Raw genomic sequence first — 144,179 nt, 5'->3', positions numbered from 1 at the left:
GTCCTGTTTGCTCAGTTGGTAGAGCACGCTAGGGTCGTGGGCCATGGGTTCGATTGCCACTGGGGCCACCGATATGAAAATGTATGCATGCTCTGGATAAAAGTGTCTGCTAAATGGCAAATATTATATTACACTGACGTGTGAGCACACTGCCACTGTGATCAACTGAAAATATGTGAAAATGAAGCTGTGTGAGAAATATGTTGTAGGTTGTAAAAGTCAAGGACATACTGAGGTATCTTAGGCTTGGTTTCTGTATGTGTTACCTTATATAACACGGCCCCTCTGTTGAAGAGCTCGTTCCTGGTCACAGACACATGGATGTAGCGGTTGTTGGATACCTCAGCTGAGAGCCAGATGTAGTTGATGTCACTGAGCTCTTTAAGGTACGACAATCATTAGAGACACACAACAAATGACGTAAAACAACATCACAGGAACGCCAACAGAATGCTCTTAAGCAGTTCATTAGTATGCTGAAATTTCACTGGTGTATGACTTGAGTACAAACAGCATTCACTTTCTTTTAAATATAGCCTAATGAACATGAGCCCATTCTCTGGGCTCTGCTCCCACCTCGGGGTTTCTCCTCCACAGAGAGGTGTTTGGCTGAGCCGCAGGCGATGTAGATGGAGAAGGAGAAGGAGGAGACCCGGTCCAGGTACACCATGTCTGGGAAGGTGATCTCCGAACTCATGTAGGCCCGGGAGTAGCCCCCAATCTCCACGTTGAAGCCTGTGGACGACACGCCGTTGCTAGCCATGTAGAAGTAGTAGTCCTGGGGAGCCAAGAGGACATGATTGGTATTAAGGGGTAAAAGGAAACTTTCATGTGGAGTGACAGATGGTGTATATATTTGTGTGTGTATCCATCTGTGCGTGTGTGTTTTCTGTGCAGGGTCAAACTCTTAGAAGAAGAATCTGACCGCATATATAACTTTGTCCTTCCACCAGCGCCAGGTTGGGTTATGGACGGGGTCGCCAATGTCCTGGAAAGAGGTAAAGTCAATCAAGTCAGTATCGTTAAATCCTTCACAAAAGCAATGCCTCCTCTGGCAATCACAACAGCACTGAGGTGAGGGATTTCACCAGCCTGATGGGAGGCGGTAATTTTACACTGGAGCTTGAGGAAGGAGAATGAAGGAGTAGGACACAATCCCAAATCGGCCCCTCGATTCTTCGCTCTATGCACTTGTGGAAATCTGAGGTAGATAATGGTCAAATGTTTTTTAACCCTTATTTTACCAGGTAAGTTGACCGAGATGACATTCTCATTTGTAGGACCTGTGGAAATCCTCTCATCTCCACAAGTGAATTGGGGTCGACTTGGGATTGGGCGTGGTATGGAGCAGACAGACGGCTGATGTAGGCCTACCATGATGTAGTCCGAGTGCAGTTGGAGCAGGTGGTGCAGCAGGCCCTGGTAGGTGGCCAGGGAGGCAGTGGTCTGGAGGCCCAAGGAGGTGGGCACCAGGGGGGGCCGGGTCAGGTATTGCTGGATGCGGTTGTAGGGCTCTGGGTGGGGCAGGTCTGCCATGTGCTCCCAGAAGAAGGGGCAGGTCAGGGGAAAAGAGAAGGCACTGAACGACCTGGAGGGAGAGGGGAAAGGGCGGGAGAAAGGAAAATGGTCATATATATATATATATATATTTGGCAAAAAATGTACATTGAAGTATAGTTAGTAGAAAACCCAGATAAAGGAACAGTACTCCAAGTGGTGGACTTTGCGGGGGGTGGTCGAGAAGTGGCTATAGGAAAGTATCTCTGGCACAGGTAGCTCCCTCTTCACCACAGAACCCTTTCCCTTAGAGTCCACTGTGTAAACCACCTAACGAGAGGAAAGAGAGACGAGAGAGAGGGTTTACCGTCAACCTCCCACAGGTGGAATTATACAACATCTACACTGAGAAAACTAAACATTAGGAACACCTGCTCTTTCCATTGCAAAGACTGACCAGGTGAAAGCTCCCTTATTGATGTCACTTGTTAAATCTGTGTAGATCAAGGGGAGAAGACAGGTTAAAAGAAGGAGTTTTCAGCCTCCAGACAATTGAGACATGTGCCATTCAGAGGATGAATTGACAAAACAAAAGATTTGTGCATTTGAAAAGGGTATGGTAGTAGGTGCCAGGCGCACCGGTTTGAGTGTCAAAAACTGCAACGCACTCAGGTTTTTCACATTCAGCAGTTTCCCGTGTGTTTCAAGAATGGTCCACCACCAAAAGGACATCCACAACTGTGTCAAGCATTGGAGTCAACATGGGCCAGCTTCCCTGTGGAATGCTTGATACCTTGTAGAGTCCATTCCAGACAAATTGAGGCTGTTCTGAGGGCAAAAGGGGATGCAACTCAATATTAGGAAGGTGTTCCTAATGTTCTGTACACGCAGTGTATATTCTCATGAAAACAAATAGGCCTAGTGCACACTCAGATTGTACAAGTGATGTACAACCTATTTTATATAACAACTGTGATCAAATCTTAAGACTGCCACAACTGTCTGATTCTACCACAATACACTTGTCAATCTGGTTAATCATACACATCCCTATGAGACTGATATACAATCCACGTTTATAAATTGATAATAGTTATAGGGTTACCTCCTGCAACTGTTTGTCCCAGTCGTAGAAGACAGTGAGCAGGCTGTGGGTCATGGAGTAGGAGCTGTCGCCCTTCAGAGCCTGCAGGCTAGAGAAGGCCTGCCAGCCCAGGGAGGGGCGCACTCGCATTACCTGGTCCACGCCTTCCTGCCCCCACCACAGCTGAAACACACACACACGTGCACACAAACAAACATGCTCACACACACTAATTTTATATTGTCACGAATGAGTGTTTCATATCACAAAAGTTTGTAACACAAATACACGTAATTTCACAATGAATGAGCAAAAAAGTACTTCACACGGATATACCTCTTCGGTCTCTGTGACGAAGGCGAACTCTCCGTGGTAGGACAGAGTGAAGTACTTGATCATCTGATCCAGAGGGAAGCCATTAAAGAACAGGTAGCTCATCCCCTGGTCTTGACTGTTGGGAACCACAGACAAACAATGGACAATGACTTTCTGCAAATATGACCTACCTTCATGCAAGCATCATGCATGTACAATTGAAGTCGGAAGTTTACATACACCTTAGCCAAATACATTTAAACTCACTTTTTCACAATTCCTGACATTTAATCCTAGTAAAAATTCCCTGTTTTAGGTCAGTTAGGATCACCACTTTATTTTAAGAATGTGAAATGTCAGAAAAACAGTAGAGAATTTCTTTTATTTCAGCTTTTATTTATTTCATCACATTTCCAGTGGGACAGAAGTTTACATACACTCAATTAGTATTTGGTAGCATTGCCTTTAAATTGTTTAAATTGGGTCAAACATTTCAGGTAGCCTTCCATAAGCTTTCCACAATATGTTGGGTGAATTTTGGCCCATTCCTCCTGACAGAGCTGGTGTAACTGAGTCAGGTTTGTATGCCTCCTTGCTCGCACATGCTTTTTTCAGTTCAGCCCACAAATTTTCTATAGGATTGAGGTCAGGGCTTTGTGACGGCCACTCCAATACCTTGACTTTGTTGTCCTTAGGCCATTTTGCCACAACTTTGGAAGTATGCTTGGGGTCATTGTCCATTTGGAAGACCCATTTGCAACCAAGCGTTAACTTTAACTCTCCTCTCCGTGAGTTTGTCCAGAATTGGTTGTATTTGGAATGGGAGTGTCTAAAATGACAATTGATATATGTCATTGGGTGGGGGTAATGTCTTGGTACCACTTTGTACCAAGAACGAGATAAGAGCTTTGTTTAGCCAATGCTGTCTGGCTATGGGATACTCCTCTCTGAAGTAAATTCTTTCTTTGTGTAAGTTCCTAAGACCTGTGGTTTGTCATGTCGACTAGGTGGGGTGGATCTTTGCTATAAAAGATCTCAGTTGCCATTATGTTGACCACTCTCAACTTCTCATTAGATACTGAAATGTTGAAAGTCAAAATGCTATTGCAAAAGCTTAATTATTATTAAAAGGTGAAGATTAAGCATAACTCTGACTGGTGTGTGATTTGCTCTCTCATCATTTGGTAATTAAGGAAATTTCCATGACAGATGTTGCTTCAATATATCCACAGAATTTTACTTCCTCATGATGCCATCTATTTTGTGAAGTGCACTTGTCCCTCCTGCAGCAAAGCACCCCCACAACAAGATGATTCCACCTCCGTGCTTCACGGTTGGGATGGTGTTCTTCAGCTTGCAAGCCTCCCCCTTTTTCCTCCAAACATAACGATGGTCATTATGGCCAAACAGTTCTATTTTTGTTTCATCAGACCAGAGGACATTTCTCCAAAAAGTACAATCTTTTTCCCCATGTGCAGTTGCAAACCGTAGTCGGGCTTTTTTTATGGCAGTTTTGGAGCAACGGCTTCTTCCTTGCTGAGCGGCCTTTCAGGTTATGTCGATATAGGACTCATTTTACTGTGGATATAGGTACTTTTGTACCTGTTTCCTCCAGCATCTTCACAAGATGCTTTGCTGTTGTTCTGAGATTGATTTGCACTTTTCGCACCAAAGTACGTTCATCTCTAGGAGACAGAACGCGTCTCCTTCCTGAGCGGGATGACAGCTGTGTGGTCCCATGGTGTTTATACTTGTGTACTATAGTTTGTACAGATGCACGTGGTACCTTCCGGCATTTGGAAATTGCTCCCAAGGATGAACCAGACTTGTGGAGGTCTAAAAAAAACTTCTGAGGTCTTGTATTTCTTTTGATTTTCCCATGATGTCAAGAAAATAAGCACTGAGTTGAAAGGTAGGCCTTGAAATACATCCACAGGTACACCTCCAATTGACTCAAATTATGTCAATTAGACTATCAGAAGCTTCTAAAGCCATAACATCATTTTCTGGAATATTCCAAGCTGTTTAAAGGCACAGTCAACTTAGTGTATGTAAACTTCTTTGGAATTGTGATACGGTGAATTATAAGTGAAATAATCTGTCTGTAAACAATTGTTGGAGAAATTACTTATGTCATGCACAAAGTAGATGACCTAACCGACTTGCCAAAACTATAGTTTGTTAACAAGACATTTGTGGAGTGGTTGAAAAAGGAGTTTTAATGACTCCAACCTAAGTGTATGTAAACTTCCGACTTCAACTGTACCTGCGTTTACACACACATGCACCAGGGTTTCCGTTAGCCGGTAGTAGCTGGCTTTTGGCAGATAAAAAAAATTATAAATCGAGAAATAAACTTGGCGTCAGCTAATTATCCGAAAAAAAAAATGCCATTGCAAAATAATGCTTTTTAGCCTATTCATTTATGAAAATGCCAGTTGATGCAAATACATTTGACCGCTCATACTTATTGGTCTATGGGTTACTTTGCATAATTTAGAGGAATTAAATGGCCAGATGAAAATACATTAGTCGTTATGATTATTATTTATCACACGTGCACAGCATACAGATAAGAGAGTCTAGTTAAAGCTGAAAATCTGTTTCAGCTTCTGTTGCAGCTGGAGTGAAACGTGATTTTTAAATTTTTTTATCCCAATCATTGCGCAAACAATTCTAAATGAAATCGCATGTTAAAAACAGTTTTGATAGCCACGGCTAAAAAGAGCTACTATTTTTATTTCTCAACTGTAATTGAAGCACACTTCCCCTTTGCCATTCAAGTGCATATAACGGTAGGCAGGCAGGCTTCAGCTCGTCACACACCACTTTGCAATGAGCTGGAGGCAGTATGCATTTTGAAAACATACACTTAATTATTTGAAACCTGATCATTTTACGACATATTATGAGGAATGTTCACCTTGCTTCAAAGCGGCCTAGCCAAAACACAACCAAACATGGGAGGTAATTATTTCATAAATATGCCATTGAAACAAGTAGCCCATTTCTCTCATGTTCTATTGGTTTTCAAATCAACTTTCTTTCATTGTCCAGTAGCCAAAGGCACAAACCTGCGCATTGCTCCGCTTATAATGTGAAGAAATAATGGTTTAACAACATTTTAAGCGAAACATTCTGATCTGTTGCATCAGCCTCATGGCTTATTTTTTTTGCCTAGGCCTACTGGTTATAAGAATGTGGGATATATCATCCCAGAGTCTGTTTGGAATAGGCTATTTAGAATAGGTCAACTTTTCTACTATGGGGGATAATAGATTGACATAGACTAGTGATTTTGCTGTTCATTAGGCCTAACGTTACTCGTCATTTTATTCTAAAACGGAATTGTTAAGTACGCACGCAGTTGCATCATCGAGTTGCATATTCTGTTAATAGGATTAATTAAGTTGACATTTTAGTCATTTAGCAGATGCTCTTATCTAGTTAGTGCATTCATCTAAAGACAGCTAGGTGGGACAAACACATGACAGGCATAGACAGTAAATTCTTCCTCAAAGTAGTCAGAGCTAGAAGGGGGGGCGCTCAAGGTGAGGCGGATTATTTAAGATACTGCTTGAAGAGGTAGGATTTCAGGGGTGTTCCGAAGATGGGAAGGGACTCTGCTGTCTTAGCATCAGGGGGAAGCTGGTTCCAGGAAAGTGAAGAGCTTGGACTGGGCTGAGCGGGAGCTGCCCTAGGGGTGGGAGGGCAAAGAGACCTGGAGGTGGCAGAACAGAGTGCTTGGGTTGGGGTGTACTGTTTGAGCATAGCCTGAAGGTAGGGATGGGCAGTTCCTCTTGCTGTTCCATAGGTAAGCACCATGGTCTTGTAGTGGATGCGAGCTTCAAGTGGAAGCCAGGGGAGTGTGTGGAGGAGCGGGGTGACATGAGAGAACTTGGAAAGGTTGAAAACCAGGTGGGCTGCAGTGTTCTGGATAAGTTGCAGGAGGTTGATGGTACAAGCGGGGAGCCCAACCAACAGCGAGTTGCAGTAGTGCAGACGGGAGAGGACAAGTGTCTGGATTAGGACTTTCGCCACTTCCTGTGTGAGGTACGGTCGTACTCTACGGATGTTGTAGAGCATGAACCTGCAGGACTGAGTTACTGCTTTGAGGTTTGCAGAAAATGACACGGTGTTGTCCAGGGTCACGCCAAGGTTCTTTGCCCTCTGGGAGGGTGACACTGTGGAGTTGTCAACCGTGATGGAGAGGTGATTTCTGTCATTCTGAGAACCGTGGGTGTCTGGTAAATTAAAATAATGCCAGCCAAATGTTCGGCGCCACATTTTCCTAATGGAAACCCTTATACAAACGTTATGCACACACTTCTGCTACTTTCTAGCCTTTATTTCAGAGGCGGTTTCAGTTGTGTGTGCTCACAGTCCTGTCGCTCAAATCTATAGCTATATGAACCCTAAATGTAAGCTAGCCGCTCTCTCTCTCTCTCTCTCACACACACACACACAGCTGAATACCCACGAGCAGAGCAGAGCGTTGCCCCAGATGTAGAGGATGGCACTGATGGGGTTGAACACCATGCCCCTCAAGTGCAGAGTCACTGTGACATTTTCCTGAGTCTTGGTCACCACCGTGAACGAGTCTCCACTGCCTGCACAAACACACACCGTTACTCACCCTAATGTAAAACAAGTCAATATTTCACATAATACAGTGAGGGAAAAAAGTATTTGATCCCCTGCTGATTTTGTACGTTTGCCCACTGACAAAGAAATGATCCGTCTATAATGGGAATGGTAGGTTTATTTGAACATTGAGAGAGAGAATAACAAAAAAAAACAGAAAAACGCATGTCAAAAATGTTATAAATTGATTTGCATTTTAAATGGGGGAAATAAGTATTTGACCCCCTCTCAATCAGAAAGATTTCTGGCTCCCAGGTGTCTTTGATTGGAACGAACTACAAAAATCTCTGAAACTGGAAACACTTATCTCCCTCACTAGCTTTAAGCACAAGCTGTCAGAGCAGCTCACAGATTACTGCACATAGCCCATCTATAGTTTAGCCCAAACAACTACCTCTTTCCCTACTGTATTTATTTTATTTATTTATTTTGCTCCCCATTATTTTTATTTCTACTTTGCACATTCTTCCACTGCAAATCTACCATTCCAGTGTTTTACTTGCTATATTGTATTTACTTTGCCACCATGGCCTTTTTTTGCCTTTACCTCCCTTATCTCACCTCATTTGCTCACATCGTATATAGACTTGTTTCTACTGTATTATTGACTGTATGTTTGTTTTACTCCATGTGTAACTCTGTGTTGTTGTATGTGTCGAACTGCTTTGCTTTATCTTGGCCAGGTCGCAATGTGCGTGGAGGTGGCACTGGATAGACCGGACCGTGCAGGCGCACTGGAGCTCTTGAGCACCGAGCCTGCCCAACCTTACCTGGTTGAATGCTCCCCGTAGCCAGGCCAGTGCGGCGAGGTGGAATTGCCCGCACTGGGCTGTGCTGGCGAACCGGGGACACCATGCGTAAGGCTGGTGCCATGTACGCCGGCCCAAGGAGACGCACTGGAAACCAGATGCGTAGAGCCGGCTTCATGGCACCTGGCTCGATGCCCACTCTAGCCCGGCCGATACGAGGAGCTGGAATGTACCGCACCGGGCTATGCACACACACCGGGGACACCGTGCGCTCCACCTCATAACACGGTGCCTGCCCGGTCCCTCTCTCCGGTAAGCACGGGGAGTTGGTTCAGGTCTCCTACCTGACTTCGCCACACTCCCCCCCCCACGCTGCTTGATCCATTTTTGGTGGGTGTTTCTGTAACGGTTGTCTTGGGAAGAAGGAGAGGACCAAAGAGTAGCGTGGTAAGGGTTCATCTTATTTTAATGAAACTGAACACTTTCAAAAACGAGGAATGGGCTACAAGACCATCGCCAAGCAGCTTGGTGAGAAGGTGACAACAGTTAGTGTGATTATTCACAAATGGAAGAAACACAAAAGAACTGTCAATCTCCCTCGGCCTGGGGCTCCATGCAAGATCTCACCTTGTGGTGTTGCAATGATCAGGAGAACGGTGAGGAATCAGCCCAGAACTACACAAGAGGATCTTGTCAATGATCTCAAGGCAGCTGGGACCATAGTCACCAAGAAAACAATTGGGAACACTACGCCGTGAAGGACTGAAATCCTGCAGCGCCCGCAAGGTCCCCCTGCTCCAGAAAGCACATATACATGCCCGTCTGAAGTTTGCCAATGAACATCTGAATGATTCAGATGACAACTGGGTGAAAGTGCTGTGGTCAGATGAGACCAAAATGGAGCTCTTTGGCATCAACTCAACTCGCCGTGTTTGGAGGAGGAGGAATGCTGCCTATGACCCCAAGAACACCATCCCCACCGTCAAACATGGAGGTGGAAACATTATGCTTTGGGGGTGTTTTTCTGCTAAGGGGACAGGACAACTTCACCGCATCAAAGGGACGATGGAAGGGACCATGTACCGTCAAATCTTGGGTGAGAACCTCCTTCCCTCAGTCAGGGTATTGAAAATGGGTCGTGGATGGGTATTCCAGCATGACAATGACCCAAAACACAGAGCCAAGGCAACAAAGGAATGGCTAAAGAAGCACATTAAGGTCCTGGAGTGGCCTAGCCAGTCTCCAGACCTTAATCCCATAGAAAATCTACGGAGGGAGCTGAAGTATCGATTTGCCAAACGTCAGCCTCGAAACCTTGACTTGGAGAAGATTTGCAAAGAGAAGTGGGACAAAATCCCTCCTGAAATGTGTGCAAACCTGGTGGCCAACTACAAGAAACATCTGACCTCTGATTGCCAACAAGGGTTTTGCAACCAAGTACTAAGTCGTGTTTTGCAGAGGGGTCAAATACTTATTTCCCTCGTTCAAATGCAAATCAATTTATAACATTTTTGACATGCGTTTTTTCTGGATTTTTTTGTTATTCTGTCTCTCACTGTTCAAATAAACCTATCATTAAAATTATAGACTGATCATTTCTTTGTCAGTGGGCAAATGTACAAAATCAGCAGGGGATCAAATAGTTTTTCCCCTCACTGTATAATACATAATATTAATGTGGTCACGCTGTCGCTCAATAGTTTAGCTTCCTCGTTCAAGAGTTCACACTGGAACTCAATCTTGCATCCTCTGTCTTGCAAACACACGTGCCCGTCCTCTGGAAACACCTTAGCCAGCTGCACCACCGAAAAGCTAGCGGGTGGGGGTATTTCAACCTGAGGAGTGAGTTTAAACCAACTCAACTCAGTTACAAAATGCAAAACATATATAAGGAGGGGCAGAAAATACCTTTTGGTATATACTTGGGCAAGGTGTCGCCAAGGTGGAAATTATTGTCTGCAAAGACCAGAAACAGTCTTATTATTACATGTCCTACTTCTCACACCACTCTGTTACATTGAACTTATAGTGTGCAGACTTTCAGGCTTCAAAGTTTCTGTAAATCATCTGAAATAACATGTTACTACTGTACCTAATATGAGGAGGTGGTAGGAGTGGGCCTGTTTACTGTCCGGTAGCAGTTCGAGGAGAACCAAGTCAATCAGGTGGTTGTGGGAAGAATCCTGGGCTGCCCATTTGACCTGGCAGGCTTTACCTGAGGATAATATACACATGAGGGGTGAATCTAAACAGTCCAGACCTGGGTTCAAATACTACTTGAATTCATTCAAATACTTCCAGCGTTTGCTTGAGCACCAAATGGGCAGGGTTAGCACCTTTGTAACTATTCTATTGGTTAATTAAGCCAGGAAAGTTCAATCAAGCACAGATAAAGCATTTCAAATAATTTAAAATACAATTTTACCCAGGTGTGCAGACAATGAAAAATAATATCATAACACAACCATCAGTTAGCCTACATTAGACAGTTGTGTATAGTACTTCAAAAAAAACTTAATATAAAACATTCATGGTAATTCATTGGAAATATAGTGGCTGGTGAACTCACTGTTCATAAACTCGCAAGCAGTGCTGCCCTTGGAGTCTAGCAACTGAGTAAACGTCACATCCCCATCTGTTGGGGAAATTGAACCGTGGAAAATAATAAGAGAAGTAAAGACTAAGAAAATTGTGTGATAAGAAAAAAGAGAAGTAAATCCCAAATAAGAGACAGCTAAGCACATAGCCGGAATAAAAAAATCATCATATCTGACAGCCAGGGATTTGGGACTGACTGGCTGACTGATTCATTGTTTGACTAATTGACTGGCTGCCTGTCTGCTTGAATAACTAACTAACTGACTGACTGACTGACCGTAGACCTGGGCCCTGTAGAGGGTGCCCTTCTGCCAGCCTCCTCCCAGGATGTAGAAGTACTCGGTGCCGTGGTACGGGATGAACACAGGCACCATGCGGGACACGCACACTGTGCGCAGCACCTGCTGCCACGCCTCTGACACAGGGTAGAGAGAGGGGGATACGGAGAGTTTTAATGGAGCCATGTACGGTTTTGTTAGTGGATCTGATTGCTATGGCCACAAAGAGACTTTGTGTCCAAAATTTTGCCACTGTTTTTTTTCCAATGTGAGTCATCCATTGACAGCATTTTTACATATGCAGCTGATCCAAAAATAGTTGAGTTGTTTAACTTGGACAGAAACATGCAATTTCATCTGTGTTCATGCGTCTCTAGGTGCTGTAGTCTCAGTTTGAGAATCAACTATGCAATTTCTAGGACAAAGTCTAGGACAAAAAGGCTTCTCAACAATTTTTTGAACAGGTAATCAAATGGCTATCTGGACTATTTGCATTGAGTGCCCCCCCCAACCCCTATTTTTACGCTGCTGCTACTCTCTGTTTATCGTATATGCATAGTCACTTTAACTATACATTCATGTACATACTACCTCAATTGGGCCGACCAACCAGTGCTCCCACACAATGGCTAACAGGGCTATCTGCACTGTGTCCCGCCACCCACCACCCCCTCTTTTACGCTACTGCTACTCTCTGTTCATCATATATGCATAGTCACTTTAAACATATCTACATGAACATACAGTGGGGCAAAAAGTATTTAGTCAGCCACCAATTGTGCAAGTTCTCCCACTTAAAAAGATGAGGCCTGTAATTTTCATCATAGGTACATCTCAACTATGACAGACAAAATGAGAAAATAAATTCTCCAGAAAATCACATTGTAGGATTTTTTATGAATTTATTTGCAAATTATGGTGGAAAATTAGTATTTGGTCAATAACAAAAGTTTATCTCAATACTTTGTTATATACCCTTTGTTGGCAATGACAGAGGTCAAACGTTTTCTGTAAGTCTTCACAAGGTTTCCACACACTGTTGCTGGTATTTTGGCCCATTCCTCCATGCAGATCTCCTCTAGAGCAGTGATGTTTTGGGGCTGTTGCTGGGCAACACGGACTTTCAACTCCCTCCAAAGATTTTCTATGGGGTTGAGATCTGGAGACTGGCTAGGCCACTCCAGGACCTTGAAATGCTTCTTACGAAGCCACTCCTTCATTGCCTGGGCGGTGTGTTTGGGATCATTGTCATGCTGAAAGACCCAGCCATGTTTCATCTTCAATGCCCTTGCTGATGGAAGGAGGTTTTCACTCAAAATCTCACAATACATGGCCCCATTCATTCTTTCCTTTACACTGATCAGTCGTCCTGGTCCTTTTGCAGAAAAACAGGCCCAAAGCATGATGTTTGCACCCCCATGCTTCACAGTAGGTATGGTGTTCTTTGGATGCAACTCAGCATTATTTGTCCTCCAAACACGACGAGTTGAGTTTTTACCAAAAAGTTATATTTTGGTTTCATCTGACCATATGACATTCTCCCAATCTCCAAATGCTCTCTAGCAAACTTCAGACGGGCCTGGACATGTACTGGCTTTAGCAGGGGGACACGTCTGGCACTGCAGGATTTGAGTCCCTTGCGGCGTAGTGTGTTACTGATGGTAGGCTTTGTTACTTTGGTCCCAGCTCTCTGCAGGTCATTCACTAGGTCCCCCAGTGTGGTTCTGGGATTTTTGCTCACCGTTCTTGTGATCATTTTGACCCCACTGGGTGAGATCTTGCGTGGAGCCCCAGATTGAGGGAGATTATCAGTGGTCTTGTATGTCTTCTATTTCCTAATGATTGCTCCCACAGTTGATTTCTTCAAACCAAGCTGCTTACCTATTGCAGATTCAGTCTTCCCAGCCTGGTGTAGGTCTACAATTTTGTTTCTGGTGTCCTTTGACAGCTCTTTGGTCTTGGCCATAGTGGAGTTTGGAGTGTGACTGTTTGAGGTTGTGGACAGGAGTCTTTTATACTGATAACAAGTTCAAACAGGTGCCATTAATACAGGTAACGGGTGGAGGACAGAGGAGCCTCTTAAAGAAGAAATTACAGGTCTGTGAGAGCCAGAAATCTTGCTTGTTTGTAGGTGACCAAATACTTATTTACCACCATAATTTGCAAATAAATTCATTAAAAATCCTACAATGTGATTTTCTGGATTTTATTTTCTCATTTTGTTTGTCAAAGTTGAGGTGTACCTATGATGAAAATTACAGGCCTCTCTCATCTTTTTAAGTGGGAGAACTTGCACAATTGGTGGCTGACTAAATACTTTTTTGCCCCACTGTACCTCAATCAGCCTGACCAACCAGTGTCTGTATGTAGCCTCGCTACTTTTATAGCCTCGCTACTGTATATAGCCTGTCTTTTTACTGTTCTTTTATTTCTTTACCTACCTATTGTTCACCTAATACCTTTTTTGCACTATTGGTTAGAGCCTGTAAGTAAGCATTTCACCTGTTGTATTCGGCGCACGTGACAAATAAACTTTGATTTGATTTATTCTGTGGACACAGGGGACAGAGATTCCCGATTTCATGTTCCAGTGTGTAAGCAGGGTGAGTAGGAGCCAGCGGTGTCTGACGGTGTGCTGGTACCTGAGGGCGGGGCTCTTAGAGGCAGCAGAGAGAAGTTGCCCACAAAGCGGTGCAGCAGCTGGTTCTGGCGGATGAACAGGGAGCTCTCTGTGGAGATTGCCTCCAAGATCATGGAGGAGAACTCCACCTGGGGGCAGTTCAGGGAGCCTGCCCAACAGCTCTCGATGCCCACCTAAGCCGTGGGGGTCAATTCCATGTAAATTCAGGTAGTAAACTGAAATTACAATGTTTTTCTTATGGAGAAGCATTCAGGAAAATTGGAATTGAAATAGACTAAAATGAAACGTTTGCTTGAGCCTGCTTGGTGTAACAGATGGGCAGGGTTTGCACTTTAGGGACTATTCCATTAGTTCCATTGCACCATGCAAGAGCAATCAAGCACAACTAAAGCTTTCAAACATTTTCATCTTTTTGTATAGTTTAAAAAAAATTCACCTTGTGGAATAATCTCCCAAACTCTCCAAAATTGGATGATTTGGTGCCTCTATAGCAATTCAGGCAGCTGATTTTTGACGAAGAATGTGTTTGCCTTCCATCAATGTATCTCTGTTTTGCATAATGTATTGTATTGACTTTTATTTTTGTAATTACAGGGCTAATCTGCAAAATAGACCTTGGTCTCAGCATGACTCCCTGAAAAAATAGATTGACCTTTTTTCAAATGCTATTTGAACCCAGGTCTGCTGGGTACACAGTACTACACACTCACACAAACAGTCAATGAGCCTGCATCTTTATACTATGTGTCTGGTTTTACCTCGATGGGGGAGGTGTGCTGGAACTCTGTGGCGGTCATCAGAACAGCCTTGAAGCCAGGAATACCAGGGAGGATGAGGACGGGAGAACTCTGCACCACCGCCCACAGAGGGCGAGAGGGACTGCCCAAAACCATCATGTCCTCCAGTGCTGGCATCTATAGACATACGAACAGAGAGAGATAGAAAGAGCAGAGCACTGTATATACATTTGAAATATCATAAATCATAAATAATCTATACTTTAACAACTACTCGTGGATAATCAACTTCAATACATTTTTGTTTACATGTCTTCAAAAATCCTTCCTTCAGAAGACACCTAGTGCAAAACATTTTCGCACAAAACCACCCACATACATCTACAGAATGTCTGTTAGCTTAATTTTCTCTCTCCTTCCTCCTCTCCCTCTTTGTGGATCTGTCTGTTCCTCACCTCCGTACCAAAGGAGATCTCCGTCTCCCCTCTGTCAGTGGTGCGCACATAGCCATTAACATTCACTGCAAAGCTGCTCACACAAACACAGACACAGCATGCAGTTCAGCAGTCATGTAGAGAGAGAGTCATGATCTTGGTTCTGGCCCTGAATGCTGATTGGCTGAAAGCCATGGTATATCAGACCGTATACCATGGGTATGACAAAACGTTTATTTTTACTGCTCTAATTACGTTGGTAACCAGTTTATAATAGCAATAAGACACCTCGGGGGTTTGTGGTATATGGCCAAAATATACACGGCTACGGGCTGTGTCCAGGGACTCCGCGATGCGTTGTGCATAAGAAAAGCCCTTAGCCGTGGTATATTGGCCATATACCACACTCCCTCGTGCCTTATTGCTTAATAGACATACCCCAAAAAATATTCTCTAGATGAGAATTCAATAGTAAACTTTTAAGTGTGGCCGATTTGACATCCTGTAAAGTGAAGCAAGTACATGACCAACGCTAGGCACGCACTGTGTGGTATAGGCATATGGATGCATGCACATTTAAATACACAAACAGTTGTCACTGACCTTCTCTCAGGCACCAGTTGACCCTGGCCATTTGACACCACTTGAACCCTGTATACTACCGACCCATTAAGGATGGGCATGGGAGCATACCAACCCAGCTGGCACAGGTCGCTGTCACAGGGCACTGCAGGGGGAAACACACACACTTGACGTTCCTGACCGGGAGCACAAATGAACATGAGTGAATTCCACTCTACAAACAGACCACACATGTAGCTCATAAAAACTTGGCCTAGTTCAAATCAACATGCAAGACAAAACTGACACACATGCGCACACACCACTGTCCAGCAGGGGGGCTGTGGTAAGGATGATCTGCAGTCTCTGCGATTTGAGGCGAATGGGGTGGACAGGTTCCTGGAAGGTCAGGACTACATTGGGGGTCAACCCTGTGAGAAGGGCCTCCCGAATGGCACGCTTAGAAGACTCCTGTATGTAGATGTAGATTCTTCTTCTAGTCAATGTGTTTGCATTCAAAATAAGTCATATTAAAGGATGTAAGAGGTGTTATGTTACCTTTGAACCACACAGTAGGTCTATGCGTAGATAGTAAGGGAAGCCAAGATAACTCTGCAGAACAGAAACTGTGCACAGTTAACAAGTGAAGAATCTTCCTCTAGTTACAAGGTATAAATCTCAACCACTGTACTTCGACTGGGTTGGAAACTCACAGTGGTACTCTCCTGGGTGTTGACTGGCTGGTCAGTCAGAGTCTTTATAATATCCTGAACCTTGGTGCTGAACTGCTGCATCTCTATGCCTCCTGACAGGGTGGTCAGAGGACTTTCAAAATTACAGGTTGAAATGCGGTTGAGGGGGTCACCGATTTCACAAAGACTGACACCCCATTCACACTCTCCTCTAGCTGCTCCTCCTAATCCTCTTCCACACAGAAAGCTCAGAATGAGGGAGACCTGGATGGTCCACATTTCTAAAATGGACAAAACCAAAAAACAATGTTGATATTTGTGTGAAATTAAATTCAACTTTGCTAGCAAGTTAACCGTTAGCTAACAAAGAGTTGACTACAAATATCTACACAGGTGGTTAGTTATATAAGATAATAAAAGTATGAGCGTAAAAGTAGCTGGCTAGCTACTTACTGCAAAAGTAATTTCTTTCACCAATTTAACATTATTGTGTACTGTAACGTTAGCTAGATAACGTTAGCTAACTATGCATTAGTTAGCTAGCTCGCATTGAGTAACGTTAGACATGAACGTCACCAAAACTTCTGACACAAGTCAAATTCAATCAAAATACTTAGCTAATTCGCGAATTTGTTTCAACATCTGAGTATATAGTTTACACCTGTAGCTAGCTTAACAGTTATGAATAGACAAAGAAAGAGCCTACTTTTCACTCAATTGGGGACAACGGACATTCCCTCATGCCATGGCCTCACCAAGCAAATCAGATAAGCACATTAAAACGGCACTGTCGTGTATGGAAGGAAGCCCAATCCAGCCACCAATTTATAAAATGTATTTTATAAACACCAATTCATCAAATTTACTATCTCAATTTGAGATATGTATGTAGAAATGTTGAGATACTATCTAAAAAAAATCGAGATAGTATCTCGACATTTTGAGATAAAACAAACTGGATATGTTTCTTCATTTGTAGCATTAGGTGGCGATTTATATAGATCTATCATTGCAGGGAACAGCACAACAGGGCCACTGGCAAACATGTGGTGAACTGGTATTTGCCCCAACACTTTAGATTAGGTTTAATAAACACAAAAGCGCTGAAAAGAGGGACCAAGTACTGTTGTTTAGTCTGTTTTGCCTCATGATTTGTCAACTCATGCACAATTAATCTGTGCTTCAGTCTGATTAAGTGTAGCCTACTGATAACAACCACAACTGTAGGTAGCCTAGAGAAGCCTATGCAGTCTTATCCCCTCTGGCCAGGGGAAACGAAGCGGTAAGCCCATGTATTTATAGACCATAAACCATGCATTTATCGACTATTTATATGTGTTAAGAGAACACGTGAATGTGATCAAATGTTGATTATATTCAAACTTCGGGTGATTAGGCTACCTAGACCTTATGAATCCAAAATTATTGACTGGAATTAATCAACACAATAGCATTTGTGTAAAGGAAGTACTTAAGTAAAAATTATTTAAAGTACTATTTAAGTAGTATCTGTACTTTACTATTTACATTTTTGACAACTTTTACTTTTACTCCACTACATTCCTAAAGAAAATAATGTACTGTTACTCCATACATTTCCCTGACACCCAAAAGTACTCATTACATTTTGAATGCTTAACAGGGCAGGAAAATGGTCCAATTCACATACTTATCAAGAGAACATCCCTGCTCATCCCTACTGCCTCTGATTTGTCTGACTCACTAAACACAAATGCTTCATTTGTAAATTATGTCTGAGTATTGGAGTGTGACCCTGACTATCCGTAAATTTAAAAAAAATAATAATAATCTTGCAGTCTGGTTTACCTGATATAAACTATTTGAAATTATTTATACTTTTACTTTTGATACTTAAGTATATATTTCTTAAATTATATTTACTTTTGATACTTAAGTATATTTAAAATCAAATACTTTTAGACTTTTACTCAAGTAGTAATTTACTGAGTGACTTTCACTTTTACTTGAGTCATTTTCTGTTAAGGTGTCTTTACTTTTACTCAAGTATGACAATTGTGTACTTTTTCCAACACTGCACAGTGATGACATACTGCGTGAGTAACTGTTTAATTACTGATGCAATTGCCTACACAATGCAACCCTGCATAAAGCAAGCTCATTCCTGTTAGTTATGTTGTCTAATCGCAGTTGTCGTAAAAAAAAATGTATGACCTGATTAGAAGTGGTCCCATTATAGCCCATATAAAACCGTTTTAAATTAAAGCTGATTACTCACTTTGTCATACCCTATAATTAGGGTCCGGATTTTTTCCTGGTTAGCTTTGCCTACCAGATCAGGATAAACTTTGGGCCCCAGGAAAACACTCCTGTGGTGTCACCTTTGAAATCACCTCACAATTTTACAAATTATGAATTATAAACTGGGAGGTTAGAGCCCTGAATGTTGATTGGCTGACAGCCGTGGTGTATCAGACTGCATACCGTGGGTATACAAAATATTTATTTTTTACTGCTCTAATTACATTTGTAACCAGTTTATAATAGCAATAAGGCACCTCAGAGGTTCGTGGTATCTGGCCAAAATACCACAGCTAAGAACAGCCCTTAGCTGTGGTATATTGGCTATATACCATACCCCCTCGTGCCTTATTGCTTAAATATATATGGTCTGTCTGTATCTCAAAATGTTGACTTTAGTATCGCAACATTTTTAAATGGTATCTCATAAATTCTAGATATTATCGATTTCAGTAAATATAAACTAGTCCCATCGTTTATCTTTTTGCCATCATGCGTAGAAGCATTGGTGACTGAAATTTGCATTACTCAAGTACCTAGTTAGTAGCTCATTTTTCATTGCTCAATGAGTGTGAGCTGGCTAGCTTTCTCTAGAAGTTCCGACTTCAACTACAACTCCCAGAATTCAACAGCAATGCAGTAGGTGTATCCGGTGTCTTAAACTCATTTTACTTCCTCCCAGACATAACGACACGGGCAGCCCGAGAAAGAAAACGTAGCTAACTTTTAAAAGCGGCAATCGACAAGAGCTGTTCGGACAGTTTGAAATTTTACAACAAATTCGGGGCATGTTGTTCGACGTGACCGAATATTGAAAAATCCGCGAAAAGTAAAGACTGAAACGCGTTGGCCGCTCAAGAAAGTTTGTGCGAGGGCCTGTAAACAACATGTCGTCTGCCTCACAGACATCCTCTAGGCGGCAATGGTGCTATCTCTGCGATCTGCCCAAGATGCCCTGGGCCATGCTCTGGGAATTCAGCGAAGCTGTTTGCCGGGGATGCGTGAACTACGACGGGGCAGACAGAATCGAGCTTCTAATTGAGACGGCCAGGCAGTTGAAGAGCAGCCACGGTGTTTTGGACGGAAGGTCCCCAGGCCCTCAGCAAGGAAAACCCAGCTCAGGTGGGCCAATGGAAGGAGGGAGGCAGCACGCAGAGCGTTTAGACAGGGTTAGGGGAGAGTATGGAGTTTCCCCCCGTCTCCCCAATGGTCTGCACAGAGCTGAGGATGTGAGTATGTCAGAAGGGAGCAGGCAGAGCCCCAACACCAGACGGGCTATGGCTGGGGCCATACCTGCTCTACATGGGACCATACCTCATGCTTTGATAGCCCAGGGGTTAGTGGGGCCCCCTCACGGCTTGTTGGCTCCCGTTTTAGGCACCAGGGCTGGGGGTCAACAGATTGCTGGCTCCTCTGGCCCTATAATGGGTGATGTTAGTAGGCGTCAGGTAGTGTCAGCCATGTCGCTGGGAGCTGGCGCCTCTGCTCTGGTGGGTCTGGAAGCAGGCTGGAGGAATGGGGAGGTCATGGCTGAGCTAGCGGAGAGCGCCAGGAGCCGGGCAGAGGGCTGGCCCAACCGCCCCAAATTGGTAAGAGAAGTCCTGGTGACCCTCTGTGGCTGTGCCCCCTTCAGCGTGCGCTTCAGGAAAGACCACAACTTGGTGGGGCGCATCCTCGCTTTCGAAGCCGGGGCCGGGCCAGAGTTTGAGCTGAAGGTGTTTGTGGAGTACCCCAGCGGCTCTGGAATAGTGTTCTCTGGCATCACGGAGCTGGTCAGGCAGATGTTCCGTGACTCTAACAAAGATGCAGGCAAAGCAGTGAACTCTGGGCTGCGCTACGTGGAATACGAGAGGCGGCAGAGCGCTGGGGACTGGCGTGCACTCACTGAGCTCCTGAGCGATGGCGTGCGTTCATTTAAGGAGCCACCGATGCCCGATGTTCTTCCACAGTTGTACGCAGATGGCGGTATGCCAATGGTGCCTGCCGTTCGCTCTGCACCTCCAAAGGGTGCTGCACGGCGACGCAAAGCATCCCCTGGCTCAGAAAACGGAGAGAGTGAAGGAAGGCCCATGGGGGATCACCCAGCCAGGGATCCCTGGCCTCGAGGTGCCTATCCAGGCATGGAGCCCCTGGGCTCAGGCATGCCCAACCCCCAGGACGGCCCGCCCCGCTCCCACAGCCAGCCCTCACCCATCTCAGCGCTCATGGGAGTGGCCGACAGCCTGAGCTCCAACCAGATGTCCCGAGATGGCCCCAGCATGTCCTCGGCCCACTCCTCCGCATCTGGTCGCCCAACCAGTGGCAGTCCCTCTTCAGCCTCTGCTGCAGTCTCCCAGGCAGTTATGGGCCAAGGTGCCCAAGGGGGGCCAAGCACCACCAGCGTTGGGGAGTCTGGAAGCGGCACCCCAAGCGCCCTGCTCTGCTGCACCCTTTGCCGAGAGCGCCTGGAGGACACTCATTTTGTCCAGTGTCCATCTGTCCCGCACCACAAGTTCTGCTTCCCATGCACGCGCGGCTCCATTCGCAGCCAGGGCCCCGGAGGAGAGGTGTACTGTCCCAGCGGCGAGCGCTGCCCTCTGGCTGGATCCACCGTGCCCTGGGCCTTCATGCAGGGAGAGATCTCCACCATCCTTGCCGGAGACGGAGACGTGACGGTAAAGAAGGAGAACGACCCCTGACCATGTCTTATTGAGGTGAGAGGCTGATGACATCACTCTTTATATTTTTCCATAGATCTACTTTAGTGATTCTGTTGCTAATAAAGATTGTAATTGTCCTCTTTCTCCACAGCGGGTCAAACAACACTTTAAAAGCACTTCCCTGATCTATCTCACCCGGAAGGTTCATCACATGTGCCTCACAACTGAATCACCACGCAAACCAGGAGGCAACAGAACAACCTTCTAAACAAGTTAGGAGGGCACCAGAACCATCACTCCAAGAGGGGGGCCACAAGTCTTTTCTGGGCTGGGCTCATCTGCAGGGGTTAGTAGTAACAGTTTAAACAAGAGAAAATCTGGCACACATTATTCTTCATGTCCAACACAGCAGCAGAGGCTATTCAAGAGGCCTTGTTTTAAAAGCCCAGGATTAAAAGCACAGGTCTGCTCTTCAATATGACAATCTCTCAGCGTTTCAGATGTTTCTATATATTATATTTAAAAAAATATTTAGTTGCATACTGTCATACAAGTGAATGATACTGATATTGAAAGTACATGGGTAGCCAGAATCATGTAATTATTTGGACAGGAAAAATATAATTGTGAAAAAATAAATGGCAAAACCAGTAGGTCCTTAAAAAAGCCATGGTTTCAACATTTTATTAACACATACAATGTCTCTATGTATGCTCCTTTATTACATATTGTATGTCAAAAATGTGAATTTACTTTCAACGACTATGTAATTTCTACTTTTGATACAATACACATTTATATGTATGAGTTTATAGTGGTAAGACCAAAGACTGCTTTGTGCGCTGTCATTTTATTGTATTGTATCTATGTATGCTGTACACGCTGATAACCTCTGGCATCAGTCACTCTGTTTCATCTACCACAAAATTAAGCTGGTTGTTTGTCTGTCTAATTGACTTTTCCTGAAATCCTCCCAAATATATGTACGGTTAGATAATTAGCAACACATGCTTCAATGGTTAGCCCACGTACTCAAATGTGATCGAATGGGGTCAACTCTAATAAATGACAGAATATTCATTGCACTTGTTTTTTTTTCTTGCTCCCAATTGCAGTTCTACCAACTTGTAATGATAGGCTTTGTTTACATTTATTGCTGAAAATGGTTCTGTATTTACAGCGCATTCGGAAAGTATTCAGACCATTTGACTTTTTCCAAATGTTAAGTTACAGCCTTGTTCTAAAATGGATGAAATAGTTTGTTTCCCTCAATACCCCATAATGACAAAGCAAAAACTGTTTTTTAGAAGTTTTAGCAAAAAAATAAAATCACATTTAAATACGTATTCAGTCCCCCAACTCAGTACTTTGTTGAAGCACCTTTGTCAGTGATTACAGCCTTGAGTCTTCTTGGGTATGACACAAGCTTAGCACACCTGTATTTGGGGAGTTTCTGCCATTCTTTGCAGATCCTCCCAAGCTCAGGTTGGACGGGGAGCATCTCTGCTTTCAGGTCTCCAGAGATGTTCGATCTGGTTCAAGTCTGGGCTCTGGCTGGGCCACTCAAGTACATTGAGATTTGTCCCAAAACCACTCCTGTGTTTTCTTGGCTGTGTGCTTAGGGTTGTTGTCCTGTTGGAAAGTAAACTGTCGACCTAGTCTGAGGTTCTGAGCTCTGGAGCAGGTTTTCATCAAGGATCTTTCCCTCCAACCTGACTAGTCTCCCAGTCCGTAAAAAAAATCCCCACAGCATGATGCTGCCACCACTATGCTTCACTGTAGGGATGGTGCCAGGTTTCCTCCAGATGTGATGCTTGGCATTTAGGCCAAAGAGTTTAATCTTGGTTTCATCAGACCAGAGAATCTTGATTCTCATGGTCAGTCTTTTGGGTGCCTTTTGGCAAACCCCAACCAGGCTGTCATGTGCCTTTTACTGAGGAGTGGCATCTATCTGGCAACGCTACCATAAAGGCCTGAATGGTGGAGTGCTGCAGCAATGGTTGTACTTCTGGAAGGTTCTCCCATGTCCTCAGAGGAACTCTACACTGTCAGTGACCATCAGGTTCTTCCTCCCTGCCCAAGGCCCTTCACCCCCAATTGCTCAGTTTGGCCAGCTCTAGGAAGAGTCACGGTGGCTCCAAACTGCTTCCATTTAAGAATGGAGGCCACTGTGTTCTTAAGGACCTTCCATGCTGCAGAATTGATTTGGTACCCTTCCCCAGATCTGTGCCTCGACACCATCCTGTCTCAGAGCTCTATAGACAATTCCTTAGACCTAATGGCTTGGTTTTTACTCTGACAATTGTGGGACCTTATATAGACCGGTGTGTGCCTTTCCAAATCATGTCCATTCAATTGAATTTACCACAAGTGGACTCCAATCAAGTTGTAGAAACATTGAGGATGCACCTGAACTCAATTTCAAGTCTCATAACAAAGGGTCTGAATACTTTTGTAAATAAGGTATGTTATTTTTTAAAGAAATTTGCTAAAAAAAAAGTTTTAGCTTTGTCATTATGGGGTGTGTGTAGATTAATGAGGGGGTAAAAAGTATTTAATCCATTTTAGTATAAGGCTGTAACGTAACAAAATGTAGAACAAGTCAAGGGGTCTGAATCTTTCCCAAATGCACATTCCAGGAGCAATGCAGCAATTCTGAATTTATTTAATCTACACAAAAAAAAAAAAGTACACAGCTATGATCTAATAGATTGGCACCCTTGCACTTTACAATGGAGTGAAATGGAGCAGAATGTTCTGTTTTCAAAACGTATTGAATAGCGTTGTACCCTGTAAGCACATGCAACTTACCACAGGTGAAAAATCACACCGTAAACAAGAATCTCCTTCCTTCAACCAAATTAATTGGAATTCTTTTATCCACGCCATTTTGACTTTGTAGTGAACAATCTTAATTTCAGTTTTTTTTTTGATCCTGCGCAGTTCTTAAATACATGGGTGAACAAAAAGTTTAAATGTCAACTTATTGAAGAAATCAAAGTGAATTGTGCAAGGGTGCCAACATATTACAACACAACTGTACTTAGCAATGTGTTGAAGACAAACATATTTCAAACATGACTCTTTCCACCTATGACTCAACAGTTTAGAACTTTCAAATGATACCACAGTACACCATGTCTACCTGTAAACAAATCACTTGCATTTGAGGGAAATAGGGTAAAAAGTGCCAAGATACTTTCAATAAAATGTAAAAAGATCTCACATTTATATTCCTTGTATGCATAGACTGGTATAAAGCATCACAACAACCCATTTATATTAGAATAAACCTCACCTATAGATTGTGCTGTATATTGCAATAATATTTTCGCAAACAAAAATCCTGAAAAACATTGATTTAGTTCATTAGGACCATGTTTATATTCCATTGACAAATATCCAGTGATAATGGTCAACTAGTGGTCAGCCATCAATGCTTTACATTGGAGTCACCCAGTGAACACTCGTAAGACGCTTCTCCATCCAATGGCCTAGCCCCTCAAAAAGGGCTTCCGGTGTCCCGGAGGGCCTCTTGGGCCCCCTTTAGGGTCTCCCTCTTCACACACTTCCAGTAATTTGTGATGCCACGCTGGGGCTGCACCTGGGGAAATACAGACATCACATAATAAATGTTAAAGGTAAAATATGCAAATATCGCTCTGCTACAATTCTAATAGTTTGCCAACAAAACAAGCAGTCATTGTTTAGATAATTCATTGTACCATCTAAAATAACTGAAGTATCTTTTCCATAACCAAAAATATTGTATTTTCCGCTGTTTGAAGCTAGTATACAAAACCGAAAGTAAAAGACAAAAAACTAAATTTAATAGGTAGCATAGAAATAGTACACATAAAACAGATCTACCGCTTCTTAGACTTGCTTTCAATGAGAATGACATGTCTGAATTTGGTCGGGTCACCCAAAAAGTTACATATTGCAGCTTTAATAAACTTCCCAGAGTGGCTGCATGACCTGATCACCAGGGCCCTATCCTATCAGATACGATTAAAAGCATAAAAATAGAACGGGACTCCCCATTCAAGACTGATTTGTCCGTTCTATTCATTCTATTTCTATGCATTTAATCCTATCCGATAGGCAAAATCCAGATAACTTTTGACAAACTGAGCCCAGGACTAAACAACTTTACTGCACATGTTATTTTTTTACACAATGTCTGCTGCTCCCTCCCTCCCCTTTTCTAATTCTCACTTACCTCCGGGATGAACATACAAAAAAATTTGGGCGACATGATCAACATCCAAATAGTGATTTAATATTCCTTTCTCAGGTGGGGAGTAACAAGCAGCTATTAACTCCCCACCCCCCCCCTGTAATTTAGGGTAGGCCTCTGATATGACAGCATATCTAGGATGATTACATCATTGCACAAAGCTTTTTAGTCTGTACTAGGCCCAAATAGATTACCTCAATTGATGGGGGAGTTAACAGACAGCATAAAACCACACCCATGCGTTCTAAAATAATACATGCAGGAAATATTCAAAAGCACAGGTGAAATAAATGTAAAATATATTATTTTAGTTCAGAAATGTGAGGCAGATTGTAAACCATGTTGCTGATAAGACTGGGGTTTTCATAAAGGTGAGTAGCCTAAAGTGAGAAACGTGAAGGGATGGGGAGGGAGTAGCAGCTGCATCAGGTGTTTCTGAATGTTTTTTTGTGCGTAAAGTAACATCGCATACAGCCTCAGCCTAAACTTGATTTGTATAGCACAATTCATACAGAGACCGCAACTCACATCACAATGATTATTAACGTCAATTGGAGACTTGCATGAAAGTTAGAGTTAAGCGTGGATTTCAAGACCAAATAACGCCATAAAGGACTGCTTCAAACTGATAGATAAATGCCCCCTGTACCTTCAAGCCGCGCAGTACTCTGTCTTCCATCACTCCGATAAACTCCTTGTGGCTCAGACAGTTATCACCGTCCAGGTCAAAGATCTTGAACACAGTGTCCAGCACGTTCTCAGAGAGGTCGTGCCCTGTGGCAATCTTCACAGCTCGCCTAAATTGGACTGCAGAGAATGCAAGGGAAATAAACTATCAGGATAATGTACTTGGCTAACAGGGCAATCAGCAGTTGCTACGTCTATTATTGGACAAAACAAATAATTATGATACGTATCCATGGAAAAATATAACTTAGAAATGTCTCATGAACTGAGTTCAACTATAGTACCCCAACAGAACCCAAAATAAGCTTGTTTAACGCCAATGTTTGTAATCAAAGTAAATGTAAATAAACACTATATAGCCTCAAAACATGGTTAAAATGTTGATATCATGGATGGTCAGTCCTTCTGGATATACATTTGAGAGTGGTTACATTTCTCCAGCACCTTCCCTCAGCTTTTCACCAAAACAGGGGCATGGATTGTGCTTTGTTACTGTTTCAACTGCTGAATGCTGCTTTAAAGTGATTTGACTGTGTAAAATCAGAATATTTCAGACAAAATGTCCTTCCTACAAAAAACGATGTAGAGATAAGAAAATTACCCATTCCGATAGGTCGGTTGGCTTCACTTATCATTTTCACAGAGAAGGCAAAGTCCTCCAGGTTGTTGGTGAAGAGGCAGAACGCTTTGAATTCGTCAAATGTGATGCTCTACAAGAGAAGAGGGACAAATGTCCAAGTCGTACATTGATCAGTCACCCCTTGAGAGTCCCCAAAATGTGTTATATTTCACTTCTTAGACCTGAAGGTACATTGACATTACTGCATATTATCCCTATCCGAATGTTTTGAAATTTCATCCTTCAATAAAAAGTGACCCCCATATCTGAATTTGTTGAATTGGGGAAAACATTTGGGTAGTAATTGGCAACCTCGCTTTCACCTATTACAACCCTTACTGATCTGTGATGATCTCAAGGAAACGAGGAAAGGAGGGTGGATTACTTTCCTTTTTACCTGGCCTGCAGGGATCCTCTTCCTCATGTTCTCCCAGTAGGCCTCGTTGGCTTCCTCGTTGGTGTAGTGCAGCAGCCACTCGGCAAAGTCCTCCCGCCGCATGGTGTCCATACCTTTGGAGAACTGCAGGAACTCCATCTCCTGCACTTCCGCCTGCAGGTCCTCCATGAACCTAGAGGAGAAATCCAGAGTAAAGACACTGAACATGACTAGGTCGGTTCTGGGCCTGTATTCAAAAAGTGTCTAAGAGTAGGAGTGCTGATCTAGGATCAAGTTCCCCCTGTCCATGTAACCATATTCATTATGATCTAACAGGCAACAATGATCCTAGATCAACACTCCTACTCTGAAGTCTATCCATAGTGTCTATATGAAGTATCGAAAACATGATTTTACTAGGATTAGGTATACCTACAAGGAAAAGGTTGGGAGTAGCTATACCGTTTAACACCAATGATACTACATTGTAACCCAGATATTTTACCTGCAAAATCCCTTGTACTGAAGCTTATTTTCACCATTCCTGCCAAAGAAGAAGGCCTGCAGTGTAGTGTTCACATCATCCCCCTCTGCGACTGGTTTCTGTTTAGATGACAACAAGTTTCAACACTTCCTGCCTTTGTTATTACTGCAAGCCCCATCATGCTTGAAATACGAGTAAACAATCATTTTTCTAGTCCGTATACAACGGTTTACATTATCATATAATGACAGTTGGCCAGGCTTAGTGCTTTCAATAGGCATTTCCCCAAAGGCCATTCAATGTCATCTATAGAAAGTATTCTTAAAAAGTGTTTCCAAAAGTCACATGAGAATTCCGCCTTAAAAATAAAAGTTCAGTGTTGACTTACCACATCTGTGGCACCTTCCTTAGGCACGGTCTCTTTTCTTTTCCCAATGATTTTCTTGAGCTTCATCATAAAACAAAGCAGCAACAATGATTCTTTGCATTATATTAATGCAGATAAAACAGAAGATTAAGCTAAAAACATTTACTACTTGTGAGAGCATTTCTTAGCTAGCTTACATGTTCTCAGAATGCGGGAAACTACTAATTCAGTTAAATTCACTAATAACACATACATACCTCTTACTCATCTGAATAATCCAAGAAATGTCAGCAATAACAGAACATTTCATTAGTCAAAAGGTTATCAACTACCCACAATGCCTCACTCTAATATTAAAACTGGAAACAGTATGAAACAGCAAACAGTGAGTGTTTGAGATCAACTACAAAGCAGTTGGACCACATAGAATCACTAATCTACAAATCACCTTGTAGCCCAATTACTAATTATTATGTGATCAAGATTAGTGATCCTTTGCCTTGCTTTGCTCACACGGATCCCCTCAAACACACTGAATTATTATCCATGCTGCTCCGCTCTACTTTGTCAGGTGTGGAACTCATCTTCTAAACCAAACGATAATCTAATTGGAGGTGCATAACACCTTTTAGACGTGCAGTGGGTTTTAGGAACACAACAGTGGTCTGACTAACCCTTGTGGTTCCCAGTGTTGCCAATTTTCACAACTTTTCACTGGTTTTGTACAAAATTGTATAGTCACAGGCATTTTTGTAGCCATGTATGCATACTGTATTGTGCTAAAGCCAACTATCAGATATGTTTACAAGCTAGTTTCTGTGCCTTGTAAAATGTGATACCTCAGACTGAGAATGAATAGGCCAATGTTTTGACAGAAGGAACCAATTGCAGTGGGAGAAACTAGTTCAGAGGAACAAACATATGGCACAGACTTAAGGTACTGGCCATAGAGTACCTCTGCGTTAGCATCAAGTGTTCATAGTACTCATTCATTGTAGGAGCATGTATGTCAAAACCTCCAATTAGGTAATGTCCATGTAAGGGGCGGCAATATTTTGCAGTGTGGATACTTTATACAGTGGGACAAAAAAGTATTTAGTCAGCCACCAATTGTGCAAGTTCTCCCCTTTAAAAAAGATGAGGCCTGTAATTTTCATCATAGGTACACTTCAACTATGACAGACAAAATGAGGGAAAAAAAATCCAGAAAAACACATTGTAGGATTTTTAATGAATTTATTTGCAAATTATGGTGGAAAATAAGTATTTGGTCACCTACAAACAAGCAAGATTTCTGGCTTTCACAGACCTGTAACTTCTTTAAGAGGCTCTTCTGTCCTCCACTCGTTACCTGTATTACTGGCACCTGTTTGAACTTGTTATCAGTATAAAAGACACCTGTCCACAACCTCAAACAGCCACACTCCAAACTCCACTATGGCCAAGACCAAAGAGCTGTCAAAGGACACCAGAAACAAAATTGTAGACCTGCACCAGGCTGGGAAGCCTGAATCTGCAATAGGTAAGCAGCTTGGTTTGAAGAAATCAACTGTGGGAGCAATTATTCGGAAATGGAAGACATACAAGACCACTGATAATCTCCCTTGATCTGGGGCTCCATGCATGATCTCACCCCGTGGGGTCAAAATGATCACAAGAACGGTGAGCAAAAATCCCAGAACCACACCGGGGGACCTAGTGAATGACCTGCAGAGAGCTGGGACCAAAGTAACAAAGCCTACCATCAGTAACACACTACGCCGCCATGGACTCCAATCCTGCAGTGCCAGACGTGTCCCCCTGCTTAAGCCAGTACATGTCCAGGCCCGTCTGAAGTTTGCTAGAGAGCATTTGGATGATCCAGAAGAAGATTGGGAGAATGTCATATGGTCAGATGAAACCCAAAATAGAACTTTTTGGTAAAAACTCAACACGTTGTGTTTGGAAGAAAGAATACTGAGTTGCATCCAAAGAACACCATACATACTGTGAAGCATGGAGGTGGAAACATCATGCTTTGGGGCTGTTTTTCTGCAAAGGGACCAGGACGACTGATCCGTGTAAAGGAAAGAATGAAATGGGGCCATGTATCGTGAGATTTTGAGTGAAAACCTCTTTCCATCAGCAAGGGCATTGAAGATGAAACGTGGCTGGGTCTTTCAGCATGACAATGATCCCAAACACACCGCCCGGGCAACGAAGGAGTGGCTTCGTAAGAAGCATTTCAAGGTCCTGGAGTGGCCTAGCCAGTGTCCAGATCTCAACCCCATAGAAAATCTTTGGAGGGAGTTGAAAGTCTGTGTTGCCCAGCAACAGCCCCAAAACATCACTGCTCTAGAGGAGATCTGCATGGAGGAATGGGCCAAAATACCAGCAACAGTGTGTGAAAACCTTGTGAAGACTTACAGAAAACGTTTGACCTCTGTCATTGCCAACAAAGGATTGAGATAAACTTTTGTTATTGACCAAATACTTATTTTCCACCATAATTTGCAAATAAATTCATTAAAAATCCTACAATGTGATTTTCTGGAATTTTTTTTCTTATTTTTTCTGTCATAGTTGGAGTGTACCAATGATAAAAATATGAGAGAGGCCTGTAATTTTCAAGTGGGAGAACTTGCACAAATGGTGGCTGACAAAATACTTTTTTGCCCCACTGTATAGATATACAATACATGACACTGAATACAGAATACAATTCCATCAATTCCTTGAGAAGCATAAAATAAAACATTTAAAAAGGGGCAATCTGCAATTGCTACATCCATTTTTTAAATGTAAAATTAATGATAAGCTTATATATAAGCTTGAGTTACTCCATTGTTTATAAACAATGCAATTGTAAAATAACACTATAGCTTAAAAACATAGTTAAAACTATTATTTTGCTCTCATGGATGGTTACTCCTTGCATCCATAGTCCTGTCTATGAAAGTGAGAGTGGTTACATTTCTCTAGTCCCACCCCAAAGCAGTTTACCTAAAACTGTGGAGTGGTACCCGTTTGCTGTTGTTTGAACTGCAGATTGGCCCTTTAAGGAACATTTTATAATATAGATTATAAAACATACCTTGAGAAACTCCTTTCTGTCCACATGCTCATTGCCATCAATATCAAGCATTTTGAAAGCTATATGAAATCCTGTGTGTGGCTCTGAAATAACAATGCATTTTCTGTTAGAAATTAACGTCACTAGGTGCTGCTTGGACAGAACAAAGCAGCGACAAGATGAGCGGTTAGTTTTTGATTGCTGTCCACGCCACAAGGTTAACAGCAGGGTCTCCTGAATTAATGATTCAAGCACAACATTGTTGGTGACTGGGCAACATTTTGAATGAGGAAGCTAAGTCGTCAAAACACTACCACATGGGCAGTGTGTTCGGTAAGTACGAAAACAGCAATAAAAAACTGTCAATGGAAAATTTGTGTTCTATTGGACCGTTTGAAGACATCCTTTTTTGTTTTGTGCCAACTGAACACCACCCAGGTTCAGTCAATGTGTTACAGTCACTGTGTTACAGTACGATCCTAAACAGGATAGATACCATAATCTAACGTACAATGTCAATAAATGAAGTTAATGTGCAGACAACTGCAGGTCCTGAGAATATCATGGGCAACGGACACTCGGCAATCCATAAGAAGCCAGCTCCTGTACAAAAATATTGCGACGATTATGGTTGTGCTGGTCCGCCAAGGCATGGTTGTGCCGTGCGTGCAGAAAAGTATATGAGAGCTCACTAATGTGGCACTGCCTGGTCACGTCTTTAAGCTACAGCTGCACTAAACCAGGGTCCTGTTCATTAGGCAAAACTCAACAGAAGAAAGTGTTCCAAAACAGAGTGAAACAAGGTGGTACTATATGTACTTGTGTAACAGCTTCAGTCCCTCTCCTTGCCCCAACCTGGGCTCGAATCAGGGACCCTCTGAACACGTCGACAACTGTCACCCATATGTTGTCTCCACTATATGTACTGTACTGCACCTGATAGATGCACACACACTACATGTTAATGCATGTAAATTATGAAGGAATGGAGTAAAAACAAACAAAATAGAACTATTGTAAAATACTGTGTCCATAATATGTATAAGCTGGAAGTAGAGGGCTAAGCATTGTTGTTCACTAGCTCTCACTCCAATCAGGAGAGGTAGGGTTAGAAAGTAAGAAAGAAAAAAGATAAGTACCAGTCAAAAGTTTGGACACACCTACTCAGTCAAGGGTTTTCTATATTTTGAAGGAGTTCCCACATATGCTGAGCACTGCTTTTCCTTCACTCTGTGGTCCAACTCATCCCAAACCATCTCAAATTGGTTTGAGGTCGGGTGATTGTGGAAGCCAGGTCATCTGATGCAGCACAAATAGCCCTAACACAGCCTGGAGGTGTGTTGGGTCATTGCCCTATTGAAAAACAAATGATCATCCCACTAAGCACAAACCAGATGGGATGGAGTATCGCTGCAGAATGCTGTGGTAGCCATGTTGGTTAAGTGTGCCTTAAATTCTAAATAAATCACAGTGTCACCAGCAAAGCCTCGACACACCTCCACGCTTCATGGGGGGAAGCACAAATGCGGAAATCATCCATTCACCTACTCTTCGTCTCACAAAGACATGGAGGTTGGAAACAAAAATCTCAAATTTGGACTCAGACAAAAGGACAGACTTCCACTGGTCAAATGTCCATTGCTCGTGTTTCTTTACCCAAGCAAGTCTCTTCTTCTTATTGGTGTCCTTTAGTGGTTTCTTTGCAGCAAATTAACCATGAAGGCCTGATTCATGCAGTCTCCTCTGAACAGTATCCTCTGAACAGTTGATGTTGAGATGTGTATGTTACTTAAATGCTGTGAAGCATTTACTTGGGCTGCAATTCGAGGTGCAGTTAATTAGTTAACTTATCCTCCTCAGCAGAGGTACCTCTGGGTCTTCCTTTATTGTGGTGATCATGAGAGCCAGTTTCATCATAGCGCTTGGTAGTTTTTGCGACTGCACTTAAAGAAAGTTTTTGAAATTTTCCAGATTGACTGACCTTCATGCCTTAAAGTAACGGACTGTCGTTTATCTTTGCTTATTTGTGTTTCTTGCCATACTATGGACTTGGTCTTTTACCAAATAGGGATGTCTTCTGTATTCCACCCCTACCTTGTCACAACACAACTGATTGGCTCAAACGCATTTTGAAAGAAATTCCACAATTTAACTTTTAACATGGCACACCTGTTAATTATAATGCATTCCAGGTGAATACCTCATGAAGCTGGTTGAGAGAATGCCAAGAGTGTGCAAAGCTGTCATCAAAGCAAAGGGTGGCTACTTTGAAGAATCTCAAAAAATATATATTTTATAACACTTTTTTGGTTACTATATGATTCCAGGTGTTTCATAGTTTTGATGTCTTCACTATTATTCTAAAATGATCTCTCCCTCTCTCTCTGAAGAAAAGCTAAAATAATTTATCAAATTGATCAGAAATACAGTGCAGACATTATTGCTTCTTTAAATCAGAACAGTTTTCAGCTGTGCTAACATAATTGCAAAAGGCTTTTCTAATGATCAATTAGCCTTTTAAAATGATAGACTTGGATTAGCTAACACAACGTGCCATTGGAACACAGAAGTGATGGTTGCTGATAAATGGGCCTCTGTACGCCTATGTAGATATTACATAAAAAATTATATATCTGCCGTTTCCAGCTACAATAGTAATTTACAACATTAACAATGTCTACACTGTATTTCTGATCAATTTGATGTTATTTTAAATTGACAAAAAAAAGGCTTTTCAAACAAAAACATGGACTCATAATCCACACAACCCAGATGAAGTGAAATGTGTTGTGTAAGAATTAGAGGATGCCGGTTGCAAATGCATGTCATTGAAAGGGAGGGCTGTTTCCACTGTATGTCATTCTGGGTCTATAACTTACTGGTCAGAATAGTCAACAGGAACAGGTACTCTGTGTAGGATATCAGACCTGCAAGACAAAACATGCCTTCTCCATCACACAAACATTTTAGTGAGTGTTCATTTATCCTGTTTAGATTGTCACTCCCACATAGTGATCAAATACATATGTCCTGCCTGAAGTATAACTATCCTGCATCTTTTTACATTGATGAAGCACATAGCACCAGTGAGGCTGTTTGACCATGGCATGAAAACGTACCATCGTCTCCGAAGTGTCTGAACAGACTGTTACCTGCCTGGACCCGTGAGGCAGCATCCAGCATCTTATCAACCTCCTGCAAGTAACATATATTATACAAGGAGAAACAACCAATAGTATTCTCTTGCTGTAAAGCTCATATCATAAACGATATCATAAACGCCATCGATAAAAGACAGTACTGTGCAGCTGTCTTCATCGACCTTGCCAAGGCTTTCGACTCTGTCAATCACCATATTCTTATCGGCAGACTCAGTAGCCTCGGTTTTTCTGATGACTGCCTTGCCTGGTTCACCAACTACTTTGCAGACAGAGTTCAGTGTGTCAAATCGGAGGGCATGCTGTCCGGTCCTCTGGCAGTCTCTATGGGGGTGCCACAGGGTTCAATTCTCGGGCCGACTCTTTTCTCTGTATATATCAATGATGTTGCTCTTGCTGCGGGCGATTCCCTGATCCACCTCTACGCAGACGACACCATTCTGTATACTTCCGGCCCCTCCTTGGACACTGTGCTATCTAACCTCCAAACGAGCTTCAATGCCATACAGCACTCCTTCCGTGGCCTCCAACTGCTCTTAAACGCTAGTAAAACCAAATGCATGCTTTTCAACCGTTCGCTGCCTGCACCCGCACGCCCGACTAGCATCACCACCCTGGATGGTTCCGACCTAGAATATGTGGACATCTATAAGTACCTAGGTGTCTGGCTAGACTGTAAACTCTCCTTCCAGACTCATATCAAACAACTCCAATCTAAAATCAATCTAGATTCGGCTTTCTATTCCGCAACAAAGCCTCCTTCACTCACGCCGCCAAACTTACCCTAGTAAAACTGACTATCCTACCGATCCTCGACTTCGGCGATGTCATCTACAAAATAGCTTCCAACACTCCACTCAGCAAACTGGATGCAGTTTATCACAGTGCCTCCGTTTTGTTACTAAAGCACCTTATACCACCCACCACTGCGACCTGTATGCGCTAGTCGGCTGGCCCTCGCTACATATTCGTCGCCAGACCCACTGGCTCCAGGTCATCTACAAGTCCATGCTAGGTAAAGCTCCGCCTTATCTCAGTTAACTGGTCACGATGGCAACACCCACCCGTAGCACGCGCTCCAGCAGGTGTATCTCACTGATCATCCCTAAACCCAACACCTCATTTGGCCGCCTTTCGTTCCAGTTCTCTGCTGCCTGTGACTGGAACGAATTGCAAAAATTGCTGAAGTTGGAGACTTATCTCCCTCACCAACTTCAAACATCTGCTATCTGAGCAGCTAACCGATCGCTGCAGCTGTACATAGTCTATTGGTAAATAGCCCACCCAATTTTACCTACCTCATCCCCATACTGTTTATATTTATTTACTTTTCTGCTTTTTTGCACACCAATATCTCTACCTGTACATGACCATCTGATCATTTATCACCCCAGTGTTAATCTGCAAAATTTTAATTATTCGCCTACCTCCTCATGCCTTTTGCACACAATGTATATAGACTCTTTTTCTTCTACTGTGTTATTGACTTGTTAGTTGTTTACTCCATGTGTAACTCTGTGTTGTCTGTTCACACTGCTATGATTCATCTTGGCCAGGTCGCAGTTGCAAATGAGAACTTGTTCTCAACTAGCCTATCTGGTTAAATAAAGGTGAAATAAAAAAATAAAATTGCACGATAGGACTAAAATCCAAAACCTGTTCTGACAATGAGTTAACCCGATCACAACACTCACCTTTTTGGTTAGAGCTTTCTTTGGTAATTTACCTAATGGCAGATGAAAGGAAAATTATGTAAAGTGCAGTTCTTGCCTGTAAAAAAATTGAATACACTTACAGAGGGAGCTTATGTAGCCATATACCAATCAATTCAATTCATTACATCATGAAGTATTCCCTTTTCTACCAGCTAGGCCATTTTACAACATGGACACTATCAATTGATACAACTGTACTTACGGTCAACATTCTCCAACATGATTGAGAAGAGGAAATCCCTTGGTGTCATGTAGAGTTCCTTATTGTACGTCATGGAAGCAAACTGGTTGAAGCACATCCGTCTGGCAGACAGCTGGAACACTGGAAGCAACTATAATATGGAAAGAAGCATTAGCACTAAAAGAAAGACAAGGTCTAAAATACAAGGGCAGTGCAAAGCTGAAAATTGGATAAGGTAATGACTATAGAAGAATTGTCAGTACTCCTGACCAACTATTGTGGCACATTGCATGAATGTCTGTTATTTGTCTAAAAGCAACTAGTTAATACATTTCACTTGCTTCAGCTATCAATTTATCAAGGCTACTGATTGCACAATTTCCCCATAGATAGAAAACATAGGTCTAACAACTGGATTGAATAGTTTATTGTGCACTGCTCAGTGTGGTGATGTAAGGGATGCCGATTTAGTAAGAACTGTCTACCTACTATGGATATGCAGTGGGGTCCCAAATTAATGACACCCTTGATAAAGATGAGCAAAAATTACTGTATAAAATAAATCATTCAAGTACTGACCTATATTGTATGCTCCCCAAAAAATTGGGAAATTATATTATTTTATACGAATAAAATTGCTCAGAGAAAAAGTAATACTTTTATTCCCTAAAAAAGGTAGGGGTCAGCGTCAACGAGCAGCGACATCATCTGGTCATCCAAAAACAAGGAAGACATTGGATGAATATAAAAAAGTGATGAAAAAAAATATTAATATTAATAATAATAATAATCCACCTCAGCAACAATTATTTGAATAATTCAATGGATGTTTTGTGCACAAAGTTGATGACTAGTGTCTTATTAGGAATTTTCAAATCTGATTTCTGTATGTGACCGTCTATGGAAATTGTGTTTCTGGGCCGGGCGTCAGTTAAACTGCAGTACCGAAGCAAAACTGTAGGAGCAGTCAAACCAGTGCTTCTAGACCAGAAGCCTGGCCCCTTGGTGTGTGCAGAGTTGGTGATAGCTAACTTACAGAAGTCAAGTGAGGACATATGAATAAAATAAATCCCTCGTTATGTCAAGATCACAACTTATTTATCTCATGATCACTACATAAAAGTTGTTTAATTGTGATCACGAGAACATTTTGTCGAGATGAGATAAATCCAAAGTACCACGTATTATCCATTCATTTGTCCAGATGCACGAGAACCACCTCATCAAGGAACCCTGTGACTGCTTTGATTGCAATGCGCTCACTCACAAGATTCGGCAAGTTAGTGGCATTGTTGCTCGCATGCGATTGGCTGTGGTCTTTTGGGTGGCACACAGCCTAGGAGAAAAAGAGCTGGCTTACAGGCATCGTAAAGTGCTTAAATGCCCCACAAGCTCTTAGCTCAAGGTAAGAGGCAATTTGGCTTCCTAACATTCTAACTTATAAACTGATACTGAGCTCCAAAACACAAATGGAAGCATGATGTTAGCATGGAAGGTACCATCCCTTCATTTTTTTAAATTGATTGCTACACTATGCGCTGACCCATCATGGGCTCTGCCGCCTCAGCCATACTTAATCTATCATCAATATGTCCACTCCTATATATATATATATATAGAGCTTATCGTGATCTCAACAAAACAACTTTTGTTATGTCATGATCATGAAATAAATCAATTGTGATCAACATGAGATAAATGTTTTATTTATATGTCCTCTCTGGACTTTCATACTAAATAGCTAGTCTCCCTCAGCATAAGAGTTGGCTTATTTAAGCTACTGTGTGTCAGTCTGAGTTATTTAACAGTGTATTTAGTGAATGGGCAAGCCAACATGCTGACTAGATCATGCGTTCGCGCATGTTGATTTTGTCCATCCACACCAGACACGATCAGGACACGTAGGTTGAAATATCAAAACGAACTCTGAAGCAACTATATTACAATTATGTTAATAATTTGGGGACAAGTCGAAAAGCATGAAACATTCATGGGAATTTAGCTAGCTAGCTTGCTGTTAGCTAATTTGTCCTGCGATTTAAAAATTGTGTTGTTATTTTTAATTAATCCACAGATAAAAGGGTAAACCGAGTTTGTTTCTAGTTATATCTCCTCCTTCAGGCTTCTTCTTCTTTGGACTTTATATGGCGGTTGGCAACCAACTTTAAGGTGCATTGCCACCACCAACTGGGCTGGAGTGTGGACCTTAGTTCATCTTTCAATCACCCACATGGGAATATGTTCCCAAAAACCAATGAGGAGATGGGAGAGGCAGGACTTTCAGCTCGTCAAGCGTCACAAATAGAACCAAGTTATAGCTTAGCGCCTGGCTATGCAGACGCTCGTTGACACGCGCAAGCTGTTTGGATGCAATGATCGAATAACATGCATGTTTACATTCATTTTGTAACGCGAGCGGAGTGGTCACCATGTAAGGATGTTGATCACAGGAAGTTGGTGGCACCTTAATTGGGGAGGATGGGCTCGTGGTAATGGCTAGAGGGGAGTAGTATCAAATATATTATTTCTATGTGTTTGATGCCATTCTATTCACTCCATTTCAGGCATTATTATGACCCTTCCTCCCTTCAGCAGCCTCAACTGATGTTGATATAAGTCACGATAACAGGAAAAGTGTTTATTTCCAGTGAGTGCATTTGATTGGTTTCGTTTCTGTAGCTAGCTTGGCTGGCTGGCTGGCTAGCTAGCTAGCTAGCTAGCTAGCTAGCTAGCTAGCTGAGACCAAAGAGATAAGAGAAACTTTTTCTGACTGAAGCACACATCTTCTGACAGTGACACAGTGCCCTCCTGTGGACTGAAACTGAACTGTACTACAACCTTTAACCTTGTTAAAAATGAGCAATTCAGTGGTAGAACTGACTAAATTAAATGAATCAGGGGTCTTATATATAACCCATTCTCTACTTGGCTCATGTCTGTTAGCCTATAAAGGGATAACAGACATTAGGCTATGTAACTTTCAGCTAAGCCCCCAATGTCTAAGAGGTGTCGCAATTTCATTTTTTTACCCCAAAAGTAGTGGGAAGGAATGGTGGGGTGTGTTGGGGATAGTGGTATATATAAGCAATAAGTCCTGAGGGGGGTGGTATAGGACCAATCTACTACAGCTAAGGGCTGTGGTATATTGGCCATATATCATAGTAGCCTTATTGCTATTATAAACTGGTTACCAACTTAACTAGTGCAGTAAAAATACTTGTGGTATACGGTCTGATATACCATGGCTGTCAGCCAATCAGCATTCCAGGCTCGAATGCTGATTGGGGCTAGTTCACTAGCTAGCTTGTTGTTCAGTAGCATTTTGGGCAGATTGCTCACGTTTGAGGTGAAGGGAGTACAGGGCTTAGCATATCTCTCGAGGAGGCTAAAACGAGATTGTCTTGGAAAAGTTGAATATTTTCAAAAGGAGTCAGGTAATTGGTTAAGGGAGAAGGATTGGAGGGAAAGAGAGAGGAGGTTGAAAAGACTGAGGGGGGCAGAGTATGGGTTTGAATCTGTTGAAGCTAACAATAACAAGGGAGAGGGTATGTAGAGGACGATTGGTGTCAAGTTCAAACAGAGTAAGCCAGATGCCATTTTTGAGTTCTGGAGGTGAAATGGAAGGGGTAGAAGGTGTTGTGAGGAGCTCGGAGCCAGAGCCTTGCATTGCATTGACGGACATGGTTGTGATAAAGATACGTTTGGTCCAGAGGGAGTGTGATTTTTGAATGGGGTGGTACCAGGCCTTTTGGCTGATCCATGGATGGTTTCAGGTTGGGTGGAAAAGATGGTGGGTGCTGTTGAGTCGGTGAAGGTAACCCGAAGCAGACTTGTGATGTTTGTGTTTTTTCCGATCAGAGGGAGCATGCGGCAACTTGAGGAAAGACCAGTATCTTGCTTTGCACTTAGGTACAAGGGCACCATTGAAGGGAGTGATTTCTGGGGTAGCATTAAGTGTGGAGGTGGAATTTAAGTTCCCTGGTGTTTGCCTGCCATATGGTGTAAAGTAGATCCGGTGGGGAGCATAGTGAAACAGAGGTGGCAGTCTGTTCTTTTGAGCTTTGATTCAGAGTCTTTACCTGAAAAAGTAATGTTAGGATATATAGTTGAAGTTGGAAGTTTACATATACTTAGGTTGGAGCCACAGTAAAATGAGTCTTCTTTCCGACATAACCTGAAAGGCCACTCAGCAAGGAAGATGCCACTGCTCCAAAACCGCCATAAAAAAGCCAGACTACAGTTTGCAACTGCACATGGGGACAAAGATGGTACTTTTTGGAGAAATGTCCTCTGCTCTGATGAAACAAAAATAGAACTGTTAGGCCATAATGACCATTGTTATGTTAGGAGGAAAACGGGGGAGGCTTGCAAGGCGAAGAACACCATCCCAACAATGAAGCACGGGGGTGGCAGCATCATGTTGTGGGGATGCTTTGCTGCAGGAGGGACTGGTGCATTTCACAAAATAGATGACATCATGAGGATGGAAAATGATGTGGATATATTGAAGCAACATCTCAAGACATCAGTCAGGAAGTTAAAGCTTGATCGCAAATGGGTCTTCTAAATGGACAATGACCCCAAGCGTACTTCCAAAGTTGTGGCAAAATGGTTTAAGGACAACAAAGTCAAGGTATTGGAGTGGCCATCACAAAGCCCTGACCTCAATCCTATAGAAAATGTGGGGGCAGAACTGAAAAAGCGTGTGGGAGCTTGGAGGCCGATAAACCTGACTCAGTTACACCAGCTCTGTCAGGAGGAATGGGACAAAATTCACCCATCCTATTGTGGGAAGCTTGTGGAAGGCTACTCGAAACATTTGACCCAAGTTAAACAACTTAAAGGCAATGCTACCAAATACTAATTGAGTGAATGTAAACTTCTGACCCACTGGGAATGTGATGAAAGAAATAAAAGCTGAAATAAATAACTCTACTATTATTCTGACATTTCACATTCTTAAAATAAAGTGGTGATCCTAACTGACATAAAACAGGGAATTTTTACTAGGATTAAATGTCAGGAATTGTGAAAAACTGAGTTGAAATGTATTTGGCTAGGGTGTAATGTAAACTTCCGACTTCAACTGTAGGAGTGATGCTGTTAAAAGATTTTGTGACGAATACACTAGTGTTATAGCCATCATGAGCATGTCACAGCAGTGTGTAGGAGGGAGATTCCAAGATGTGGGAAGTGTGTAGGAGGACATGGGACAGAGGAATGTGTAGTTCCGGTGAAAAAAAGCTGTGTGTGTCAACTGTAGGGGAGCCCACATTGCTGGGGATTGGAGGTGTCCAGTGTGAGAGAGACAGGTTGAGGTGGCCAGGGTCAGAGTAGTGCAGAAAATGTTGTATGGTGAGGCAGTGATGAAAGGAGGAGGGTAGATCAATGGTGAGGGATTCTGAGAGGATCCCTGTGAATAGTAAATCTGTGCAAGAACACAGGGAGACCAATGAGTGAAATTTAAGTAAGGTTGTCCTCTAAGCGTTCATAGCAATGTTTATCAACTGTACAGCAGGGATGGAACATAAGTCACAGAAAATAGATGCATTGGCAGTTGCAGAGAAGTACTTGGAGGGAGTAGAGTTGACTTCAGGAGAGTTACAGGGTGTGTTGAGTAGTAGTGTCATGTCCTCTCAGGTCATTGGCCTGGAGTAGGATCAGATCCAGTTTGATTTCTATTTGCAACAGTGCTATTTCACAAAAGTTCTGATATCTTAATATGCAGCTGTTTAAAGGGCAAATTCTCAGATGAAGCAATAACAAAACGGTTGCCCGCCTCTGTTTTGGTAAAGAAACTGAGCGATGGGCCTGAAGAAATGTAACCACTCTCAGATTAATAGACAAAGCTATGGATTGACCATCCATGATATTAACATTATAGTTTTAACAATATTATGAGGCTATAAAGTGTTTGTTTAGACTTACAATGTTTACAAACATTGGTGAAAAACAGGCTTATATTTTGGGTTCTCGTGGAGTGTGACAGTTGAACTAAGCTCATGAGGCATTTATAAGTTATATTCAACAATCAATGGAGATTATATATATATATATATATTGATAATTGATAAGTCCAAATATGGATGTAGCAACTACAGATCGTCCTTTTAAGTCTATCAAAAGTGTGCCAGTTTGAGCATTAGCCCTATGGATTTGTTGCATTTATTTATCAGAATTAATTAGATTGAGCAATAAAATACCACTTGTATTCCATAGGCTAGGTTCTGCACTGTCCACTGGCTTCAATTGATCGGCAGTTTAAGCTTCTTGAAATCAACCATTATTGGGTTCAACAGCCATCCACAACAACCTCAATCCGTAAGGCGCAAATAGCTAATGACAGCGCAACAGTATGATTCACGTCAATGCGCTATGTAGATATCAATAATAAATTATATCCGTATCGCCGTAGGCTACACCACTGCTGCCACCCTTACCTCCATTTATTCGAGTTGGAACATCTTTTGATGCCGATATTAGTTGAACCATTGGAAGACATGGCTTGAACTGTAGCCTGCAAAAGCCTATTCCTGCTATTTTCCCGCGATCCATCAAACACATTTGGTGTGTCATTGTGGCCAGACTCGCTCAGGTGGAACAAATGTAAACATGAGCCGTTTTTCAATGCTTATTTGAATGTCATTTAGTAAACAGAGAAGTGTCAAATATTGTTTTTCTTAAACATCCTTTCAGAATTCAAAAATAATCCTCGAAGTAATCTAGTTTTTCAAAACTATAGGTAATCTGATTACTATATATATATATATATATATATATATATATATTAAATATATATATATATTTAAATGTAACAGATTACAGTTTATTTTATTTTATGTAATCCATTACATGTAACAGATTATATGTAATCAGTTACTCTTCAACCCTGACTAACGTTACTTGTTTACTTTAGCCCTTATATAGGACTCCGCGAATCGTCCTATGTAGGGCTGTTTACTTGTGCACTGTAATATTCAGTTGTGATCATGGTAGACGAGTGTAGCGAACAAACACTGATTCACCAGGCACTGACAGGTAACTAACTAGCAAGAAAATGTCAAACATCGTGGCTGACTAGCTAACATAGATATCAATCCAGCTAACGTTAGTTACTGCTACGCCAAATATACGTTACCTTTTCTTCCTCGGCATGAACGGTGAAGGGAAAAAACCTCTTACTCGGTTCATAGTGATAATATATCAGTCCGCTTCCAACGAGAGACCCCAAAATGCCAGGTCCCAAGGCACGATGCAGCGCTCTGTACGACCAAGGTCTAGTCAAAAAGTTTCTCAAAACTCCAGCAGCCCTTCCCCAGCTAGCCATTTTCCATAAACTGCCACACCCACTGGTCAGGTTCCAACATTCTTAATAATTTTCTTCTTCGATGTGGTTTAACGGCGTCTGACATCCAATATGTTGCATTACCGCCACCTACTAGACTGAATTACAGCTCCCTTATACCTCGCTTGAAAATAAAAAATATAACAATATAAGCAAATACCCTACCCTTCTAACACCACACTTTTTATACAATAAAAATAATACCACCCTACTCGACTATTTAAATCTATTTAGACTTTCCTCAGGCCAACAACCTGAAAGGATGGGACATCACCACTTAACACACCCTCTAACTCTTCTGATGTCAAGTCTCTCACACCCAAATACCTCTCTGCAGCTGCCACCACAACCTCAATTTTCTGCAACTTTACGTTCCATCCCTGCAGTACAGTTGATAACCATTGCTATAAATACTAAAAATCCAATCTTACTGAAACATATATGTACTGGTAGAGATCTACTACTCACACCACTCCTCTCAGGGTCACTCACACTTGACCCATCTTCCTTTACTTTCTTCACTGCATCAACATATGACAACTTCTCCACTACTCTAACCCTGAAAACCTCAACCTGCCTCTCTCGTACATTTCTGATCCCCAGCCCCATCATGCTACACATTCCTTTATCTCATGGCCTTCTGCACACTTCTCACACCAAGGAACCTCCCTCCTACACACATGCCCATAAGCTTGACACCTATAACAACGTAATGTATTCTGCACAAAACCTCGTACAGGATAACTTATATATATATCCTAACATCACTTTGTCGAGCAAAGACTCAACATCAACACTCAAAAGAACAGACAATGACCATATTTGACCATGAAGTCCTGATTCACACAGTCTCTGAACAGTTGATGTTGAGATATGTCTGTTACTTGAACTCTGTGAAGCATTTATTTGGGCTGCTATTTCTGATGCTGGTAACTCTTTTTTTTGTTTGTTTGTTTTGTTAGTAGTAACTATCTTGTCTCATCGCTGCAACTCCCGTATGGGCTCGGGAGAGACGAAGGTCGAAAGCCATGCGTCCTCCGAAACACAACCCAACCCAACCGCACCAGCGACTCCTGTGGCGGGCCGGGCGCAGTGCGTGCTAACCAAGGTTGCCAGGTGCACGGTGTTTCCTCCGACACATTGGTGCGGCTGGCTTCCGGGTTGGATGCGCGCTGTGTTAAGACGCAGTGTGGCTTGGTTGGGTTGTGTATCGGAGGACGCATGACTTTCGACCTTCGTCTCTCCCGAGCCCATACGGGAGTTGTAGCGCTGAGACAGGATAGTAGCTACTAAAACAATTGGATACCACGAAATTGGGGAGAAAAAGGGGGTTAAAAAATAATAAATAAAAGTGTTCATTGTTAATTCAGTATTGTTCTAATTGTGATTTTTACAAATATATATATAAAAATCGGCCTATTAATCGATAGTGGCTTTTTTTGGTCCTCCAATAATCGGTATAGGTATTGGCGTTGAAAAATCATAATCGGTCGACCTCTAGTAACTAGTTGTCTTCCATTCCTGTGGCGGTCCTCATGAGAGCCAGTTTCATCATAGCGCTTGATGGTTTTTGTGACTGCACTTGAAGAAACTTTCAAAGTTCTTTAAATTTTCAGTATTGACTGACCTTCATGTCTTAAAGCAAGGATGGACTGTCATTTCACTTTGCTTATTTGAGCTGTTCTTGCCCTAACATGGACTTGGTCTTTTACCAAATAGGGCTATCTTCTGTATACCACCCCTACCTTGTCGCACACAACTGATTGGCTCAAACGCATTAAGAAGGAAAGAATTTCCACAAATAAACTTTGAACAAGGCACACCTGTTAATTGAAATGCATTCCAGGTGACTACCTCATGAAGCTGGTTGAGAGAATGCCAAGAGGCTGCAAAGCTGTCATCAAGGCAAAGGGTGGCTATTTAGGGCTACTTAGGTGTTAGATCCCTCACTTCAAAGGCAGTTATAGTCAATGAACTAATCACTGATCATAATCTTGATGTGATTGGCCTGACTGAAACAAGACTTAACCCTGATGAATTTACTGTGTTAAATGAGGCCTCACCTCCTGGTTACACTAGTGACCATATTCCCCACGCATCCCGCAAAGACGGAGTTGTTGCTAACATTTACGATAGCAAATTTCAATTTTTTTGTCTTTTTATCTTCTAGTCATGAAATCTATGCAGCCTACTCAATCACTTTGTATAGCTACTGTTTACAGGCCTCCTGGGCCATATACAGCATTCCTCGCTGAGTTCCCTGAATTCCTATCGGGCCTTGTGGTTATAGCAGATAATATGAACATTTTTGGTGACTTTAATATTCACATGGAAAAGTCCACAGACCCACTACAAAAGGCTTTCGGAGCCATCATCGACTCAGTGGATTTTGTCCAACATGTCTCCGGACCTACTCACTGCCACAGTCATACTCTGGACCTAGTTTTGTCCCATGGAATAAATGTTGTGGATCTTAATGTTTTTCCTTATTATCCTGGACTATCGGACCACCATTTTATTACGTTTGCAATCGCAACAAATAATCTGCTCAGACCCCAACCAAGGAGCATCAAAAGTAGTGCAATAAATTCTCAGACAACCCAAAGATTCATTGATGCCCTTCCAGACTCCCTCTGCCTACCCAAGGACATCAGAGGACAAAAATCAGTTAACCACCCAACTGAGGAACTCAATTTAACCTTGCGCTATACCCTAGATGCAGTTGCACCCCTAAAAACTAAAAACATATGTCATAAGAAACCAGCTCCCTGGTATACAGAAAATACCCGAGCTCTGAAGCAAGCTTCCAGAAAATTGGAACTTAAATGGCCCAGACCAAACTGGAAGTCTTCCGACTAGCTTGGAAAGACAGTACCGTGCAGTATCGAAGAGCCCTCACTGCTGCTCGATCATCCTATTTTTCCAACTTAATTGAGGACAATCCTACATTTATTTTTGATCATGTCGCAAAGCTAACTAAAAAGCAACATTCCCCAAGAGAGGATGGCTTTCACTTCAGCAGTAATAAATTCATGAACTTCTTTGAGGAAAAGATTATTTTTATTTTACCAGGTAAGTTGACTGAGAACACGTTCTCATTTGCAGCAACGACCTGGGGAACAGTTACAGGGGAGAGGAGGGGGATGAATGAGCCAATTATAAATTGGGGATTATTAGGTGACCGTGATGTTTTGAGGGCCAGATTGGGAATTTAGCCAAGACACCAGGGTTAACACCCCTACTCTTACAATAAGTGCCATGGGATCTTTAATGACCTCAGAGAGTCAGGACACCCGTTTAACATCCCATCTGAAAGACAGCACCCTACACAGGGCAGTGTCCCCAGTCACTGCCCTGGGGCATTGGGATATTTGGACACTGTGTTAACAACCCTCCAGGCAAGCTTCAATGCCATACAACTCTCCTTCCGTGGCCTCCAATTGCTCTTAAATACAAGTAAAACTAAATGCATGCTCTTCAACCGATCGCTACCTGCACCTACCCGCCTGTCCAACATCACTACTCTGGACGGCTCTGACTTAGAATACGTGGACAACTACAAATACTTAGGTGTCTGGTTAGACTGTAAACTCTCCTTCCAGACCCATATCAAACATCTCCAATCCAAAGCTAAATATAGAATTGGCTTCCTATTTCGCAACAAAGCATCCTTCACTCATGCTGCCAAACATACCCTTGTAAAACTGACCATCCTACCAATCCTCGACTTTGGTGATGTCATTTACAAAATAGCCTCCAATACCCTACTCAACAAATTGGATGCAGTCTATCACAGTGCAATCCGTTTTGTCACCAAAGCCCCATATACTACCCACCATTGCGACCTGTACACTCTCGTTGGCTGGCCCTCGCTTCATACTCGTCGCCAAACCCACTGGCTCCATGTCATCTACAAGACCCTGCTAGGTAAAGTCCCCCTTTATCTCAGCTCGCTGGTCACCATAGCATCTCCCACCTGTAGCACACGCTCCAGCAGGTATATCTCTCTAGTCACCCCCAAAACCAATTCTTTCTTTGGCCGCCTCTCCTTCCAGTTCTCTGCTGCCATTGACTGGAACGAACTACAAAAATCTCTGAAACTGGAAACACTTATCTCCCTCACTAGCTTTAAGCACCAACTGTCAGAGCAGCTCACAGATTACTGCACCTGTACATAGCCCACCTATAATTTAGCCCAAACAACTACCTCTTTCCCAACTGTATTTAATTAATTCATTTATTTTGCTCCTTTGCACCCCATTATTTTTATTTCTACTTTGCACATTCTTCCATTGCAAAACTACCATTCCAGTGTTTTACTTGCTATATTGTATTTACTTTGCCACCATGGCCTTTTTTGCCTTTACCTCCCTTCTCACCTCATTTGCTCACATTGTATATAGACTTGTTTATACTGTATTATTGACTGTATGTTTGTTTTACTCCATGTGTAACTCTGTGTCGTTGTATCTGTCGAACTGCTTTGCTTTATCTTGGCCAGGTCGCAATTGTAAATGAGAACTTGTTCTCAACTTGCCTACCTGGTTAAATAAAGGTAAAATAAAATTAAAATAAAATAAAAAATATTTCTAAATACTTTTTTTAGACCAGAGGAAAGAGTGCCTCCTACTGGCCCTCCAACACCTCTTCCAGCAGGATCTGGTCTCCCATCCAGGACCTGACCAGGACCAACCCTGCTTAGCTTCAGAAGGAAGCCAGCAGTGGTATGCAGGGTGGTATGCTGTTGGCAATCATGATCATTAGAAAGCAAATTATGGACTCCTCTTTATTCTGCGTATTCCTCCAAAGCTCAGTTGTCCTGAGTCTGCACAACTCTGCCAGGGCTGAGGAGCAAGGAAGACACTCAAGTGTTTTAGTACTATCTCTCTTGACACAATGATGAAAATAACCATGGCCTCTAAACCTTCAAGCTGCATACTGGACCCTATTCCAACTAAACTACTGAAAGAGCTGCTTCCTGTGCTTGGCCCTCCTATGTTGAACATAATAAATGCCTCTCTATCCACCGGATGTGTACCAAACTCACTAAAAGTGGCAGTAATAAAGCCTCTCTTGAAAAAGTCAAACTTGACCCAGAAAATATAAAAAACTATCGGCCTATATCGAATCTCCCATTCCTCTCAAAGATTTTAGAAAAAGCTGTTGCGCAGCAACTCACTGCCTTCCTGAAGACAAACAATGTATACGAAATGCTTCAGTCTGGTTTTGGACCCCATCATAGCACTATATATATATACATTTTACCTCTTGGGGATGTCATTTGAAAACATAATGTTAACTTTCACTGCTATGCGGATGACACACAGCTGTACATTTCAATGAAACATGGTGAAGCCCCAAAATTGCCCTTGCTAGAAGCATGTGTTTCAGACATAAGGAAGTGGATGGCTGCAAACTTTCTACTTTTAAACTTGGACAAAACAAAGATGCTTGTTCTAGGTCCCAAGAAACAAAGACATCTTCTGTTGAATCTGACAATTAATCTTGATGGTTGTACAGTCGTCTCAAATAAAACTGTGAAGGACCTCGGCGTTACTCTGGACCCTGATCTCTCTTTTGACGAACATATCAAGACTGTTTCAAGGACAGCTTATTTCCATTTACGTAACATTGCAAAAATCAGACATTTTCTGTCCAAAAATTATGCAGAAAAATTAATCCATGCTTTTGTTACTTCTAGGTTAGACTACTGCAATGCTCTACTTTCCGGCTACCCGGATAAAGCACTGAATAAACTTCAGTTAGTGCTAAATACGGCTGCTAGAATCCTGACTAGAACCAAAAAATTTGATCATATTACTCCAGTACTAGGCTCCCTACACTGGCTTCCTGTCAAGGCAAGGGCTGATTTCAAGGTTTTACTGCTAACCTACAAAGCATTACATGGGCTTGCTCCTACCTATCTTTCCAATTTGGTCCTGCCGTACATACCTACACATACGCTACGGTCACATGAAGCAGATCTCCTAATTGTCCCTAGAATTTCTAAGCAATCAGCTGGAGGCAGGGCTTTCTCCTATAGAGCTCCATTTTTATGGAATGGTCTGCCTACCCATGTGAGAGAAGCAGACTCGGTCTCAACCTTTAATAACCTCTTTGGGCAGGTGGGCAGTATTTCACGTGCGGATGAAAAGCGTGCCCAAAGTAAACTGCCTGCTACTCAGGCCCATAAGCTAGGATATGCATATAATTGGTAGATTTAAAAAATAAATAATGTATGTGAGTATAACAGAACTGATATAGCAGGTGATAGCCTGATAAATACCCATCCAGGATTTTTGTTGTTTTTGAGGTAACAGTGTTTTCAATAGGTTTTCTATGTGGATCTAGATTTCTAAGGCACTTGCTTGCAGTTCCCATCGCTTCCACTAGATGTCAACAGTCTTTAGAAATTGTTTGATGTTTTTCCTTTGAGAAATGAAGTAGCCATTTCCTATCTGGGTGGATAGCCAAGAGTACTGTTGTGTTTGGGGCACGCGACCTGAAAGCTCGCTCCACTTTGTTTTCGTCCGGTATTGAACACAGTTTATCCCGTCTTAAATTTGATCGATTATTTACGTAAAAAAATACCTAAAGTTCTATTAGGAAAGTTGTTTGAAATGTTTGGAACAAGTTTACAGGTAACTTATTAGATATTTTGTAGTCATGTTGCGCGAGTTGGAACCAGTGTTTTTCTGCATCAAACGTGCCAAATAAATGGGTATTTTGGAGATATAAAGATGGAATTTATCGAACAAAAGGACCGTTTGTGATGTTTATGGGACATTTTGGAGTGCCAACAAAAGAAGATCTTCAAAGGTAAGGCATGAATTGTATCGTTATTTCTGAATTTTGTGTCACGCCTGGCTGGTTGAAATATTAATGTCATGTGTTTGTTTGGTGGGGTGCTATCCTCAGATAATCGTATAGTTTGCTTTTGCCGTAAAGCCTTTTTGAAATCTGATACGTTGGCTGGATTAACAACAAGTGTAGCTTTAATTTGGTGTATTGCATGTGTGATTTCAGGAAAGTTCAATATTTATAGTAATTTAATTTGAATTTGGCGCTCTGCCATTTCATCAGATGTTGTCGAGGGGTTCCGCTAGCGGAACATCTAGCCGTAACAGGTTTTAAGTCTTTATTGAAGACTCATCTCTTCAGTAGGTCCTATGATTGAGTGTAGTCTGGCCCAGGAGTGTGAAGGTGAACGGAAAGGCACTGGAGCAATGAACCGCCCTTGCTGTCTCTGCCTGGCCGGTTCCTTTCTCTCCACTGGGATTCTCTGCCTCTAACCTTATTACAGGGGCTGAGTGTCTAGCTTACTGGTGCTCTTCCATGCCGTCCCTAGGAGGGATGCGTCACTTGAGTGGGTTGAGTCACTGACGTGGTCTTCCTGTCTGGGTTGGCGCCCCCCCTTGGGTGTGCTGTGGCGGAGATCTGTGTGGGCTATACTCGGCCTTGTCTCAGGATGGTAAGTTGATGGTTAAAGATATCCCTCTAGTGGTGTGGGGGCTGTGCCATGGCAAAGTGAGTGGGGTTATATCCTGCCTGTTTGGCCCTGTCTGGGGGTATCATCGGATGGCCCACAGTGTCTCCTGACCCCTGCTGTCTCAGCCTCCAGTATTTATGCTGCAGTAGTTTATGTGTCGGGGGCTAGGGTCAGTCTGTTTTATCTGGAGTATTTCTCCTGTCTTATCCGGTGTCCTGTGTAAATTTAAGTATGCTCTCTCTAATTCTCTCTCTTTCTTTCTTTCTCTCTCTCGGAGGACTTGAGCTCTAGGACCATGCCTCAGGAATACCTGGCATGATGACTCCTTGTTGTCCCCAGTCCACTTGGCCATGCTGCTGCTCCAGTTTCAACTGTTCTGCCTGTGGTTATGGAACCCTGACCTGTTCACTGTGATTACTATTATTTGACCATGCTGGTCATTTATGAACATTTAAACATCTTGGTCATGTTCTGCTATAATCTTCACCCGGCACAGACAGAAGAGGACTGGCCACCCCTCATGCCTGGTTCCTCTCTAGGTGTCTTCCTAGGTTTTGGCATAGCCACCGTGCTTCTACACCTGCTTTGCTTGCTGTTTGGGGTTTTAGGATGGGTTTCTGTACAGCACTTTGATATATCAGCTGATGTAAGAAGGGCTATATAAATATCATTTGATTTGATTTGGATTTGATATTTGGTAAAATATTTTGATAAAATATTTGAATTTGTTTAACACTGTTTTGGTTACTACATGATCCCATATGTGTTATTTCATAGGTTTGATGTCTTCACTATTATTCTATAATGTAGAAAATAGTAAAAATAAAAGAAAAACCCTTGAATGAGTAGGTCTTCTAAAACTTTTGAACGGTCCCTTTACAAGGGTGTAATGCTTGTCGTTGGGAGATAGAGAGGAGGACCAAGGTGCAGCGTGGTAAGTATTCATATTCTCTTTTACTGAAAATGAATACTCGAACGAAAACAACAAAACAGGAGAAGGAAACGAAAACAGTCCTGAACGGTGAAATACAAACACAGAACAGAAAATAAACACCCACGAAACACAAGTGGGAAAAGTATGATTCTCAATCAGAGACAACTAACGACACCTGCCTCTGATTGAGAACCATACCAGGCCAAACGCAAACACAACATAGAAAACGGAACATAGACCACCCACCCAACTCACGCCCAGATCATACTAAAACAAAGACAAAACCAAGGAACTAAGGTCAGACCATGACAGAACATGACTTTGGCCACCTAATTTTCTTTCACCCTTGTCGGGCATTGAAATGACGTGGCTTCATGGTTCCCACCACAATCGCAACATGTCACATTTTCATCACTTTTATAACACATGATGTGATGTTTTCCACAACTTGGATATCTCGGTGTCTCACGTCTGCAAACACTTGAAATAATGACCAAAAGCTTTACAGTGATCCCACTGAATTGGTCTTGGGATAAATGCTCTGACTGTGTAGTTTATATACCCCAACTGCATTTTAGTAGGGAGAAACATCAAATCAAAAAACAAAAGAACAGAAAAATTCTTCACTTCATCATCATTCACCACACGATTCATCCGATGTGCATCAATCACTCCAGGAATATTTTTCATCTCTTCAACATCGACTTTCAACGTAATGTCAGATATTACCATCTTGAGGGGTGCCCTATTCCAAAGAGACACACACAACACGTCAAACTTATCAAATTGGTTGAAACGCAGCACACGTTCCTTCTGATCCGCAGAAGTACAAAAAATCAAAACAAGCCCGCCTCTTGTGATCCTCACAGCCTTCACCCATAACATACTCCACCAAATGGATTCTTCAAGATTGGTATTTCGATCAGCTGCTGCTCATTAACAAACCATACTCCTACAAGATATGAAGAGACATTCTCAGCACTGGTCAATACTTTGCTCTGTTTTCCATTCTTTTGGACAATACTCCAATTCTCCTTCATTCTACCACCATTAGATTCACAATCCACTTCAGCATCCGCCTCCGCCACCTTTCCACATTGTGGCCTCTCCATGTTCCAACAGGTGGTTCTTCTTCTTCTTCTTCTTCTTCTTCTTCTTCTTCTTATTCTATGCTATATTGGAGATCACCCAATTTAATATGCATTCCGCCACCTACTGTGCGGGATGGAAACATGATTCCAAAATATGGAAGAAAATAAAACAAAAAAATACCAAACTACCAAAATATAAATAAATAAACTAAATCAAACAACTTTTCAAAAAAAAATAAAAAAATAAAACACAAATCTGATCCCTACACAGGCTCAAGGGGAACCTGGGAGGACGGGCCACCTTTTTAACACCCAGGATATCAAACATTTACTGCAGGCTGTGGTGTGTCCACCACTATGTCTTTACTAGCATCAATTGTTTTCTCAATTCTTTTAATCGCCTCCACATAGGAGATTAGATTGACCACTCTAACTTTTGCCACCTCAATCTCCGTCACCCTTACAGGGCACTTCAAGTAATTGGGATCATGATCCCCACCACAATTGCAACACCGTCGTCCTTCTACACACCATTCTTCAATATACTCTGTCTGTCTGCACACACTTGAAACATGGCCAAATCCTTTACAATTCTACAACTGCAATGGTTTGGGGACAAAAGCTCTTACAGTGTATCTTACATAACCAAGCTTCACATGCGTAGGTACTTGCTCTTTATTAAAAAAAACAGGACATACAGCATTTCTTCTCTTTCTCCATTTAACCGGTGAGTCAGACGCTGGGCACCAACCACACCAGGAATACTCTTCAGGGATTTAACCTGAACATCCGTCGTCACCCCTGAGATGACTCCTTTGACCGGTGCTCTACTGCGAAGTTAAAACCACAAAACTTCTGTTGTCCGGATTCTTTTGAGGCTCACTGCAATCTTCCTCTGTTCTTCAGAAATACAATTAATCAAAATAAGACCACTCCTCGTCACTCTGACAGACCTCACTTTTCCCAATGAGTACTTCACCATTTTCGACACCTAAAACGGGTCTTCCACATATGCACCCCTACTCAATAAACACATCCCAACAAGAAGTTATTAATTATAATTCATACAAGTATCATCCACTCCAATTTTAGACACTTTCCTTTTTTTTCTTCAGTTTTCAAAACTACTGTTGTCCATTCAGAACATTCATCTTCACCAACATTACTCAACGCTCTGCTTGATTCAAACTCTTCATCCATCTTCCCCCAACCATTATCGAACCCTGCTTCTTCTTCTTCTTTTTCTTCGGGATTGGGTTGGTGGATCACATCTGACTTAAAGGTTCATACACCGCCACCTTCTGTACTAAAGTGTGAGGCCAGTCATGGCTGACCTACATTAAATTCTCTTCATTATTCCTGTTTCTAAAAGGAAAAACATGCACCACCTAACCCTACACCTATATACCACTATTTCATCCAAATTTAAATCACCACCCCATTTACCCTAACCCTAATCCTAAAATTGCATACACCCAGGTACTTCTCTGCAGCTGCCACCTAAACTCATGAAAACCCCACTAACCCATTCCACTACTTTGACCCTATTAGCTCCTGCTCTATGCCAATGGCCTGGGAGGACCTGACACCACCCCTCAACACACCCTGTAACCATTCTGAAGTCAAATCTCGTATACCCAAATACTTCTCTGCAGCTGCCACCACAACATCTATTCTCTGTGATTTACGTTCCATTTCTGCGGTACAGTTAATAACCATTGCTATGAACACTAAGAAGCCAACCTTACTAAAGCATAACTCACTTGTTGCCCTAACTGTTAGGACTTTTAGGAATAAATGACGAAACAATATTCCCATTATAAATAGAACTATAACTAAGTAAACTTATGCTCTGTTTTATTATATCTGATTAACAATATGAATTCATAAGTGAGGGATTGTGGAGCCTGAAACAGGGGGTAATTAAATAAAATAAATACCATTCCAGCCAGGTTGGAGAAGATTGGAAATTGAGGTTTTTAAGTAAGCAGACAAGGTCATTAACCTATGGTTGAACCGACGCAACTTAGCTCTGGGAGGTTTAGATAAGGCAGTGAGTGCTTTCCCAGGTTTTCCGTTAACTGGAACTGTCAGCTAAGTGGTGATGGATAATGGTGAGGAGTCAAGAGTTAATTCAGTTATATTGTGTGTCATGTGTGTGCGCTAGTAGGTCGGAATGAACTTTTAAACCTGCTTTGTCTTGGTCGAGAGGAGGAGATTCATTCTAGAACCAATGACGTCATATTTTGTATATAAACTGTTGTTCGTGGTTACATGGCAGCGCGCTCCGAGAATAAATACTATTATCTATTTTTGATAAGACTGGTCTCCGTCTATTTTATGCAAATAAGAATCTTACAAATTCTCATAAAATAGACTAAGTGAATTCAATTAATGAAAACATATTGGAATAATGAAATTATACCAACACTAACCCTCTGTGCTGGCACAAATCTACTACTATCCCTCACCCTTGACCCATCCTCCTCCACTCTCTTCATTACCTCAGCATACACCCTCTGCACTATTCTGACTCTGGCCACATCAACCTGCCTCTCTCGCACCTTACACCGCCGATCCGCCGGCAAGATGAGCACCCCTACCATTGACACACAACTTTATCCACCAAAACTATACCTCTGTCCCATGCCCTCCTGCACAATTCACACATCTTGGAATCTCCTTCCTACACACTGCTGCAACATGACCATGAAACTCTAACAGGATAACTGATATATCCTAACATGACTTTGTCTAGTAGAGGCTCTGACAGGCTTGGGTTACCGGTGGGGAGCATAGTAAAATGATTCCTCTGTTTTACTACGCTCCCCACCGGTTCTACGTCGCACCAAACGGCGGGCATCACAAACACCAGGAATTTTCAACTTAAATTGCTCCACCTCCAAACTTAACGCTACTCCTTTCTATGATGCCCTGTTCCTAAGAGCAAAGAAAGCAACAGATATTGACCCAAGTTACGTAACCCAAGCCTGTTCCCTCTGTTTAGAAGAAACACAAACAAATATCACAAGTCCACTACAGGCTACCTTCACTGATTCAACTGCCCCCAACTCCTTTCTCACCCACCTTGGAACCACAAATAGATCAGCCAAAAGGCAAGGGTCCACTTTCTCCAAAAATGTAACTCCTACTGGTCCAGATTCTTCTTTATCATGTCTGATGCCATTCTTCCTAAACATTCATCTTCCCAATTACACTTGGCTCTTCATCTTCCTCGCTGTCTATAAACACATCTATCCGTTCTCCACGCTCTTGCTGCATCTTCATCCACTACATTGCTTGTAGAGCACGCACTGATGGCGTTCCTCCAAACCCAACTTCTGTTAATTAGCCCACTTAACAAGTCTGGCTATCGCTGACCTCTCCATGCTTCCTTCACCTTACAAACATTTACCATACCGACGACTGACTACATTACCCCAACCATGCTTCTAATATGGAAATAATAATGTCCCATAAATACTTTAATATTTTAAATTCTTCAGCATTTTGCTTCGATAGGCTATCAATTTATGACGTGGAAATGTCTCAATGTATTTATTTTGTCTCAAAGAGTCTCTCTCTCACACCATCGCACAAACACACCCTTTCTGGGCGGTGCAATGCTTAATAGGCTATACTCTATCTATCCTGAGGGAGTTGCAGTTGCAGTGATCCTCCTAGCTACATTTTCCCCAGCAGATCCGAGCAGATTAGATGTGTTTGTCATTGGAAAGGGTTTCATTTCTATAAAGTAAGTACTGTCTATCAACAGATAACAGATTGACATATATATTTACTATTAACAGATGGTTGTTCTAAGAATAAGGAAAGCCCACAAAAGACGTTATGCACTTCTGTGTTTGAGCATTGTTGGCTTCATCATGTACCGGTACCTGGGGTAAGTAAGATAATAATATTTAACTTATTATTCATTCTATGGCATGTTTTATGAGCATGAATTGATAGACTGAAAAAATATTTTGTCTTCACTTCAATGATTAGCCCTACTCTGAAGTATTGGACTTTCGCACAGTGCCCTTTTCTATCCAGTATGTAAAAAGGATGACTACAACTGTGTGTGGTTTCATGCATATCATTTCTTGATAGTGGATAACACAAAAGTACCTTATTTTATCCATATTATCTATTTATAAGATTGGAGGACTATGTCCCATCTGGAACTAGCCTAGAAAGGAGTGCTACTTGTGTGACCTGTATTGTTCAATGTTTATTGACCCAAATCAATGTGACACGGACAATTCTTGCCTAGTACTGCGCCCGGAGGCAGGAGAATGAGCAGGAGAGTAGGTTTGAGTGCCAACTCGTCCCAGTTCACCTTGGAGGGAGAAACATTCCGTATTCTGGGGGGATCCGTCCACTACTTCCGGGTCCCTAGAGCCTACTGGAGAGACCGCCTGATGAAAATGAAGGCTTGTGGCATCAACACCCTCACTACGTAGGTAGCATACAATCACTAAGGCAATCACTACCTTTGACCATCTGAAATGGCATGCTATTCATAGAGCACTACTTTTGACCAGACTCCTATGGGTCCTATGGGTCCTATGGGTCCGAGTAGTGCACTATACTGAATAGGGTTCCAATTTGGTCATAACTTAAGCCTACAGTACAATAGTTACTCATAAAATAAAATCTCATTTTATTTGTCACACACTTTGTAAACAACATGTGTAGACTAACAGTGAAATGCTTACTTACGGGTCCTTTTCAAACAATGCATAATTAAAGATAAAAATAAATACATTTGAAATAGTAAACCGAGGAATTGAATAATGAATAACAATAATGAGTTAAAAAAACTTTGTCTGTACACAGGGAGTACCAGTACCGAGTCGATGTGCAGGGGTACAAGGTTGTTTATGTAGCTATGAATATATACAGTAGGTAGGGGTAAAGTGACTAGGCAACAGGATAGATAATAGACAGTAACTGCAGTATATGTGGTGAGTGTGAAAGTGTTTGTGTGAGTGTGTGTGTGTAGCATCAGTATGCATGTGTGTGTGTGTGTGTTCAGTGTGCCTGTGGCATCAGTATACTGTACATGTGTGCGCATGTTATGTGTGTGTGTGTGTTGTAATAGTTCATGACTGGTCATTTGTTGGGCGATAATGAGGAGCATTCTGTGTATCTTGCAGATATGTACCATGGAGCTTACATCAGCCAGAGAGAGGGGTTTTCCACTTTCAAACAGAGTTGGATTTAGAGTAAGGACCCCCTGTTCCTCCTCTTCACCATTTACAGTTGAACGTTTGCAGCTTTCCATTGCTCTTTACAAACACAAACAATTGCCTTTCATCTTATTTATCCCCCCTGGCATTAATACTCAAACGACTGAAATGTATTGGCAATTTCATTCTACATCTTTTGGCATCAGGTGTTGTTATTACTCGAACTGCCATGCTCATGGGAGTGATTAGCAGATGCACTATCCAGACAACATCCAATGCATCTCCACAACAACAGCGCTTGCTGTGCAATTAATGGCACTGAGGTCAGGTCACATGATTTATCATGTTTCCAGGGAACTTGGGTTCACACCAATTTCATATTTCTATGGTTCACAGAATATTTGCAAATCTGATGCTCAAGTGAAACTTACACTCCAAAATCAGACCTCAGTCCAGAAGTGGGCTTATTTTTATATCTGAAAAGTACTGACAATCTTTGGTAAAGAGTGATGTCCCTGTTTTTGCCACTGGTGTTGAGGTGAAGTAATTGGTGTACCTGACTGATTATAACTCTTCATCGTGTCTTGTTTTCCCAGAGCCTACATTAACTTGGCTGCTGAGGTAGGACTCTGGGTGATCCTGCGTCCAGGGCCATACATTTGCTCTGAGCTCGACCTAGGAGGGCTGCCGAGGTCAGTCAGCTGTCGGTCTATCTATTTGTATGTTTGCCTGTCTATCTGACCTTCCATTCTTAAACCACTGCATTTGGAGTTTGGTGAAATTGAGGCCAATGGAGCCATCCATTTTGAATAGGAGACTCTGTCCTACACTACTTTACTGCTGAATTGTCTACTCTTAAGAGCCAGGACATTTCTGAGGCAACATTCCTCAGTAAATGTAATAAGGAAGTCGGAGCGTGTAAATGTGTTTTGCACAGAGGCACTTGATCTAGCAACACAAGGTACCATTTTGATTGTAATATGCGACCATGGGGACCAGGGTAAACAACTTATGCTATACCCCAGGGAGGAGTGGATTGGCTGTCTTCTACCTTTCTGTCCTCCTGGGAATATGACTCAACAGTTCATGAACAGTGAGTTTCACTGACTACAACACCCCCAATTCTCTTTCTCCCTGGCAGTTCTAATAATACTTTTCCACTCTCTTTTCTTCCCTCGGTTAAGTTGGCTTCTTCGTGACGAGAGTATGAGGTTGAGGACTACTCACCCAGGATTTGCTGAGGCAGTCAACACGTTCTTTGACAAGCTCATTCCAAAAGTGGTTCCTCTACAGGTCATTACTTGGTTCCTATTCGAATAGAACCTGGCTGTAGCCAAACTAAAGCTATAGCTAGGGAATACATTGACGGTATAATTGTCCTATAACATTTGAAAATGTATTTTTGCTTTTTTCAGTTCAAGAAAGGAGGGCCCATCATTGCTGTACAGTTGGAAAATGAATATGGATCATTTGCAATGGATAACACTTACATGCCTTTCATCAAGGAGGTAATCATATACACACACACACACACACACACACACACACACACACACACACACACACACACACACACACACACACACACACACACACACACACACACACACACACACACACACACACACACACACACACACACACACACACACAATGTAATTACGGTATGTATGGCATTATCCAATGAGGTTTTATAATGTATGGGTCATGTCCAGTATTTGTACTCACTACTGTGTTTCTTCATAGGCTCTACAGTCCAGAGGAATCAATGAGCTCTTACTGACGTCAGATAACCATGAGGGATTAAAGGAAGGGGGTGTGACAGGAGGTACAGTTTATCATTACAGTTGACGCACTTACAGAGTCCTTATTTTACACCGTCCTTGTGTCCACATTCCCTGATCAAAGTTCTGCTGTCATTTTACAGTATATTCCTTTCATTCCAACCTATCTTATAGTAATCAGAACAGTGAATCTACAGAAACTAAATCAGGGGGACATCAAGTATTTGAATGCTATTCAGGTACGTCTCATCCACTCCCCTTGCTCCTCATCTCAATATTAGAACATTTTCAACAAATGCTTAGCAAAGGTTACTAGGAAGATCAGCAAAGTATTTATACATTGGCCACGTTTTAAAATGACACAAGTCTGTATTGATCATGTGTATGTTGTGGACTGTGTATTTATGCATGGCAGCCCAATAGCCCCATGATGGTGATGGAGTGCTGGACAGGCTGGTTTGATGCATGGGGAGACCTCCACCATGTCCTCGCTCAAGAGGGTAGGGTTGTATTTTTAAGCTTACCTACTTACTTAGGCTTTGTCGTGGTCCCTCCATTTCTCCCTGTCCTGAACCTCTTTCCATGTGTTTACCTTCATCTTTCCAGTATATGCAGGATTCCGCAATGATTTAAAAGTAGTAGTCAGTGAAATGACTTATTCTGTAGTTTTTCAGACTGTGGAGTTTTTCTGAAGCTGCTATTCATGAACATATTCTTGTGCCTGTCATTTCCACATTAACATGCTTCTCCAAAATGTCAGTTATTAAATTGTTTGATATCTGCGATGAACATGAATGATCTCTTTGTTCGTCAGATATGGTTTCTGCTGTACGGGAGATTCTGAGACGCGGCATGTCCATCAACCTGTACATGTTCCACGGAGGGACTAACTTTGGCTTCATGAGTGGAGCACTGACTAACCCAATCTACAAGGCACTAATCACAAGCTATGGTATCTTATCCAGATATTTATTACAGGTTTTAGCAGCATTCCAATTTACACTAGTGGCAATGTGTTTTGAAGTTTCCTCTCACAAATGAGTTTTGTATTGTATTATCTTGTATTGCACATTGCCACCAGTGAGTGGCAGTGTGTACCAACATGTCATAAGAGATCTTCTCTGTCCCGACTGATGATTGCTGTTATCCAGATTATGATGCACCTCTGTCCGAATCGGGAGAATACACGCCAAAGTATCACCTTCTCAGGGATCTATTCAGTCAGTACCACAGTAAGTTGATCACTAAACGTAAAAATAATAATTAAATAGCCCGACTTTTGTCAACTTTAAGGGCTGGTTTTCCAGACCAATAGAGAATCCCCATTGAAAATGTGTTCAAATCCAGGGTTAGTTTTACTGTAACCTGAGTCTGGAAGACTGTGTGTGACCTCACTGTCTGATGACTCCCTTGTCCTTGTGTGTCGGAGGTGAGAAGCTCCCTGATATGCCAGCCCTGCGTTGGAAGGAGACGTATGAGCCAGCCATCATGTACCAGCACCTCTCTCTGTGGGACGCCTTGACCTTCGCTGAGGAGGTATGCGTGTGCATATGTGTGTGTGTGTGTGCTGGTCCATGTGTAGGTCGGTCTGTGTGTGTGTGTGGGTCTGTTTGTGCCTCTGTGTGCATATGTGCGTATGTGTGTATGTACTGTATGCGTGTGTATGCGTATGCATGGGTCAGATCTACACCAAACTTACGCTTCACGACTGTGTGTGTGTGTGTGTGGCTCTTTATGTCTCTCTAGCCATTTAAATCACCAACCCCAGTCAACATGGAGAATCTCCCAGTGAACAGTGGGAATGGCCAGTCCTATGGCTATACCCTCTATGAGACCATTATAACCAGCGGAGGCTCCCTCAAGTCTGGAGACAATGTACGGGACAGAGCCCTGGTGGGTCTACACATCCTATAGACACGATGTCTTGTTAAAGTATAGAGTTTATGACACAGTTCTATCACATTTTTTTATTCAAATGGTCCTGTTAATGTGGAAATCTATTATGATTCTCTTATGATAAAGAAGCTGGTAAAATACAGTCACGTTTGAAGGCATTTATTTGACAGATATGAAGTTTGTTTTTAGGTGTTTGTGGACAGACACTACATTGGCATTTTCAAGCATCAGAATCTGGAGCTAGCGGTGCCTGATGGAAAGGTACTGCAAGATGAACACGAGGCCTACTGGAAGCTACTTCCAAATAGTACCTACAAGCTTTTCAAATAATGATAATGAGCCAAATAATGATTTAATATTCTAACTACAGGAGAAACGGACATTGAGCTTACTGGTTGAGAACTGTGGACGAGTTCACTATGGGAAAGCTCTAGATAAACAGCGCAAAGGTGCACACCTATTTTGCCTATATTATTCTACTGTAGCAGAAACCGATAACAATGTCCTTATTTTCAGCTTTGATGCCTTTTTATTGTCTGTGTTGTATTTTAGGTCTCGTAGGTGACATTCTATTGAACAACAGTCCTTTGAGGGACTTCACAATATACAGTCTGGATATGAAAACCAGCTTTATTGATAGGTTTGTATATTTTAATTTTCAACTTGTAGTACTTGTAAACAATCAAGTTCATAAAAAGTCATTTTTATGAGCTTGAGCACTACAGATACCAATCAAGTAAACCAATGTTTGTGTGTGAACATTTCATGGAACACATTTCTGATGGTGGCCCACTCTTTGATGGTATTCATGTACATATTAAACAGTGTGGCGTTAATATATTTGTGACTATACCTTGAGTAATATCTATTTCAGCCTCAACCAGGCGCCTTGGATGTCCCTTCCACACGTTCCCAGTTTCCCTGGATTCTTCCTGGGAAGAATGTTTACCTACGGCTATCCAAGTGACACCTTCGTCAAGCTACCAGTGAGTAAATACAGTCATATTATACTGTGATACTTTGGCTGTGACACTTGTTATGGTGTGCGTGCTTCTCTCTGATGCTATTGTATGTTTGTTATCGTGGAAGTGGAGCGGGGAAGTCTTGTGATTAAGGGCCTGATTTTCAGACTTAGGAAATGCACAATGAGCTCTTTGGGAGTGTCTCCCTTATGCAGACTGAATATATTGAATTAAACCGCTGAAAAACCTCCCACTTGCTGGCAAGTAGATTTCCTCATGGAGATTTCATTCAATGGTGTTTTCAGTGCATTTATCTAAAGCCATCCCTTTAAATACGGTGTACCATTAATGATACTTTTTTTATAGACTCAATATAATATATTGAGATAACGGGTTCAGAATATTAGGGATCAATGAAAGAAAGCCATCTAAACATATGCATAGTCAGAGCTTGAAAGGATCTGCAGAAAAGAATGGTAGAAACTCCTCAAATACGGGTGTTAAACAAATCTAAATATATTTTATATTTAAGATTCTTCAAAGTAGCCACCCTTTGCCTTGATGACAGCTTCGCAAACTCTTGGCATTCACTCAACCAGCTTCATGAGGTAGTCACCTGGAATGCAACAGGTGTGCCTTGTTCAAAATTAATTTGTGGAATATCTTTCCTTAATGCGTTTGAGCCAATCAAGTTGTGTTGTGACAAGGTAGGGGTGGTATAAAGAAGATAGCCCTATTTGGTAAAATACCAGGTCCATATTATGGCAAGAACAGCTCAAATAAGCAAAGAGAAACAACATTTTTTAACTTTAAGACATGAAGGTCAGGAACATTTCAAGATCTTTGACAGTTTCTTCAAGTGTAGTTGCAAAAAAACATCGCTATGATGAAACTGTCTCTCGTGAGGACCGCTACAGGAAAGAAAGACCAAGAGTTACCTCTGCTGCAGAGGATAAGTTCATCAGTTACCCCACCTCGAATTTCTGCAAATAAACCACTACTCAAGGATACCAATAATAAGAAGAGACTTGCTTTGGCCAAGAAACACGAGCAATGGACATTAGACTGGTGGAAATCTTTCCTTTGGTCTGATTAGTCCAAATTTGAGATTTTTGGTTCCAACCGCCATGTCTTTGTGAGACGCAGAGTAGGTGAACGGATGATCTCCGCATGTGTGGTTCCCATCGTGAACCATGGAGGAGGAGGTGTGATGGTGTGGGGTTGCTTTGCTGGTGACACTGTCAGTGATTTATTTAGAATTCAAGGCACACTTCACCAGTATGGCTACCACAGCATTCTGCAGCGATACGCCATTCCATCTGTTTTGCTCTTAGTGGGACTATTATTTGTTTTTCTTCAGGACAATGCCCAAAACACACCTCCAGGCTGTGTAAGGGCTATTTGACCAAGGAGAGTGATGGAGTGCTGCATCAAAGGACCTGTCACCCTCCACAATCACCTGAGCTCAACTCAATTAACATGGTTTGGGATGAGTTGGACTGCAGGGTGAAGGAAAAGCAGCCAACAAGTGCTCAGCATATGTGGAAACTCCTTCAAGACTTTTGGGAAAGCATTCCAGGTAAAGCTGGTTGAGAGAATGCCAAGAGTGTGCAAAGCTGTCATCAAGGTAAAGGGTAGCTACTTTGAAGAATATAAAATATATTTTAATTTGTTTAACACATTTTTGGTTTCTACTTGATTCCATATGTTATTTTATAGTTTTGATGTCTTCACTATTATTCTACAATGTATAAAATAGTAAAAAAAATAATGAAAACCCTTGGAATGAGTAGGTGTGTCCAAACCTTTGATTGGTATTGTATATAAATGTCATTTTTCATTATTATTATTATTTTTAAACAGTTTTAGCTTTGTAGACTAATGAGGGGGGGGGGGGGCAATTTAATCAATTTTAGAATAAGGCTGTAATGCAACAAAATGTTGAAAAAGTCAAGGGGTCTAAATACTTTCTGAATGCCCTGTACATATCATGTTGAAATGTTTGCTTCCATATGACTGGTTTCACATTTGTCTCCAGCGATCATAAGTAAATATCATATCATATAAAAAAAATGCTATTTGTAATTACAATCCCCTTCTCCAAACTCAATTACCTAGCTCTTATCAATTTCTACATTATAGCGCATGGAGAATGGTGTTATTTCTATAGCAGATGTTTTTCCACTTGGAACCGACCGGTGCTCGGCCTTATTCATGGTTTCCTCATGAGTAAAGGTGGTGAAATTATGAGGGTATTAAACCAAGGCAGAATACGGCGTATCTGTATAGTCACCTCCGCCATACATTTCTATGATCTCCACCACAAACCAATAGCTGGCTGTCACACGTGTTTTCTCACACACAAGTTCAAGGTCAAAATACGCGTAAAGATAAAAGTCCCATAAAAAGGGAATAAAGTCCCATAGCTCAAATCTGAATTCCTCCTAAGTGAATTGCGAATAGATACATTTTCTAAGAATGAACTAGAAAATCCCTTGAAAAAAATGTGTTGATAGTATTTATGGTATTGAAGTAGTATGTTTGAGGTGGCTTTCAGCAAGCACATTAATTATTTATGAGGCGTAAACTAACGGGGATGACAGTAAAGTTATGATGTTGATAATTTTGTAATGCCTATAATAATCTTTGCAGGGCTGGGGCAAAGGGGTAGTCTTCATCAATGGTTTGAACCTGGGGCGCCACTGGTATATCGGCCCCCAGCAAACACTCTACCTCCCAGGACCTTTTCTCAACAGTGGAGTAAACCAGGTAGGACTCACTACAAGCACTTAGTCAGCAACATTATGGTAAAATAAGACATTAAAAGAGATCATACATGCTCTTAGTCTTAGGTTCACAAAGTTGTGTTTACTTACAGTCTCGTTCAGTCACGCTCATGTGTTTCTTCATCATCTTCATTTTCATCAACATCATAATCATCATCATCATGCAGGTCATTGTGTTTGAAGAGCAGGAAGCTGATTATAAAATCACGTTTGAAGAGACTCCTGATCTGGGCATGGCTGTGGACATTCAGTAACTGCAATCCCAAGCTACTGTACTTTTAATAAACAATAATACTGGATGGATCTTATTTTTAATTTTTCTCTGGGACCCAAAATGCTGTACATTGTATGGGGATAACTCACCATACATATTGTTCATCATTTTATTGACGTAAATATCCTCCAAACTGGATTTTCATTGAATCTAGTAACGAGAACAAAATATCACAGCCTAAAAACAAAGCTATTTTCAACTGGAATCATTGTGTTGGCTAAACATGTCATCAACGTCTGTATGTATCATGATGATAAGTATTTTGGTTATAACAAATGGCATGTCATGTTAATGATAACATTTTGGTGACCCTTGCTTCCAAACAAAATGTTATACCTGTATCATCTGACCACTGATTGATAGACTACAAGAGCTTCAGCAGTTTTATTTTAGTATTCATCATGCATCAAATTGGCAAATATGAGTTAGTGTGATGTATGTGCTTGGCACTTCAATAATGTATCTTCCCTGAGACCAGGACTGTATAGGACTAATTAATACAAAATTAAACCAATGCTCTGATTTTGAACAGAAATTACAATATAAACAAGAATAATAAACCACGTCAAACAAGGAAAGCAAAGAGATGCTGACATACTAAGTACATTTTTATGATCGTATTTACATATAAATATTACAGTGGCAGTTTACAATGCAGAAGTATTCCTTCTGTTTACCTTTGAATATCAAATCAAAGGTCAATAAGTGGCGTTTGGGGTCCAGACTGGTCAGAAAATTACATACTGTATCAAGGGAAGACTATTACTGGCATGTATCCTGTGACTGTAGTATGTGTTGTGAAATAATAATATTGCATTGACTAGCATAACATTTATTTTTTATTTTTTAAATAAAACGATTTCACTGGCAAACGTCCTCACCTATTTTCTGTTGGAGGTGAAACAGCATTTCACACCAAAATGAACATTGAACATTGACATTGATGAACAAAATGAAATGATCTTAAAGTGCTGATACAATCAGTAGTGTTATGTGATCAGTAAAACATGTGCAAATGGACAAAAAACAAACAACCAAAAGTCTGTGTGCATGTGCGTCACGCATTTGTATGTCTGTACACTGTGCACGCCTATCTGTGTATGTGTATGAGACATGTCCTAATTAGTGATTTGAGGGAGTGTAGCTGTCTGTGTCTGTTCAGTGTTTTACAGTGGAACGTGGGAAGGGTTCATGTCCTCTCCAGATCAGTCTTTCAGTCAATGCTGACTCGAGTCAGACAAGGACCCCTTTATCCAGGTCTGCTCCACACCCCAAGAACAGTCCGCTCTACGACAAAGGGAGCCCAATCACCAGCAAACAAGGGCCATTCGGGTCCCCTGATTGGTCCGGTTTGGTCCAGTACCTAGTTTTAAGGATGTTGATTGGACAGTTGGTTTGTGTCGGCTGGGTTGACAATGCTTCTTATTGGCTACTGTAAGGAACCACCGACAGTAGTCTGAACCACCGACAGTCTTTAGTCTTAAGCTGCACTCTGGCGACTGGCTAGCTCCTCGTATACAGCTTCCATCGATACATCAGTAAAACGCTTAGCTAGATACAGTATCACCTTCTTTGAAGCTATGCTTTGATATTCTACGCCTGTATTGATACGTGGCTTTGTGCTGCTTGTAGTAGACAAGGTGGCTGTCTGACTCCCTTTACAGTGCTATTACTGTAAATACATGTTAAACTCCAATCCTGCCTGCCTGCCTTGTCTTTTGTCAGTCCATTTGGAATGACAGTCATATTTATTGATAACTCAATGGTGTAAAGTATATGGGCTTAGGAGATAAAGAAAATACATAATTAAGAAATTATTTCAGAGTTACATTTTCATTAATACCAAACATTGAGAGAATTGTTTAGGCAACTGGTTTTGAAGAGGGGTTCATAGACATTAAACCATAAAAACAGCTTTTTAGTGTGGATCACTTGTCAAGTTTTTATTTTATGAAATCATAACATCCCTGTTATACAAATTCAGACAGATTCGGCAAAGCTTTACTCTATGAATAATAAAATAATATTACATGTTTTAATATAATAATAATAAGCTCACAGAGGCTCAGATAGACAGGTTGGCCCTCAGACATAAGGTTGCAAAAAACCTGGGAACTTTGGGAAAGGTACATAATCCCAGTCAATGTAAAGCTTTCTTTTTACCTGTGTTGGAAGAAGTTTCATATCTCCACGTTGGAGTCGGTAAATCCTTTCTTTCCCTCATTCACCAGAACAGGCTTCTCTGTCCTAGTGTGCCATACAAGTACCTGGTGGGTTGGGGGGGTTCAAGTTAAAAAGGTGGAGAAGGTACAGCTGAAAGCATGTTTGTACCAGTTCAAAGATCCACAAATCTTTGCGCACCCTTTTTATCGTGTTTTTGAAGATGTTTGTATTGTTGTAGAGAGCGGAAGTATGATTCACTTGCTAGATTCGTACTGATATTCAAACATGGTCAACATTTGCTGAAGGTATATGGAGTGCGGAACTGTGTGTGCGAGTGTGTGAACACAGGTGAGATGCAAGGGGTCTAAAACACATGGGTTGATGAAACAACATGCATTTTCTAAAGCAGTTGATCGGAAGTACATTTCATGAGGCAAAATGTAAAAAAAGTTGAGGAATAAAGGCCTTAGCAACTGAAAGCCTATTGAAATCCATACAGTAAGAGCATTATTCTCCTCCATATACAGTGGAAAAGAACAACTAAAAGACAAGTTTGCTTCAGTGACTTCCTGTGCTGTGCATACCACTATTTGTTATGACCACATTTTCAGAGCACCAAACTAGTTGAAATGAAGTCACTACAACAAGATTATAATGTCAGTGTAATATCAGCTGTAACCAATATAATTGTCTACTTGTCTTGTAATGGTCAACAGTCACAACACACCTCTTTAATATAATAATAGTATATGCCATTTAGCAGACACTTTTATCCAGAGAAACTTACAGTAGTGAGTGCATATATTTTCTTATGGGTGGAATCAAACCCACAACCATAGCATTGCAAGCACCATGCTCTATCAACTGAGCCACACAGAACAACTATCAGGTTCCTCACCTTAGTGCAATTAGCAGCCTTGGGCTCCAGGTCATTGAGGGTGACCAGCTCCCGCAGTAAGCTGCTCTCCTGGTATCCTCCCTTGACTCCCCGCAGCTTGAAGTAGGCCTGAGGTTTAAAGAGAATGAGGCGGAGGTTCACCGCAAACCCAGCCATGTCTATGGCAAAGGGTCGGTGGGGGTCAAACACAGTCTTCCATCCATACACCATGCCCAGGGTGTTGACCTTAGGGGACTCGTAGCGCAGGCCGCCCACAAAGGCTACAGGCCACACCGACACCTTCCTCGTTGAACGCATCTACACAAGATGAAGGAGAGAGAGGGTTGTTCCCATAGAGATTTGTATTCTATATGTAATTATATGGTTGAGTCATTGGTTGGAGAAGGATTACCATGTGATCAATAAGTATAGATTTTCCAGTATATTATATTAATTTATTTTATCATGCGCAAATAGGCAGGTGTCAAGTGATGCCTATGTTTTTAGGCTGTGCATTTACCTAATGGAATACTGTAAGGATTCATGTTCTTTATGTCATTACACAGTTAGTGTAAAAATGTAGCCTATTTTGGTAACTCAAGAGGAAACAACTCTGTAATGCACAACATCTCTCCCTGTTCCACTCACCTCCTCAAACAGCTCCAGACTGTAGGTGTTGTCATCATCTGCAAAGTAGACGATACCTGGCTGGCTGTGTCTATTATTGGAGCTGAAAGTCTCTCGGAGCCAGCGCAGGGCCAGGTTCCTCTGCATGGTTCCCCGGGGTATCCTGGGGTCCCTCGTGTCCCCACGCAGCTTATAGTTCCTGGGTGTCTCCACGTTGAGGTGAGTGTAGTTCAGGCTTGTTTCCCGGAGAAGCCTGATGACCAGCGGGGTTCGTCTCGGAGAGTCCTCCACCAGGATCCAGTGCAGGTTAGGCACGTGGAGGAAGGTGTTGGCCAGACGTGTCAGCTCTGCCTTCTGGACCGGCCGGCTGTAGGTTGGGGTGACGACGTGGAGGGTGGGGAGGACAGCAGCCCAGGGCGGCGGGCGGCTGTAGACGTATTCGGTGTGTACCACCTCCACAATGTCCTTGTTGTTCTCAGCGGAGCAGGGCTTCTTGAGGGTGAAGGTGTTCCGGGAGTCTCGTCGACTCTCATGTCTGTCATCTAGGAGAAGGGAAAGAAAGCTGGTATTGTTGGTATAATAAACTGTTATAGACTGTTTAGGAACTGTATGTTTCCAGAAAGATGGCCTTCGTAGAGTGTAAGGCAAGATCTAGTCGTGCAAATAGTTGTACATAGTTCTACAGTTGTATAGTTGGACTTACCCATATGTTATGGAGTAAATTTTTGAACAAACGTATCATTCTGAAATCTAATGCCATGCTCTTTTGCGAGACATGTATTCTCCTTGTGATAAATATAATATACTCATCACTAACTTATAACGGAATGAAGTAGTTGTCAGACTAATATGAGTTAGTTTAAGGTGTGAATCCGAATAGAGAAATACACCACAAAAGTATGTGGACACCTGCTCGTTGAACATTTCATTCCAAAATCCTGGGCATTAATATGGAGTTGCCCCCCCCTTTGCTGCTATAACAGCCTCTACTCTTGGGGAAGGCTTTCCAATAGATGTTGGAACATTTGCTGCGGGATTTGCTTCAAATTCAGCCACAAGCGCATTAGTGAGGTTGGCACTGATTTTGGGCGATTAGGCCTTTTATTGTAACCAAGGACAGATTTGTATGCACTCCCATTCTGTGAGCTTGTGTGGCCTACCACTTCGCGGCTGAGCCGTTGTCGCTCCAAGATTTCTCCACTTCACAATATCAGTACATACAGTGGACCGGGGCAGCTCTAGCAGGGCAGAAATTTGACGAACTGATTTGTTGGAAAGGTGGCATCCTATGATGGTGCCATGGTGAGGCTGTTCAGTAAGGCCATTCTATTGCCAATGTTTGTCTATGGAGATCGCATGGCTGTGTGCTCGATTTTATACACCTGCCAGCAACGGGTGTAGCTGAAATAGATGAATCCACTAATTTGAAAGGGTGTCCACATACTTTTGTATATATAGTGAAATTCAATTTCGCGGACCATACATGTTGTACTGATAGAGCTCAAATTGATAGCGACCTCATGCCACGGTCTCACAAAATGACAATTTTCCTTCACACACAGGTGAGATTTTCAGCTCATTATGAACAAAAACATATCCCCAATTGTCTTAAAAGTCTTGCAATAGAGAATGAAGCATATTCTGATAAAATGTTAAGTGGGGGAAAATGCCAAAAAAATCAGCTGTAAAATCAGGGACATGTGTAGACGTTGTAATTTTTAATCATGTCTCTAAAGTGTACTATATAAAGAGGAGCATCCCAAAATAAGCAAAAATGGTTTCCTTTACTAGAGAGACTAACCATGAAACCCCCCTAGGTAAATGCAGGAACGACTTTTACCCTTTCGAGCAGCTAGCAAGGGGTTGATGGCACCCTGATGCCAAACAGTGATGAGTAGCGTCCAAGGCAACACGATCAACACGATGGCCAGAATGTCTCGTCTCTTCGGCATCTCCGAGGTCAAACCTGAGCCACGTCATTACCTGCAACACACAACAGATGGGGAGTGTTATGTGCTTAGTCTCCTTTACACTTTTACAGTTCCCTCTGGAAATATCATTTTGATATTGGCAACACATTAACAGTCTACTTACAGACATGTTAACATGTCGTTTTCCTCTGTTTTGACATGCAATGATTATTGTTAGCCAATTGACCTGTTAAGGCTAAGAGGTAGGGCTGTAAGCATTGGTTAAACTGCCAGTAACTGCATGTTTCATGTGCTCATACTCCATGCAAGCCTCATAACTTGTCATCAGAATATATAAACTCAGCAAAAAAATAAATGTCCTCTCACTGTCAACTGCGTTTATTTTGTGTAAATATTTGTATGAACATTACAAGATTCAACAACCGAGACATAAACTGAACAAGTTCCACAGACATGTGACTAACAGAAATGTAATAATGTGTCCCTGAACAAAGGGGGGGGTCAAAATCAAAAGTAACAGTCAGTATCTGGTGTGGCCACCAGCTGCATTAAGAACTGCAGTGCATCTCCTCCTCATGGACTGCACCAGATTTTCCAGTTCTGTGAGCCCTCACCCTCCGATCCAACAGGTCCCAGACGTGCTCAATGGGATTGAGATCCGGGCTCTTAACTGTCCATGGCAGACACTGACATTCCTGTCTTGCAGGAAATCGCGCACAAAACGAGCAGTATGGCTGGTGGCATTGTCATTTTTTATTATTATTTTTTTACATTTTTATTTCACCTTTATTTAATCAGGTAGGCCAGTTGAGAACAAGTTCTCATTTACAACTGCGACCTGGCCAAGATAAAGCAAAGCAGTGCGACAAAAAACAACACAGTGTTACACGTGGGATTAACAAAAGTACAGTCAATAACACAATAGAAAAATCTAAATACAGTGTGGTCAAATGGCGTAAGGAGGTAAAGCAATAAATAAGCCATAGTAGCGAAGTAATTACAATTTAGCAAATTAAGACTGGAGTGATAGATATGCAGATGATGATGTGCCAGTAGAAATACTGGTGTGCAAAAGAGCAAAAAAAAGTAAATAAAAAAAACAATATGGGGATGAGGTAGTTAGTTGGATGGGCTATTTACAGATGGGCTGTGTACAGATGCAGCGATCGATAAGCTGCTCAGATAGCTGATGCTTAAAGTTAGTGAGGGAGATATAAGTCTCCAACTTCAATGATTTTTGCAATTCGTTCCAGTCATTGGCAGCAGAGAACTGTAAGGAAAAGCGGCCAAAGTAGGTGTTGGCTTTGGGCATGACCAGTGAGATATACCTGCTGGAGGCGTGCTACGGGTGGGTGTTGTTATGGTGACCAGTGGGATGAGATAAGGTGGAGCATTACCTAGCAAAGACTTATAGATGACCTGGAGCCCGTGGGTCTGGTGATGAATATGTAGCGAGGGCCAGTCGATGAGAGCATACAGGTCGCAGTGGTGGGTGGTATATGGGGCTTTGGTGACAAAACAGATGGCACTATGATAGACTGCATACAGTTTGCTGAATAGATTGTTGAAGGGTATTTTGTAAATTACATCGCCGAAGTCGAGGATCGGTAGGATAGTCAGTTTTATGAGGGTATGTTTGGCAGCGTGAGTGAAGGAGGCTTTGTTGCGAAATAGGAAGCTTATTCTAAATGTAATTTTGGATTGGAGATGCTTAATATGAGTCTGGAAGGAGAGTTTACAGTCCAGCCAGACACCTAGGTATATGTAGTTGTCCACATATTCTAAGTCAGAACCGTCCAGAGTAGTGATGCTAGTCGGGCGGGCGGGTGCGGACAGCGATTGGTTGAAAAGCACGCATTTAGTTTTACTAGCGTTTAAGAGCAGTTGGGGGCCACGGAAGGAGTGTTGTATGGCACTGAAGCTTGTTTTGGAGGTTTGTTAACACAATGTCCATAGAAGAGCCAGATGTACACAGATTGGTGTCGTCTGTGTAGAGGTGGATCAAGGAATCACCAGCAGCAAGAGCGCCATCGTTGATATATACAGAGAAAAGAGTCAACCCTGTGGCACCCCCACAGGGACTGCCAGAGGTCCGGACAACAGGCCCTCCGATTTGACACACTGAACTCTACCTGAGAAGTAGTTGGTGAACCAGGCGAGGCAGTCATTTGAGAAACCAAGGCTGTTGAGACTGCCGATAAGAATACGGTGATTAATAACTTCTTATGGCTGGGGGGCAGTATTGAGTAGCTTGGATGAATAAGTTGCCCAAAGTAAACGGCCTGCTCCTCAGGCTCAGTTGCTAATATATGCATATTATTATTAGTATTGGATAGAACATATTCTAAAGTTTCTAAAACTGTTTGAATGATGTCTGTGAGTATAACAGAACTCATATGGCAGGCAAAATCCGGAGGAGAAATCAAAACAGGAAGTGAGAAATCTGAGTTTTGTATGTATTCACCACAGTCCCCAATGAAATCCCCTTGAGATATTAATGATGTTGCACTGCCTAGGGGTTCCACTAGATGTCAACCATCTATAGAAATTTGAATGAGACTTCTCCTGTGTTGTGGGAGTGAATGAGAGCAGAATCTATCAGGTGTCTGGCAGTCAGCCATTTTCTGATCACACTTATTCCTCATGGTATCCACTTGCGTTCCATTGCTCATGAAGACACAAAGGAATACTCCGGTTGGAACTTTATTGAAGCTATATGTTAAAAACATCCTAATGATTGATTCTGCACTTAGTTTGAAATGTTTCTTCGACCTGTAATATGACTTGTGGAAGTTTTTGTCCGACGCAACGCTGACCAGAATGAGCATTTGGATATGTATATCAAACGCGCTAATAAAATAAGGTATTTGGACATAAATAACGGACATTATCGAACAAAACAAACATTTATTGTGGACCTGGGATTCCTGGAGTGCTTTCTGATGTAGATCAAATGTAAGGGAATATTTATCATGTAATTTCTTGTTTATTTTGACGCCATCATTGCGGCTATTGTGACTTTTACTTCTGAGCGCGGTCTCAGATTATTGCATGGTTTTCTTTTTGCGTAAAGTTTTTTGAAATCTGACACAGCGGTTGCATTAAGGAGAGGCATATCTATAATTCCATGTGTATAACTTATATTATCATCTACATTTATGATGAGTATTTATGTTGAATGATGTGGCTATGCAAAATCACTGGATGTTTTTGGAACTAGTGAATGTAACGCGCCAATGTAAACTCATATTTTGATAAATATGAACTTTATCAAACAAAACATACATGTATTGTGTAACATGAAGTGCTATGAGTGTCATCTGATGAAGATGATCAAAGGTTAGTGATTTGGTTTTTGTGACTTTTGTGTTTTTGTGAATCTTTGGCTGGAAAATTGGCTGTGTTTTTCTGTGGCTATGTGGTGACCTAACATAATCGTTTGTGGTGCTTTTGCTGTAAAGCATATTTGAAATCGGACACTGTGGTGGGATTAACAACAAGATTAGCTTTAAAATGGTATGAGATACTGTACATGTATGTTTGAGAAATTTTAATTATGAGATTTTTGATGTTTTGAAATTGGTGCCCTGCACTTTCACTGGCTGTTGTCATATCGCTCCCGTTAACGGGATTGCAGCCATAATTAACAGAGTCAAAAGCCTTGGCCAGGTCGATAAAGACGGCTGCACAACACTGTCTTTTATCGATGGCGGTTAAGATATCATTTAGTACCTTAAACGTGGCTGAGGTGCACCCGTGACCAGCTCGGAAACTGGAATGCACAGCAGAGAAGGTACGATGGGATTCGAAATGGTCAGTGATCTGTTTGTTAACTTGGCTTTCTTTAGAAAAGCAGGGCAGGATGGGTATAGGTCTGTAACAGTTTGAGTCTAGTGTCACCCCCTTTGAAGAGGGGGATGTCCGCGGCAGTTTTCCAATCTTTAGGAATCTTGGATGATACAAAAGAGAGGTAGAACAGGCTAGTAATTGGGGTTGCAACAATGGCAGCGGATAATCTTAGAAAGAGAGGGTTCAGATTGTCTAGCCCAAATGAAGATCTGTGAAGTTATTTGGATTTTTACGAATTATCTTTGAAATACAGGGTCCTGAAAAAGTGAGTTTATATATACACTGCTCAAAAAAATAAAGGGAACACTTAAACAACACAATGTAACTCCAAGTCAATCCCACTTCTGTGAAATCAAACTGTCCACTTAGGAAGCAACACTGATTGACAATAAATTTCACATGCTGTTGTGCAAATGGAATAGACAACAGGTGAAAATTATAGGCAATTAGCAAGACACCCCCAATAAAGGAGTGGTTCTGCAGGTGGTGACCACAGACCACTTCTCAGTTCCCATGCCTCCTGGCTGATGTTCTGGTCACTTTTGAATGCTGGCGGTGCTTTCACTCTAGTGGTAGCGTGAGACGGAGTCTACAACCCACACAAGTGGCTCAGGTAGTGCAGCTCATCCAGGATGGCACATCAATGCGAGCTGTGGCAAGAAGGTTTGCTGTGTCTGTCAGCGTAGTGTCCAGAGCATGGAGGCGCTACCAGGAGACAGGCCAGTACATCAGGAGACGTGTATAAAGCCGTAGGAGTGCAACAACCCAGCAGCAGGACCGCTACCTCTGCCTTTGTGCAAGGAGGAGCAGGAGGAGCACTGCCAGAGCCTTGCAAAATGACCTCCAGCAGGTCACAAATGTGCATGTGTCTGCTCAAATGGTCAGAAACAGACTCCATGAGGGTGGTATGAGGGCCCGACATCCACAGGTGGGGGTTGTGCTTACAGCCCAACACCGTGCAGGACGTATGGCATTTGCCAGAGAACACCAAGATTGGCAAATTCGCCACTGGGGCCCTGTGCTCTTCACAGATGAAAGCAAGTGCTTTCAGCACAAAAACATCCTGTGGCGGACTGCAATAGCATCGAATAGTCCCCGCGATATGCAACTGTTCAGGGAAGTCAGGAACCAATACACGCAGTCAGTCTGGAAAGCTAAGGCCAGCTTCTTCAGGCAGAAATTTGCATCCTGTAGCTCCAACTCCAAAAAGTTCTGGGACACTGTGAAGTCCATGGAGAACAAGAGCACCTCCTACAAGCTGCCCACTGCACTGAGGCTAGGTAACACGGCCACCACCGATAAATCCATGATTATCGAAAACTTCAACAAGCATTTCTCAACGGCTGGCCATGCCTTCTGCCTGGCTACTCCAACCTCGGCCAACAGCTCCGCCCCCCCCCGCAGCTTCTCGCCCAAGCCTCTCCAGGTTCTCCTTTACCCAAATCCAGATAGCAGATGTTCTGAAAGAGCTGCAAAACCTGGACCCGTACAAATCAGCTGGGCTTGACAATCTGGACCCTCTATTTCTGAAACTATCCGCCGCCATTGTCGCAACCCCTATTACCAGCCTGTTCAACCTCTCTTTCATATCGCCTGAGATCCCCAAGGATTGGAAAGCTGCCGCAGTCATCCCCTTCTTCAAAGGGGGAGACACCCTGGACCCAAATTGTTACAGACCTATATCCATCCTGCCCTGCCTATCTAAGGTCTTCGAAAGCCAAGTCAACAAACAGGTCACTGAACATCTCGAATCCCACCGTACCTTCTCCGCTGTGCAATCTGGTTTCCGAGCCGGTCACGGGTGCACCTCAGCCACGCTCAAGGTACTAAACGATATCATAACCGCCATCGATAAAAGACAGTACTGTGCAGCCGTCTTCATCGACCTTGCCAAGGCTTTCGACTCTGTCAATCACCATATTCTTATCGGCAGACTCAGTAGCCTCGGTTTTTCGGATGACTGCCTTGCCTGGTTCACCAATTACTTTGCAGACAGAGTTCAGTGTGTCAAATCGGAGGGCATGCTGTCCGGTCCTCTGGCAGACTATGGGGGTGCCACAGGGTTCAATCCTCAGGCCGACTCTTTTCTCTGTATATATCAAATGTTGCTCTTGCTGCGGGCGATTCCCTGATCCACCTCTACGCAGACGACACCATTCTATATACTTCCGGCCCGTCCTTGGACACTGTGCTATCTAACCTCCAAACGAGCTTCAATGCCATACAACACTCCTTCCGTGGCCTCCCAACTGCTCTTAAATGCTAGTAAAACCAAATGCATGCTTTTCAACCGTTCGCTGCCTGCACCCACACACCTGACCAGCATCACCACCCTGGATGGTTCCGACCTTGAATATGTGGACATCTATAAGTACCTAGGTGTCTGGCTAGACTGTAAACTCTCCTTCCAGACTCATATCAAACATCTCCAATCGAAAATCAAGTCGAGTCGGCTTTCTATTCCGCAACAAAGCCTCCTTCACTCACGCCGCCAAACTTACCCTCGTAAAACTGACTATCCTACCGATCCTCGACTTCGGCGATGTCATCTACAAAATTGCTTCCAGCACTACTCAGCAAACTGGATGCAGTTTATCACAGTGCCATCCGTTTTGTCACTAAAGCACCTTATACCACCCACCACTGCGACTTGTATGCTCTAGTCGGCTGGCCCTCGCTACATATTCGTCACCAGACCCACTGGCTCCAGGTCATCTACAAGTCCATGCTAGGTAAAGCTCCGCCTTATCTCAGTTCACTGGTCACAATGGCTACACCCATCCGTAGCACGCGCTCCAGCAGGTATATCTCACTGATCATCCCTAAAGCCAACACCTCATTTGGCCGCCTTTCCTTCCAGTTCTCTGCTGCCTGTGACTGGAACGAATTGCAAAAATCGCTGAAGTTGGAGACTTTTATCTCCCTCACCAACTTCAAACATCTGCTATCTGAGCAGCTAACCGATCGCTGCAGCTGTACATAGTCTATCGGTAAATAGCCCACCCATTTTTACCTACCTCATCCCCATACTGTTTTTATTTATTTTATTTTCTGCACACCAATATCTCTACCTGTACATGACCATCTGATCATTTATCACTCCAGTGTTAATCTGCAAAATTGTAATTATTCGCCTACCTCCTCATGCCTTTTGCACACAAAGTATATAGACTCCCCTTTTTTTCTACTGTGTTATTGACTTTTTAATTGTTTACTCCATGTGTAACTCTGTGTTGTCTGTTCACACTGCTATGCTTTATCTTGGCCAGGTCGCAGTTGCAAATGAGAACTTGTTCTGAACTAGCCTACCTGGTTAAATAAAGGTGAAAATAAATAAATAAATAAAAACAGATGAAAGCAGGTTCACACTGAGCACATGACAGACGTGACAGTCTGGAGATGCCGTGGAGAACGTTCTGCTGCCTGCAACATCCTCCAGCATGACCGGTTTGGCGGTGGGTCAGTCATGGTGTGGGGTGGCATTTCTTTGGGGGGCCACACAGCCCACCATGTGCTCGCCAGAGGTAGCCTGACTGCCATTAGGTACCGAGATGAGATCCTCAGACCCCTTATGAGACCATATGCTGGTGCGGTTGGCCCTGGGTTCCTCCTAATGCAAGACAATGCTAGACCTCATGTGACTGGAGTGTGTCAGCAGTTCCTGCAAGAGGAAGGCATTGATGCTATGGACTGGCCCGCCCATTCCCCAGACCTGAATCCAATTGAGCACATCTGGGACATCATGTCTCGCTCCATCCACCAATGCCACATTGCACCACAGACTGTCCAGGAGTTGGCGGATGCTTTAGTCCAGGTCTGGGAGGAGATCCCTCAGGAGACCATCCGCCACCTCATCAGGAGCATGCCCAGGCATTGTAGGGAGGTCATACAGGCACGTGGAGGCTACACACACTACTGAGCGTCATTTTGACTTGTTTTAAAGGACAATACATCAAAGTTGGATCAGCCTGTAGTGTGGTTTTCCACTTTAATTTTGAGTGTGACTCCAAATCCAGACCTCCATGGGTTGATAAATTTGATTTCCATTGATTATTTTTGTGTGATTTTGTTGTCAGTACATTCAATTATGTAAAGAAAAAGGTATTTAATAAGAATATTTAATTCATTCAGATCTAGGATGTGTTATTTTAGTGTTCCCTTTATTTTTTGAGCAGTGTATATATATATATATATATATATATATATATATATATATATATATATATATATATATATGCCTTAGTGCCTTCGAGAGTATTCACTTTTTCCACATTTTGTTACATTTCAGTCTTATTATAAAATGGATTAATTGAAAAAGAATCCTCAGCAATCTACACACAATATCCCATAATGACAAAGAAAAAACAGCTTTTTAAACATTTTTGCAATTGTATTAAAAATTAAAAACAGATATACTTTATTTTCGTAAGTATTCAAATCCTTTGCTATGAGACCTGAACTTGAGCTCAGGTGCATTTTGTTTCCATTGAACATCCTTGAGGTATTTCTACAACTTTAATGAAGTCCACCTGTGGTATGTCCACAGAGGAACTCTAGAGCTCTGTCAGAGTGACCATCGGGTTCTTGGTCACCTCCCTGTCCATGACCCTTCTCCCCCAATTGCTCAGTTTAGAAATAGTTTTGGTGGTTACAACCTTCGTCTCTCCCGAGCCCATACGGGAGTTGTAGCGATGAGACAAGATAGTAGCTACTAACAATTGGATACCACGAAATTGGGGAGAAAAAAGGGCTCTAGAGTTCCTCTGTGGACATGGGAGAACATTCCAGAAGGACAACAGTCTCTGCAGCACTCCACTAATCAAGCCTTTATGGTAGGGTGGCCAGACGGAAGCCACTCCTCAGTAAAAGGCACATGACAGCCTGCTAGGAGTTTGGCAAAAGGCACCTAAAGATTCTCAGACTTTGAGAAACAAGATTGTCTGGTCTGATGAAACCAAGATTAAACTCTTTGGCCTGAATACCAAGCATCACGTCTGGAGGAAACTTGGCACCATCCCTATGGTGAAGCATGGTGATGGCAGCATCATGCTGTGGGGATGGTTTTCAGGAACTGGGAGACTAGTCCGGATCGAGGCAAAGATGAATGGAGCAAAATACAGAGAGATCCTTGATGAAAACCTGCTCCAGAGCGCTCAGGACCTCAGACTGGGGCGAAGGTTCACCTTTCAACAGGACAATGACCCTAAGCACACAGCCAAGACAATGCAGGAGTGGCTTCGGGACAAGTCTCTGAATGTCCTTGAATGGCCCAGCCAGAGCCAGGTCTTGAACCCGATCTAACATCTCTTTAGAGAGACCTGAAAATAGCTGTGCAGCAACGCTCCCCATCCAACCTGACAGAGCTTGAGAGGATCTGCAAAGAAGAATGGCAGAAACTCCCCAAATACAGATGTGCCAAGAAGACGCTATGCTGTAATCACATCCAAAGGTGTTTCAAAACAATTACTGAGTAGAGTAAAGGGTCTGAATACTTATGTAAATCTGATATTTAAAAATGTCTAAAAAACAGTTTTTGCTTCGTCATTATGGGATATTGTGTGTAGAAGAATATTTAATTAATTTGATAATAAGGCTGTAACGTAACAATGAGGTAAAAGTAAAGGGGTCTGAATGCTTTTTGAAGGCACTGTATATATTTATTACCCTTTGTTATTTTTAACCATTTACATTGCAGACTGAATTAAAATACACATGATCTAAACTCTGAATATGGATTGTTTTTAGATTAAAGCCACAATCCTGAACTTGTGTTTTAGCCCAATGGCAGCCCCATAATTTTGCTTCCCAGAAAACATGCCCACATTGGCACAAATGTTGTCCCCAAGTAGGCTGCCAACATTGGGCCAATGTGCCTTTGCTGGGCTAGCCTGTGTTGGGCTGATGTGGGATTGCTGTGGGCTAGCTTGTGTTGTGTTGGTGTGGGCTAGCACACACCTTTCTGAACCATGGCTTCATTATAAAGTGTTGAACCTAAAGAATCAGTGACAGTAATTCTCCACTTTTCAAACGGGCTAGATTTATCCAGTTCATAGATGGATGGGTTGATCCATAGTGGAGCTAGCTGCCATCTAACGAGCGACCATTGCGGCAATGTTAAATCTGTCTGAATTCACCACATGCTAACCCTCCATTGAGGTTCTGCTATAGCTCCCAGACGTGTTCTGCAGAGATAAAGCATTTGCAAAGGAACCTGCTGCCCCTTCAAAGCCATTGCACCCTAGAAAATGTCAGAGACGGCTGCAAGCTTTCATTTCTTTCTGCCTTATAAAAAAGGCAAGCGGGTTTTTGGCAAAGTGGGTGGGGTTATATCCTTCCTGTTTGGCCCTGTCCGGGGGTGACCTCGGATGGGGCCACAGTGTCTCCTGACCCCTCCTGTCTCAGCCTCCAGTATTTATGCTGCAGTAGTTTATGTGTCGGGGGGCTGGGGTCAGTTTGTTATATCTGGAGTACTTCTCCTGTCCTATTCGGTGTCCTGTGTGAATCTAAGTGTGCGTTCTCTAATTCTCTCCTTCTCTCTTCTCTTTTCTTTCTCTCTCGGAGGACCTGAGCCCTAGGACCTGAGCTCCAGGACTACCTGACATGATGACTCCTTGCTGTCCCCAGTCCACCTGGCCATGCTGCTGTTCCAGTTTCAACTGACCTGAGCCCTAGGACCATGCCCCAGGACTACCTGACATGATGACTCCTTGCTGTCCCCAGTCCACCTGGCCATGCTGCTGCTCCAGTTTCAACTTCCACCTGACTGTTCTGCCTTATTATTATTCGACCATGCTGGTCATTTATGAACATTTGAACATCTTGGCCATGTTCTGTTATAATCTCCACCCGGCACAGCCAGAAGAGGACTGGCCACCCCACATAGCCTGGTTCCTCTCTAGGTTTCTTCCTAGGTTTTGGCCTTTCTAGGGAGTTTTTCCTAGCCACCGTGCTTCTACACCTGCATTGCTTGCTGTTTGGGGTTTTAGGCTGGGTTTCTGTACAGCACTTTGAGATATCAGCTGATGTACGAAGGGCTATATAAATAAATTTGATTTGATTTGATTTGAAGCTGGAACACTACATATAAAGAATAGCTCCTACTGCTAATGATCTGAGAAAGCATAAATTGGTTGTATTCCTAGGTTTTTGGATGACATCTGATGTTTAAATTGTTATTGTGCAGGTTCAAAGCATTAGTACTTCCCTCTCTGTGCAGATGATCTAGTTTCAATTGACTACTTATACTATTGGCAGCTGGTGGAAGGATAAATGGGGAGGACAGTAAACCCTAAATCTGAAAATGAGAAATTATACAGAGCTGTAAGCATAGAAATGCCAGGTGTTTCTTAGATCATGATTCATGATGTGAAATCTGCGGGGAGATCTCATTTTAGCAAACTTTACAGTACTGTCCGCTTCAGGTATTACTCTCTGACTTTAATCTAGTAGTATAATCGGGTTTGTTTCAAATTAAAGGGATATATTATGTAAGAAAACAACAGTAATTTGTAATATAGGTGAACTATCCCTTTAAATCCACAAGTATGTTTGACTTAAAATCATTTCCGTGGGTTTAAGGAAATTATTCTGTCTCATTCTGTCCAGAGCTACTCACGTGCAAACCAACTGACTGACTGTTTTGGTTGAAAGGATGACAAACACAAATGCTGATCTCGTGCTGAGCACGATTAACACATTTCACAACTAAACACATTTAAATATATCAACATAAAAGGAAACAGAGAGATAGTGTATTGGGCTCAGAGACTGTCTATCCGGCTAGGTAGGATATATGTATTCCATAAATCAAATACTCCTCTTTAAGTTACCACCTATCTCCAACCAAAACAGGAGGATTAAATAAGGCACAAAAAATAGCCACCCACCCTCTTTTCATTCTCCTCACCTTCGCTGTGTGAACAAGACAGATAGACTTGTTAGTCACAGCTCTTTAGATGTAATTAATCCTTGATTAAAGAGGATAAACCTCAGTCTGGGAGATCAAAGGGACACAGTATCTAATTTTCGAGCTAGGCGAGTCGTGTTGGGGGTCTCTTTGTTAATTAGGTATAATTAATATCCGGAGGGCAATTGACATTACAGAGCATCCTGGAAATCAACTTGGAAAACTTGGAAAAAATTACATGAAAAATAGAAACTTCTGTCTGAGACACAAACATTACTTTAAATCAAACCTTATGAAAGCTCTGAGCCCTAATGCAACATCATTATAGCCTACATTACCCATTAGGACAGTATCAGCACAATGTCATATTATGGCCAACCTGTGGAAAGAGAATTGGCCTGCAATCCTAACACCAAACCACCATGTTCAACTGGTTGATTGTATGATAACAGTTATGTTAATGTAAACCCAGCCAACATGACCCCATTGACCCCATGTGGGTATTCAGTGGGCAAGGTTAGCCCACAACAATCCCACATCAGCCCATCATGTGCTAGCGAACAAAAACACAGGCTAGACCATACCAAGCCCCCACCAGCCCAACATGACCACACCAAGCACACACCAGCCCAACACGACCACACCAGGCCCACACCAACCCAACCACACCAAACCCATACCAGCTAAACACAACCACACCAAACCCACACTAGCCCAACACAACCACACCAAGCCCACACCAGCCCAACACGACCACACCAGCCCCAGCCCCACACCAACCCAACACGACCATACCAAGCCCACACCAGCCCAACACGACCACACCAAGCCCACACCAACCCAACAGGACCACTCCAAGCTCAACACGTGCTAGCCCACACCAAGTCCACGCCAGACCAACACGTGCTAGCCCACACCAGCCCAACACGAGCTAGCCTAAAACAGCCCAACACAGACTAGCCCACACCAATCCAACACAGGCCAGCCCATACCAAGCCCAGCACGGACTAGCCCACATCAAGCCCAGCACGGGCTAGCCCACATCAAGCCCAGCACGGGCTAGCCCACACCAAGCCCAGCATGGGCTAGCCCACACCAAGCCCAGCACGAGTTAGCCCACACCAAGCCTAGCACAGGCTAGTCCACACCAAGCCTAGCACGGGCTAGCCCACACCAAGCCTAGCACAGGCTAGCCCACACCAAGCCTAGCACGGGCTAGCCCACACCAAGCCTAGCACGGGCTAGCCCACACCAAGCCTAGCTAGAGGCTGGGGCTCATTAGAAAGGGAACACATCCAGCATTGCTCCAACATGGCACTACATGGCAAGCCTAAAGCTGACACACTGTGCATTATAATATTGTACTCAGTTTGATGTGGTTTTAGAGCAACCATGACTAATATCTATATTCATTGTTAAAGGGAAATTCCACCCTTTTTCAACATTAAATTCAATATCTTCAGCACCACCCCAATATCAAATTGTGAAAATGGCAGGTTGCTATGTTTTGTTGTCAAAAAAATAGAAAGCAAAGAGTTTCCGATGACATAATCCGGTGACACTGATGATATCATCTGGTGTGCATCATGTGATATTAAACAACTATGAGCAGGTGAAGATTAGTAAAATGTGTTGCTATTTGTCATTAGCCTCATTTCTAAGATCCGTGTATGTTTTGTGGTTGGTAAATATAAATAGGTAGAGTTAAAAACAGACTATGAACATAAAATAAGATGTTACTGTTTTAAGCAGTTATTTGATGATAGTAATATTAAGTCTAGTTTTTTGTACTAGGAGGATTGAATCATTATAATTTCCACAAATTTACAAGGGAGGCCAATTTTTCACTTCGTACCTGGTCCAGCTTCCACTGTACAATTAGTAACAACATGTACACTCATCTTGTAAATGAGGACCATGTTGTTACGGTTTTCTAGGTGTGAAGGATAGTCGGACAAAAATGCAGCGTGTAGATTGCGATCCATGTTTAATGAACAACGTGAAACACGAATAAACACAAAACACTACAAAGAACGTAACGAAAACCGAAACAGCCTATACTTGTGTAAATAAACAAAGCGATAGGAACAACGACACTAAGGACAATCACCCACGACAAACTCAAAGAATATGGCTGCCTAAATATGGTTCCCAATCAGAGACAACGATAAACACCTGCCTCTGATTGAGAACCACTCCAGACAGCCATAGACCTTGCTAGATAACCCCACTAGCTACAAATCCCAATACCACCACCAAAACCCCAAGACAAAACACACCACAATACAAAAACCCCATGCCACACCCTGGCCTGACCCAATACATGAAGAAAAACACAAAATACTTAGACCAGGGCGTGACACCTGTTCTGTAACTTCACATCTGCTACATCTAGAAAAGCTGCCTGTCTGCCTGACCACAGAAGAGGTGCAGGGCGATTCTCAAGTACTTACTTTTGTTTACAGACTCCATTTTGCGTGGTAAGCAAAGCACATACCATGGATGTCATTATGTGATTGGACTGAGTCAAGACAAAACCATGACCTTGTTCTTCCTCACTAAACAGTGATGAAAAGAGGAACAACAACAACAATGGTGTTTTCTCTTGTGTCAGTATTTTAAGACGTGAATGGACTGTAAAGTGTATCATACTGGAATAATATAGCCACAGGTCATAATAGGGGTATTATTCAAATCTGCAAACACACTTGTATTAAAAATCTTGAGCTTAAAAAGCCAGACAAGCAAAGCCAACCCAGTGTAGATATATTAAATGTTTATATTCATGATGTGAACTCAACTTGTTTTGCATGCAAAGCTTTTCTGAGTGACAGAATAATATCAAAGCACATCAAAAATACAACCCCCCCCACTGAGGACATTGTGATGGAGTGAGAAAACCGCCCAACACACAACACTTACAGTATCTGATTTATCTGACAACAAACCAACTTACTTTTTTCATTGTTACTCCCTCGTTACACTTACTGTATTGATGTTTGTAAATGCTCACTACCTCTTATGTGCTTTACTAGTGACGCCAATTAACAGTTACATCTTTTTCAGCTTTGTGATGCCTAGATATAGTAGATGTGCAAACTGAATCTAACTGATAGGTACTGTAGATATAACAGTCAGGCCACTTTTTCAAATGCTTGGCAGCTCTGGAGTTTGTCCTCTGAATGCCATAGATTTGGGGGACTGACAGCAAGTCTCACTGCATGCTCCATGGTGACAGAGACATCACGAGTGCCTCGAGTGCGTGCGTGTCCACACACACACACTCACACTCACACTCAGTGAAGGAGCTGGACAAGGACCAAACCATAAACCACACTGGAAGAAGCAGGGATCCTTACTAATGGAAACCACTGGGGTTGGCCTTGTTACATGTGAGAATGGCCCGGTAACTGTAAGCAGGCCACCCATAAACTCTGGTTGGACCATGCGGGGTGTTCAGTCGGCAAAACATTTGCAGGTCTTTTAATAATCAAATGCGGACACTTATCAAGGCAGCCATATTGCCTCTGCTGTGAGCTGCTTGTTGCAATACTATACCGGCTCTCAGCCACGAAGTCAATGGGATGGCTGTAAAGTCAAATTGCCATCGACAATGGTTGTGGTTAAAGTAGGACACCTGGCAGTAGGACAATAGGACACGGGGCAAAAAATGCTCATTCATTAAATATGAATAAACCTTTACCATATCATTAATGGAGACATTCCCCACAACCTTGAGTTCATGTATATTACCGGTATACAATATGGGTGGATTGCACAGGAGACTGCTGAGGGGAGAACGGCTCATAATAATGGGCGGAACGGAGCAAATGGAATGGAATAAAACACCTGGAAACTGTGTTTGATTTATTTGATACCATTCACTTATTCCGCTCCAGTCAATACCACAAGCCTGTTCTCCCCATTTAAGATGCCACCAACCTCCTGTGGTGGATCGCAGATTGAGGAACCAAAAGGGTCATTTTGCTGATGAATGTATCCTGATCATGAATGCATTCATGTTGTGCAGCTCAATCTCATCAACTTGAAGTCTAGACAACAATATTATTATATGTAAAAAAAAATCTAGAAGCCAAGATAGGACCTCAACCATTTTTTAAAGCTTCAAATTGAAATAGAGCCAATCCATCAAGTCAAGACGAAGTACAGATGTACTCTCTTAATTTGATCACAGGCAGCATAAAATGCACAATTTTGTCTATTCAAGGTTTAACAGGAGGGAAAGGGGGCTCATTTAGCACTTAAAAAGATTGAAAGCTCCTTGTCATCTATTTAATGAACAGCACCAGTTCACCCAAACTATATATACACTTAAAGTCGGAAGTTTACATAGACCTTAGCCAAATACATTTCAACTCAGTTTTTCACAATTCCTGACTTTTAATCAGAGTAAAAATTCCCTGTTTTAGGTCAGTTAGGATCACCACTTTATTTTAAGAATGTAAAATGTCAGAATAATAGTAGAGAGAATTATTTATTTCAGCTTTTATTTCTTTCATCATGTTCCCAGTGGGTCAGAAGTTTACATACACTCAATTAGTATTTGGTAGCGTTGCCTTTAAATTGTTGAACTTGGGTCAAACATTTTGGGTAGCCTTCCACAAGCTTCCCACAATAAGTTGGGTGAATTTTGGCCCAATCCTCCTGACAGAGCTGGTGTAACTGAGCCAGGTTTGTAGGCCTCCTTGCTCACACATGCCTTTTCAGTTCTGCCCACAAATTTTCTATAGGATTTAGGTCAGGACTTTGTGATGGCCACTCCAATACCTTGACTTTGTTGTCCTTAAGGCATTTTGCCACAACTTTGGAAGTATGCTTGGGGTCATTGTTCATTTGAAAGACCCAATTGCGACCAAGCATTAACTTCCTGACTGATGTCTTGAGATGTTGCTTCAATATATCCACATAATTTTACTTCCTCATGATGCAATCTATTTTGTGAAGTGCACCAGTCCCTCCTGCAGCAGAGCACCCCCACAACATAATACTGCCACCCCCGTGCTTCACGGTTGGGATGGTGTTCTTCAACTTGCAAGCTTCCCCTTTTTCCTCCAAACATAACGATGGCCATTATGGCCAAACAGCTCTATTTTTGTTTCATCAGACCAGAGGACATTTCTCCAAAAAGTACAATCTTTGTCCCCATGTGCAGTTGCAAACCGTAGTCTGTCTTTTTTATGGAGGTTTTGGATCAGTGGCTTCTTCCTTGCTGAGCGGTCTTTCAGGTTATTTGGATATAGATAATTTTGTACCCTTTTCCTCCAGCATCTTCACAAGATCCTTTGCTGTTGTTCTGAGATTGATTTGCACTTTTCGCACCAAAGTATGTTCATCTCTAGGAGACAGAACACATCTCCTTCCTGAGTGGTATGATGGCTATGTGGTCCCATGGTGTTTAAACTTGCGTACTATTGTTTGTACAGATGAATGTGGTACATTCAGGCGTTTGGAAATTGATCCCAAGGATGAACCAGACTTGTGGAGGTCTACATTTTTTTTCTGAGGTCTTCGCTGATTTCTTTTGATTTTTCCATGATGTCAAGCAAAGGTAGGCCTTGAAATACATCCACAGGTACACCTCCAATGGACTCAAAATATGTACATTCTTCTAAAGCCATGACATCATTTTCTGGAATTTTCCAAGCTGTTTAAAGGCACAATCAACATAGTGTATGTAAACCTCTGACCCACTGCAATTGTGATACAGTGAATTATAAGTGAAATAATCTGTCTGTAAACAATTGTTGGGAACTTTACGTGTATCATGGACAAAGTAGATGTCCTAACCGACTTGCAAAATTATAGGTTGTTAACAAGACATTTGTGGAGTGGTTGAAAAACTAGTTTTAATGACTCCACCCTAAGTGCATGTAAACTTTCGACTTCTGATATCAAAACACTCAGACAGGGGTCTTTTTGTGTTAAATCCCAGTCTCAGTGGGGAAATCCACAATGTTGTCGGCATTAACGACCGTCACAAGGTGGGAGTAGGACAGGAAAGATGCTTTAGGTTAAGGTTATAAATATGTCAGCATGGAATACAGTGGATTGTTGTCCATTTTTAATGTTAAAGAGAAAGTAGACTAATGTATTGGTTTTAATATGTGAAGTGCAGATATTTTTTGCATGCATACAGCATGACACAGCATCATGGAGTGTTATCAGTGCCAATTACAAAATACAATAATTACTGTGATTGTTTTCAATTAAAATTGTCAAAAAGAAACAAAAATAGATGCTTAGCAAAGAGCAACTTCTCAAGCAAGAATTTTGATAGGACTGTTTGGGAATGGTCTGAGTGGGGAGGGGAAACTGAAAACTTCTGTTATTAGACAAAAGATTTGGAACTCTCTTTCTTATTGGTACATTAACTAATTTACTGCATGGTGATGTCACCGTGGAAGGCCAAAACTCCATCCCACAAAAACAGGCTCAATTTCAGGCAGTCTTTTCAAACAGCTCTTACACTAAACGGGCATCACAATTTCACAGTATCATTTCAACCTCATAGTATGGAAATATATATAAATATATATATATATATATATATATATATATACACAGGAAAATCACATTTTTGACTGCACTGGTCAGTAGGAACCAATCTTTGTGTTCCCATGAGTGGTCTGCATGGGCATCCAAGCAGTTACAGAATCATCATTATAAATACTACCTATTTGTGCCACAGACCTACATGACATGTAGTTCTCAGGTCAATCCAATTGGATCAGTCTCTGAACCTGGACAGCAGGTTAAACATGATTGACTTATTGAGATCATAGAAATAGAATCTCTAGAACATACATCCCCATGTGTGTCAACACTCTATGATGGTGGTCATTATTTTCCTGTGGTTGAGATTGGGACTGATTCCAAAATAAGAGGGAAATCAAATGCCACAGCAACTCAAACATGAATGACTCGTCATACTCACAAGGACATTGGATCTGCTGCTCTTCTCAGGGAGGCAAATCCTGTAGTGTCTGGTGATGGTGCTATAGTGTGTCAGACGGGACCCATTAAGTCAGCTTCCTCCTCTCTCTCCAGTAAACTAGACAAAGTGATTTGCCCCACTGAGAAGCTATGAGTCTGAGCAGGCTGATCCGGGCTGTGCGTTCGGGCGGGAGTATTCGATCCACCGGCAGCAGGGTACTCTTCCTCAATGCCAGCCCCTGTGGAGACAGAAGAGGTCATCCCTCTGGAAGAATGCTGCTTCTCATTCCTAAAACAAAGGCTGTGATTGTTGAAAGCTGACGGAAGGAGAAGGGGGGCATGGTGGGACAATGGAATAAATCACGTAAAAAATGTCACAGCCCTCTGAACGGAATTTTAGGGATGAGGCATTGAAAAACAAAGCGGGTGATGCATAACATTCAGGTCTTTCATCTGCAGTACAAGCAGCAGTCACATGGGTAGTCAGACAGACAGTTGTGTCATTTCTTTTCATTCGCTTTAATTTCCTGACTAGCGTTATGAAAGGGCCACATTCTGAGCAGAATTCCTAAAGCCCCCAAACTGCCACATATTTGACATGGTCAAAATAATCCTCTAATCGAAGGAATTTCACAGATGGTAAAAAAGAAAACCGACTATACGAGAGGCAGTACAGTGAGACATTTCTAAATTGGATCAAGATTGGATTGAAGAACATGCTGATAGTGGTAATTTAGCTGGAAATTAGCTAAATACTTTTGGCATGGGGATTAGAATACTGTTGTTTCTCTGAGGAGTGCACGCAGCAGGTGTTTTGGATGAGGAGGAACTGTCTGTGAACTCCCTGCCCTGTGACAGACTAGACCAGTCGAGATCAAAGATACTGTATTAAAATGGCAATGTGAAATAAAAGAGTACTCAGAATGAGTGAATTAGTCATTTTAAGATAAATTGTTCATCAGTGAAGTAATATAAGATTATATTGAATGATGTGTCAAATTCTGTATATGCTTTGGACTCGATAACCTCTTCAGCAAAGAAAACATTTGTCAGATTTCTTCAGAATTTGTCACAAAAAAACCCACAACAACAACAACTGATGACATGTTTGAAATCTCACAACCCATTTATTCTTTAGTACCAGACTGGTGAGACAGACAGCATCAACTTCTTGAAAAGGCATGCACCCCGTCTCAGTCTCCTTTTTTGAAGAAGATATTTGTTAGGGTATTTTACTTTAAGGGCCATGACAGAAGACGATGGAAGGCAGCTCACAAAATAAGATTACAGGATGACAGAGAGAAGGGTATCTTTGAAAAACTCCAAAATCTGATTCTGGCAGTTGGCTCCTGTTGAATGACAAGTCTGTCTTATTTCCTAACAAATGTTATAATTTCATTTTATTCCAAAAAAGGCTTTGTTAACCTCATTGTGCGAGAAAGTCTTCTCTTGAATGATGCTTTATATTCAAACCAGTGTTGGGGAGTAATTTCCTAAGTGTAATTCAACTAGCAATTTAACTCTATTTTGCAGTAGCTTGGTGGTAGTTTAACTAAATTTAAATCTTTGTAGTGTTTTGCAGTAGTTCATAACTTGTTTGCCATGTAGTGTAGTACATATTTGGCAAATTTGACATGGTAAAAATATTTTTCTCTCTCCCTGACCACTGGACTAACTTGATGCACTCACTCTCTGACTGTTATACAGATCTCACTGCACTGTTATCATCTGACTCCAGAGATGTGTTCTTGCAGTCATGTTTCTTACCTTTGTATTATGACAATCAGTTGAACAAACTATATTTCTCTTAAGGGTTTCTTAACTGTAGCTCAACTTCTTCCAGTGTGAAGTACTTTGTAGCTTGATAAACTATATTTTCAAAGTAGTTTTCCCAAAACTGATTTAAAACACACATGAATCACTAGAATTTGTTTGTTTTTCTCATCCAATTGCCTTGGGTCAATGCACTCAAGTCTTCTAATTAAAGCAGTTGGATGCTCTTAAAACAAGCTCTGTTCATAGTAAAGGGCCAGTTTCAGGGAGAGATAACAAACCCATCACTACACTGCCGATACCACCCATTCTTCGCTCTTAGTTGGAAAAGACTTAAAAGTGTGTTTCTGCATTCCTGTTTCAGTGAAACTCCTAATTTTGATCGTAGCAAATAGAATGTTTTGACAACAATTGCTTTCTCCAATATTGCCAAGTTAGAAGGAACAAAAATGTTGCACAACTGGCAAAAAAGTGGGGATGTGGTAGCATTGGCTTCTACCACCTCTGTCCACTCTGCCATTCTCCCATTGCTTGTTCATTACAGCTCTTCCTTCACCCAACAGTCTGTATCCCTGGTATTATTCCTCCCATTGTAAAGGGATATAGCCAAGGTCAGCTGGTCTTGTGCCCGCTCTGTGGTCCCAGTTGCAATAAAACATCTGCAATTTATCTAGGAGGAGCAGCATCTACACATGCTCAAACTACTTTCCTATTAGAGCACTAGCGTGCTGCACTGAATGTAATGCTTTAGGTCTGGGTGTTTGAGTACTCTATCATGCTACACGATACCAGAAATACATTCCATAGAAATGACTCATATCTTCTATTCTTTTGTAGTTTGAGACAATTTAAACAATTGTTCAGGATATAAAATGAGTCATTGTTTTCTGACTGTTTTTTTAGAGCCACTGAGTATGTGAAACCTACTCTTGAGGTGAGACCAAGTGGAAAAAAAGCTTAGGTACAGAGAACAAAATATTCTATATATGTGGCATTTCTCAAGATAGAATATCCTAAACACAATTTACAGTATGATTTAAGAGAACTGGAAAATCAACTGCTACACATAAAATTGTATTTGGAGCCATATTGGAATTCCAACATTTCCAAAGTTTATCTTCTTCCATCTGTCTCAGCCCAATAATACAAATAATACAGTATCTCTTCCTCTGATAAATATCTCTCCATGCTCTATTTGATTATTCAGGTAGGATATGAGAATACAACCATAAATGAACCATGATCAATGTTTGCCTTCTGTCAAGGTTTCTGAATGAGGCAACACATTGGTAGCTGAGTACTGTAGTGATATATAAATAATAGTAATCATCTTCATTACTTGGATTAACTGAAAGGTATCGTATATATATATACACACAGTGGGGAGAACAAGTATTTGATACACTGCCGATTTTGCAGGTTTTCCGACTTACAAAATATGTAGAGATCTGTAATTTGTATCATAGGTACACTTCAACTGTGAGAGACAGAATCTAAAACAAAAATCCAGAAAATCACGTTGTATGATTTTTAAGTAAATCCCCATGCATGCATTTTATTGCATGACATAATTATTTGATCACCTACCAACCAGTAAGAAATCCGGCTCTCACATACATGTTAGTTTTTCTTTAAGAAGCCCTCCTGTTCTCCACTCATTACCTGTATTAACTGCACCTTTTTGAACTCGTTACCTGTATAAAAGACACCTGTCCACACAGTCAATCAAACAGACTCCAACCTCTCCACAATGGCCAAGACCAGAGAATTGTGTAAGGACATCATAGATAAAATTGTAGACCTGCACAAGGCTGGGATGGGCTACAGGACAATAGGCAAGCAGCTTGGTGAGAAGGCAACAACTGTTGGCGCAATTATTAAAAAATGGAAGAAGTTCAAGAAGACGGTCAATCACCCTCGGTCTGGGGCTCCATGCAAGATCTCACCTCGTGGGGCATCAATGATCATGAGGAAGGTGAGGGATCAGCCAAGAACTACACGGCAGGACCTGGTCAATGAACTGAAGAGAGCTGGGACCACAGTCTCAAAGAAAACCATTAGTAACACACTACGCAGTCATGGATTAAAATCCTGCAGCGCACGCAAGGTCCCCCTGCTCAAGCCAGCGCATGTCCAGGCCCGTCTGAAGTTTGCCAATGACCATCTGGATGATCCAGAGGAGGAATGGGAGAAGGTCATGTGGTCTGATGAGACAAAAATAGAGCTTTTTGGTCTGAACTCCACTCGCTGTGTTTGGAGGAAGAAGAAGGATGAGTACGACCCCAAGACACCATCCCAACCGTGAAGCATCGAGGTGGAAACATCATTCTTTGGGGATGCTTTTCTGCAAAGGGGACAGGACGACTGCACCGTATTGAGGGGAGGATGGATGGGGCCATGTATCGCGAGATCTTGGCCAACAACCTCCTTCCCTCAGTAAGAGCATTGAAGATGGGTCGTGGCTGGGTCTTCCAGCATGACCACGACCCGAAACATACAGCCAGGGCAACTAAGGAGTAAGAAGCATCTCAAGGTCCTGGAGTGGCCTAGCCAGTCTCCAGACCAGAACCCAATAGAACATCTTTGGAGGGAGCTGAAAGTCTGTATTGCCCAGCGACAGCCCCGAAACCTGAAGGATCTGGAGAAGGTCTGTATGGAGGAGTGGGCCAAAATCCCTGCTGCAGTGTATGCAAACCTGGTCAAGAATTACAGGAAACGTATGATCTCTGTAATTGCAAACAAAGGTTTCTGTACCAAATATTAAGTTCTGCTTTTCTGATGTATCAAATAGTTATGTCATGCAACAAAATGCTAATTAATTACTTAAAGATCATACAATGTGATTTTCAGGATTTTTGTTTTAGATTCCGTTTCTCACAGTTGAAGTGTACCTATGATAAAAATTACAGACCTCTACATGCTTTGTAAGTGGGGAAACCTGCAAAATCAAATCAAATCAAAATCAAATCAAATCAAATTTTATTTGTCACATACACATGGTTAGCAGATGTTAATGCGAGTGTAGCGAAATGCTTGTGCTTCTAGTTCCGACAATGCAGTAATAACGAACAAGTAATCTAACTAACAATTCCAAAAAAATAACTACTGTCTTATACACAGTGTAAGGGGATAAAGAATATGTACATAAGGATATATGAATGAGTGATGGTACAGAGCAGCATAGGCAAGATACAGTAGATGATATCGAGTACAGTATATACATATGAGATGAGTATGTAAACCAAGTGGCATAGTTAAAGTGGCTAGTGATACATGTATTACATAAGGATGCAGTCGATGATATAGAGTACAGTATCTACGTATGCATATGAGATGAATAATGTAGGGTAAGTAACATTATATAAGGTAGCATTGTTTAAAGTGGCTAGTGATATATTTACATCATTCCCATCAATTCCCATTATTAAAGTGGCTGGAGTAGAGTCAGTGTCATTGACAGTGTGTTGGCAGTAGCCACTCAATGTTAGTGGTGGCTGTTTAACAGTCTGATGGCCTTGAGATAGAAGCTGTTTTTCAGTCTCTCGGTCCCAGCTTTGATGCACCTGTACTGACCTCGCCTTCTGGATGACAGCGGGGTGAACAGGCAGTGGCTCGGGTGGTTGATGTCCTTGATGATCTTTATGGCCTTCCTGTAGCATCGGGGTGTAGGTGTCCTGGAGGGCAGGTAGTTTGCCCCCGGTGATGCGTTGTGCAGACCTCACTACCCTCTGGAGAGCCTTACGGTTGAGGGTGGTGCAGTTGCCATACCAGGCGGTGATACAGCCCGCCAGGATGCTCTCGATTGTGCATCTGTAGAAGTTTGTGAGTGCTTTTGGTGACAAGCCGAATTTCTTCAGCCCCCTGAGGTTGAAGAGGCGCTGCTGCGCCTTCCTCACGATGCTGTCTGTGTGAGTGGACCAATTCAGTTTGTCTGTGATGTGTACGCCGAGGAACTTAAAACGTACTACCCTCTCCACTACTGTCCCACTACTGTTGCCTGAAGTCCACAATCATCTTCTTTGTTTTGTTGACGTTGAGTGTGAGGTTATTTTCCTGACACCACACTCCGAGGGCCCTCACCTCCTCCCTGTAGGCCGTCTCGTCGTTGTTGGTAATCAAGCCTACTACTGTAGTGTCGTCCGCAAACTTGATGATTGAGTTGGAGGCGTGCATGGCCACACAGTCGTGGGTGAACAGGGAGTACAGGAGAGGGCTCAGAACACACCCTTGTGGGGCCCCAGTGTTGAGGATCCATGGGGTGGAGATGTTGTTACCTACCCTCACCACCTGGGGACAGCCCGTCAGGAAGTCCAGTACCCAGTTGCACAGGGTACAGTTGCACAGACCCAGGGTCTCGAGCTTGATAACGAGTTTGGAGGGTACTATGGTGTTAAATGCTGAGCTGTAGTCAAATCAAATCAAATCAAATTTATTTATATAGCCCTTCGTACATCAGCTGATATCTCAAAGTGCTGTACAGAAACCCAGCCTAAAACCCCAAACAGCAAGCAATGCAGGTGTAGAAGCACGGTGGCTAGGAAAAACTCCCTAGAAAGGCCAAAACCTAGGAAGAAACCTAGAGCGGAACCAGGCTACGTGGGGTGGCCAGTCCTCTTCTGGCTGTGCTGGGTGGAGATTATAACAGAAAATGGCCAAGATGTTCAAATGTTCATAAATGACCAGCATGGTCAAAAAAGAATAATCACAGGCAGAACAGTTGAAACTGGAGTAGCAGCACGGCCAGATGGACTAGGGACAGCAAGGAGTCATCATGTCAGGTAGTCCTGAGGCATGGTCCTAGGGCTCAGGTCCTCCGAGAGAGAGAAAGAAAGAGAGAATGAGAGAGAGCATAATTAAATTCACACAGGACACCAGATAGGACAGGAGAAGTACTCCAGATATAACAAACTGACCCTAGCCCCCCGACACATAAACTACTGCAGCATAAATACTGGATGCTGAGACAGGAGGGGTCAGGAGACACTGTGGCCCCATCCAATGACACCCCCGGACAGGGCCAAACAGGAAGGATATAACCCCACCCACTTTGCCAAAGCACAGCCCCCACACCACTAGAGGGATATCTTCAACCACCAAATTACCATCCTGAGACAAGGCCGAGTATAGCCCACAAAGATCTCCGCCACGGCACAACCCAAGGGGGGTGCCAACCCAGACAGGATGATCACATCAGTGACTCAACCCACTCAAGTGATGCACCCCTCCTAGGGATATGAAAGAGCCCTAGTAAGCCAGTGACTCAGCCCCTGTAATAGGGTTAGAGGCAGAGAATCCCAGTGGAAAGAGGGGAACCGGCCAGGCAGAGACAGCAAGGGTGGTTCGTTGCTCCAGAGCCTTTCCGTTCACCTTCACACTCCTGGGCCAGACTACACTCAATCATATGACCCACCAAAGAGACAAGTCTTCAGTTAAAGGTTTAAAGGTTGGGATCGAGTTTGCGTCTCTCACATGTGCAGGCGGACCATTCCATAAAAATGGAGCTCTATAGGAGAAAGCCCTGCCTCCAGCTGTTTGCTTAGAAATTCTAGGGACAATTAGGAGGCCTGCGTCTTGTGACCGTAGCGTACGTGTAGGTATGTACGGCAGGACCAAATCAGAGAGCTAGGTAGGAGCAAGCCCATGTAATGCTTTGTAGGTTAGCAGTAAAACCTTGAAATCAGCCCTTGCCTTGACAGGAAGCCAGTGTAGGGAGGCTAGCACTGGAGTAATATGAGCCAATTTTTTGGTTCTAGTCAGGATTCTAGCAGCCGTATTTAGCACTAACTGAAGTTTATTTAGTGCTTTATCCGGGTAGCCGGAAAGTAGAGCATTGCAGTAGTCTAACCTAGAAGTGACAAAAGCATGGATTAATTTTTCTGCATAATTTTTGGACAGAAATGTTCTGATTTTTGCAATGTTAGGTAGATGTAAAAAAGCTGTCCTTGAAACAGTCTTGATATGTTCTTCAAAAGAGAGATCAGGGTCCAGAGTAAAGCCGAGGTCCTTCACAGTTTTATTTGAGACGACTGTACAACCATTAAGATTAATTGTCAGATTCAACAGAAGATCTCTTTGTTTCTTGAGACCTAGAACAAGCATCTCTGTTTTGTCCTAGTTTAAAAGTAGAAAGTTTGCAGCCATCCACTTTCTTATGTCTGAAACACATGCTTCTAGCGAGGGCAATTTTGGGGCTTCACCATGTTTCATTGAAATGTACAGCTGTGTGTCATCCGCATAGCAGTGAAAGTTAACATTATGTTTTCGAATGACATCCCCAAGAGGTAAAATATATAGTGAAAACAATAGTGGTCCCAAAACGGAACCTTGAGGAACACCGAAATTTACAGTTGATTTGTTAGAGGACAAACCATTCACAGAGACAAACTGATATCTTTCCGACAGATAAGATCTAAACCAGGCCAGAACTTGTCCGTGTAGACCAATTTGGGTTTCCAATCTCTCCAAAAGAATGTGGTGATTGATGGTATCAAAAGCAGCACTAAGGTCTAGGAGCACGAGGACAGATGCAGAGCCTCGGTCTGATGCCATTAAAAGGTAATTTACCACCTTCACAAGTGCAGTCTCAGTGCTATGATGGGGTCCAAAACCAGACTGAAGCATTTCGTATACATTGTTTGTCTTCAACAGCCAGCTGGTCTGCGCATGCTCTCAGGACGCCGCTGGGGATGCCGTCTGGTCCTGCATCCTTGCGAGGGTTAACACGTTTAAATGTTTTACTCACATCAGGTGCAGTGAAGGAGAGTCCGCAGGTTTTGGTTGCGGGCCGTGTCAGTGGCACTGTATTGTCCTCACAGCGGGCAAAAAAGTTATTTAGTCTGTCTGGGAGCAAGACATCCTGGTCCGCGACGGGGCTGGTTTTCTTTTTGTAATCCGTGATTGACTGTAGACCCTGCCACATACCTCTTTGTGTCTGAGCCGTTGAATTGCGACTCTGCTTTGACTCTATACTGGTGCTTAGCTTGTTTGATTGCCTTGTGGAGGGAATAGCTACACTGTTCTTTTTCGGTCACCTTGCCCTGGTTAAAAACAGTGGTTCGCGCTTTCAGTTTCAACCATCAATCCACGGTTTCTGGTTTGGGAATGTTTTAATCGTTGCTATGGGTACGTCATCGTCAATGCACTTTCTAATGAACTCGCTCACCGAATCAGCGTATTCGTCAATGTTGTTGTTGGATGTAATACGGAACATATCCCAATCCACGTGAACGAAGCAGTCTTGAAGCGTGGAATCAGATTGGCCGGAACAGCGTTGAACAGACCTGAGCGCGGGAGCTTCTTGTTTTAGCTTCTGTCTGTAGGCAGGGAGCAACAAAGTCGTTTTCAGCTTTTCCGAAAGGAGGGCGGGGGAGGGCCTTATATGCGTCGCGGAAGTTAGAATAACAATGATCCAGGGTTTTACCAGCCCTGGTTGCGCAATCGATATGCTGATACAATTTAGGGAGTCTTGTTTTCAGATTAGCCTTGTTAAAATCCTCAGCTACAATGAATGCAGCCTCAGGATATGTGGTTTCCAGTTTGCATAGAGTCAAATAAAGTTTGTTCAGGGCCATCAATGTGTCTGCTTGGGGGGGGAATATATACGGCTGTGATTATGATCGAAGAGAATTCCCTTGGTAGGTAATGCGGTCGACATTTGATTGTGAGGAATTCTAAGTCAGGTGAACAGAAGGACTTGTGTTCCTGTATGTTGTTATGATCACACCACGTCTCGTTAATCATAAGGCATACCCCCCTGCCCCTCTTCTTACCAGAAAGAGGCTTGTTTCTATCGGTGCGATGCGTGAAGAAACCAGCTGGCTGCACCGACTCCGTTAGCATCTCTCGAGTGAGCCATGTTTCCGTGAAGCAAAGAACGTTACAGTCTCTGATGTCTCTCTGGAATGCTACCCTTGCTCGGATTTCATCAACCTTGTTGTCAAGAGACCGGACATTGGCTAGTAGTATGCTAGGGAGTGGTGCGCGATGTGCCCGTCTCCGGAGCCTGACCAGAAGACCGCCTCGTTTGCCTCTTTTACGACGTTGTTGTTTTGGGTCGCCGGCTGTCATCCAATCCATTGTCCTGGGTGGAAGGCAGAACACAGGATCCGCTTCGGGAAAGTCATATTCCTGGTCGTAATGATGGTGAGTTGCTCTTATATTTAGTAGTTCCTCCCGACTGTATGTAATACAACCTAAGATTACCTGGGGTACCAATGTAAGAAATAATATGTAAAAAAACATAACATGTAAAAAAACAAACATGTAAACAAAATGCTGCATAGTTTCCTAGGAGACGCGAAGCGAGGCAGCCATCTCTGTTGGCGCCGGAAGTAGAATGATACCCCTCTAGTGGTGTGGGGGCTGTGCTTTGGCAAAGTGGGTGGGGTTATATCCTTCCTGTTTGGCCCTGTCCGGGGGTATCATCGGATGGGGCCACAGTGTCTCCTGACCCCTCCTGTCTCAACCTCCAGTATTTATGCTGCAGTAGTTTATGTGTTGGGGGGCTAGGGTCAGTCTGTTATATCTGGAGTATTTCTCCTGTCTTATCCGGTGTCCTGTGTGAATTTAAGTATGCTCTCTCTAATTCTGTTTTTTTCTCTCTCTCGGGGGATCTGAGCACTAGGACCATGCCTCAGGAATACCTGGCATGATGACTCCTTGTTGTCCCCAGTCCACCTGGCCGTGCTGCTTCTCCAGTTTCAACTCTTCTGCCCGCGGCTATGGAACCCTGACCTGTTCACTGTGATTACTATTATTTGACCATGCTGGTCAATTATGAACATTTGAATATCTTGGACATGTTCTGTTATAATCTCCACCCGGCACAGCCAGAAGAGGACTGGCCACCCCTCATGCCTGGTTCCTCTCTAGGTTTCTTCCTAGGTTTTGGCCATTCTTGTGAGTTTTTACTAGCCACCGTGCTTCTACACCTGCATTGCTTGCTGTTTGGGGTTTTAGGCTGGGGTTCTGTACAGCACTTTGATATATCAGCTGATGTAAGAAGGGCTAAATAAATACATTTGATTTAGACTGGTGGAACTCTGTCCTTTGGTCTGATGAGTCCAAATTCGAGATTTTGTGCTCCAACTGCAGTGTATTTGTGAGACGCAGAGTAGGTGGACAGATGATCTCCGAATGTGTGGTTCCCACCGTGAAGCATGGAGGAGGAAGTTTGATAGTATGGGGGAGTTTTGCTGGTGACACTGTCTAATTTATTTAGAATTCAAGGCACAGCATTCTCAGCAATACGCTTAGTGGGACTATCATTTGTGTTTCAAAAGTACAATGACCCAACATACCTATTTCACCAAGAAATAGGTTGATGGATTGCTGCATCAGATGACCTGGCCTCCACAATCACCCAAACTCAATTGAGATGGCTTCGGATGAGTAGGACCGCAGAGTGAAGGAAAAGTAGCCAACAAGTGCTCAGGTTAGGTCGTAACTCCTTCAAGACTTTTGGAAAAGCATTCCAGGTGAAGCTGGTTGAGAGAATGCCAAGCGTGTGCAAAGCTGTCATCAAGGCAAAGGCTGACTATTTTAAAGAATCTCAAATATAAAATATGTTATGATTTGTTTAACACTTTTTTGGTTACTACATGATTCCATATATGTTATTTCAACATGTTGATGTCTTCACTATTATTCTACAATGTAGAAAATAGTAAAAATAAAGAAAAACCCTTTAATGAGTAGATGTGTCCAATCTTGACTTGTCCAAACTTGACTTGTACAATATATATATATATATATATATATATATATATATATCGTATATATATATATATATATATCGTACATATACAGTGCCTTCAGAAAGTATTCATACCCCTTAACTTATTCCACATTTAGTTGTTACAGACTGAATTCAAAAGGGATCAAATGTATATTTTTTCTACACACACTATAGGGCAGGGTAGCCTAGTGGTTAGAGTGTTGGACAAGTAACTGGAAAGTTGCAAGTTCAAAACCCCGAGCTGACAAGGTACATATCTGTTGTTTTGCCCCTGAACAGGCAGTTAACCCACTGTTCCTAGGCTGTCATTGAAAATAAGAATTTGTTCTTAACTGACTTGGCTGGTAAAATTAAAAAATAGCAAAGTGAAAACATGTTTTCAGACTTTTTTTGAAAATGAAATACAGAAATATCTCATTTACATAAATATTCACACCCCTGAGTCAATACATGTTAGAATCACCTTTGGCAGCTGAGAGTCTTTCTGGGTAAGGCTCTAAGAGCTTTACACACCTGGATTGTACAATATTTGCCCATCATTTTTCAAGCTCAGTCAAATTGGTTGTTGATTATTGCTAGACAACCATTTTCAAATATTGCCATAGACTTATTTTCAAGCAGATTTAAGTCGAAAATGTAACTTTGCCACTCAGGAACAGTCACTGTCTTCTTGGTAAGCAACTCCAGTGTAGATTTGGCATTGTGTTTCAGGTTATTGTCCTGCTGAAAGGTGAATTAATCTCCCAGTGTCTGGTGGAAAGCAGACTGATCCAGGTATTCCTTTAGGAATTTGCCTGCTTAGCTCCATTCCATTTCTTTTTTATCCTGAAAAACTACCCTGTCCTTAATGATTACAATCATACCCATAACATGATGCAGCCACCACAATACTTGAAAATACGGACAGTGGTACTCAGTAATGTGTTGTATTTGATATTCTCTCCCAAAAAACACATTGTATTCAGGACAAAAAGTCAATTGCTTTACCACATTTTTTTGTGGTATTACTTTTGTGCTTTGTTGCAAACAGGATGCATGCTTTGGAATATATTTTCTTTGCAGGTTTCCTTCCTTTCACTCTGTCAATTAAGTTAGGATTGTGGAGTAACTACAATGTTGTTGATCCATCCTAATTTTTCTCCTATCACAGCCATTAAACTCTGTAACTGCCCTCATGGTGAATTCCCTTAACTGTTTCCTTCCTCTCTGGCAACTGAGTTAGGAAGGACACCTGCATCTTTGTAGTGACTGGATGTATTGCATCCAAAGTGTAATTAATAACTTCACCATGCTCAAAAGGATATTCAATGTCTGCTTTTTAAAATATTTTTACCCATCTACCCATAGGTGCCCTTCTTTGCAAGGCTTTGGATAACCTCCCTGGTCTTCGTGGTTGAGTCTGTGTTTGAAATTCACTGCTGAACTCAGGGACCTTGCAGATACATTCCCGTTCAAAAGTTTGGGGTAATTTCCTTGTTTTTGAAAGAAAGGCACATTTTTTGTCTATGAAAATGTGCATAGGCGAGCAGAGGCCCATTATCAGCAACCATCACTCCTGTGTTCCAATGGCACGTTGTGTTAGCTAATCCAAGTCAATCATTTTAAAAGGCTAATTGATCACTGGAAAACCTTTTTGCAATTATGTTAATGAAGCTGCCACTTGAGAACTTGTGAGGAATCTGTTTCTCAAACCAGACACTCTAAATTACTTGTCCTCTTGCTCAGTTGTGCACCGGGGCCTCCCACTCCTCTTTCTATTCTGGTTAGGGCCAGTTTGCGCTGTTCTGTGAAGGGAAAAGTACACCGCGTTGTATGAGATCTTCAGTTTCCTGGCAATTTCTCGCATGGAATAGCTTTAATTTCTCAGAACAAGAATAGACTGATGAATTTCAGAAGAAAGCTCTTTGTTTCTGGCCATTTTGAGCCTGTAATCGAACCCACAAATGCTAATGCTTCAGATACTCTAAAGATACTAGTCTAAAGAAGGCCAGTTTTATTGCTTCTTTAATTAGCACAACAGTTTTCAGCTGTGCTATCATGAACGCTAAAGGGTTTTCTAATGATCAATTAGCCCTTTAAAATGATTAACTTGGATTAGCTAACACTGCATGCCATTGGAACACAGGAGTGATGGTTGCTGATTATGGGCCTCTGTACGCCTATGTAGATATTCATTTTTTTTTAAATCAGCCGTTTCCAGCTATAATAGTAATTTACAAAATAAACAATGTCTACACTGTATTTCTGACCAATTTCATGTTATTTTAAAAATACCCCAAAAATGGCTTTTCTTTCAAAAACAAGGACATTTCTAAGTGACCCAAAACGGTAGTATGTGGGGTACAGATGAGGTCATCATTCAAAAATCATGTTAAAGTTGAGCTGACAAAAGTTATGTATTTACAGTGCCTTGAAACAGTATTTGCGCACTTTCTGATTTTCTCTGTTTTTTGCATATTATTCTATATTTTTTTACCCTCTTTTCCTTCCCTACTTCATGATTAAGATCTCGTCTCATCTCTGCAACTCCCCAACGGGCTTGGGAGAGGCAAAGGTCAAGTCATGCGTCGTCTGAAACATGACACACCAAGCCACGCTTCTTAACACCTGTTGGCTTAACCCAGAAGTCAGCTGCACCAATGTGTCGGAGAAAACACTGTTCAACTGACGACCAAAGTCAGCCTGCAGCCCGCTACAATGAATCACTAGAGTGCGATGAGCCAAGTAAAGCCCCTCCGGCTAAACCCTCCCCCAACCCAGACAACGCTGGGCCAATTGTGCGCCACCCTATGGGACTCTCGGTCATGGCCGGGTGTGACACATCGAACCACAGGCTGTAGTGACACCGCAACAATGCGATGCAGTGCCTTAGACCGCTGCGCCACTCAGGAAACCACTTTTTGCAAATTTTGCAAATTGAATGTTATCAGATCTTCAACCAAAACCTAATATTAGATAACGGGAACCTGAGTTTACAAATATAAATGTGTGAAAAAGTAATTGCCCCCTTATAATCAATAACTGGTTGTGCTGGTTGTTGCAACCAAATGCTTCATGTAGTTGTTGATCAGTTTCTCACATCGCTGTGGAGGAATTTTGGCTCACTCTTGCATTCATAACTGCTATAACTCAGTGACATTTGTGGGTTTTCAAGCATGAACTGCTCTTTTCAAGTCCTGCCACAATATTTCAATTGGGATTAGGTCTGGACTTTCCAAAATGTCAAATGTGTTGCTTTTTAACACATTTTGGATGACCCGTCTGTTATTCAGCTTCAGCTCACAGACGGATGGCCTGACATTCTCCTGTAGAATTCTCTGATACAGGGAAGAATTCATGGTTCCTTCTATTAAACCAAGTGGTCCAGGTCCTGAAGCAGTATAGCATCCCAAAACCATCACACGACCACCACCATGCTTCACCGTTGGAATGAGGTTGTCACGTTCTGACCTTAGTTCCTTTGTTTATTCTTTGTTTTAGTATGGTCAGGGCATGAGTTGGGGTGGGCAGTCTGTTTGTTTTTCTATGTTGGTTTTTGTGTTCGGTTCTCAATCAGAGGCAGGTGTCGTTAGTTGTCTCTGATTGAGAATCATACTTAGGTAGCCTGGGTTTCACTTTTGTTTGTTTCCGTGTGAGTGTTTTGGCCACACGGTACTGTTTCGGTTTTGTAAATTCACATTGTTATTTTCTGTTTAGTGTTCTGAGTTTGAATTAAAAATCATCATGAACACTTACCACGCTGCGCTTTGGTCCGATCCTTACTCCTCCTCAGACGAAGAGGAGGAAATCCGTTACAGAGGTTCTTACAGTGGAATGCAGTGTTAGGTTTTCACCAGACATAATGGGACCATTTTCAATAGACATAATGGGACCATTTTCAACCAAAAAGTGATTAAAGTTTGCCAAAAAACTCCTGGAAGCATCTGGATGATCATCAAGAATCTTTTATGAATGTTCTATGGTCAGATTAGTCAAAAGGATAACTTTTTGGATGACATGGGTCCCATATTTGTGCTCCCGAGTGGCGCAGCGGTCTAAGGTACTGCATTTCAGTGCTAAATGCACCACTACAGACCCTGGTTCGATTCCAGGCTTTATCACAACTGGCCATGATTGTGAGTCCCACAGGGCGGCGGACAATACGCCCAGCATCGTCCTCGTTAGGGTTTGGCTGGGGTAGGCAGTCATTGTAAATAAAAATTTGTTCTGAACTGACTTGTCTAGTTAAATAATAAATAAGTTATGCTTGGCGAAAACCATCACTGCATTCCACAGTAAGAACCTAATACCAACGGTCAAGCATTTTGGTGATGGTTTAGGAATGCTTTACTGCCTCCACAGTGACGTGAGATACTCAACAACTGCAAGTGTTTGGTTGGAGTCATTGCAGCTAAAGGTGGCACAACCAGTTATTAAGGGCAATTACTTTTTCACACAGGGGTATTGGGTGTTGCATAACTTTGTTAATGAAATAAATTAAATTAGTATGTAATTGTTGTTATTTTTTCACTCAGGTTCCCTTTATCTAATATTAGTTTTGGTTGAAGATCTGATAACATTCAGATCTTCAAAATATGTAAAAGTAAAGAAAATTAGATAATACTTTTACATAGTAAAATCGATTGATCCTCCTGATCAAGACAAATTCAGCGATTGCTTTGCCATATCTGTCCCGTGAAGCATTTGAGTTGGATAAATGTCTTTCTAAGGACTGCCCCTTTGACGTAACGCTGCAGTGAAGTGATATAAAACGATGTCACGATGCAGCCGAGAACCAGAGGGAGGCAAATAGATGTTGATTCAACAGAGGACATTTACATGGTCCTAGGAATGGATTCCACAAGTAATTGGTGCAGATGTAACAAGTTGCATTAACACAAAACTGTAATGAACACGATGTGAGACAAAGAGATGGTTTCAAGCGCAGGATGCAGCAGGTGTTTATTTGTAAAGGACCTCAGGAGGAGAAAAGTAGCAGGGTCTAGGGGCAGGCAGAAGTTCATACACAGGGGGTCCAAAAAGGCAACAGTACAGGCAGGGAAAAGGCTAGTAACGTCATCTGGGAGATCAGGCAATAGGTTGATTACAGGAAATCCAATAGGTTAAGGTACAGGCAGGGAATAGGCGTTGTTAGTGAGGCAGGCAAAATCATATACGGGAGGTTTAAATTACAGGCAAACCAGAGCTCTGACTAGAAGTGTGTCACAAAACAAATAATGCCTCGCAAAGAACTGAACTAAATAGTGTGTGATAATGACATACAGGTGTGTGAACAGGTGATCAGAATTCAGGTGATTGGAATCTGGAGAGTGAGCTGCGTTCAGGGGATCTATGTGTTTCAGAGTGTGAGCTGGAAAGTGAGCTGCGTTCAGGGGATCTACATGTTTGAGAGTGCGAGTTGGAAGCAGACTTTACAAAAACTGCATGTGTTGTCCCCGAACCCATATTAACATGATTGTTCTGTACCCCGCTGGATAGTACACAGTATATTATACAGTATGTCTTTCAAAATATCAAATCAAACAAAACTAAACCCACGTGATGATTAATCAAACTGATGTCCTTATTATTGGAGGCGTGATAGGAATGTGCCCTTTTCATTGACTTATGAATAATAAGTGCCTTTTTCTGTACATCATTCTTCAGGAGTTAGTGTTTTAGTCACAGGCACAGAGGATGTTTATACCAACTTGCTGTACTTAATTACAGCACTGTATATTGAAGGACAAAGAAATGATAGAGGCCACAGACAGACAAAGGAGCCGACTTGTCTTTGTTGATTGAAACCCCCCTTGTGACTCCAATACAAACCACACTATTACACTTAATGACAGTTGCTATGGCAACAAAGGCACCACCGCTCCAGGCAATGAGTGGGAGTTCTGGGTACCGGCTTGTTGTGTTCCTCTCTGCTCCCAACTCCTGCTGCTCCTCCTCCCTTTGTGTTTCAAAAGTAACGTCTGATTTGTGATCACACATGGGTTCAAATAGTAGCCTATTTGTTTTCTTTCAAATACTTTGACTGTTTGATTGAACATGCCTGGAGTGAACGATGGGGGTGGGGTTTTTACTTTTGGCACTATTCCATTGTTCCATTTGTTTTGATACATGGTCTATTCAGAGCGCTGTTTATTTCAGTAGTAGTCCTCCCATGTATCGTAGTTTTTGGCCATCCTCACTAACAACGCCTTTTTGCCTATTACCTGCCAGTACTTTTGCCTATCAGATTTCCTGTTGTCAACCTCTTGCCTGATCTCCTGCTACATTATTAGCCTTTTCCCTGCCTGTACTGTTACCTTTTTGGAGTCCCTATGTATGAACTTCTGCCTGTCCCTGTCCCTGGACCCAGCTACCTGCCTCCTCCTGTGGTCTTTTACTAATAATCACCTGCCGCGCCCTGCGCTTGAAACCAGCACACTGTCTCCCATCATACTCATTACAATAATATACAGGAGAAAGATCGCCTTAGGGTAAAGATAGCCATGCTACAAGCCCAGCTTCAGACGCAATCGTTAGGCAAGGGTAATTTAAGTGTAGGAAAGGATGAAACGGTGTCAGTGCCACAAATAAGTACAGATAGTTGTATAAATCCCCTCGCACAGTACCCGCAGCCGGACAACTTTCTCATGGCTTCTTGAAGGAAATGCTGTAGGAATGGTCAACCGGTGTCACTCATTCAGCCGACAGAAACTTTCAACCGGTTCTCCCCATTAAGCAACTAGTCAGAGGCCGAGGCTTCTCTGGTCTCTCCTCCACCCGTTATGGGGTCTGAGACGCTGAAGCTTCCCACCATTAGCTCTGACAAATTGAATACTCTAGTAATTGGCGACTCCATTACCCGCAGTATTAGACTTCAAAATAATCATCCAGCGATCATAGGCTGTTTACCAGGGGGTAGGGCTACCGACGTTAAGGCTAATCTGAAGATGGTGCTGGCTAAGGCGAGTGTAGAGAGTATAAGGATATTGTTATCCATGTCGGCACCAACGATGTTAGGATGGAACAGTCAGAGGTCATCAAGCGCAACATAGCCTCAGCGTGTAAATCAGCTAAAGATGTGTCGGCATTGAGTAATTGTCTCTGGACCCCTCCCAGTTAGGGGGAGTGATGAGCACTACAGCAGAGTCTCACAACTAAATCACTGGTTGAAAACTGTTTTCTGTCCCTCCCAAAAGATAGAATTTGTTGATTATTGGCCCGCTTTCTGGGACTCACCCACAAACAGGACCAAGCCTGGCCTTCTGAGGAGTGACGGACTCCATCCTAGCTGGGGGGATGCTCTCATCTTATCTATGAACAGGGCTCTAACTCCCCTAGCTCCACAATGAAATAGGGTGCAGGCCAAGCAGCAGGCTGTTAGCCAGCCAGCCTGCCAGCTTAGTGGAGTCTGCCACTAGCACAGTCAGTGTAGTCAGCTCAGCTATCCCCATTGAGACCGTGTCTGTGTCTCGATCTAGGTTGGGCAAAACTAAACATGGCGGTGCTCGCCTTAGCAATCTCACTGGAATAAAGACCTCTATTCCTGTCATTATTGAAAGAGATTGTAATATCTTACATCTCAAAATAGGGCTACTAAATGTCAGATCCCTCACTTCCAAGGCAGTTATAGTCAATTAACTAATCACTGATCATTATGTTGATGTGATTGGCCTGACTAAAACATGGCTTAAGCCTGATGAATTTACTGTGTTAAATGATGCCTCTCCTCCTGGTTACATTAGTGACCATATCCCCTGCGCATCCCGCAAAGGCGGAGGTGTTGCTAACATTTCGATACCAAATTTCAATTTACAAAAAAAAAGAAAAAAAAAGACTTTTCGTCTATTGAGCTTCTTTCTAGTCAAGAAATCTATGCAGCTTATTCAATCACTTTTTATAGCTACTGTCTCCTGGGACGTATACAGCGTTCCTCACTGAGTTCCTTGAATTCCTATCGGACCTCGTATTCATAGCAGATAATATTCTAATTTTTGGTGACTTTAATATTCACATGGTAAAGTCCACAGACACAAGTCCACACTCCAAAGGGCTTTCAGAGCCATCATCGACTCAGTGGGTTTTGTCCAACATGTCTCTGGACCTACTCACTGTCACAGTCATACTCTGGACCTAGTTTTGTCCCATTGGAATAAAATGTTGTGGATCTAAATGTTTTTCCTCGGACCACCGTTTTATTACGTTTGCAATCGCAACAAATAATCTGCTCAGACCCCATCCAAGGATCATCAAAAGCTGTGCTATAAATTCTCAGACAACCCAAAGATTCCTAGATGCCCTTCAAGACTCCCTCCACCTACCCAAGGACGTCAAAGTACAACAATCAGATAACCACCTAACTGAGGAACTCAATTTAACCTTGCATAATATTCCAGATGCAGCCGCACCCCTAAAAACAAAAAACATTTGTTTTAACAAACTAGCTCCCTGGTATACAGAAAATACCCGAGCCCTGAAGCAAGCTTCCAGAAAACTGGAACGGAAATGGCGCTTCACCAAACTGGAGGTCTTCCGACTAGCTTGGAAAGACAGTACAGTGCAGTATCGAAGAGCTTGATCATCCTATTTTTCCAACTTAATTGAGGAGAATAAGAACAATCCAAAATATATTTTTGATATTGTTGCAAAGCTAACTAAAAAGCAGCATTCCCCAAGAGAGGATGGCTTTCACTTCAGCAGTGAAATTCATTAACTTCTTTGACGAAAAGATTATGATCATTAGACAGCAAATTACGGACTCATCTTTAAATCTGCGTATTTCTCCAAAGGTTAGTGGTCTAAGTCTGCACAACACTGTCTGGACCTAGGATCAAGGGAGACACTCAAGTTTTTTAATACTCTGCATACTGGACCCTATTCCAACTAAACTACTGAAAGAGCTGCTTCCTGTACTTGGCCCTCCTATGTTGAACATAATAAATGCCTCTCTATCCACCGGATGTGTACCAAACTCACTAAAAGTGGCAATAAAAACGCCTCTCTTGAAAAAGCCAAACCTTGACCCAGAAAATATAAAAAACTATCGGCCGATATCAAATCTCTCATTCCTCTCAACATTTTTAGAAAAAGCTATTGCACAGCAACTCACTGCCTTCCTGAAGACAAACAATGTATATGAAACACTTCAGTCTGGTTTTAGACCCCATCATAGCACTGAGACTGCACTTGTGAAGGTGGTAAATTACATTTTAATGGAGTCATACCAAGGCTCTACATCTGTCCTCGTGCTCCTAGACCTTAGGGCTGCTTTTGATACCATCGATCACCACATTCCTTTGGAGAGATTGGAAACCCAAATTGGTCTACACGGACAAGTTTTGATCTTATCTGTTGGAAAGATATCAGTTTGTCTCTGTGGATGGTTTGTCCTCTGACTAATCAACGGTAAATGTCGGTGTTCCTCAAGGTTCCGTTTTGGGACCTCTATTGTTTTCACAATATATTTGACCTCTTGGGGATGTCTGTCATGTCTGCTCCTGCTCCTCCCCTCCGGTGTGCGATGTCGCCAGATTACTAACCACCGTTCCTGGGATTCATCATTACGTACTCCTGGCACTCATCATTACGCGCACCTATGATTCACACCTGGACTCCATTACCTTCATAGTTTCCTCCCTTTTATATGTCACTCTCCCAGGGTCACTCACCAGTTGGTATTCCTCTTGTGTATCAGTGTTCTGCCTTATGTTAGTGTCGTGTTCTTGGTTTTGTTATTTTATTAAAATGTTTCACCTGCTTCCGACTCACCACCCCATCATTACAGACTACCAACTCAAAATATGGACGCAGCAGGACAACCGGACATCTCCCAGATGATCAATGAACAAGGTGACCTTCGTCAACACCATGATCAGCTGGCTCAACTGGGGATAGCCAGGGGAAAGGTTCTCCGCAGTCTACAATGTCTCAACAGAGGATATTCTAGAGCCAGTCTACCCAACGAGTCAGCACACCAGCCCATTCAGCAACCCGCTCAGGTCAGCGATGCAATCTATCCCTCCTAGAAATATGACGGGACACCATCCAAATGCCGTGGGTTCCTCCTTCAGCGCTTCCTCTATTTCGCACATCAAATGGGCGCTCCCACCGCTGAGAGGTCTAAGGTTGCTACGGTTATTTCTCTGCTGACTGGGCGGGCATTGGAATGTGCTACGGCCGTCTGGGAGAGAGGAGCTTGAGTCTTATGAGGGATTCATGGCTCTGTTTAAATGTATTTTCAATCATCCCGCGGAGGGCAGAGAGGGAGGTGAGCGTCTGCTTCAGCTACAGCAGGGGAATCAGATGGCTGCTGAGTATGCGTTCACCTTCCAGACAGTAAATCAAATCAAAGTTTATTTGTCACATGCGCCGAATACATCACACATATCACGCAACCACTAACCCTCACCATGGGGCCCAATCCCCAGGAAAACATCCCCTTCTTCATCACCTATGCACCAGTTCACAAGATCATCCTCGGCCTACCTTGGCTTCAGCGCCATAACATCTCATGGTCAAGGATGAGAATCACCGACTGGTTGAATGCCGGAAGACCTGCTTTCCTGTCTCCTGTGGGTACAAGCCGGTTGAGAGTCCTCAGTTTGCCCTCCAGCCCAGCATCCCAGAGGAATATCAGGATCTAAGGGAGGTATTCTCCAAGACCCGCGTTACCTGTCTCCCTCCTCATTGCCCCTGGGACTGTGCCATTGACCTGTTTTCCTGTGCTACACCTCATCCACAGATTCATGTCCACTGCGTCAGCTGGTTTGTTCTTCGTGGACAAGAAGGAGGGAGGATTATGCCCTTGTATCGATTATCGCGGACTCAATGACATCACCACGAAATATCGGTACCCTCTCCCGCTGATGCCATCGAGCAGCTCCGCGGGGCCCGGTTCTTCACCAAACTGGACCTGCGGAGTGCCTACACTCTCATTTGCATCCGGGAGAGGGATGAATGGAAGACAGCATTCAGCACGATGTCTGGTCACTACGAGTACTTGGTTATTCCCTTTGGTTTAGCCAATGCTCTGTCAGTGTTCCAGGCATTCGTCAACGAGATGTTCAGGGACATGCTCGGACGTCAGGGGATTGTGTACATTGACGACATCCTGATCTTCTCGACTAACCTGGAGGATCACATCACTCACGTTTGAGCAGTACTGGAATGCCTCTTGGCTAATCCCCTGTTCGTCAAGGCGGAGAAGTGCCAATTCCACTAGAGGGCTGTCTCCTTCCTCGGTTACCAAATCAGCCCGCAGGGAGTGAGGATGGAGGAGAAGAATGTAGATGCGGTAAGGTCATGGCCAGTCCCATCCACCATCAAGAGGTTACAACGGTTTTTGGGTTTTTCCAACTTTTACCGCTGCTTCTTCAGGATCTTCAGTGCCATCACCGCCCCTCACCTGCCTCCTCAAGGGTGGGCCTCGTAGGTTGGTTTGGTCTGTCTCCAAAAGCCGACGAGGCCTTTCATCTTCAAGGAGCGTTTTACCTCCGCCACTTGTTAAAACACGCAAACTTTTGTGGTTGAGGTAGACGCATCGGAGGTGGGTGTAGGGGCAGTTTTGTCACGAAGACAGTGACACTGAAATTGTATCCTATGTTTTCTTCTGCAAGAAATGGCCCCCCGCAGAGAGGAATTACGACGTCGGCGATAAGGAAGCTCTTGGCGGTGAATTTGGCATTAGAGGAGTGGAGACACTGGCTGGAGGGTGCCAAGGAACCATTCGTCACCCTCACCGACCATCAGAACCTTGAGTACATATGGACAGTTAGGAGACTGAATCCGCGCCAAGCCAGGTGGGCCCTCTTCTTCACCAGGTTCGACTTCACGCTGACATATCGCCCTTCCAGAGGGCACCCATAATACCGTCCTCCCGAGTCATGGGTCCAGTGGTTTTGGACGTAGCTGTGGACATCCGCCAGGTCCTAGAGAGGGAGCCCGCACCCCGGAATTGTCCTCGCACACGCATCTACATTCCCACAAAGATAAGGGATCGACTGCTGACCTGGGCACACACAGCTGTCGTTGCTGGACATCCAGGTATTTCTCGCACCATCCATTCCATCACTGAGAAATACTGGTGGCCCACCTTGGTGCAGGATGTCATGCGGTATGTCAACTCCTGTTCCGTGTGTGCTCAAAACAAGTCCCCCCAGATTGCTCCATCCAGCAGGGAAGCTCCTGCCATTTCCCATGCCTCAGCAACCTTGGTCCCATCTGTCCATTGACTTTGTTACTGATCTTCCCCCTTCTGATGGTGTCACCGTGGTAGTGGATAGATTTTCCAAGTCATGTTGTTTAATCCCTCTTCCTGGTCTCCTACTGCTCTCCAGGTCACTGAGGCACTCTTCCAGGAGGTCTTCTGGCATTATGGCCTTCCGAAGATCATCAAAGGTAAGGGAATATTTATGATGTAATTTCGTATTTCTGTTGAAACATGGCGGAGAAATATATTTACGTCTTAGTTTACGTCAGATTATTGCATGGTATGCTTTTTTCTTAACGTTTAAAAAAAATCTGACACAGCGGTTGCAATTAAGAACCAGTGTATCTTTAATTATAAAAAAACAGGTGAAAACCAGGTGAGGGGAGTATTTGACTAATTAGTTTCCTTAATTCATCAAACAAGTACAAAGGAGGAGCAAAAACCTGCAGACACTTGGCCCTCCGCGGAATAAGTTTGACACACACAAGTTTGACAATTTACTTAATGACCGAAAAACCGGTTCAAAAACGTTTGCAAATTTATAAAGAATAAAAAACAAAACCACCTTATTTACTGTATTCAGACCCTTTGCTATGCGACTCGAAATTGAGCTCAGGTGCATCCTGTTTCCGTTGATCATCCTTGAGATGTTTCTGCAACTTGATTGGAGTCCGCCTGTGGTAAATTCAATTGATTAGACATGATTTGGAAAGGCACACACACACTTGTCTATTTAAGGTTCCATAGTTGACAGTGCATGTCAGAGCAAAAAAACAAGCCAAGAGGTCGAAGGAACTGTCCGTAGAGCTTGGTCAAACTGAGCAATCGGGGTAGAAGGGCCTTGTTCAAATCGGGTTCAAGTCTGGGCTCTGGCTGGGCCACTCAAGGACATTCAGACACTTGTACCGAAGCCACTTCTGCATTGTCTTGGCTGTGTGCTTAGGGTCGTTGTTCTGTTGGAAGGTGAACCGTCGCCCCAGTCTGAGGTCCTGAGAGCTCTGGAACAGGTTTTCACCAAGAATCTCTGTACTTTGCTCTGTTCATCTGTGCCTCGATCCTGACTAGTCTCCCAGTCCCTACCACCGAAAAACACCCTCACAGCATGATGCTGCCACCACCATGCTTCACCGTAGGGATGGTGCCAGGTTTCCTCCAGATGTAACGCGTGGCATTCAGGCCAAAGATTTTGGTTTCATCAGACCAGAGAATCTTGTTTCTCATGGTCTGAGAGTCTTTAGGTGCCTTTTGGCAAACTCCAAGCGGGCTATCGTAAGGAGTAGCTTCCTTATGGCCAGTCAACCATAAAGGCTTGATTGGTGGAGTGCTGCAGAGATGGTTGTCCTTCTGGAAGGTTCTCCCATCTCCACAGAGAAACTCTAGATTTCTGTCAGTGACCATTGGGTTCTTGGCCATCTCCCTCACCAAAGCCCTTCTGCCCCGATTGCTCAGTTTGGCCAGCTCTAGAAAGAGTCTTGGTGGTTCCAAACTTCTTCCATTTCAGAATGATGGAGGCCACTGTTTTCTTGAGAACTTTCAATGCTGCAGATTTTTTTTGGAACGCTTCTTCAGATCTGCGCCTCAACACAAACCTGTCTCAGAGAGCCACAGACAATTCCTTCGACCTCATGTTTTTGTTTTTGCTCTGACATGCACGGTCAATTTTGGGACCTTATATAGACAGGTGTTTGCCTTTCCAAATCATGTCCAATCAATTGAATTTACCACAGGTGGACACCAATCAAGTTGTAGAAATCTTTCAAGGATGGTTAATGGAAACAGGATGCACCTGAGCTCAATTTCGAGTCTCATAGCAAAGGGTCTAAATATTTATATAAATAAGGTATGTTTAAGTAATTTGCCAACATTTCTAAAAACCTGTTTTCACTTTGTCATTATGGGGTATTGTGTGTTGTAGATTGCTGAGGATTTTTTATTTTATTTAATCAATTTTAGAATAAGGCTGTAACATAACAAAATGTGGAAAAGTGAAGAGGTCTGAATACTTTCCGAAGGGACTGTACATACAGAAGTTAATTCATATGGAACAATCCATCAAAGATCACTAGCTTTGCGTCTATCCCATGTCTCAGAACCTGAATATGAGACAGAATATGAGTGAAATGTGTGAAAGAAGGAGACAAACCCATGTCACACACAATCAATTAAATGAGATCTTACACAAGGAGTGTCACATGTCTTGCCATGGACGTGATGAGATTAGTGATGGTTGGATATGGGATGAATGATTACATACCTACAGATTGCCTACAGTAAACTGTACAACAAAACCCTAATACATAAAGAGTATGTAGACATTTCATAGCCCATGTTTTTAATCCACAGCATGCAGTACTGCCTCTCTCTTGCTGTGTAGAGATTACAGTCACAGGAGAGTTCCTATAAATGTAAACATAGCATGGAACCTGTCAGTCTCTGACAGGGGATTAAATTGGGTTCAGAAGCCCCTGCAGTTGAACGTTTCTTTCTGACATTGAAGGATAACTGGTTAGTGTGTTTCAATCCAAGACTAGACTTAATGTGTTTTAACTGGGAAAATAAAACCAATACAAGAGAGAAGGACAAAATAAGGAGCACTTCCTTACTTATAGTAGTCACTTCTTATAAATTTGCTCAGTGGTTTTAAGGCAGGTTAACGTAGATAACACAAATTAAATATAGATTTATGCAGTTGGATTCCATTAGTGTTTTGGCTGTGAAAAACTACACAGAGAAAGATGGTGAGAGAGCGAGAGTGAGAGAAAGAGAGATTTAAGAGTCTACTTGCTACTGTGGTAGTAACAAAAGTAGCTAAGCACAACCCTTGCTCTGTGTATTGCTTATGCAGAATTCCCTCTGCTTAAGGCTAGAGATACCTCTCTGATAATCCTCAGAAAGATGGCTTTGAACTTCAGGCAGCACTACCTCAGTAGAACAGAATCAAAAGCACTTGTTTTGAACACACATCAATAGCTCATTGTACAGTAGCCTTACAATAGCCTGGAGAGAAGGAGTTTAGAAAGTCCATGATGCTTCTAATCTAAAGCAATAGCGTAACCAAGTTCTAGTTTCTTATCCTCCAAAAGAATTTTACCTTCCATTAAAACACAGTTTTTGCACGAGGAGATATGGGAACACGTGTTTGTGGGAAAGAATATAGTTTCTGTTCATCAAACCTCGGCTCTGATTAAGGTCAATGCATATTTAAATATTAGATCATTGCTGTTTGCATATGCGCATATATGATGATCTTAATGTGACTGTGCTGGCTGTCAGTAAATTATGTTGATTTAAAAAGGGACTACCTGCGGCTACATTACCAATAGCCCTTTATGATGTATTATCTGTTGGCTTTGCTTTTTGTTGACATTGCAAATGAACACCAGATAATGAATATCATTATCAAGTCTATTACTCTGAGACCCCTCCAGCATTGGTGCAATGGCATGTTGGCCTATACATTAGTTAGGCCTATGACAAAAACACTATGGGGAGGTTTCCTGGACACAGATTAAGCCTAGTCCTGGACTAAAAAGCACTTTCAATGGAGATTCTTGCGGAGGGAAAGGTTTCTACCAAGAACCGTTTTCATCTGAAGAACCCTTTTTGGAAGACAAGCGTTCTTTGTAAGGCAAAAGAGGCTTTTTCATCCTAAGAACTGTTTGATAGAAAGTGGTCTTTGATGATTCTTTGGAAGGCAAGAAGGATTCTACATAGATCCTTTCTGAATCTGAATAAGCTTTTTAATTGTATTTGTTATTGCTACCATGATTACGGATAATCATGAATGAATTGTGAATAATGAGAAAGTGAAAAAGTTGAGAAAGTTAGAGGCATACATATCATACCCCCCAATGTTACTTCCCCTGTTATTGGTAACAGGGGTACGATCTTTGTGCCTCTAACTTTCTAACTCGTAATTCATTTATGATTATCTCTAATCATGATAGCATCCACTTTAATGTAGAATTGTTCAGAAACATTATATTCTTATTTACAAAACAAGTGACTATAAAAAGATTCAACCTGCAAAGTGTTCTACCTAGCACCAATAAGGGTTCCCCTATGGAGACAAGCTGAAGAACCCAATATGGTTCTACTTAGCAACTTTTTTACAAAGAGTGTAGTAGACAGAGTTTACAGAGGATTGACACCAATACAAAATTCTGATAACTGCTTCTGGAACACCTGAACAAGAAAGACCATTCCGTTTGCATGTAGGATTGTAGGGCTTATGATGTTCCTTACGAAAATGGATGCTCGGTTTAAATAATGTTCATCCATCTTAACAAAAGGTCCACAGAAAGTTTAAAATTGACTGGGGAAGGAAAAACATAACAATTCCATTCCATCCGCAGTTAGGAACTTAAATAAACTGATAGACCTTATTAACTGACTAAGGGCCCGGGCTGTGTTTCTACGAAGCTAACTTATGACAAAACACATATGGAATCATGTAGTAACCAAAAAAGTTTTAAAACAAATCAAAATATAATTTATATTTGAAATTCTTCAAAGTATCCACCACTTGCCTTGATGAAAGCTTTGCACACTCATGGCGTGCTCGCAACCAGCTTCATGAGCTAGTCACCTGGAATGCATTTCAATTAATCTGTCTGGGAGTGGAACCCCTCGCCAACAGCCAATGAAATTGCAGGGTGCCAAATTCAAAACAGAAATCTCATAAATCAAATTTCTCAAACATACAAGTATTAGGCACAATTTTAAAGATACAATTCTCGTTAATCCAGCCACAGTGTCTGATTCCAAAAAGGCTTTACAGCGAAAGCTCCACAAACATGCAGTGATTTTGCAGAGAGCCACATGAATTCACAGAAATACTCATAATAAACATTGATAATAGATACAACTATTATACAAGGAACTTTAGATAAACTTCTCCTTAATGCAACCGCTGTGTCAGATTTCAAAAAAACTTTACGGAAAAAGCATAATCTGAGTACGGCACTCAGACGACAAATCAAGCCAAACAGATATACGCCATGTTGGAGTCAATATTAGTCAGAAATAGCATTATAAATATTAACTTACCTTTGATGATCTTCATCAGAATGCACTCCCAGGAATCCCAGTCCCACAATAAATGTTTGATTTGTTCGATAAAGTTCATAATCAATTCCGTTGTGTTGTGACAGGTTATGGGTGGTATACAGAAGATAGCCCTATTTGGTAAATGACCAAGTTCAAATTATGACAAGAACAGCTCAATTAAGCAAAGAAAAATGACAGTCCATCATTACTTTAAGACATGAGGTTCAGTCAATGGGGAAAATTTAAAGAACTTTGAATGTTTCTTCAAGTGAGGTTGCAAAAAACATCAAGCGCTATGATGAAACTGGCTCTCATGAGGACCGCCATTGGAAAGGAAGACCCAGAGTTACCTCTGCTGCAGAGGATAAGTTCATTAGAGTTAACTGCACCTCAGATTACAGCACAAATAAATGCTTCACACAGTTCAAGTAACAGACATATCTCAACATCTGTTCAGAGAAGACTGCGTGAATCAGGCCTTCGTGGTCAAATTGCGGCGAAGAAACCACTACTAAAGGACATCAATAAAAAGAAGAGACTTGCTTGGGCCAAGAAACATGAGCAACGGACATTAGACTGGTGGAAATCTGTCCTTTGGTCTGATGAGTCCAAATTTTAGATTTTTGGTTTTAGCAAAGTTAACATGTAAATATTTGTATGAACACAACCAGATTCAACAACTGAGACAAACTGAACAAGTTCCACAGACATATGACTAACATAAATGGAATAATGTATCCCTGAACAAAGGGGGGGATCCAAATCAAAAGTAACAGTCGGTATCTGGTGTGGCCACCATTTGCCAGTTCTTGCTGTGAGATGTTACCCCACTCTTCCACCAAGGCACCTGCAAGTTCCCAGACATTTCTGGGGGGGTGGGGGGCGGCCCTAGCCCTCACCCTCCGATCCAACAGGTCCCAGACGTGCTCAATGGGATTGAGATCCGGGCTCTTCTCTGGCAATGGCAGAACACTGACATTCCTGTCTTGCAGGAAATCACGCACAGACCGAGCAGTATAGCTGGTGGCATTGTCATGCTGGAGGGTCATGTCAGGATGAGCCTGCAGGAAGGGTACCACGTGAGGGAGGAGGATGTCTTCCCGGTAACGCACAGCATTGAGATTGCCTGCAATGACAACAAGCTCAGTCCAATGATGCTGTGACACACCGCCCCAGACTATGACGGGCCCTCCACCTCCAAATCGATCCCGCTCCAGAGTACAGGCCTCGGTGTAACGCTCATTCCTTCGACGATAAACACGAATCCAACCATCACCCGTGGTGAGACAAAACCGCCTCTCGTCAGTGAAGGGCACTTTTTGCCAGTCCTGTCTGGTCCATAGGCGACGTTGTTGCCTGTGATGTCTGGTGAGGACCTGCCTTACAACAGGCCTACAAGCCCTCAGTCCAGCCTCTTTCAGCCTTTTTGCGGACGGTCTGAGCACTGATGAGGGATTGTGCGTTCCTGGTGTAACTCGGGCAGTTGTTGTCGCCATGTTGGGCAGTTGTTGTCGCCACATGTCCCACAGGTGTGTTGTTCGGATGTACCAATCCTGTGCAGGTGTTGTTACATGTGGTTTGCCACAGCGAGGACGATCAGCTGTCCGTAGCGCTGTCTTAGGTGTCTCACAGTACGGACATAGCAATTTATTGCCCTGGCCACATCTGCAGGCCTCATGCTTCCTTGCAGCATTTTTAAATATTTTTTTAAATTTTATTTTATTTTTTTAACCTTTATTTAACCAGGCAAGTCAGTTAAGAACACATTCTTATTTTCAATGACGGCCTGGGAACAGTGGGTTAACTGCCTGTTCAGGGGCAGAATGACAGATTTGTACCTTGTCAGCTCGGGGGTTTGAACTCGCAACCTTCCGGTTACTAGTCCAACGCTCTAACCACTAGGCTACGCTGCCGCCCCTGCCGCATGCCTAAGGCGCGTTCACACAGATGAGCAGGGACCCTGGCCATCTTTCTTTTGGTGTTTTTCAGAGCCAGTAGAAAGGCCTCAATGGTGTCCTAAGTTTTCTTTACTGTGACCTTAATTGCCTACCCCATTGAGCACGTCTGGGACACTGTTAGTGTCTTAAAGACAGTTCCACAGGTGCATGTTCATTAATTATATGGGAAACAGTGTTTAAACCCTTTAAAATCAAGATCTGTGAAGTTATTTGATTTTTACGAATTGTCTTTGAAAGACACGGTCCTGAAAAAAGGGACATTTATTTTTTTTGCTGAGTTTGTTAAAAACACAAAATCTATATTTTCAATCTATTTGCAATAAACTTGCTGAAACTGAAAATGCATTTTAAACAAGTTTAGCTCTAAATGTGTTTGCAGTGTTATTACAAAGAAACACAATATTTAGAAGAAAAATCTACATTTTCAGTAGGGAAATAGTTTCTTCTGTTTAGAACATGACACTCAGGATGCTAACTGTAGACCCATGACACATAATATTTTTGTCTTCAACATGTCCTTTGGTGACGGCAACAAAATAACACAGAAGACACGGAGGAGTTCAGCACCTGTACATGGTTGTGTCCCTCTTTACTGTGAGACAACACACTATAGCTCACTCCCATCAATGAACACAAGACTGAAAGACTGACTAGATTAACCACTAGCATCTCCAAGTGATAAAGGACTTGGACAAAGGAGGCATCAATGAAGAAAGAGAGACGATTAGAACTTACTTTAAGTCTTAATTGTAACTCCAGTCTGACAGCGTTCCTCTTGCTGCGTAGAATCCAATTCAGTCCATGAAATCCAGTTCACTCTCCTATGTTTCCAAGCTCTGTTCCACCTCCAAGACAGACTCAAAGCCTTTTTACATTTCATTTCATGCCAACACTGTAGCTGACATTCCTATTGAAATGTTCAACCCCGAAAAACACCTGGCTGAAAGGAGAAGCAGGAAATACTCCCAATGCTCACTCTGGCTGAAAGGAGAAGCAGAAAATACTCCCAAATGCTCACTCTGGCTGAAAGGAGAAGCAGAAAATACTCCCAATGCTCACTCTGGCTGAAAGGAGAAGCAGAAAATACTCCCAATGCTCACTCCTTGCTTCGGTTCACACGCATACAGACGTGGGAATAGATAAGGCAGCGCATCCTGTAGTAAGTATACAGTACGCACTCTCTTGCTTACTCTCTTATCCTCTCTCTCAGCTCTCTCCCTTTCTAGCTTGCTCTCTCTCAGCTCTTTCCCTCTCTTGCTTGCTCTCTCAGCTCTCTCCCTCTAATGCTTGACCTCTCTCAGCTCTCTCGGAGCTCTCTGTCTCTCTCTCGCTTGCTCTCTCCCCTCTGTCCATCTCTCCCGCTCTCTTTCTCTCTTAGTGCTGGTGCTTAGCTGAATCTGGCAGAGGGAGAGAGAGAGAGAGGCAGACACCTTGGAGTGAGACATTTGTGAGTGTGTTTATAAGGGACTAACAGAGTATCTCTTTCCAGGCAAAGACCACGCCCCACACCTTGAAGAAATGAGTTAGCTGATTGCATGTACTACTGGAGCACAAAGTGGCTGGATGGCCTGGCAAAAAAGAGAAAGAAAAAAAATGAAAAAGCTAAGGTTTCTCTTGACTCTCAGACATCAGGTTTTTGTTTCAATAATAATTTCAGAAGCACTTGTGTAATATGTGTCTGTTTTAAAATGTGTTAAAACAGACATAATATACTGTAGCGGTATTTATTAGAGAGGGGTAAAGATACAAATTTTGTTCAGGCGCCAGGCAGGTATTAACTATGCCGAAAGGAAAAGAGTAGAATAGGCGGAGTACCACTAACAGACCCACACACATCAGCAGAAGAGACTGCCCAGAGTGTAGCCTGTTTACCAGATAGCCAGTGGAGAGAAAAGGGAATTACACACCCTATAAAACCCACATCACAGCACAGGGGTAACCCCACCAGAATACCTCATATTATAATAATAATAATAATAATAATGGCAGCGCAATTGAACAGCAACTTCATAGAAACAATTTACAAGAAAGAACCCAGTCAGAGGATTTGCAACAATCTGAATTATCTTCCAGTGGAGGAGTGCAGAGGGTATGAATTTGGGGGGTGTTCACAGACAACAAAGGAGGCTTGCCGGTGTACTGTCTGACCATCTGATGTTTTGTTGGTTTGTATGTCAAAGCTTCGCATCAATGTTGCTACTAACCCATGCGATCCATAACCGGTGTGGTCCCAAATGATAACAACCACGACCTAGAGCGGTCACACCGATGATTGAGTTAAATACTTTATAAACTACACACGCTGAAAATAAACAAGGGCATCTGCAGCATAGCACACACAATCAAACTGCCGCGCCAACCAAGAGCTCCTCCCCAAAGAGCTAAAAGAGCTGTCTTTATTTCCTCCTTCCTTACTGCTGATGTGCTCTTAAAGTGGCAGCGCACGGTGAAGGCTCCGTGCAGGATTTCGCCACAATACAGTTGAAGTCGGAAGTTTACAAACACCTTAGCTAAATACATTTGAACTCAGTTTTTCACAATTCCTGACATTTAATCCTGGTAAAAATTGTCTTAGGTCAGTTAGGATCACCACTTTATTTTAAGGATGTGAAATGTCAGAATAATTAGTAGAGAGAATGATTTATTTCAGCTTTTATTTCTTTCACCACATTCCCAGTGGGTCAGAAGTATACATACACTCAATTGGTATTTGGTAGCATTGCCTTTAAATTGTTTAATTTGGCTCAAACGTTTCGGGTAGCCTTCCACAAGCTTCCCACAATAAGTTGATTGATTGAATTTTGACATCCTCCTCCCTCACGTGGTACCCTTCCTGCAGGCCTCCTTGCTAGCACACGCTTTTTCAGTTCTCCCTACACATTATAGGATTCCGGTCAGGGCTTTGTGATGGCCACTCCAATACCTTGACTTTGTTGTCCTTAAGCCATTTTGCCACAACTTTGGAAGTATGCTTGGGGTCAGTGTCCATTTGGAAGACCCATTTCTGATCAAGCTTTAACCTGTCTAGGACTGGGGTTCCGCTCGCCAACAGCCAATGAAATTGCAGGGCGCCAAATACAAATCAACAGAAAGCTCATAAATCTAATTTCTCAAACATACAAGTATTTTACACAATTCTAAAGATAACATTCTCGTTAATCCAGCCACAGTATCTGATTTAAAAAATGCTTGACAGTGAAAGCTCCACAAACGATTATGTTAGGTCACCACCAAGTCACAGAAAAACACAGCCATTTTTCCAGCCAAAGAGAGGAGTCACAAAAAGCACAAATAGATATAAAATTAATCACTAACCTTTGATGATCTTCATCAGATGACACTCATAGGAGTTCATGTTACACAATACATGTATGTTTTGTTTTATAAAGTTCATATTTATATCAAAAAATCTCATTTTACATTGGCGCATTACGTTCAGTAGTTCTAAAACATGCGGTGATTGTGCAGAGAGCCACATGAATTCACAGAAATACTCATTATAAATGTTGATGAAAATTCAAGTGTTATGCATGGAACTTTAGATACTCCTTAATGCAACCGCTGTGTCAGATTTCAAAAAAACTTTACGGAAAAAGCATAATCTGAGTATGGCACTCAGAGCCCAAACCAGCCAAAATAAATATCCGCCATGTTGCGCAGTCAACATTAGTCAAAAATGGCATTATAAATATTCACTTACCTTTGATGATCTTCATCAGAATGCACTCCCAGGAATCCCAGTTCCACAATAAATGTTTGATTTGTTTGATAAAGTTAATAATTTATGTCCAAACACCTCCTTTTGTTTGCGCGTTTAGTGAACATATCCAAAAGCGTGTTCAGGTCCAGTAGGACGAAAAGTTCAAAAGGTTATATTACAGGTCGAAGAAACTTGTCAAACTAAGTATAGAATCAATCTTTAGGATGTTTTTATCATAAATGTTCAATAATGTTCCAACCGGAGAATTCCATTGTCTGTAGAAAAGCAATGGAACGAGAGCTACCTCTCATGTGAAATGCGCGTGACTGAGAACGAGGCTGCTGCCAGACCCCTTAGTCAAACAGCTCTCATCCGGCCCCCCCCTCGCTGTAGAAGCCTGAAACAATGTACTAAAGACAGTTGACATCTAGTAGAAGCCTTAGAAAGTGCGACATAACCAATATCCCACTGTGAATTCGATAGGGGCTGAGTTAAAAAACGACAAACCTCAGATTTCCCACTTCCTGTTTGGATTTTTCTCAGGTTGTTGCCTGCCATATGAGTTCTGTTATACTCACAGACATCATTCAAACAGTTTTCAAAACTTTAGAGGGTTTTCTATCCAATAATAATAATAATATGCATATATTAGCATCTGGGACTGAGTAGGAGGCAGTTTACTCTGGGCACGCTATTCATCCAAACGTGAATATGCTGCCCCTATCCCAAAGAAGTTTTAACTTGCTGACTGATGTCTTGAGATGTTGCTTCAATATATCCACATAATTTTACATCCTCATGATGCCATCTATTTTGTGAAGTGCACCAGTCCCTCCTGCAGCAAAGCACCCCCACAACATGATGCTGCCACCCCCATGCTTCACGGTTGGGATGGTGTTCTTCAGCTTGCAAGCCTCCCCCTTTTTCCTCCAAACATAAAGATGGTTATTATGAACAAAATGTTCTATTTTTGTTTCATCAGACCAGAGGACATTTCTCCAAAAAGTACAACCTTTTTCCCCATGTGTAATTGCAAACCGTAGTCTGGCTATTACATCTGCTCCTGCTCTTCCCTCCCACTGGCGCTTGAGGGTGCCAGGTTGCCCTGCATCACGCACTTCTGCCATCCATTACACACACCTGGTCACACTCATCAGCGTTATTGGACTCACCTGGACTCACTTATCACCTGTTCATTTCCTCCCCTATCTTTGTCAGATCCCCAGCTCTGTTCCCCGCTGCTGCAATGTATTGTTTTTGGTCTTTAGTATTAGTTTGCTGATGCTGTTTCTGTCTCGTTCCATGTCCATCTTTATTAAATGTTTTACTCCCCGTACCTGCTTCATCTCTCCAGCGTCATCTCATTTATGGCGGTTTTGGAGCAGTGGCTTCTTCCTTGCTGAGCGGCCTTTCAGGTTATATCGATATGTGACTCGTTTTACTATGGATATAGATACTTTTGTACATGTTTCCTCCAGCATCTTCACAAGGTCCTTTGCTATTGTTGTGGGATTCATTTGCACTTTTTGCACCAAAGTACGTTCATCTGTAGAAGACAGAATTAGTCTCCTTCCTGAGTGGTATGATGGCTGCGTGGTCCCATGGTGTTTATACTTGCGTACTATTGTTTGTACAGATGAACGTGGTAACTTCAGGCGTTTGGAAATTGCTCAAAAGGATGAACTAGACTTGTGGAAGTCTACAATTTGTTTTCTGAAGTCCTGGCTGATTTCTATTGATTTTCTCATGATGTTAAGCAAAGAGGCACTGAGTTTGAAGGTAGGCATTGAAATACATCCACAGGTACACCTCCAATTCACTCAAATGATGTCAATTAGCCTGTCAGAAGCTTCTAAAGCCATGACATCTTTTCCTGGAATTTTCCAAGCTGTTTAAAGGCACAGTCAACTTAGTGTATGTAAACTTCTGACCCACTGGAATTGTGATACAGTGAATTATAAGTAAAATCATCTGTCTGTAAACAATTGTTGGAAATTGTTGACTTGTGTCATGCACAAAGTACAGTGGGGCAAAAAAGTATTTAGTCAGTCACCAATTGTGCAAGTTCTCCCACTTAAAAATATGAGAGAGGCCTGTAATGTTCATCATAGGTACACCATAATTTGCAAATAAATTCATAAAAAATCCTACAATGTGATTTTCTGGATTTTTTTTCTCATTTTGTCTGTCATAGTTGAAGTGTACCTATGATGAACATTACATGCCTCTCTCATCTTTTTAAGTGGGAGAACTTGCACAATTGGTGGCTGACTAAATACTTTTTTGCCCCACTGTAGATGTCATAACCGACTTGCCTAAACTATAGTTTTAACAAGAAATGTTTGGAGTGGTTGAAAAACGAATTTTAAAGACTCCAACCTAAGTGTATGCAAACTTCCGACTTCAACTGTATAATGATTAGGTTAATACTGCTCTGCATTGTACTCTATGTTCTTATAGTATATCGTACAGCAATACAGCAAGTGAAGCATTTATTTAATGTATAGCATTGAGTTATCCTTTGAAATATCACACATTTAAAATCATTCATGTACAGCCTATTTATTTGTCTGCTCACTTTTGACAGGGGTGACATTTAGAAGAAACACAACATCTAACAAATTCAAACCTAACCTTTACAAATACTGTGCAGTGGCCATACATCAAGAGACTCATATGAATTGGAAACTGGTTCAAGGTATTCAAATATTGAGCTTGTGTGATGGTCTAATCTAAAATCTCTCACATTTTGAGCTTCACAGATGATGGCAGGGTGTTAGCTTTCCGTTTGAGCCAATTTGAAGTTCTATGAACATGCTCTACGTTTCACTTATTTGTATTTATTTAACCTGTATTTATAAAGGGAGTCAATATTGAGAGCATCTTGACTGGCTGCATCACTGCTTGGTATGGCAATAGCACCGCCCTCGATCACATGGCACTACAGAGGGTGGTGCGGACAGCCCAGTACATCACTGGGGCGCGGGCTCCCTGCCATCCCTCTACATGAGGCGGTGTGATATAGTCACCCAAGCCATAATGTTCTCTCTGCTTCCGCACTACAAGCGGTACTGGTGCATCAAGTCTGACACCAACAACCTCCTGAATAATTTCTATCCCAGAGACATAAGATGGCTTAACAGCTAACTATATACTGTAAATAACTAACAAAATGGCTACAAGGACTATCTGAGTTACCCCTTTATTTGCATTTTATGCAAACTCACAGGGCCCTACACACTCACACACACTGACACTCACTTCACAATTTGCTCAGACACACATATGCACATACATTCATACTGACTACAGACACGCACACCCACTCACATACAATCATCATATACCCTGCTGCTACTCTGTTTATCTTATATCCTGTTGCCTGGTTACCTTATCTCTATACATATCTACTTCTATCACTCCAGTATCCCTGCAGATTGTACATTTGGTACTAGAACTGACTGACCCTCTATATAGTATGCTTACTTACTTTCTCTTGTTCGTATTATTTCTTCTTTGTATTTCTTGTGTGTTTTTGTTCTACCTTATATTATTTTTAGTATTACATTGCTATTGATTACTGATTACTTACCTTTACTGCTATAGCCCATACAAACGCATTGAATAGCCCATTCATAAATGGCAACAAAGAAAATCAACAAATAAATCATAAGGAATAAGGTTTTGAAGTGTCTGTCCTAAAAATGGGAGATAAAAGAAAGTTCAGGAAATATTTAAGTGTTTTGGACACCTATTTAAACCTTTTTTTTGTTGCCACAAAACTACCTCAATCAAATTTCAATCCATCAAATGTATTCATAAAGCCCTTATTACATCAGCCGATGTCACAAAGTGCTGTACAGAAACCCAGCCTAAAACCCCAAGCAGCAAGCAATGCAGGTGTGGAAGCACGGCGGCTAGGAAAAACTCCCTAGAAAGGCCAGAACCTAGGAAGCAATCTAGAGAAGAACCAGGCTATGAGGGGTGTCCAGTCCTCTTCTGGCTGTGCAGGGTGGAGATTATAACAGAACATGGCCAAGATGTTCAAATGTTCATTGATGACCAGCAGGGTCAAATAATAATCACAGTGGTTGTCGAGTGTGCAACAGGTCAACACCTCAGAAGTAATATTATATTGACAAAGTCTTCCGTACAGTTATTACCTATGTTTTGGTGTATTGATAATTGCTACTTTTTTAAAATACACATCAGTATGTCAATTGGGCTTTTTTTGTCAGCGTTCCAACCAAAGGAAGAGAGAGGCTGTGCCCCGAGGCTTGCCATACTTCCTGCGAGAAGACCCTACCAATTTTTTGAAGACATGTGAGGTATACAACCCTACAACATAACCTTATGCTTTCTCACAGGAGTGAAATTTCCTATGAATTGAATATCTGTCTCCATCTGAAGTTATTATAACACACAGGCCAAATCAAATGTGAACCAACTACAGTATATAAGGACATCTCTTTTAGCGATGTTTTATTTGTTTTACTTTTACTCAACCTTTCTCCCTTGCTAGACATTCAGGTGAGATTGTACAGAAGAAAATAAATCTTTATCGTGGACTGCAAAGCAAAAATCAGGACCATACATTAAACACAATACTAGGTTTGGGCGATAATACCTAACTACCATGTAAACAACTATTGATAGCTGTTGTCGACGGTTGTGAAATGTACAGTACAGTAGCTCAGGATTGTGAGGGTAGAATGGCTTCTCAATCCTATAGCTTTGATTACGTTCAGCAAATGGCTAAAAAGCAGAAGTTATGGTGGGAGTTGTGTATTCTTTTCATTTGTGTCTCCACTGTGTATTTCAGGTAGTGTTTTTGCAATGCGAAAGCATGTCCAAGTTCAGCGATGTTCCTTTTGGATACCCACCATACACCATGTCATTCCCCAGTTACCATAGGATTGGTGAAAATAGTGTTAGTGAAAAGGAATAGAAGGGCGATCAAGGCAGGGTACGTTGCAATGAGAGGGATAAGAAGCTCAGCCAAGCTGAATGCTACGGTATTTTGTCTCTGAGTGTCTCAGGGGGCAGCCTAAAGTTTGTGTTAATTCACCCTTCACAAAAGGCCTTGAAGGAAGGCTCTCCCTGACAGCCAACAAATTGCTTTTCCAGCTCAATTGGTATTCTCAGAGGGTGACTCTCCGGCCTTATTTGTCGTAAAAATGGACAAGAGTGAACTTGAACACACACATCAAATCGAATCAAATTGTATTCATGCTTCGTAAACAACAGGTGGAGACTAACAGTGAAATGCTTACTTACGGGCCTTTCCCAACAATGCAGATAGAAAGAAAATAGAGAAATAACATAAATAAAACACGTAATAATACATGTAATAATAAATACACAATGAGTAACAATAACGTGGCTAAATACACATGATTTCACCTGTGTTCGTTTCTCACCTGGTCTCATCAACTCCCTATTTAGTTATTTCTATTTGAATGGTTGTGAGGTATTGTTTGTTTTTGACTGCCTACCTGTGTTTAACCATTGCCTGCCTACCTGTGTTTAACCATTGCCTGCCAGTGACCACGATTCCTGCCTTCTGCGTAGGCTCAATAAACATCTGTCGTGCTCTGCGCGTGAATCTATACCTTTTTCTCCCTGAGTATTGGTTACACCAACAGGACAACGACCCTAAACATTGGTTTGTCATTATGGGGTATTGTAACAAAATGCACTGTGTGTACAAAAAAGTGCTGTAATTTCTAAATGGTTCACTCGATATGGATGAAAATACCCTCAAATTAAAGCTGACAGTCTTCACATTAACCTCATAGTTGTATCATTTCAAATCCAAAGTGTTGGAGTACAGAGCTAAACAAAATAGGTGTCACTGTCCCAATACTTTTGGAGCTCACTGTATGTACATATAACTCCAAATAAAGTGACAGATAGTAAACAGTAGCAGCAGCGTGTGTGATGGGTCAAAAAAGTTTGTGCAGAAAGGGTCAATGCAGATAGTCCTGGTAGCTATTTGGTTCACTATTTAACGAACTACACTGAACAAAAATATAAACGCAATATGCAACAATTTTAAAGATTTTTCTGAGTTACAGTTGCATATAAGGAAACATGCTGTCATACACGTCCATCCAGAACATCCCAAACATGTTCAATGGGTGACATTTCTAATGAGTATGCAGGCCTGGGACATTTTCAGCTTCCAGGAAATGTGTACAGGTCCTTGCAACATGGGGCCATGCATTATCATGCTGAAACATGGGGTGATGGTGGCAGATGAATGGCACAACAATGGGCCTCAGGATCTCATCACGGTATCTCTGTGCATTCAAATTGCCATCTGCCATGGAAAAGTTGAAACCGGGATCCATCTGTGAAGAGCACACTTCTCCAGCATGCCAATGACCATTGAAAGTGAGCGTTTTCCCACTGAAGTTGGATATAACGCTGAACTGCAGTCAAGTCAAGACCCTTGTGAGAACAACGAGCATACATATGAGGTACTGCCTGTCATATTGTAGCAGAGAGAACCGTCTATAACTTGGGTGGCTGGAGTCCTCAGCAATTTTTAGGGCTTTCTCTAACACCACCTGGAATTTTTTATTTTTTTTCACCTTTATTTAACCAGGTAGGCTAGTTGAGAACAAGTTTTCATTTACAACTGCGACCTGGCCAAGATGAAGCAAAACAGAACGACACAAGCAACAACACAGAGTTACACATGGAATAAAAAACATACAGTCAATAATACAGTACAAAAAGTATATATACAGTGTGTGCAAATGAGGTAAGATAAGGGAGGAAAGGCAATAAATAGGCCATGGTGGCAAAGTAATTACAATATACCAATTCAACACTGGAGTGATTGATGTGCAGAAGATGAATGTGCAAGTAGAGATACTGGGGTGCAAAGGAGCAAGATAAATAAATAAATACAGTAAGGGGATAAGGTAGTTGGATGGGCTGTTTACAGATGGGCTATGTTCAAGTGAAGTGAACTATGAGCTGCTCTGACAGCTGGTACTTACAGGTAGTGAGGGAGATATGAGTCTCCAGCTTCAGTAATTTTTGCAGTTCGTTCCAGTCATTGGCAGCAGAGAACTGGAAGGAAAGGCGGCCAAAGGAGGAATTGGTTTTGGGGGTGACCAGTGAGATATACCTGCTGGAGCGCGTGCTACGAGTGGGTGCTGCTATGGTGACCAGTGAGCTGAGATAAGGCGGGACTTTACCTAGAAAAGACTTGTAGATGACCTGAAGCCAGTGGGTTTGGCAACGAGTATGAAGCGAGGGCCAGCCAACGAGAGTGTAGAGGTTGCAGTGGTGGGTAGTAAATGGGGCATTGGTGACAAAACGGATGGCACTGTGATAGACTGCATCCAATTTGTTGAGTAGAGTGTTGGAGGCTATTTTGTAAATGACATCGCCAAAGTCGAGGATCGATAGGATGGTCAGTTTTACGAGGGTATGTTTGGCAGCGTGAGTGAAGGATGCTTTGTTGCAAAATAGGAGGCCGATTCTAGATTTAATTTTGGATTGGAGATGCTTAATATGAGTCTGGAAGGAGATTTTACAGTCTAGCCAGACTATTTGTAGTTGTCCACATATTCTAAGTCAGAACCGTCCAGAGTAGTGATGCTGGATGGGAGGGCAGGTGTGGGCAACGATCGGTTGAAGAGAATGCATTTAGTTTTACTTGCATTTAAGAGCAGTTGGAGGCATTGAAGCTTGTCGGGAGTTTAGTTAAGACAGTGTCCAAAGAAGCGGCAGAAGTATACAGAATGGGCTCGTCTGCGTAGAGGTCGATCAAAGAATCACCAGCAGCAAGAGCGACATCATTGATGTATACAGAGAAGAGAGTTGGCCCGATAATTGAACCCTGTGGCACCCCCATAGAGACTGCCAGAGGTCCAGACAACAGGCCCTCCGATTTGATACACTGAACTCTATCAGAGAAGTAGTTGGTGAACCAGGCGGGGCAGTCATTTGAGAAACCAAGGCTGCTGAGTCTGCCGATAAGAATGTGGTGATTGAGAGTTGAAAGCCTTTGCCAGGTCAATGAATATGGCTGCACAGTAATGTCTCTTATCGATGGCGGTTATGATATTATTTAGGACCTTGAGCGTGGCTGAGGTGCACTCATGACCAGCTCTGAAACCAGATTGCATAGCAGAGAAGGTACAGTGGGATTCAAAATTGTCAGTAATATGTTTGTTAACTTGGCTTTCAAAGACCTTAGAAAAGCAGGGTAGGATAGATATAGGTCTGTAGCAGTTTGGGTTTAGAGAGCCTCCCCCTTTGAAGAGGGGGATGACCGCGGCAGCTTTCCAATCTTTGGAAATCTCAGACGATACGAAAGAGAGGTTGAACAGGCTAGTAATAGGGTTTGCAACAATTTTGGTAGATCATTTTATAAAGAGAGGGTCCAGATTGTCTAGCCCGGCTGATTTGTAGGGGTCCAGATTTTGCAGCTCCTTCAGTACATCAGTTATCTGGATTTGGGTGAAGGAGAAATGGGGAGGCTTGGGCGAGTTGTTGTGGGGGGTGCAGGGCAGTTGACCTGGGTAGGGGTAGCCAGGTGGAAATCATGGCCAGCCGTAGAAAAATGCTTATTGAAATTCTCAATTTATCAGTGGTGACAGCCTCAGTGCAGTGGGCAGCTGGGAGAAGGTGATCTTATTCTCCATGGACTTTACAGTGTCCCAGAACTTGTTTGAGTTTGTGCTACAGGATGCAAATTTCTGTTTGAATTAGCTAGCCTTAGCTTTCCTAACTGCATGTGTATATTGGTTCCTAACTTGGAAAGTTGCATATCACGGGGGCTATTCGATGCTAATGCAGTACACCACCGGATGTTTTTGTGCTGGTCAAGGGCAGTCAGGTCTGGAGTGAACCAAGTGCTCTATCTGTTCCTGGTTCTACATTTTTTGAATGTGGCATGTTTATTTAAGATGGTGAGGAAGGCTCTTTTAAAGAATAACAAGGCATCCTCTACTGACGGGATGAGGTAAATATCCTTCCAGGATACCCGGGCCAGGTCGATTAGAAAGGCCTGCTTGCTGAAGTGTTTTAGGGGGCGTTTGACAGTGATGAGGTGTGGTCGTTTGACCGCAGACCCATTACGGAAGCAGGCAATGAGGCAGTGATCACTGAGATCTTGGTTGAAAACAGCGGAGGTGTATTTGGAGGCAAGTTGGTTAGGATGATATCTATGAGGGTGCCCGTGGTTACGGATTTGGGGTTGTACCTGGTAGGTTCATTGATGATTTGTGTGAGGGCATCAAGCTTAGATTGTAGGATGACCGGGGTGGTAAGCATGTCCCAGTTTAGGTCACCTAGCAGCATGAGCCCTGAAGATAGATGGGGGGGGGCAATCAATTCACATATGGAGTCCAGGGCACAGCTGGGGGCAGAGGGTGGTCTATAGCAAGCAGCAACGGTGAGAGACTTCTTTCTGGAAAGGTGAATTTTTAAAAGTGGAAGCTCAAATTGTTTGGGTACAGACCTGGATAGTAAGACAGAACTCGATTTCAACTCCGCCCCCTTTGGCAGTTCTATCTTGTCGGAAAATGTTATAGTTAGGGAAGGAAATTTCAGGGTTTTTGGTGGTCTTCCTAAGCCAGGATTTAGACACGGCTAGGACATTCGGGTTGGCAGAGTGTGCTAAAGCAGTGAATAAAACAAACTTAGGGAGGAGGCTTCTAATGTTAACATGCATGAATCCAAGGCTTTTACGGTTACAGAGGTCAACAAATGAGTGCACTTGGGGAATAGGAGTGGAGCTAGGCACCGCAGATCCTGGATTAACCTCTACATCACCAGAGGAACATAGGAGGGGTAGGATAAGGGAATGGCTAAAGGCTATAAGAACTGGTCATCTAGTACGTTCGGAACAGAGAGTAAAAGGAGCAGGTTTCTGGGCCCGATAGAATAGATTCAAGGCCTAATGTACAGACAAAGGTATGGTAGGATGTAAGTACATTGGAGGTAAACCTAGGCATTGAGTGATGATGAGAGAGATATTGTCTCTAGACACATTTAAACCAGGTGATGTCACCGCATGTGTGGGAGGTGGATCTAAATGGTTGGCTGAGGCATATTGAGCAGGGCTAGAGGCGAAACAGTGAAATAAGGCAATAATCACTAACCAGAACAGCAATGGACAAGGCATATTGACATTAGGGAGAGGCATGCATAGCCGAGTGATCATAGGGTCCAGTGAGTAGATTAGGCTGGCTGGAGACATGGCGATTCAGACAGCTAGCAGGCCGGGGATAGCAAGCTAGCAGAAGGGCCTTAGAGGGACGTCGTGACAGAGGAAGTCTGTTATAGCCTTCTCATGCGGTTACATTGGTAGACCAGTCGTGATGCATTAGTAGGGTTCCGTTTAGCAAAGGGGTCCAGTCCAATTGGCAAAATAGGTATAGTGTCCCAAGAAATTGCAGATGGATCTATTCAGCTAACAGTCCAATATGCTCTAGACAGCTAGCGGGCCGCGGCTAGCAGGCTAGCAGATGGGCATTCAGGGGACGTTGTGATGTAGGAGCAAGTTGAGTAACCCCCCTCGAGCAGATTACATCGGTAGTCCAGTCGTGAAGGATCGGCGGGGCTCAGGACCCCGTACCGGCAGTAAAAGGGGTCCAGACCAGTTAGCAAAATAGGTATTGTAGCCCAGGATTGGCTGATGGACCTCTTTAGCTACCCGGGAAATGGGTCTAGCATGGACTAGCTCCAGGCTAATTGATGCTTGCTTCAGGACAGATAGCTGGTGAAAAGGTTTAGAGCTTTCTGTAGGAATCCGGGGATATGGAAAGAAAATAGGTCCGGGAACGCTCTGGTTTGAATCGCGTTGTGCAAGTGAGAGTTTTCCAAGCTAAAGGTTAGCTGATGACCGCTAGCAGTGGTTAGCTGACTACTGGCTAGTAGCTAGTTATTAACTGGCTAGCTTCTGTTGGGGGGTTTCGGTTCGGAAGAAAAGAAAGATGCGTTAGAAAAAAAGCAGATCCACACCATAGAGGTCCTGTATAGAGGTCCTGGATGGCAGGGAGATTGGCCCTAGTGATGTACTGGGTTGTACGCACTACCGTCTATAGCGCCTTGCGGTCGATGCCAAGCTGTTGCCATACAAAGCGATGATGCAGCCAGTCAAGATGCTGTAGAAATGTTTGAGGATCTGAGAGTCAATCTTTTCAGCCTCCTGAGGGGGAAGAGGTGTTGTTGTGCCATCTTCACAACTGTGTTTGTGTGTGTGTGGACCATGATAGATCTTTAGTGATGTGGACACAGAGGAACTTGAAGCTCTCAATCTGCTCCACTACAGCCTCGTAGATGTGAATGGGGGCTGCTCCGCCCTCCATTTCCTGTGGTCCACGATCGGATCCTTTGTCTTGATGATTTTGAGGGAGAGGTTGTTGTCCTGGCACCACCCTGCCAGGTCTCTCACCACCTCCCTATAGGCTGTCTCATTGTCGTCGGTGATCAGGCCTACCACCGTTGTGTCGTTGCCAAACTTAATGATGGTGTTGGAGTTATGCACGGTCACGCAGCCATGGGTGAATAGGGAGTACAGGGGCTCCCGTGTTGAGGGTCAGCATAACGGATGTGTTGTTGCCTACCCTCACCACCTGGGGCGGCCCGTCAGGAAGTCCAGCATCCTGTTGCAGGGGGAGGTGTTCAGTCCTAGGGTTCTTAGCTTAGTGATGAGTTTGGAGTGCACTATGGTGTTAAACGCTGAGCTGTAATCAATGAACAGCATTCATGTTCCTCTTGTCGAGGTGGGAAATGGAAGTGTGGATTTCAATAGAGATTGCGTCTTCTGTGGCTCTTTTTGGGTGGTATGTGAATTGGAGTGGGTCCAGTGTGTGGGATGATGGCTTAGATGTGTGTCATGACCAGCCTTTCAAAGCATTGCATGGCTACAGAGTCAACACACGCACACACACACACACACACACACACACACAGAGATGTATGTAATGTAAACACAGGAAATTGGTGCAAGCATCATCTACTCAGCCGGCATTGCGGCACTTCTGTTATGATAAAATACTGAATCTCAAGATAATAACCTGTTGTTGAAAAAACGTATGTGTTATGGCTTTTCAAACTCTGCCATGTCGTCTATTCAGACCTATCTATTTAATAGAACACAGAGGGGTTTCTAGAATGGGGCGGCAGGTAGCCTACTGGTTAGAGCGTTGGACTCGTAACCAAAGGTAGCAAGATCGAGTACCTGAGGTGACAAGGTAAACATCTGTTCTGCCCCTGTTCTGTTCTGCCCCTGAACAAGGCAGTTAATCCACTGTTCCTAGGTAGTCATTGAAAATAAGAATTTGTTCTTAACTGACTTGCCTAGTTAAATAAGTGGAAGCTTCTCTAATGCTAAACATGTAAAGTGTGGTGTACCGCAGCTCTCTTGGCCCTGTACTCTTTTAGAATTTGACTAATGGCCTCCTACAAAGCCTGTGTGTCTATGCTGATGATTCAACCCAATATGGGTCAGCAACCACAACTAGTGAAATCACTGCAACCCTAAACAAGGAGTTACAGTCAGTTTTAGAATGGGTGGCCAGTAATAAACTAGTTCTGAACATCTCTAAAACAAAGAGCATTGTATTTGGTACAAATCATTCCCTAAGTTCTAGACTTCAGCTATATATGATAATGAATAATGTGGCTGAGCAAGTTGAGGAGACTAAATTACTTGGTGTTAAGGCGCTACAGAGCATAGTGCGTACGGCCAAGCTTCCTGACATCCAGAACCTATATACTAGGCGGTGTCAGAGGAAGATCCAAAAAGTTGTCAAAGACTCCAATCACCTAAGTCATAGACTGTTCTCGCTGCTACCGCAGGGCAAGTGGTACTGGTGTGCCAAGTCTAGAATCAAAAGGCTCCTTAACATCTTCCACCCCCAAGCTATTAGACTGCTGAACAATTAATCAAATGGTCCCCCAACAATTTACATTGAACCCCCCACCCCCTTTTGTTTTACACTGCTGCTACTCACTGTTTATTATCTATGCATAGTCACGTTACAAATGACCTTGACTAACCTGTAGCCCCGCACATTGACTCGGTACTGGTACCCCCTGTATATAGCCTTGTTATTGTTATGTAATGTTCTTGTGTTACTTTTAGATTGTATTTATTTATTCCTTTTTTAATTTAGTTTATTTAGTAAATATGTTCTTAAATCTATTTCTTGAACTGCATTGTTGGTTAAGGGCTTGTAAGTAAGCATTTCACGGAAAGGTTGTATTCGGCGCATGTGACAAATACAATTTGATTTGATTTAATTTGACCATGCTTCACCGTAGGGATGGTGCCAGGTTTCCTCCAGATGTGACTCTTGGTATTCAGGCCGAAGAGCTTCATCTTGGTTTCATCAGACCAAAGAATCTTGTTCATTTAAGAATGACGGAGGCCATTGTGTTCTTGGGGACCGTCAATGCTGCAGAAATCAGATCTGTGCCTAGACACAATCCTGTCTCAAAGCTCTATGGACAATTCCTTCAACCACATCGCTTGGTTTTTGCTCTTACATGCATGGTCAACTGTGGGATCTTATATAGACAGGTGTGGGCCTTTCCAAATCATGTCTAATCTATTGAATTTACCACAGGTGGACCTCAATCAAGTCGTAGAAACATCTCAAGGATGATCAATGCACCTGAGCAGGATTCACCTGAGCTCAATTTTGAGTCTCATAGCAAAGAGTCTGAAAACTTATGTAAATAAGGTATTTCTGTTTTTTTATTTTGAATAAAATTTCTAAAAACCTGATTTTGCTTTGTCATTATGGGGTATTGTGTGTAGATCAATGAGGATTTTAAAAAATGTAATCCATTTTTTTAATAAGGCTGTAACCTAACAAAATTTGGAAAAGGGGAATGGGTCTGAACACTTTCCGAACGCACTTTATCTACCTCAATTACCTAATACCCCTGCACATCGACTCGATACTGGTACCACGTGCATATAGTCACGTTATCATTACAGGAGCAGACAACTAATTTCCTTCTTACTTTGCATTGATTAACCCTTTAAAGCATCAGTTTTGCTCGAACTTGTAAGTAGATTCTACAGTACATTTGTATTCTTTTTAGCCAGTAGTTCTGAAAGTAGCACTCACGAGCCAAAAGTGTCCCACGAAAATTGCAGATATGTGAGCCACGAATCTGCTCTCTCTCACTCTGCTGTGGGTTCATCATGTCCATCTTGCTAGCTGTCACTCATATGGTGAGGGGCTGAAGCTCATTGGTTGAACTCTAATTGCTACGGGGCTGGCCCACGTGGGGGAAAATGTAGGAAAAATGTCGCAGCACAGCTTCCAGAAAAACAGTCACTTAAAAAGTAGGGATTTTGTGGCTAATTGAGGTAAGACAGTAATTCTGCTTATAGATTATGCATGTATGAACTACACATTGACATAAACAGCCCAAAGCAGGAGTTTAAAAAAATACTAAGTTCCAGTCAGAGCATGTCTTTAATTGCAACATCAAGTTGTATTACCATAGCTTGGTCTAATGCAGTATGCTGTAGCCAACTCCACTATCATTATCAAACCAAACATACATTCCTAGGCATGACCATGATCAACAAACACTAACAGGACTGCAGGCTATTCATAATGTCATGTCACAATTGCCAGTGTTAACTCAATAATCACCTCAGTCAGTTGATGGGGGCAGGCAATGGTGAAACAGCAGTTAGAGGGGAAGGGAGGTTGCAGTAGCAGGGATTTCATCCTGTTTTCTGCCCTAGAACCTTAGGTAATTATCTACCTACCACACTGCTCCTTCCCACCCACTGCACCACCACTCAGCTGTGCAGTACCGGGTTACCTGGCAACACGACTCAAGAATTATGCTGATGGAAATAAAACACCTCTCAGGAGAAACTGTTTTTTTGTCTCATCAGTGTTGAGGTATTTACAAAACCAGGCTCACCACCCCAGCAGACAAAAATTGGTTGCCTCAACATCATTTATGATTTTTTTTATAACAACATGGACAGGTTGTTGTTAGAGGAATTCTAAATTCCTATATGTTTTGTAGCCAAAACCAAATTCACACTCTATCTATTTCATAATAATTTGTAGGATTATCATTTGCATGAAATAGCGAGAGACCAGTCTTAAAAACAAGTTCAGCATTTATTATTAATGAGTACTGGCACAAAATACAAAGAACATTACATTTTAAAGAGAAGATAAAAATGACGTCATCAGTTCTCACACTTTCTCCGATTGTCTTCTACTCCCCTCATAAAGCAAACATTCCAATCTGTCTAAAAGATATACTCTTCTCCACTAATGGAACATCAAAGAACATTCTTATCTGTCTGTCCTAGTTTAACCAAAAACCCATACATTTCATACCACAACATAATAGTATTAAAATTAATGGTTCTAATTTAAATGTATACATAATTAATCATTTCAACTATAATTTCCTCCAACAAATCCTCCCTTTGATTACATATTATACATTCAAATCTACATCTAGTTTTATCAAACATAAAAAATAAAAATATGAATAAACTTATAACTAACCTTATTATAAAGGTTTATCAGATTTATCATACGAATATACTTATAATTAACCTTATTATAAAGGTTTATCAGATTATCATATGAAGACACAAAACCAACATTATTATAAATGTTTATCAGATTATCATATGAATAGACACATAACCAACATTATTATAAATGTTTATCAGACTCTTCTCCCATCATTAATCAAATCTAACCTTAACACCAACTGTTTTTAAACCTACATCAGAATTATAACTCTTCTTATCAGGATTTTCTGTTAATCTTCATGAAAAAACAGTCTATACATTGAAACAAGAAAACATCTAAATTTCCTAAACATCAAATATGGTCTCCTCGCGAGTGAAAGGATCCGGATTCTTCTATTACGTCCAAGCCATGTATTTTGTATTCCACTGGTCAGAGCTTAGGATTGGTCCATATATCTCCATCTGAAGTGTCATCGATTTCTCCAGAGTCCTGGAAATGATAACTTTCATACATACACGCAATCAACCACGTCCGTACAAAACTAACACAGTCACAAAGGTGAAGGTAGCCCATAACACAGTAATCATAACATTTTTCCATCTTCCAAACACACTGTCAACCCAATTAGTCAGAGAAGTACCCACCGCTGAGTTAATTTCCAACTTGTGAACTAGGGTGTGTAAACCAGACAATGTTATGACTTGAGTGAGGACCCAAAAGCGGTTTAACAAAAACAGAGTCCTTTAATGTAAAAAACACAGGGAAGACATAGATCCTCTTCAGATGTAGAAAAATGGCAAAATAGACAACCCTCAGAGAGGGCGACAAATGAAACAGAAAGTCCTTCTGATATTTACAAAAGAGTCCCCTTCTTAGCAGCAGAGGAGAATAGCTGGGTTGCGGCGACAGACTGCTGGTCTCTCTGGGTAGGCGCGGGTCGTAGCGGACAGAGGTACCTGATAACACGTAGCATCAGAAGAACAGGCAGATTCCGACAGGATGGGACAAGGGTGAAGCAAACAAGACGATAGTTTGGTTCTGGCATGAGAAACTCAAACGAGAATCTGACAAAGAAAGAAGCAGGAACAGAGAGAGAAATAGAGACCTAATCAGAGGGAAAAAGGGAACAGGTGGGAAAAGAGTGAACGAGGTAGTTAGAGAAGATGAGGAACAGCTGGGGGAAGGAGAGGAAGAGAAGGTAACCTAATACGACCAGCAGAGGGAAACGGAGTGAAGAGAAAGAACAGGAACAAGACATAATATGACAATACATGACAGACAAGGCCTTGGTCACTGATCCATCCCAACTGTATATCCCGGAGTCAAAGTACACTCCCACCCTCTTCAGCCAGCAATCAACCAAGACTATTCTATTCTGCCAAGTCATTCATTACATCTCTAATATAATTGGTGAAGCGCTGTGGATTTTTAATAGATATAATTGATCCAATCCACATTCTCATTGAGAGTGGACTACCAAAAAATACTTGACTCTAATCCTACCAGGATCTAATTTATAGCTTTGATCTCATCTGCCACCCTTGGAACCACATGTTATTAATACAAACCCTATCATCAAAAGACCCAGTCGGAGTACTTCTTTTCTCCCGTTTAGTCAACACCATGTCATGGTGTTGAATGAGTGTAAAAGGCATTCTCAAATGTACCAGTACACATACCTCTGTTCAATTAGCCAGTAATACTCGGCCATCATGTCATTCTCCCACACATTCAACAGATGTGAGCCCTGGGTCTCCTTATCTTACTGAAATCCCCAGATCTCAACCAGCCTGCCAAATCACTCATTGGTCGCATCAGAAGTAACATTATCTGTCCTATTGCAGTACTGATTTTACCTCACATATTTCTCAGGAGTACTATACTGAATCAAACAATAAACAGTCTCCCGTTGCCTCTGTGAAAGGAGGAAGCTCAGATTTCAGAGGAACATGTGGATATAAATAGTGCAAATCCACACAACTTATTATCTGGCTTTCCTGCTTCCATGAATAGTTTTACCATACAGGCTGTTCCCCTTAGGTGAATAATTCCATTTCTGAACTATCCACACCGGCTCTTGGCTCTGGACAACTCCACAGTCAGTATCTGCTTTGTCAGGGACTCTGCTTGTATTCTGCTGACTATAGAGCAACCAGCTGCTCTAACTTTTTCTACCTGGAATGCACTAGGTTATCAACTGAAACCCTTACTTTCACTACACTCCATCTCCTTCCATGCTGGGTATGTAGATGTATGTAGCCTTCTCACATGAGGTGAGCTATAACATGTTTCCATGAACTACACAGATACTTGCATAGATGTCTTCCATAATAGCTACTCTTAGTCCTGAACTGCCAAGGAGTCAGAGACACCACTTGGTCTACATAGAACTCCACTGAGACATCCCTCCCTATCCTACTCTCACTTCCTGTTTATCCAGATCAAGTGATCTCTTATGCTTGGTTAATACTAATTTCTCCTTGTTTAACTATGTCAATATTACCCTCTGGCCTTCTCGGGTTCATGTTGTAGTAATAAGGTCTCCAACCATACAGCTTAGGATGGACAGCTCACCTATAAAGCCCCACCCTCTTCCAGAAAACACATCATTAGCAAGAGTCAGACACATTTTCACTTTTATGAACAAGAACAGTGAGGAAAGGACAGGTAAGGTATTTTTCATTCGAGAGATGGCCCCCAGAATTCTGTTAATTCCAGTTCTCCTCTCGAACTCTGTTATTGTTCGACAGTGCCAATGTGTCTTACCCTCCCGCAGTGTGATATGAATCCGGGTAGTTCTTTCTGCTAGCAAGAGTCCTTGGTTCTTTCTGTCACCAGGAGTCCTTGGTATGGTCCCCCCAACAGGCCTCAGGGACTGGATTGAGTGACTTCACCTGTAATTCACCTGTAGTGCATACAATCTTGGACATACAGGTTTGGTTAACAAACAGTTTCTCATTTGTTCTATCTGATTATATCTTTCCCATATACCTACTTGTTAGCTAATATATTTTTTTTATCAGTTAATTATCCCGTAGGTCACATCCTATCCTAGAACACAATTTACCCATCCCCCCTTTGTTACCTGGCTCTGCCCAGGTAACAACCTTGCCTACTCTTAAACAATGACTCAGGTAAGATTAGTAAATTATCCTTATGTCTGACATCATCATGTAGGAGCCCCTTTTAATTTTCCACATGTCCAATTCTCCCTTGGGCATCCATTCATGTCAATCCTGTACCAATTCCCTGTCAAGTTTCTTATCTACTTTTAAGAAGTATCTGTGCTACTTATATATTTTCTTAAATATATATATTTACCGATTTAAACCGTAACCCTTTTCTCTCATATCTCTCAAATACCACTAAGCTTCTAACTGTTTGACTTTATCTAAAATCATTGATTTTAGAAAAAACATGTCTATGTGTGGCAATCTCTCAAGTTCTTACATTTCCTTAATCAATCTATCTTAATCCTAACAATAATCCTAAATCATCCCAGATGTCCTATATTCCTGTTAAATTTAAACTCCTAATAATCAAACAAAGTCTAATAAATGCTAACCATATCAAAATCCTTCCTATACTAACTAGCTATTTCCTTCAGGGACCCTCAGTATTCTATCTGACAATAACATGAATTTAATTTATGTTGCAAAGTGTGGAATGCCTTATCTACAGTAATTTATCACCCCTAAGAACTTAAACTTATTTTTCTATGTAATTCCCTGCCCTATTGGCTTAATATATCTCCTATCCAAACCTCAATGTATCTTATCTTCCCCTATTTATTCTCAATGATAAATAGGATTTTTTTCTCTGTTACAATACCAAATCATTAATAGCCAATTCAAAAACTTCACAGCTAATGTTGTAAAACAGAATCCTGAACCACTTTCTCATTTTCGGTTCAAACAATAATTCTAACCCCCTAACCAAAACTCCATTATAATGAATTTACCTTTAAAACTAGTAACTCAATATGACCACATTCATTATACAAATGACTCTCCCCTGAGGCTGATCAGACCTCAAAAGATAGTCATGATAAGGTCAATAGGTCATAAAGTCAAAAAATTCACTTGTGTAATTAAAACTCATAAACTAAAAACTCATAAAGTTCCATATGTGAGCGTGCCTCTTTAAAATACTTTTGCACCAAAACGAATAGTCCTAACAAATGTA

The 144,179-nt window shown here is 42.3% G+C and overlaps 5 protein-coding genes across 13 annotated transcripts in view; 2 read left to right on the top strand and 3 right to left on the bottom strand.

Annotated features, from left to right (window-relative positions):
• Positions 1-17,132, bottom strand: part of LOC112228421 (cation channel sperm-associated protein subunit gamma) — a 29,259-nt gene extending 12,127 nt beyond the window's left edge. For 2 of the 8 annotated variants that reach the window (XR_006080347.1, XR_006080348.1), the window contains exons 1-20: positions 16,937-17,128; positions 16,252-16,511; positions 16,097-16,150; positions 15,862-16,009; positions 15,581-15,704; positions 14,999-15,071; positions 14,565-14,720; positions 13,808-13,979; positions 11,165-11,302; positions 10,859-10,924; positions 10,382-10,504; positions 10,198-10,245; positions 7,377-7,506; positions 2,918-3,032; positions 2,603-2,764; positions 1,709-1,827; positions 1,375-1,588; positions 926-988; positions 577-778; positions 267-379 (exon numbers count right to left, since the gene is read on the bottom strand). Coding sequence is in view for 5 of the 8 variants with exons in the window: in XM_042309083.1 (XP_042165017.1) it covers positions 267-379; positions 577-778; positions 926-988; positions 1,375-1,588; positions 1,709-1,827; positions 2,603-2,764; positions 2,918-3,032; positions 7,377-7,506; positions 10,198-10,245; positions 10,382-10,504; positions 10,859-10,924; positions 11,165-11,302; positions 13,808-13,979; positions 14,565-14,720; positions 14,999-15,071; positions 15,581-15,704; positions 15,862-16,009; positions 16,097-16,150; positions 16,252-16,509 (2,478 nt within the window). In the remaining 3 variants the exon portion in view is untranslated. Of the gene's footprint in view, positions 1-266; positions 380-576; positions 779-925; positions 989-1,374; positions 1,589-1,708; positions 1,828-2,602; positions 2,765-2,917; positions 3,033-7,376; positions 7,507-10,197; positions 10,246-10,381; positions 10,505-10,858; positions 10,925-11,164; positions 11,303-13,807; positions 13,980-14,564; positions 14,721-14,998; positions 15,072-15,580; positions 15,736-15,861; positions 16,010-16,096; positions 16,151-16,251; positions 16,512-16,936 lie in introns of those variants that run through there. The other 6 variants (XR_006080349.1, XM_042309083.1, XM_024393728.2 and 3 more) reach the window with 6 other exon arrangements.
• Positions 17,133-19,167: 2,035 nt separating this feature from the next.
• LOC112228424 (interferon regulatory factor 2-binding protein 1) lies at positions 19,168-22,229 on the top strand. Its single transcript, XM_024393736.1, has 2 exons — positions 19,168-21,203; positions 21,301-22,229. Exon 1 carries the CDS (start codon positions 19,398-19,400, stop codon positions 21,186-21,188), a length of 1,791 nt encoding a protein of 596 aa, XP_024249504.1. The 5' UTR covers positions 19,168-19,397; the 3' UTR covers positions 21,189-21,203; positions 21,301-22,229.
• A 1,530-nt stretch (positions 22,230-23,759) lies between these two features.
• micu2 (mitochondrial calcium uptake 2) lies at positions 23,760-43,385 on the bottom strand. The gene is made up of 12 exons (XM_024393737.2): positions 43,167-43,385; positions 36,050-36,179; positions 35,827-35,858; positions 34,094-34,169; positions 33,854-33,901; positions 30,996-31,078; positions 27,944-28,003; positions 27,577-27,674; positions 27,093-27,264; positions 26,678-26,786; positions 26,039-26,196; positions 23,760-24,753 (listed from the first exon to the last, which is right to left on the bottom strand). Exons 1-12 carry the CDS (start codon positions 43,353-43,355, stop codon positions 24,652-24,654), a joined length of 1,257 nt encoding a protein of 418 aa, XP_024249505.1. The 5' UTR covers positions 43,356-43,385; the 3' UTR covers positions 23,760-24,651.
• Positions 43,386-56,569: 13,184 nt separating this feature from the next.
• Positions 56,570-66,545, top strand: LOC112228426 (beta-galactosidase-1-like protein 2). Its single transcript, XM_024393738.2, has 19 exons — positions 56,570-56,788; positions 57,161-57,346; positions 58,047-58,115; positions 58,676-58,771; positions 59,264-59,372; positions 59,495-59,587; positions 59,826-59,907; positions 60,038-60,102; positions 60,279-60,363; positions 60,678-60,815; positions 61,015-61,095; positions 61,293-61,399; positions 61,610-61,756; positions 61,949-62,020; positions 62,130-62,208; positions 62,312-62,399; positions 62,634-62,745; positions 65,374-65,490; positions 65,675-66,545. The coding sequence occupies exons 1-19, from the start codon at positions 56,697-56,699 to the stop codon at positions 65,759-65,761; spliced, it is 1,905 nt and encodes a 634-aa protein (XP_024249506.1). The 5' UTR covers positions 56,570-56,696; the 3' UTR covers positions 65,762-66,545.
• A 62-nt stretch (positions 66,546-66,607) lies between these two features.
• Positions 66,608-122,034, bottom strand: LOC112228427 (galactosylgalactosylxylosylprotein 3-beta-glucuronosyltransferase 1). Of its 2 annotated transcripts, XM_024393741.1 has the most exons (7): positions 121,524-122,034; positions 90,090-90,327; positions 71,289-71,431; positions 69,470-69,990; positions 68,843-69,139; positions 67,945-68,048; positions 66,608-67,144 (listed from the first exon to the last, which is right to left on the bottom strand). In XM_024393741.1, exons 3-6 carry the CDS (start codon positions 71,398-71,400, stop codon positions 67,962-67,964), a joined length of 1,017 nt encoding a protein of 338 aa, XP_024249509.1. In that variant the 5' UTR covers positions 71,401-71,431; positions 90,090-90,327; positions 121,524-122,034; the 3' UTR covers positions 66,608-67,144; positions 67,945-67,961. The 2 variants fall into 2 exon arrangements, with proteins under 2 accessions (XP_024249509.1, XP_024249508.1); XM_024393740.1 differs by having other exon boundaries at positions 66,608-68,048.
• Between the last annotated feature and the right edge of the window lie 22,145 nt (positions 122,035-144,179).

The sequence above is a fragment of the Oncorhynchus tshawytscha genome, linkage group LG30 (genome assembly GCF_018296145.1).
Source record: "Oncorhynchus tshawytscha isolate Ot180627B linkage group LG30, Otsh_v2.0, whole genome shotgun sequence".
Lineage (NCBI taxonomy): Eukaryota > Metazoa > Chordata > Actinopteri > Salmoniformes > Salmonidae > Oncorhynchus > Oncorhynchus tshawytscha.
The sequence above is the reverse complement of the archived record's forward strand: the minus strand, read 5'-3'. Positions and strand labels throughout refer to the sequence as shown.

Coding starts and splice junctions, on each gene's coding strand:
- LOC112228424 (XM_024393736.1), top strand. CDS start 19,398: ATGTCGTCTGCCTCACAGACATCCTCTAGGCGGCAATGGTGCTATCTC.
- micu2 (XM_024393737.2), bottom strand. CDS start 43,355: ATGGCTAGCTGGGGAAGGGCTGCTGGAGTTTTGAGAAACTTTTTGACT. Junction 33,902..34,093: donor CAGACACTTCGGAGACGATG/GTACGTTTTCAT, acceptor TTTGTCTTGCAG/GTCTGATATCCTACACAGAG. Junction 26,787..27,092: donor AGAGGATCCCTGCAGGCCAG/GTAAAAAGGAAA, acceptor CTTCTCTTGTAG/AGCATCACATTTGACGAATT.
- LOC112228426 (XM_024393738.2), top strand. CDS start 56,697: ATGGTTGTTCTAAGAATAAGGAAAGCCCACAAAAGACGTTATGCACTT. Junction 61,400..61,609: donor CCTTGACCTTCGCTGAGGAG/GTATGCGTGTGC, acceptor ATGTCTCTCTAG/CCATTTAAATCACCAACCCC. Junction 61,757..61,948: donor ATGTACGGGACAGAGCCCTG/GTGGGTCTACAC, acceptor GTTTGTTTTTAG/GTGTTTGTGGACAGACACTA.
- LOC112228427 (XM_024393740.1), bottom strand. CDS start 71,400: ATGCCGAAGAGACGAGACATTCTGGCCATCGTGTTGATCGTGTTGCCT. Junction 69,991..71,288: donor CTTGCTAGCTGCTCGAAAGG/GTAAAAGTCGTT, acceptor CCCTTCTCCTAG/ATGACAGACATGAGAGTCGA. Junction 68,049..68,842: donor AGGCTGCTAATTGCACTAAG/GTGAGGAACCTG, acceptor CCAACCCACCAG/GTACTTGTATGGCACACTAG.